This window comes from Tenrec ecaudatus, chromosome 16 (assembly GCF_050624435.1).
Source record: "Tenrec ecaudatus isolate mTenEca1 chromosome 16, mTenEca1.hap1, whole genome shotgun sequence".
NCBI classification, from domain to species: Eukaryota; Metazoa; Chordata; class Mammalia; order Afrosoricida; family Tenrecidae; genus Tenrec; species Tenrec ecaudatus.
This window is the reverse complement of record NC_134545.1, coordinates 99,997,536-100,141,714: the sequence shown is the minus strand read 5'-3', so window position 1 is coordinate 100,141,714 and position 144,179 is coordinate 99,997,536. Positions and strand designations below refer to the sequence as shown.

General features: G+C 43.7%; 2 protein-coding genes and 1 non-coding gene across 5 annotated transcripts; 1 reads left to right on the top strand and 2 right to left on the bottom strand.

Annotated features, from left to right (window-relative positions):
• Positions 1-7,374: 7,374 nt before the first annotated feature.
• Positions 7,375-21,340, bottom strand: PNLIP (pancreatic lipase). Of its 3 annotated transcripts, XM_075533971.1 has the most exons (13): positions 21,295-21,340; positions 19,518-19,672; positions 18,992-19,114; positions 16,975-17,109; positions 16,393-16,504; positions 15,346-15,465; positions 15,133-15,252; positions 13,676-13,794; positions 11,073-11,202; positions 9,497-9,605; positions 8,949-9,113; positions 8,161-8,163; positions 7,375-7,438 (listed from the first exon to the last, which is right to left on the bottom strand). In XM_075533971.1, exons 1-13 carry the CDS (start codon positions 21,338-21,340, stop codon positions 7,375-7,377), a joined length of 1,401 nt encoding a protein of 466 aa, XP_075390086.1. The 3 variants fall into 3 exon arrangements, with proteins under 3 accessions (XP_075390086.1, XP_075390085.1, XP_075390087.1); XM_075533970.1 differs by lacking the exon at positions 8,161-8,163 and having other exon boundaries at positions 18,992-19,132; XM_075533972.1 differs by lacking the exon at positions 8,161-8,163.
• A 28,764-nt stretch (positions 21,341-50,104) lies between these two features.
• LOC142430120 (small nucleolar RNA SNORA48) lies at positions 50,105-50,247 on the top strand. Its single transcript, XR_012780591.1, has one exon. It is a non-coding gene; the product is annotated as a small nucleolar RNA SNORA48 (small nucleolar RNA).
• A 10,478-nt stretch (positions 50,248-60,725) lies between these two features.
• PNLIPRP3 (pancreatic lipase related protein 3) lies at positions 60,726-94,281 on the bottom strand. The gene is made up of 12 exons (XM_075533471.1): positions 94,203-94,281; positions 88,833-88,987; positions 83,867-83,986; positions 83,014-83,145; positions 80,312-80,420; positions 73,997-74,116; positions 73,794-73,916; positions 68,035-68,153; positions 64,115-64,247; positions 61,701-61,812; positions 61,066-61,233; positions 60,726-60,789 (listed from the first exon to the last, which is right to left on the bottom strand). Exons 1-12 carry the CDS (start codon positions 94,279-94,281, stop codon positions 60,726-60,728), a joined length of 1,434 nt encoding a protein of 477 aa, XP_075389586.1.
• Positions 94,282-144,179: the final 49,898 nt, after the last annotated feature.

Below are 144,179 nucleotides of genomic sequence, written 5' to 3'. Positions count from 1 at the left end.
CTAGGTGAACACCAAGCAGAATATATCAAAAGAGGTTTAGACTGTGGGTCAAAGAAGATACATGATAAAAGAAAAAAAATCTAACAAAATTTAAAAAATTATGTCTGTTGTTTTTAGGAATTACTCAAATGTAAGTAGTCTAAAGTCTCCATTCAAAAGCAGAGAATGATAGACTGGATAAAAACAAACAAAAAACATAACCCATTCTTGCACTATCTACAAGACGCATGTCTTAGGCCAAGCAACTAACAACCAGTAAGCAAAATAAAGTGAGAGTAGCCATACTAATACTGGACAGAAGATTTTAAATCAAAATCTGTTGTCAAAGATGAAGGAAGCAGAAAGCACAGGGAAGAGGTGGCTAAGTGATGTTATTTTGTGGGGAAGGCAATCAGTGACATGAACCAATTGTGTATGAATTGTTAAATGGAAAATTGTTGATTTGCTCTGTAAACCTTCATACAATTCAAAATAACATGGTAACAGGAGATGATGACAGATATTACCTAATAATAACAAGGTTGCTCCACCAAGAAGACACAATATTTATAACTATATATTTTCCTATCATCAGTGCCTCATAATATATGAAAGAAATAACAGAAACTTCTGAAAGGACTAATAGACAACGCCACAAAAATCATTGAAAACTTCAACACACCTTTTTCAATATAGGGCAGAACATCTAAAAAGCAGATACGCTGAATTTATCACTCTGAGGGGGAAAAATCTTCAAATCATGAACCAAAATTATTCCCTGATGAATATTTAAACTAAATGCCTGGTTGGTTAAACGAGAAACAAATGTTCGAGTAAGCATTGCACACTGTTAAATAATTATCTGTATGAGATGAAATTGTCACGAGTCACTCCAAAGCAGGACGGTTAGCTGGTAGTGAGCCTGTGCCACAGTCGCTGAAGCAATGTGGGGAGAATTAGGAAGAATGGTGACCTACTGTGGAGAATAGGAGCATGGTGGTTGAAGAAACCGATGCACGGGTGCATTTCCTGCTGTGTATATTTTCACCAAAATGATATTTTAAAAAAGTTATTCAAGGGGATTAGCAAACTACTTTGTTATGTTGAAAATGTTTGCCTTTCTTAATAAGTTATGAACCTACTAGCTTTGTACAGATGCGTTTTTAACAGTTAAATTATTTCAAGCTCCTTTGTTCTATCTTATTACTTGAGAGCTAGCAAATGACTCTTTTCTCTATTTTATTATTAATTGGCTATCACTCATTTAAAGTGTCGAAGAGCAAGGATGTTATTTTGAGGACTAATGTGCACCTGACACAAACTGTGATATTTTAATCACCTCATATACACGTGAAAGTAGGACATTGAATAAGGGAGACCTAAGAATTAATGTAGGAATTATGGTGCTGGCTAAGAATATTGAAAGTATCCGGACAGCCAAAAGAACCAAATAATCTATCTTGGAAGAAGTACAACAAGATTGCTCCTTGTGTCCAATAATGGCAAGACTTCGACTCAAGTACTTTGGACATGTTATCAGAAGAGATCAGTTCCCAGAGAAGGGCATCGTGCTTGGTAAAGTAGAGAGGCATCAAAAAGAGGAAGACTCTCAACAAATGGATTGACATAATGGGCTCCAACATAGGAATAATGGTGAGGATGTGGTAAGACCAGGTGGTGTTTGTTCTTTTGTGCATAGGGTCGCTATGAGTCAGAAGCGACTGGAAGGCACCTAATGACAATCGCAGTCATTCATTAATAAGTCTGTGGGTGGGGGTGGCACAAGTGGTTTGTGATTAGCTGGTAATCCAAAGGTTAGCAGTAAAAGTGGATTAACCAGCCAGCACCACATATACTAGCTTTACTGTGTTTACTGTGCTGAGTAATTTGTCATGGATTTCACCACATCTGTGATGTGGTCAGGGTCAGATGTAATTGTGCACTGCAGAAGGGTGGGAAGGCACAATTGGACCTATGTGTACCTTGCTTACTGGGCAATATGGCTCTGACTGGTGGTTTGCACCCAGTCAATAGCATTATGGAAGAAAGTTCTGGGGACCTGCATCTGTAAAAATTGAGCCCCTATGGAGAAGTTGTACTCTAGCACAGAGAGTCTCAAAGCATCGAATGGACCTGTAAGAATGGGTTTTACTTTTTATTTTAAAAATTATTATTTATTATCATTATCCTGCTATGGAAAGATACCTGAGGCTATCAGTTCAATCATTAGCATTGTCATTCATTATAAACATTTAGTCAGACTTCACTATGTGCTAAGCATTGTGTTAATCTTTTTTTAAAAATCATTTTACTGGGGCCTCTTATGGCTTTTATAACAATCTGTACATCAATTGTATCAAACACATTTGTACATATGTTGATATCATCCTTTTCAAAACATTTTTTTCTATTTGAGCACTTGATATCAGCTCATTTCCCCCATCCATCTCACACCTTTCCTCCCTCATGAATCCTTGATAATTTATAAATTATTATTATTTTCATATCTTACACCAACTGCTGTCTCCCTTCACCCATGTTTTTCTGTTGTTCGCCCCCTGGGGGGTGTGGTTATATGTCGATCATTGTGATCAGTTCCCCCTATCTCCACCCACCTTCCCCCTACCCTCATGGTATCGCTACTCCCATTATTGGTCCTGAGGGGTTTATCTGTCCTGGATTCCATGTGTTGAGAGCTCTTATCTGTACCAGTATACATACTCTGGTCTAGCCAGATTTGTAAGGTAGAATTGGGGTCATGCTAGTCGGGGGAAGGAAGCATGAACTAGAAGAATGTTGTATGTTTTGTCAGTGCTCGACTGCACCCTGGCTGACTCGTCCCTTCCTTGTGACCCTTGTGTGAGGAGATGTCCAATTGTCTACAGATGGGATTTCGGTCTCCATGCTACCCTCTCCCTCATTCACGTTGATATGATTTTTTTGTTTGGTGTGTTTGATGCCTGATACCTGATCCTGTCAACACCTCATGATCACACAGGCTGGTGTTCTTCTTGCATGTGGGCTTTGTTGCTTCTCTTCTAGATGGCCGCTTGTTTATTTTCAAGCCCTTTAAACCCCAGATGCTCTATCTTTTGATAGCTGGGCACCATCAGCTTTCTTCACCACATTTGTTTATGCACCTGCTTTGTCTTCAGTGATTGTGTGAGGGAAGGTGAGCATCACAGAATGCCAAGTTATTAGAACAAAGTTTTCTTGCATTGAGGGAGTACTTGAGTAGAGGCCCAATGTCCATCCACCTGCTACCTTAATATTTAACATATGTACATAGATCTATGTCTCTATCATTATATATAACTATATTTACATATGTACCTGCCTATATTTATACTTCTGTGAATGTCCTTTGCCTCCTAGGTCTTTCCTCTATTTCCTTTTACTTTTGTCCTGTCCTGCTATCATGTTCGACCTTCATTTGGCTTTCTGTAATTCCTCTCGGCTACATTGTACTTGATCAAGCCCAGGCATTCTACACCCTTTTTATCATCGATTTTAGATCACTTGTTGTTCTTTTGTCCCTGGGTTTGTTGGATCCCCCCTTTACTTCCCCCACCTCCCGCTCTCCCATGTCTCCCCCTGGAACAATTGTTTTCTCTTCTGGATTGTTTATCCTGCCTATCATATATATATATAGACATGAAAAAAAACAAAAACAGAAAAGGACAGCCTATAAATAGTTTCAGGTCTGTCTTTTGACCTTTATGTGCTAATCTTTTTATAGATGAAATGCTACCTATGCACGTATGCCTCCAAATTTTATGTATCCACCTTAAACCTTTACCTCCAACAACATATAAATATGTTCAGCTGACTACTTGATGTCATCAGTTGTATTTCTAACAAACGTCTCCAATTTGACATGACTAACAGCGATCTTCTGCCCTTCCTCCTCAACCTCATTCCACCCGAAACATTGTCCCTCTCAGCCAATGGCAACTCCATCCCTCCAGCTGTTCTCCTCCCAGACCTTGACTCCTCTCTCATTCACCTGGTCTTTTTCCACATGGTCTAGGTACTTTGGAGATGCTGATCCTGTCCAGGGCTGGGCCCTGACTGACGTACATCAAGGAGCACGTTCCATTTCTTTGCCACAGATCAATCAAAGTAAAACCCACATGCACATCTTGTTCTTGATGGAATACAGAGCTACAGACCCTGTTTTTGTAGGCAGCCATCGTTCCCAGGGGAGGGAGGACATGGACGGCAGAGGATGGGGACAGAAGGGGCTCTTAAAGTCGCTGAATCAACAGAACCTGAAGCCTATCCCCACCTCCTGATCTCTGTCCTCGATGAATATGTGCGCCTATACATTTCTTGTTGCTTTAAGACAGTTTGGGGGGGCCCTGGATTGCACAAATGGTTTGGAACCAAGAAGATCAGTGATTTGAACCTGCCTAGAATTCATGGAGGAACGTCTTGGTGATCTACTTCCATAAGGATAAAAAACAAAAACAAAAACCCCAAAGAAAACTCATTGTCCTCAAGTCTATTCCAAATCACAGTGTCGCTATATAAAATAATTTTATTTTCCATAGAGTCAAGAAAATCCTATGGGGCTCAGTTCCACTCTGTAATAAGACAGTTCTGCCCAGGAGTCCAGCTTGGCTCAACAGCAATGGGCTTTAAAGTCATGCAAATGAAATACTCAGAAGTGATACAGGTGGTCCTAGGAGGGAGTCTTTGAGGTTGCTCAATTTGCATAGACTTTGGTGACACACTGAGAGAGATCATATCAATTGCCTAGGTTGTACCTTCTCTCTGGCTGTGTTCTTCCTACCACATCCCCTTATCAAATCTCTACCCTTCTTTTCAGTCCCGTTACCTTTCAGATGATCTTTGCACCCAGTCTAGTTTTAATTACTTTGTCTCAAGTGTTCCATTCATTATTACTTCAGTAGTGAAATAGTCATTAAAAAGTATTTTTTTCTTCCATAATTCATGTCAGGCATGTGCCATGCAGACACAGAGATACCAATGGGATGTACAGAGAAGAGAGCAAGTCCTGATCATATAAAGAGATTACGGGTTGAGGTTGGGGGAAGCCGTGGGGTCATGGGAAGATAATCTAGTCTTTTTTTAAAATCATTTTATTGAGGCTCATACAACTCTTATCACAATCCATACCCAAATCAATTGTGTACAGCACACTTATACATTCGTTGCCCTCATCATTCTCAAAATTTGCTTTCTGTTTGGCTTCCTGGAATCAGCTCCTCATTTTCCTTTCCCCCCTCCCCCTCCCTCCCCCTTCCCCCTCCCTCATGAACCCTTAGTAATTTATAAATTATTATTTTATCTTATCTACCCAGCACCTCCCTTCACCCACTTTTCTGTTGCCCATCCCCCAGAGAGGAGGTTATATGTAGATCCTTGTGATTGGTTCCCCCTTTCTACCCCCCTTCCCTCCTGGTATCGCCACTCTCACTGTTGGTCCTGATGGGTTCATTTGTCCTAGATTCCCTGTGTTTCCAGTTCCCATCTGCACCGCTGTGCCTCCTCTGGTCTAGCCAGGTTTGCAAGGTAGAATTGGGATCATGATAGTGGGGGGAGGAAGCGTTTAAGAACTAGAGGAAGGTTGTGAGTTTCATCATTGCTACACTGAACCCTGAGTGACTCATCTCCCCACTACCCCTCTGCAAGGGATGTTCATTTGTCTACAGATGGTCATGAGGTCCCTATCACACGCTCCCCTCATTCAAGATGATATGATTCCCCCCTACCCGCCTTTGGGGCTTGAAACCTGGTCCCCTTGGCCCTTCATGATCACACATATACTCTGGTCTTAAGGGAGTGTAAGTAATGGAGATGGAGAGACATCTCTGGAAGAAGTGATGTCTATTTGCACATTTAAGAGGAGCAGGAGTTTAACATATCAGAAGATCAGTAGGAAGAATTGTTGCCAGTGTCCTGGAGTGAAGCCCTCTGGGGGACAGTGCCAGAACACAGGATTTTAGAAAGAATGTGGAGGGGGTGGGGGTGGGGGCTAGGGAAAACCAGATCAAGAGGGAGCTGGCAAGGCTCACTAACAAATGTTGACTCTGTCCCCTGGGTCACTGGGATGTTGCTCGGGCTTTTACAAGATCAAAGCGCCTTCAGGCAGGAGCAGGACCTAAGCACTCAACTGAGAGCGGGAAAGGTAAGAGAGGTGATCTCTGCCCAGTCTCATCTCCTTCTGTGTTATCTTTTCTTAGTTGTCTGATACGGAGAAAGCACCGATGATAGAAAAGTGGCAACGGTTGGAAGAGAGACCGCGGTCTAGAAGACCCTTTGGGGCAATCCCAGTCTGTAGACATGGGGTCACCGGGAGTCGGAGTTGACTTGAAGGCATTTTCTACAGGTGTCCACCAAAAAGGTAGAAACTCAGTGGGAGTCCACTTTGAACCAAGAAGTAGACATTAAAGGGTCAGAATGATTCTAGTGATTTTAAATGGACATGATGGCACTATCTTGCCAAGTTCAAATGCCACAAAACATTCAGGCTGTCCCTGACTTACAATGGTATATAAGTTATACTGGACCACATAATAGACCGTCATCATCATCTTTTTTTTTTTTTTTGGTACCTCTTATGACTAGAGATCTGTGCATATAACACAGCAGTGAATGTTTACTAATGCTATCCTCGGAGGTCCAATTTTATGATTTACTGTTGAACACACTTCCCGATAGATTTCATTTTCTAAACTAATTCAAGGGCTTTAGTTATTTAAAAGACATGAACTCAAACACTAATTTCTTTGCTGAAACTCATTGGTAGATTCAAGATGTGAGAGAATACTATAAAATATATGGAGACAATAGGAAAAAAAGACCATATAGACAACTCACACTAATCTTCTGACTAGAAATAGCACCCCCATCCCCAAGGATAATCCAGATGATCCAGAGCCTTCCATAAGTGGAGTTTCTACCACAACTGGTAAAATGCCAATGTTGTCCAACCCCTTCTTATCACCAGAGTAAATTCTTATGATTTGTGTTACATTTTAGGTATGTATTAAAATAGAGCTATAAGTTTATATGTAATGTTTTCAACCTCCAAAGACAAATCAAGAGTAAATGTATAAAGATATTGGTGATAAAAGGTAATAGTAACGCAAACGTAGAAAAGGAAAAAAGAAAGAAGTAAGGTATTGGACTTATATCAGGACTGATTTACGACAGCGTTATCGCGGCAGAGTCTTGCCGTAAGTCTGTTTTAAAAAACGCAGCAGTCCTTCGTGGTTCTCAGACCAACTCGACATTTTGGAATTGTAATCGCTTTGTGCAAAAGTTTCGTTGAAAAGCATGGACACTGATGACAAGAGAAACGCACGTATTGCTTCACCACCAGATTTTATTAGCAGTACGATTCGGTGGTCACAGGTCTGCAGGCTCCTAACAGGGGCTGAGGGTGAGCAGAACCTCCTCCCTCACGGTTTCTTGACTGCAGAAGTTGAACCTGCGGAGAGAAACACACAGACCCTCAACCTGGGAGACATGCGTCTGGTGTGTGGAGAGCAGGCAGCCCCTGCGCTTTCCCCGGGGGTGCAGCCTGCACCTGAGCCCCAGACACTGACATTGGTCCCTCCAGATCTATTCTGTCAGGGCTGTGCCATACCAGTCAGAAGAGCAGTTAATGACTCCCAAGAAAGGGTACCCCAAAGTGCCTTTCTGTGCCCTTAGAGCGTCCACAAAGAGCCTTGGGGGCACTGTTAGGGCACGCGTTATGCTGCTAACTGCAAGGTTGAATATTCAAGCCCACCAGCCACTCTGTGAAAGAAAGATCGGGCTGTCTGCGCCGGTAAAGATGTACAGTCCAGAAAGCTTCAAGTCCGCTCAACAGGCGTGGGTTAGGTTTGGACTGAGGCGAGACCTTCCCAAACACTCTACCCAGTGGCCAGTGAATGAAGCATTCCTCTAGCCTGGAGGTCCTGCAGCAGGACTGGCCATTGTGCCCTGTAGTCTGCTCAGATGGATGCATCCATGGCTTTCAGTAGTTTCTCCATATACACAGGTTGAAAAACGCCCTGAATATTCGGGGGGGGGTGCATAAAATCTCTGGGGTTCACCCCCTGTGCATCTCTGTCCTCTGAGGAACTCTATCTAATAAAATCTAGTGACTGGTATTTCTGGATCTCCTGGTCTCTGCCTGCATGTCTCTGTCTTGTGTCACATTGTAACTCTCTCAGGGAAGTTGGCGGGGGCAATTGTGAGGCCCAGCTTGCCTTTGTCCTTATCTCTCTGGGATCAAGGTCCTTTTTGCATGATATTTTGTCTGAATCATTGATATTGTTTCAGTTGGGGAGGTATATGTGGTCTCTGTTACTCCATTTTTCAGGAAGCAGAAGTCTCATCTTTGGGTTTTTATGAGGACTGATGGATGACAGGATGGCAGAAACAGTAGCGTTGTGGCCAAGTATTTAACTTAATTCTCAAAACACTTGCGTTAATATTGATATTTTTATTATCACCATCAGTTCAGCTTTTCGGATGGGTTACCATGGCTAGCCCTCTCTGGTTCACCCATAGCCTAGTCTTGGTTATGACCTAGGGTGGGTCTCCTGGACCTCTGCCTGTATTCAGGGCCAGTGATATCAGTCTATTTACATCCTTTGAAGCGATGTCCACCCCAACCCCCAATAATATTGGTATTACTTTGGTGAACGCAGAAATGTGGGGAGTAGATGCTGGTCTGACATTAACACTCACGAAGCACATAAGTAGCACAAGGTGGAGCTACGAAATTAATTCATTCTTATTCTGAAACTTCATGGGTAGCGGATAACACAACACTCATCTACAGTTGTTTCCCTGACATTCTACATTCCTCTCTAAAGAAACAAAAGAAAACAGCTGTGACTGGAACACTGGAGAAATCACCGTAGGACGTGTAACATAAGGTAGATTTTCAGTGGGAATAAAATGGTAAATTGGCTCAGTACTACTGGAGGTTTAGTACAAATACTTACACTTTTCCATCATTTCTTTCCACGACAATCTTAGACGCTCCCACTCTCGGTAGAGTTGGGTTGATCACATTGTTAGTCCAAATAAACTTAACCTTCTGCAGGTCCCCAACATCCACATCAGAGTCAATTTCATTGGAATGAGTGTAGGTAGGTTGGAGAGAGCCCCTGGGAACCAGGAGTTAAGAAAAATACACTTGAATACACATATAAATGTATATGTGTGTGTGGTTCTTCGTATACTAAGATCATTGATATTGTATCTGTTGCTTAATTCTTCACTAATTATCATCACGTGTCAGGTATCCAAAATAAATCTTTTATCAACGTCGGCATCAATGCCCTCTCAGGAAACAGCAGACTAAAGTTTTGAAACAGAAATTCTGAAATGAATTAAGGGAAGGAAGGGATGACACACTCTCCACTCCAATAATACATGCCAATTCAAAGCCCATTTGTGCAGTACTGAGTAAGCTATGTTATTGATTTCAACACATTCCTGATGAGAATTATCCCAACCTTTTAGAAATTTAGAGTAACAGTTCACTTACTTGAAAATTTCATACTGCTTAGAATTTCCTTCGCTTCCAAACAAAGAAACTAACACTTGGCCTCTAACTTTCTTTCCTGAAAGTGTGACGGATACCTTATACCTCCAGCCTGCAAGGAAAAAACATCAGGAAGGGCAGCTCATAGAGAAGACCCACAGGTTCATCTGGATTTCACAACTGTACAATTTTGCACAACAATACTTATTAGATAATTCTTCATAGGCACCCTTTTATCCAGATATTTAAGGGACTTGCTCTGGGCTGCTGGCAACAAATCTTTCCAAAGTCAATAGGTCCTTTTTCAAACAAAGGAACTCAAAAGCAATCCGTTTTTACTCTCAAGTTTTGCATCTAAGAGTTTATTCTGAAGTGTTATAAGAACTTAAGTTTAAAAGTTAATCTATGAAAAGCATTTCTTTTCATACATCAAATTTTAGACTATTGTTCTTTTTTGTCTAGTCTATCTTTATGCAATTATTATCAAATTAGTCATATATAATTTACATTTCCACTGCCATTGGAAATGGACTGATTGATGGTCACGGAAAGAGTGTTGATGTAGTGCTAGTCCATAGTGAACTCCCAGTTTTGTCATTTAGAGCAGCCAAATTAGAAGGAGCCCTGGTGGCTTCATGAGTTAGGCACTGGGCTGTTAAGCACAAGGGAGCTAGTTCAAATCCTGCAGCCACTCTGTGGGTGAAAGATGAGGCTGTCTGCTCCCATCAAGGCTTACAGTCTTGGAAACCCTATGTTGGATTGCTATGCACTGGAATTGACTAGATGGCAGTGAGTGTACTTTGGGGTCAAATTGGAGAGTGGATACAATTTGTCTATAGGTTTTGCAATGCTGCTACCCCACTGACTCAGCCATGTACTGTCCCATCTCTGTACCCAGAAAAGAAACCTGGAGCTTGTTCCCCACCCCTCACCATACCTATTTTCCAGGGGATACATAGTCCTAACTATCTCTCCAACCCATCAGTTCTTTCTCAGCCACCTCTCTCCTAATCACTCTTTGTACTTGTACTACACCTCAGTGAAGTGACTGGATATGAAGAGACTGGAGTGGAGGAAGATACCCGAATTCAGCACCAGAGGCAAAGGTGAAGCAATGTACTACTATTTTTTAACATGAATTATTTTATTTTTGTTGTTACAGCCGACATGCACCATGCCAATGGTTTCTATGTGTGCAATCCAGAGGCATGGATCGAATTCTTCCAGATGGTAACTGCTCATGGCCGCCTTTTCTGAGTGGCCTCTCGCCCATTAACATGAACTCAGAGTCCTGTCTATTCTTTCGAGTTGCTCTTATGAGCTGAATGCTATGTAGATAGATTTTACAAGAGCCCAGTCATCAAAGAAAACAGGCAATTTTTAATCATGGATAGTGCAAATGCCAAGCTCTTCCTGCCACTGGAACTCGCCACATTCATCTTGAACATTGCCATTTAAGCTTTTTTTTTTTGGAGTGGGGGTTAGAGCCTTTATATAAAAAAGCAAGTTTACACATTTTCAATGAACATGATAAAATGCATCACATTAAGAATGGAAGGTAAGTGAGATGGAAACTTACGGGCAAAATTACTGGCATCACCCGTGTTTAGATAAAATTTCCTGTCCACTCCATCGGTTTTCCCAGGAAACCTGTCAGCATAATGACCCATCTGTGGGCAGCCTTCTTCTGGACAGGGGAAGCACTTGTTCTGGTGAAAATAAACAAATGATGAATGAGGAGGTTCTTTCCTTTAACAGTGCTGCATCTTCTTTCCACTTATTGCTGTAATTAAAATCCTCTAAAGCCTATTCTGTTGTGTAGTTTTTAATAGCCTCTCAACAAAAGCTTAAAACACATCTTATGAAAATAGATGACTTGCAATGAAAAATCAGCAATTTCACTGTTAAGTAACACAACACCAACGAAGATATTATAAAAACCAGACAATGGGAGGATATATATATATATATATATATATATACATTCTCTCTCTCTCTCTCTCTCTCTCTCTCTCTCTCTTTCTTTCTCTTGCTCCTAAGTTGCCCTAGGTGGTCCATGCTTTCCATCTGGCTGCAAGGTGGTACAGATTTATTTTAGAAGGTTTACAAAAAGAAGAGCAGGAGGCGACAGTAAACTCCTGACATGCAAAATAAGATCCAGTGGGAAGGTGACAAGCTTACAAGTCATGTTTTTCTCAATTTCTTTAGCTCTTTTTTAGTAAATCAAAACACAAGAGACTCTGGACCCAGAGTTCCCTCCTTATGGAGAGAAAATGCCCCAGTGGACTATGAAGACGTAGCAAAGGAGGTTGGAGTCTGATGAGGATGAATATGACATTGGAGACTGTTCACTTTCTTTTCCCCACAAGGAATGATGTGGGAAACAGAGGAACAGGAACAACAGAATGTAGACCAGTGGTTATCAACCTTCCTCATGCCACGACCCTTTCATATAGTTCCTCACATTGTGGTGACCCCCCCAACCACAAAATTATTTTTGTTGCTACTTCATCACTGTCATTTTGCTACTGTTAGGAATCGGGCAACCCTGTGACAGGATCGTTCAACACCCCCAAAGGGGTGTCTCGACCCACAGGGTGAGAAGCGCTGATGTAGACGAAAGGACCCCGCTTCTTGCTATGGCAGAGTTAGGCTAGCTACCCCTCCACTCTACAGGCAAGAGGTAGACTCAACAAAGCAGGTCATGGGCTTGGCAGGATGTCAGGGCTCTAAATCTAGCAAAGGAGAAATATCCAAATCTCTCAGAGGGCGTTGCTTGAGTCAAAAGAACAGATACTAAGGCCTAGGCCTCACCTGTGAATGGCAGCAGTTGCCAAGGAGATTGGACAGAGTTTGATGGTATTGGCCCTGCACCCATGGCTCCCCAGACTTCCTCTGCGATACACACACTCACTGAGTGCCACACCAGCATTATCACCTTGTCCCAATTCAAGGTGGGAGGTAAGCTGTTCGAGTGTGCTCAAAGCCTGCTAGATCTACAAGACTGTGTTTTGTTTTTTCCCCTTCTCTTATAAAAGTGACTAAGCAGTACCAAAAAGGATTGTTCATATGATTGAGGCAGACTTCGTTTCAATGAAGGCTAGGACTCAGGATATTTTTGTTAGTTTGCTTTCCCCACTAAGGAGAAGGGCAGAGGGCAAAGACTTTGGAAAAAGATAAAGAAAATAAAGTTAGATCAAAGAAAGGGGAGGTTCATTCTTATTTCCTATGCAAGCTGTCATGGGAATAATATATGCACTCCCCCATCATAGTCAACAACTGGAGAATACTAATGACTTTAGTTTAGGCTCTGAGCTAAGCAATTAACATACATCATCTCCTAAAATCCTCCCAGGGAATCAATGGAGGCATGTCATTATTATTTATATTTACAGATGACAAAACTGCCTGAGAGAAGTTCAGTCCTTTGCCAAAGCCTCTCAGTTATTGAGTGTGATACCAGGATTCTCATCTCTTTTACTCGGGAAGGTGCATCTCCTGGTTAATGAGCACACCAACTGGTTTTTACTCGAACGTTTTATTATTAAATGGCACAGGTCACACACTTTTGAGTCGCTAAAATGTAGAGCAAAAGTCAATTCAATGACAGATATTTCCCACTCAACCACATTTAAGGATCTAGATCGCTAAAGAATCTCAGAAGAGGAACACTCCAAAATGCCACCTACGAGATGACTTAGAAATATCCATCTACTTCTAATCATCTAGTTGTAGAGGTCGTCATTTTGGAGCTGCCAGCTCTCCAAACTCCCCAGCAGCCCCTTGTAGAGATCTACAAAGCGAAGGGCATCTTAGGTAGGATCACTGTGCAGAGGAATCAACTTGAGTTGATGGCAGTGATTTTGGGAGTTCGTTGCATTCCAGGTTTCCCTGGAATGTGCCTCATTCAGAACGACTTTCAACACACCTTTGCAAGTTTACCTGCTCCTAACCGCAGTGACAGAGAATGAAGTAGACAGGAGACATTTCCACTTACAAGCCCCTTGACTTTCAAATGCCCAGCTATTTTATCACTGTTTCTGAATCGGCATGATGAAAAGCACGTCATTTGGCTGTGACGTAGCGCTGCTTGCTGAATGCATGCTGACTACAGAAAGCAAAACCCTGATGCTGAGAAGTGATGGCCACCATGTGGCCTGGGCGCCGTCGGAGTGTACTTACTGCAGTGAAAAGACTGTACGAGTCACAAGAGAACCCCGCAAAGCCGTTGGGGGTGACGATGCTGTCAGAATAATACTTGTAGCTTCTCAGGTGATTGCAGGCCACAAAGTCACGCGTTCCTTTGAAAAGTAGACATGATTGCACATGAAAAAATGTCTAATTCTTCCAAACCTCTCTCTAATGACTGTTAATTCACGGAGGTCATGGAGAACAATTATTTTTGAAGTGTACCTATGATTTGAAATGCATTCGTGAGTTAACGAGAACCATTTAAGGTCATAATAATCAGGCACAGCTAAATGCAAAGGGAAAATAACTTTAGCAGGAAAAATTGGTTTATATACATATCTAAGTGTCAGCGAGTAATATCATCCCTGAATAAGAACAGTGGAAAATTAACTGCAAATAGTTTCCCCCCACAATGGCCTACTGTGCTTCTGTCCTCAGTGAAAAGCCTCACAGAATTAGGGGTATCATGAATACAATGAAAAATCCCCAGTTCTATAAAATGCGAGGCTTATATAATACAGTAGACCCCCGCCACTAGACTGTATCCGGACTTGACAATTTCCTCGCAAAACATCGAGAACATTTTGCACCGGAGCTCGAACAAAACAGTGGAATCCGACCCGACACACGTGACCATTGTAAAGAAAAGGAGTCCAGGTTTCCGTCAATCGGCGTTAGTTGGCGTTGCTGGCACGAGCTGTTTCCTTTTGTGTCTGTGTTCCAAGCGTTTGACTATAATTTTCTTAGATTTTGTAGCTCTTTATACTGACAAAAACGTGGGCCTTAAGAAAGTTTTTTGTTTTTTAAGAACAATTTAAGGAACTGGTTAACTGTGTTATCGATATTATTGATGATAGTTTAGTAAACCCTTTTAGGAAACAGTTAAGGAAATGCCAACAGCAGACCACATTAGAGAGATTTTTTTTTTTTTAAGAGAAAGCCAGCCAGGTCCTAGTGAAAAAAGGCGAAGAAGGGGGAATAAAAAACTCCTGAAAAGCTGCTGCCAGTTGATTTTTGTGGAAGGGGCTTCCCCTTCCAAACAACGACTCTCTCTCCATCCCTCCTCTCCACGTCCGTGTCCACAGATCCAGATCCTCATCAGTCTCAAGGTATGGGCCATCCTGTAGTTGTTAAAAATGTTGTGTTTCCTATTTAAATTATATTATTTAACGCCGAATTTATTGACTTTGAAATTTCTGTGTAATGTTTTGTATAAAAAGGCAAGGTTAGGGTGAAAACTTGGTGGTCGAGAACGGATTAACCCATTTTCAGTTATTTCTTATGTGGAAAATGGATTCGGAACTTGACTACCTCCCATCTCGACGCTCCTTCTAGAACAGATTGGCGTCAAGGTTGGGGTTTGATTTTACCAAGATATCGCACCATTTTGGCAAAAAGAAACTGAAACGCTCCCCTAGGAAATCACTTTACACACATCATGGCTTTACCTTCCCAGATCCCTTCTATGTCCACAATCTGAGAGAGGATGTTCTTCTGACAGCCGGGCATTTGTTTCCCTCCGTTTGGGAAGAAATCCAGGTGGCCCACGGTCTGGGTCATTCCGAACCCTGAGGAATGTTAAAAGAAGGGCGGGCTGATGGTAAAGCACGGACGTGAAATGCTCAGCAGCTGGTCACTTGGGGAAGGCAGGTTGAGCTCACCCATGTTGGGGATCACGGGGGCAGCGTCTGTGTGGATGACATCCACAAACATGGCGTCACTGGGGTCCAATCGGACTAATTCCGGTGTACCTTCAAAGCAAGGTTCAGCTGGGTCCAATCCTACAGGAAACAGAATGTGTCATGTTAGTGTTTATCCATCCGTGTTTATGCACCCTCCTCGGTCACAGATAGGAGGGCAAGCGCTGGCTGTGATTGTGAGTTGGCTACAGCAAGTTGTACGTGAGTGCTGCGGGGCAGGAGTGCTCATTACTCTTGGCTATGTAGTGGCCACTGACTCATGGGGACCCAACAGGACTGAGTGGAACTGCCCCCGTGTGGTTACAAGCTTGTAATCTTCACAGAAACAGGTGCCCCATCTTTCTCCCACAGAGCAATGGGTCAATTACAATCACTGATCTTGGGGCTGGCAGCTGATGGCTTCGCCAGCGAGCCAGCTGGGCTCCATGGTTTACCCTTACCTTTCTGAGTTTGGGAGGGGTTTCTTCTTCTAGTTTATTTGCATTAAAGTGACACCCCCCACCCAATCATAGAGCTTGGCTCTACTCGTCACTGAGGGCAGTGGCAGCCCGGGGAGTCTGACCACCTGACCATCCTTTCACCTATTCCCCAATACAGTTTTTGGATAATTACCGACACTTGGGCTCATGAGAAATTTCTGTTGAAGTCAAATATAATTAACCAATCAATTCTGAACTCTTCACGTTAAACCTATTTAAATGACACCATGAACAATGTGCTTTGTGAACGCCTTCCAAAAGGAACGCAGGTATGAACGAAGCTCGCGGATGTACTTAAGTCTCATCTTAGCATTGTGCAATAGTCATGTATTAAACAGGACCCTGCAGAACTAATGATCCACCTCAATAAGAAATCCACAGAGCATACTGTTTTCTGATCCCATTTGGACAATGTGGACGTCTCTCTCCTCAGGTGAAACGCAGCACCAAATTGACACCTGGTTTCCCCCTCAGATTCCATGTAGGCTACATTTCGTCTGCCTTTGCAGCATTGGCTGCTTCGACCAACCTGTGATGCGTGCAATGGTCCCATTGAATCTCCGTCCAGCCTCTGCGGCAGCATGGGCCCCAAGGCTGTGGCCAATGATGTGAACCTCTGAAGGGGAGTACCCAAAGGAGGCCTGTGGGGAGAGAAACCTCCTCAGGATGTTTGCATGGATCAAGCAACTACTTCAGTCTACACAAGGTTAATGTTTCCTGTATTTTCAGTTCTCAAGTCAGCCTGGCTTATGATCATTCTGCTTCTCTGAATAAAACAAGCACGCAAAACCAACAGAACTAGTTTAATCTCGAGGTTAACTTGGTCTGACAACTGGTCACATGCCAACAAATACTGACGGAATTCAGCCCAAATAAATTCTTTGACTGCTTGGACAAGATTTGCTTTAAAAAAAAGTTTATTTGCATCAAATAGGCTTATTGATAGAGCTCCAATTGAGATTTTTTCTTTTCTTTTCAACCAAGTGGCAAGTCAAGGTGCAAGCAGGGAGTAGCCTCTTACCAATGATCACACATTTAAAAATGAAATGAAACGCAACAAAGCAGAAATCCCACCGGAATTCAGAGAGCCAGGTGTTTGGACTCTTCTTACCTGAAGAACTTCCAGGAAGTAGGCTATTTCTGCCCCCACCACCCGGATGTTCTGTGAGGCCTGCGTGTATCCAGTTCGGGACCCGCTTTTCCAGTCGATGCAGATGCAGTTCACACTTTCCACCTGAAACAGGTTCTGGTGAAAGAGACACAAATAGATAGTTTAAAAGAAAAGGAAGGATCCCTTAAATGGCTAATTTCCACGTTTGAGGGCACAGATAAATTCCCACCGGAGTCTGTACAAAACCATGCTCACGCTTAACCTCTCAGCAATGAGATTGCTACATCTATGGACTTGCTCCTGAAGCTGAACATTGGGTTCAAAGTGAACACTTGGCTGATCTATAGGCGCTGGATTCTTGGGACATCGGCATTGAGATTTGATTCATGAAAAACCTTATAGAATGTTTCCCAGTAGGTTGTCTCATTAGGTCATTATAAGAGTCATGAAGACATCCTGCACTAGAATGTCTACATGGACAATGAATGCATAGGTTGTTCAATCAGTGTCCTTATTGATTGATTATGAATGACTATGTTAAGTGCCCTTCGCTCAATGTAGTGAAGGTAAGGCTTTTTTTGCTCATGATGAAAAATTAATTGAAGTTGTTGGATGAACATGTTTTAATGTACATCACTGAAGATTTATTTCACATAAAAATACAACGACTAGTTAGCCCCTGGAAGTCAGCTTGATGGGGATCACATATGGTTACAGATATGTTCCATCTATCAGGAATTCTGTTGGCTTGAGTTGGGTGATTATAAAAGCTTCCACCTTGTACCTCAAAGAATTTGAGAAAAACAGCCATCCCAGAAGCCCTCCCAACACCCTCATCATACAGATGGAAAAACCCAAAGAGGGGACATCCTTTGCTAATGTCACAGTGTGCTAGGGATAGAGTGATGCCCAGAATGAAGGAATGGAGGGACTTAAATGGCCTTCTGGCAATCACTTGTTTCTCTGTCATAAGGCAAGCGTGCTGTCAAATGCAAGAAAAAACACACCTGCTTCTGGGCTCTTGGAGATAAATTGTATCTGAATATCTAAAAATCAATATTACTTTTGAACTATGAATCACTTTATTTTCCCCTCACTGTTGAATAGAATTATAGTACTACTCTCCCAACTGGTCTCAGCTTTGAGTTCTGTCTGAAGGCAGGCAGGAGGTTTCCTCTAATTCTTCCTAGACTTGTGCATTGCTTGCTTATTTCATCTAGCTCCAGGATCGATAGGCACACTTGGGAGTTGGCTCAGTTCAGCTTTTGACTCGAGTCGCCGATCGGCCTGAAATGAACGGGTTTAGGATGACCTTTGTGTCTTTTGCCTTGAGAACTCAGAAAAAAGGGACTGTGCCCATGTCACAGTTGGCCACAAAAGCTTGATGAATAAGTGAATCAACCACGAATAAAATGGATCAATGATCATGTTCCTCCAGCATTGGCAGCTACTAGGAAAATTTATTCTATTTGATTTTCTATCTTTTAGTTGTTCATTATCACAGGGCATATAGCCAAAGGCAAATTAAAAGACAATGAAAACATGGCTTATATTACATGTTGAGACAACAGAAGTTGGAAATGAAAATCTGTCCAGTTTTCCTACATGTTGCTACCAAGGGAGATCAAAGAGTAGTAAGTGAAAACTTAAAGAACCAGTTTGGGCAAAATGAGATATCTTGGCTCTTCACTAAAAAGTCAAAGCGATTGAAGAAGCAAAGGTATATGATGAGCTGCTATTCATCAGGCAGCATCTATTGATAACATCTTGAAACATCTCTACAGTTGTTACTAAATCATCGGTACTTGGACCCACCAAATGTCTGCCAACCCAGGGCTCAGGTTCCCTCCTCCAACCCCACCTCCCGGACCTTCCTTGAGAACCTCAAGCCCACCAGGGACCACGATACAATCCTCCAGTGCTATGGGCTCCAGGCTTGCCCTAATTTGTGGGGTTGTACTTGTTGTTAAATACCAGTGCAGAAACACCCTGGCCTTAAGACAATACCACGTCTTACCCTGCACATGTTGGACAGCCAGTTTTCTTCTCCCTTATCTACGAATCCATGAATAATGAAGCGTGTTTTTCTATCTGCTCTGAAATTGGAGCCTCCAATAATTTCTGGATCTGCAACTATTTCCTGAGGGGAGAAAAGTATCTCACGTCAAGTTTCTTATACTCTCCAGTAGAATTCTTCGCACATGGAGGAGGGAGAATGCAGAGAAGTGGGATTCTGCCGAGTAAGGATCCTTCCCGCACACCCAAGCTGTTCACAATCATCACCAGTTGCTACTTGCCAGGCTTCAATGAAATTATTAGGAATCCGGTGTCCATTACGAAATGTAGGACACGAACAATGTCAGCCCCATGAGCCTTTCATAAACACATTTCATTAGCTAATATGTAGGCTCCCTGCAACCAAAGCCAACAAAGATGCCAAGCGTATTCCAAGGTCTGAATTGTTCTCTTCAGACACCCAGCATTCATTCTCCCCATGACGTCACAGAATGATCAGAGTGCTAAAAAGCCAGGAGTGCTCTTACTTGGAAGTTGTTTGGGTTCTCGTTGGTGTACATGAGGAAGCGGGTGTTGACGTCTTTTGGGGTCCAGGGCAAGATTTTGAGTGGTCTTTCCACAATCCCTGCCCACGGGGCATCATCGCTGAAGCAGCCAAGCCTTGGGAAACAGATTTCTTTCCCTGCAATCATCCCGAAGCATTCCAAGTACATTAGTTTAAACAAGGACCTCATTTTTTCATGGTCCCTCTGCTGGAAAATGCGTCAAATTACAATATGTGGCCAATTTTCTTCCTCCACGACTCCAAACACCCTCCCATTAGCCTACCTCACCATCAGCCTTAGAAGACAATGTCAGGGCGGGTCTCTGTTGTTACTATGCAGCAGGGCTGCCTTGCCCTCATGTCTCTATTCGGTTCCATGCTGGGATCGATTCTGGTCTTTCTATTACAATGTCTTCCTTGGGCCGTTGATGACTAAGCAAAGACCTTGTGTCCACACGCCTGAAGCGTTCAGGTTCTGTTAGCCACTTCTGGCTTGGGGACAAGGAGCCCTGGTGGCAAAGGTCTGGAACTCTACTAGCTGTTCCTCTGGAGAACAGGGAAGCTACTGTCTTCTCCTGTAGAGATTTAAAGTCTCAGACTCTGCCCTAGGGGGTCACTCTGAATCAGAATCGGCTCAATGGCAGTAGGGTTGTCTTTGCATGGGAGCTTAAGTTTCTGCAAGGGTTCAAACTTTTTATGTCCATTCCGGTCAAGGCAGCTAGATCTCCCACTTGTGTTTGTGGGTGTTCTGGATTCCTGTAATGAAGCTCCAAGGGTTCTTAGGGAAGATAAAGTCTAGTTTCCTGGTTGAACCCAGAGTAGTAGATGCAGTGGGGGCTGCACTTACTAGATCTGACTGTATGCATGTCAGGCTCTGAGCAAAAGGAATTACGATTGACCTAATCAATGTCCTAGGACAAGGAGCCCCAGGGGCCCTGTTGGGTAATCATTGGACTGTTAATCACAAGGTAGGTAGTTCAATTCCACCAAGGGAGAAAGATGAGGCTACCTGTTCCTGTGAAGATGTATAGTCTCAGAAACGGCATCCAAGGTTGCTATGAATCAAAACCCACTCAAGGGCAGTGGGGTTTGCTTCTTAGGTTTGGGTAAAAATTTGGCAAAAATGAAAAAAAAAAAAGTGTTATGAGCCCAGTTTCACAGGTGCAGACACTGAAGCACAGAGGGTTAAGAATGGTGCTCATGGTGCTGCATTCGTATCTGGCTAAAAAGTCCTAACCTCACATTTTACTCTAAACTATGGTTTCCCTACTAATGCATGAAAATCCAAAATGTTGAATTCCATTGGAATGTCACATAAAAAGAAAGACTTTTAAGTATAAATATATCCCATGCTTGTGGTGTACCTGACATGTGTGCTGTCTCTTGGAAAGCCAGAGTGACCCAGGCAGCCTGGAGTTTAGCCTTTAGCACTATTCCAATGGCTTGTATTCTTTGACTGCGTCCTCTTCCTCCCACTGCTCGGTAGCCTCACGGTGCCTTGAATTCACCTGCATTCGCCCTTCATGAAAGCACCGGGCAGTGAACCTCATCCAAGCCCAGACCACTGCCCTGGGGTCCAGGTCAACTCATAGCAACCCAGTGGGGCAGAGGAGAATGGCCCCCACGGGATTTTCAAGGCTGGCATCTTTATGGGAAATGATTGTCTCATCTTTCTTCCTTAGCGTGACTAGTGGGTTCAGATCGCCAACCCTCTGATTAGCTGCCAAACTCTCTTTTACCACCAAGACTGCTTTTCTTACCGGCCACTGTTCCCAGCAGCATGGAGAGTGTCCAAATTAGCAGCATCTAAATAAAGTTAAGAGCATGAATCATGATTGAGTCTTGATCAAATCAGATTTTTTTTGCTTTTAAAGAAAGATTGGAATAATTTCAGCACAGTTAGACCCAAGTCACTAGAATCCAGGTAAATGCTAGTAAATGAGACCTAGAACACATGCTCCTGACTCACCGTGGCAGCTGGTCCAGTCCTGCCCACAGCCAGATGGCACGGGGAAGCCCTTTTATAGGCAGACCTTATCTTTCTCAGTAGTTCCGTGGAAAAGTAGCAGGAGACGAGAGAAGGTTCCAAGGATGTATTTATAATTGTGATCGTAGATAAACCCAGCTTGACAGAGCAGGGAAAGTTTTCCATCATGGGAACGTGATGAAAGCATCCATACGTATGAAAAGGTACCTTCCTTTGTGAACTGGACAACACACGGCATCGCCTTCATCACGTTAAAGCGACGGTTCCAGTCTGCCTCTCTCGCTAGTTTAGAGTTCTCTCTGCAGCTCTCTGGGCATGTGTGGACTGAAATTGCTTTCACGGGTTTGATAACAACAGTCTTGAACACAAATACTCACGACCTACCCCCTCCTCCAGCTTTTGTGTCACCTTGTCTTGCCCTCAGAAACAGTCACGGAGAGGCCCTCCTTCCAGAGAGTCCGTTCCTTCTAGGAAAGATATTTTCCTTTGACAGTTCATAGAATGAATCTACTTCTCCACAAGAACGGGGAGGACAGAATACTGTACTGAGCAAAGGGATTTGGGGTCTTGCCAAGAGCACCACGGCAGAACCTGTGACCCCAACACCAGGTGAAATTGTGAACAGGAGAGAAAATCAACATGCAATTTGGAGAAAGAAACAAATATATAATCCGGAGTGGGGGGGTTGGAAAGAGAAGGGTTTGCTAGAAAGGAATCGGATGTTTGTAGCTTGTGATAGATTGCGTACAATGAGATGTCCAGAGGCTGTCGTGGGGGTAAGGAACCCTTGTGGTGCAGTAGTTCAATACTAGCTGCTATCAGAAGGGTCAGGAGTGTGGACTCACCAGCCACTCCGTGGGAGAAATCTGTGACTGTGTTTCTGTAAAGATTTACCACCTTCTAAACCCTATGGGGCAGTTCTTCTCCATTCTGAAGGTCTCTTGCCATGAATGCAAATAAACTCAACAGCAATGGATTTGGTTTGGGTTTGGGATGCCATCATTTTGAAGCGCTGACCATTTAGCCTGACAGTACCATAACTATTCAGCTGAATCAGATGAAATGACTTTTTCTGAGGACAAGATTGTCAAATATTAACCCAGCCCCCTGATGGGGTTTATAGGTGAAGAAGAAGAAGAAGAAGAACAACAACAACAACAAAATTATTTGTGCAGGAGGAAAGTTCAAGAAAGTTGGTATGGGAAAAGTTAACATCACGAGCGAAGGCCCATAGGGAAGAATTCCATGAATGGGAAGTTGGCAATGCCCACTCCGTCTTTCATGTCTTAGGATGTGATCACTTCTTTCCTAGCCCTGATTAGGTTGGCTCCTCTTGTCCCTCCTAAGGATGCTTCAACTGAGACCCACCTTGACTGGTGGTGAGTCATCAGCTCCGAGAAGGCTGGAGCTCCTTGGGCTGTGTTGTTGTACTGTGTTGATTCAGTGTCGGTGGTGGTGGTTGTCCTTCAACTAGTTCTAACTCACGGAGGCCCATGGGCTACAGAGTAGAACAGCTCCATGATGGTTTTTGTTTGTTGACTGTAATCTTAATGGAAGGAGATGTCCAGGCCCCTTCTCCTCTGACCTCATTGGTCGAGTTCGCATCGCCAACCTTTAGGTTAGAAGTCCAGTGGGAACCATTGTGCCACCTGCGAGACTTTGATCCAGCCCCAAAACAAACCCAGTGGCGCTGAGTCCGTCCCAATTCACTGCAACCCTGATGAACCCAGTAGAACTGCTCCTAGGGGGAGCAGACAGCCTCATGTTTCTCCTGCAGAGTGGCTCCTGGATTTGAACCACCAACCTTGTTAGCAGCCAAGCACATTACCTGCAGCATACCAGAGCTCCTTGTTACATCCAAACTCAAAGCAAACTCACTGCCATTAACTCGACACAGGCTCATAGAGCTCCTATAGCAAAGAGGAGAATTGCCCCTCTGGATTTCTAAAACTGTGAACCTTTACGGGAGTGGAGAGCTTCATTTCCCTCTTCTGAACATATGAAAGAACAAAAGAGACAATATAAGAAACAGTTTATTATGCATAATGGTTAGAGTAACAATCCCCTAAACAACTTAACAGAAAGCGCTGTAGTTTTCTGAAATCTTTCTTTCTTGAAGCCAGCAAAAATTCAGAAACCCATATAATTTGGGGTCTTGTGTCTCTACAATATTTAGTCATTTAATGCTATATTGCCACAATAGTTTTAATTCACAAGGCCTAATGTCTCCTCTGGGGTTTACCATAGAGTAATATTTTGTGTGAATTACCAAATCATTCACATAACATTTCTATGGTGGCATTTTAGATAACATAAAAGTTAACCTATAATTAGAGCAACTTTTAAAAAGAATTAATCATAAGTCACCATATTTTAAAAAATAGACTAGAGTCATTGGGATTAAGGTTTATAAGGTGAAGTAAATTCAAATTTTAGAATGTTCAGAGAAGATGCAATTTCTCAAACTCTTATAAAATCTAAGAAGGACATGGCTACCTAATCAATCATCTGTTGTGTCAGCTCTCGATGAATGACTCACTCTCAATCCTGAACTCTGTGGAATTCCATAGACCGCATATATTTTTATTTCAGATCACTGGATGAATGTCCGTTTTTAGGGTAGGTGGCCCAGACGGCGGGTCTTTCCTACAGATCATAGAAGAAGGGTCTGTTCTCCAGCTTCCCTTTTGGACCGATGGGGCCACAGGATCAAATTCTAGCAAATGCAACGTGAGTGGAAGAGCCAATAAGCAGCCTGCTCATGAGAACATGTGTATAACCCTCATGAGCCTTCCCTCCCATTGGCTCCCATGGTTACATGCAGACAGTGACATCCAAGGCCCTGTGTCGAAGCTGGCGGAAACACAGAGGGAGGGGATCTGGGCTGCTCACATGGAGGAAAGCAAGGCACCCAGCACCAGCACCCCTTTAGACTTTACACGAAGAAGGCATACATGCCTATGGTTCTAAGCCACTGCAGTTTTAAGACGAGATCAGCCAGAATTGGCCTTCATTGAGATAGACAATCTTATTAATCACCAATTAATTACTGGTAGTTCACATTCCAAATATCCAATTCTGACTATAACTTTCATCATGCCATTTGGATGGTACTTGCACATAGAGCTATCCTTTGCAGATTCCCCACTCGAATCCTTGAATTTTAAAAATCTCTTTTCTTGCAGCCCCAAACTATAAAATTAATTTCTCCATGCTTTATACCATTTTAGTAGAATTATACATTTAATGGGCTTTTGTTTGTTTGCTTGCTTAGTCCAGTGGGTAATCTGGGGTAATGGTACTCCAGGGTGTAGTAAAATTCACCCCATGTTGCCTGGGTCTCCAAAGGCCATTTATGTGATGTTAGATTAGAACCCCTCCATGCACTGGCGGCATACAGATTCTCACATGCCACAGGTAGGTGGATCAGCTATGATCAGAGCCCTGCTCTCTTCCAGCCTCTGTTGCACTCCACCCCTGAGAGCACCGCAGGTAGAAGATGTGCCCTGAGTCAGGCGACAGACCCGTGGCAGGACTCCCCCAGTGACCTCCTGGCATTGGAAGCTGAGATGGGTTTCTCTCAGAAAACAATCCCTTGTCTCCTCAATCCATATAGCATGACACAACTTTGACTCAGTTTTGATTCTAAAGACTTGGATATCTAAAAGTAAAAAACCTCTGAATCTGGAAGTTTCTAATTCAGCAGCCATGTTGGTAGAGGAGTTAAATATTGATGTTTCGACTGTGATGCTGGCAATCGTGTGACACCAAACTCCAGGTGAGGGAACTGAGGGCTGCAGAACACCTGTCTGGCTTGATAACCAGCACGCTAGCCAAATGGAGCCTCATTTACTTAACCTTCAGAGATTCTGGCCTTCCTCAACTCAGCCAACCTCCAGGGCCATCCAAAGGAGGAGGAGGTCATGCTTACACAATAAACAGAATCAGGGGAGGGGATAACAGAAAGAAAAATGAAATCAATAAGTCATGTCAAGTTTTTCTTCTTTCTAATCCAAGTGGAAGCTGTACAGGGAATCAAAACATTAGAAATGATCCCAGCCTCCTCACCAAGGGGCCGGCCAAGCCAGAGCTTTGCTACCACATGCATTTCCCCAAATCTCAACCCCTCCCACTCTCCTGCTGGTAGCCTCTGGAGGGCAAAGGACCAGGCAATGCTTTGCTGTGTTATACCAAAGGTCACCAGGAGTCAGAGTGGACTCACTGACAGCTATTGATTCTCTTTAAAGAAGAAGGATGAACGCCATGATGTAGCATTCTTAGTGGGCAGCATCCAGTGACGCGTTAATAACCATTCAAAGAACCAGGAACCTGTGACTTGTCCGTTAATAGAAACATTTCACAACAGAGATAGTTAAGGTTTATTATGCCACCCTTTCCTATAAACAATGTGGGATTAATTGAAGGGCGGAGAGATAAATGGCTCGGTGAGCCTCACTTTCTAGTTCTGAGGTCTCTTGCTTTCTGATGGCCGGACCAGGGTGCAACTGCCTTAGCCAGTTCCCTGCTTCAGCTGGCAAGGCTCACTTCCTGACATCCCTGAGGAGAAGCCACATGGGCCTACCTGGTGCAGCCCTGGGTGCTGGAGCACCCATATGGAGACGCCTGCCAGTGCTGAGATGCTTACACATTCATTGATTTGGCTTTCCTCCTGTAGTTGGCGTCATTGTGTGTGTTTTGTGAGATTGAGGAGGACTTTGTAGATCAGTGTTGGACATATGGGCTATTGTTGGACTTATGGGCTTGGACAACACTGGGTTAGGATACTTTCTGAATGTATACTTATCCTTTATATAAAACTCTCTCTTATACATATATGAGTTTCTGTGGATTTGTTTCTCTAATGTACCCAGACTAATACAACAACCAACTTTGTAAGATAATCAGCAAAGTTTATTAAAAAAACTATAAGCTGAGAGACTTCCATTTCTAGGGATCATGTTAACCACACTTGTTCTTTAACCATAAATAAGTAATAATAAACCATAAATAAATAAACCATAAGTAAAACGGAAAGGCTAGATAAAAACACATGAAACAATGTTTTAGAAATTAGACAACTGACTGTGAACGACTGATAACTGCAAAAAGAAGAGCAAAGCGGCGGAATCCTTCAATGCCGGGTTACTTGTCTGTTGGCATTTCCTCGACTACTTCTGCACAAAGAAAGTAAACCAAGCAGAATGTGGCAGACACATGGAGCTGGGAAGACAGAAGTCAGAGTTTATTTAGGAATTGGAATTAGCCCTGGAGAGAAGTGCAGGACAACTGCACCTTAGAGATTTCAGCCTGAGAAAATGTGTGCGGTAGTTCTGCTCTGTCACATGGGGCCATCGTGGGAGTTACATAATCTCATGTCAACTTGATAAATAGAGTAAAGGGGTGGAGTCTAGCCTGTCTATCTGGTCACACCCAAACTGATGCCTCCTTGTGGGCATGGTCTTCTCATGAGGATTCTGGGAACTTTCCTCTCTTCCTTCCTGGAGGCGGGATGTACTCTTGCTCTGCTCCACATTCTTGTTGACAAGCCACATGGAGCCACACTGATGCCATCCAGAGCCTTGGAAATGCATCCACTTCCATTGGATCCACAGGACTTTCCACCCACTGGGCTGTGATCTTCCTGCATTTGGCTTCATTGCATGCGCTGCATGAGTCTGAAGAGGAGTTCATGGGCTAATATTGGACTTATGGACTTGCTCTGGACTGGGAGGTGTTATTGGTGCATAATTACTTCTTGACATAAAGCTCTCTCTTACACATATGAATGTCTCTGGATTTGTTTCTCTAGTCACCCCAGACTAACACGGCCGTTATGAGAGGACATTCACTTGATGACACACAGCAACAACCACGAAGTAGTTGGAACTTGGAGAGCCAAGTGCTAAAGAAGAGGCCCCTACAAAGCTACAAAGATAAAGAGTTCCAGAAAAGGAACACGGCGTCCACACGAACCTTTGGCTGAATTGTACATATGAAACGTAAGACTTCCTGAGGCTGGTCAAAGGGCATTTATCAGGAAAAGAGCAATGGCTGGAGGAAATTTATCATCTGACCTGGAGCTCACACACAATGGGAGGGCATTAAACTGCAGACCATTAGAGTAAGAGATTTCATTGAACAGCTATTGCTTTCAGTAGATCCTCAAGTGTTAGGAGTAGGGCTAACCCACTTCTTGGGAACAAGGGAAAAGAAAAGAAAACCAAGCCCATGGCCCTTGAATTGCTTATGACTCAAATCCACTTCATCTCGGGTTCCCAGGGTGTCAATCTTTATGGGGGCAGACAGACTCCTCGTTCTTCAGAGAAGAGGATGGAGAGTTTTGAAATTAGCAGCCTATGCCTAACCCACAGTGCCACACCTTAATTAAGGCTAATTTCAATTTACATTTAAAATGCATAACGACAAACCTCAAAGAGATCGAGGTGATCCGCAACTAAACCAACTCCTTGCTCCTAACCCAACCCAACAAAATTTAAACCTGTACAACTCTCCAGATGGCACAGGATCAGGCAGTGTTTTGTTGTGCTGTACATAAAGTCACCAGAGCCAACTGGATGCCAACAACTCTGTTTTTTAACAGTTTTATTCAGATATAATCCACATGCTATACAACTCAATGGTTCAATCACTGTACAATCATCACCACAATTACACAATCATTACCACAATTGATTTTGAGAACATTTTCTTCTTTCTTGTGATAGGTTTTCTTCTCCAATATGGCTCCCGTAGGAACATGTGGGCAGAGTTTAGTCTGTCAGTCAGATCACAGTTTGATTGGAGGACAACTGAGATAAATGGCTTCTTAAGGCCGGCCTCCTCCTCTTTTTCTCTGCACTGCTGCCTGAGCTAGTCCTTTGTCTCCACTGTGTGCTGCACTATCTGCGAGCAGAGCCAACCTGTGGATCATGTTGTTGTGCCATGCATTGAGAAAGCTTGAGGTTCCATCAGGAAATGCTTCATTAAGCTGCTACTACTGGCCTCTGCTATGCTTCAACTTCCCATCTTCCTGTTGTTGCTGCCCCATAGGCCTTGCCGTGTCTGCTGCCCCAGGGGCTGACTCTGTTGTCTTGCCTGAGGGCAGATTCCACTGTCTGCTTTCTTGACCTTGGACCAACCTGAGTGAGTCTGAAGGACCTTCAGTATATTGACTTTCACGAAAGTGAGTTGAACCAAGCCCTCTGTACTGTTGTGTGGACTAATTAGCTGTTGTATTCCCTCTTTATCTATCTATCTATCTATCTATCTATCTATCTATCTATCTATCTATCTAGCTATCTAGCTATCTAGCTATCTAGCTATCTAGCTATCTAGCTATCTAGCTATCTAGCTATCTAGCTATCTAGCTATCTAGCTATCTAGCTATCTAGCTATCTAGCTATCTAGCTATCATCTATAATTGTAAGTGTCCTGGTTTTCTTTTTCTAGAGAACTCTGCCTAACACACTTTTACTCCTTATTATTAGCTCCTCATTCCCCCTCAACCTCCCCTGCCATACATCCCCCAAACCATGATTCCAGTCACCTATATTATATTTCATATACCAAAAAAGATATGAAACACAACTAACAACAATAACAAAACAAAGTAGAGAAAGACCTCAATAAAAAAGTATTATATTTTATATTTTAAAGTGGGTGGAAGGGAGAAAAAATGATAAGGTGTTAAATTTTAGCCTAGCTACATCTGCATTGATCCACTTCCCAATGTAGTCTGCATGATAGCCAGGCAATTCACATCCCCAAACTTCTCACAGCTCTTATTTATTTATGTAGCTATTTATTTTATCTATCTATCTATCTATCTATCTATCTATCTATCTATCTATCTATCTATCCATCTAAGGTTGTGGGAATCTACCCCACCTTCCCTTCACCCTCCTGGTATCCCCACCCTTACCACTGGTCCTGAAGGATTCATGTGTCCTGGATTCCTTGTGTTTCCAATTCCTATCTGTACCAGTGTATTTGTAAGGTAGAATTGGGATCATGACGGGGGGTGGGGCGTGGAGGGGGGGCAGCATTTAAGAACTAGAGGAAAATTGTGTATTTCATCACTCACAACTCTCTTTAAAAGAAAATAATAATATTCTTAGTGATGCAATATTCTTAGTGTACAATGTGTAATGAAAAATTATTCATCATTTAAAGAATTGGTAGATAGGAATGGGTTCAGAAAAGATGATCAGATTAGCATACAAGGACTTTAAAACAGCCCTTATAAATAGCTTTGAGGCTTACCACAATGAAACTAGATATGCCCATGATGAATCAAAAACTTAATAATAGATTACTTACTATTGAAGAAAAGATCAGTGAACTGAAAGCACACCAATGGAAAATACTCAAACTGCAGTACAAAGAGAAGAAAAAGACTATAAAATTAAATAGACCCTTGGTGGTGACCCGTGGAACAAAGATTACCAATTTAAGCTGAAAAATAGTTGGTGTCTAAGAATTCTTTATAGAAGCAGTTGTGTGTGTGTGTGTGTGTGTGTGTGTGTGTGTGTGAGAGAGAGAGAGAGAGAGAGAGAGAGAGAGAGAGAGAGATTGATTAAGACTGAGAATGAAAGAGTTTTATTTCAGAGAATTGTCTCATGACTGTGGAAACTGGTAAATCTAAAATGTACAGATCCGACTTGCATCCTCAGCTCCACGGGGTTAGGCAACAGAAAGACAGTAAAGTCAAATTCTGTTAAAATATTTATAGATATTCTGGAAACAGAACACATCCCAAGGAAATGGAGTTTAGTTAAGCATGACCCTGAGATTTTTAACTATTGGAAGACAAGTAAGAGGTCCATCACATGTTATCAGAGCAGATTTGGAGGTGGGCATTCAGAGGACAATCTTGCCTGTGGCAGATGAAATGTTTATTAGAATCTAAGCGATGGTGTAGAATAGGCCATTATTCTGGAGCACCTGGGAGAGGGCCAGACACAATAAATCTATGTGGAATGCGTTGAGTTTACATAGAGCCATTCGTTCTAGGTGAGATCACTTAGGGAGAGGTGTTGAGGCACTAAATCCTGAGACACTGCAATGTTAAAAGCTCAGGGAAATGAAGAAGGACCACCAAAGACATGGAGAAGGGTGCCCTGTTATGCATGGGAAAGTGGTGTCATGAACCCCAAGAAAGAAAAGCTTTTTGAAGGGGTGAAGTGGCCAGAAAGCTTCCCCATAACAACGAGATGTAACCGTAAGAAGAGTGACCTGAGTGAGCACAGGGCCTTGGTCTAGCGGACTGTGATTAAGATAGGGCTCTGTTATAGTTCTCATGTCCACTGCCTCCTTCAGCACGGAACCAGGGACCCAGGTCGGTGAGTTGACTACCAGCTGGTCCTAGAGACTTAGAATTCTACACCACATTTTATGGCTTGATAACCACATCCTTCCCTGCTGCAAACACAGCTGGTGTCAGTTCCTGCAGCTCCCAGCCCATCTTTCTCAGTCTGTGTTATGGGTCACGAAATAATCATCAAATATGGACATTCCTGGATAAGCCACACCCCTAAATGTGTCTCTCTTGCTTCTAATGTGTGTCCCAGGACCAATTCCTGTGCTACACGTGGACATAACTACCCACCTGAAATGGGAACCATCTTTCTAGCATGGTCAGGATGATAATTCCACAGAGTGGGTCACAGATATTACAAAACACCCAACAGTACTATCAGGTAAGGGAATTTGGTTGATAGCTCATTCACTCTTTCTCTCCCAGAGTGATATGGATCGTTATCATTGTGGCTGCCTTACAGGCTCCCTGGTGACACTGATTTGCCACTGTTGACACGGCAAGAAATGCAGTTTTGAAGGATGCCTGTGCAGTCTTGGGATGATTTCCACCATTACTGCTGAAATGAATGGATTTCCCCCCAGAAAGTATTTTTTTCTTTCCTGTTGCTTCTGGGGAAAGAACATTTTATTTATCTGTGGAGCTTGATTTATTCTTTGAAAACAGCTAACTCATCTACTCCATTTTGGGCAAATATTTTTGACTGAAAAGACTGAAGTCTGAGGATGGGGTGTATAGGTTACACGAATGCTGATTCAGTGAAATCTAACTTAAGCTCTTCATTATTTTACCCCCTATTAACACTATGACATTTCCCCAAAGACGAAACATTCTTATGTCAGATTCTCACTGGATCTTTGGCCACTATTTAGCAGTTTGAGTTGATTCTAAGCTCTGGTATTTGTGCTACTGTTTTTTAAATAGCTTTTTCATTTTAATGCCCACCCCCCTTAAGCCATTGATTCTTTTTTATTACAAAATAGAAATATAATGCAACAAAAGAGGAATGAGACTAAATACAAATTTAGCACATGCAAATGATGTGAAAAGATATTAGCCCACAGTCTATTCTCTGGCAAGGTGATGGCACTGAGGCAAATTGCCCAGTGTTGCCTGCACCACCGATAGGCACAGTTATAAAGAAGGAGGAACGAATTTCTTGGGAATCCTATTGAACAGGATACACCAAAAGAAAATGGAAAGAATACATAGAGTCACTGCACCAAAGAGAATCGGCCACTTTTCAACCATTTCCAGAGGTAGCATATGACCAAGGATCCATGCTACTGAAGGAAGAAGTCCAAGCTGCAAATATGGCATGAGTGAAACGCAAGGCTCCAGGAATGGAAGGGATGTCAACGGAAATGTTTCAATAAACTAATGAAGCACTACCAACACTCACTCACCTGTAACAAGAATTTGGAGACCACTACCTGGTCGAACAATGGGCAGAAATCCATATTCGTACCCATCCCAAAGAAAGGTGGTCCTAAGGAAAGTGGAAAACATAGAAAAATATCAATATCACATGCAATTAAATTTTGTGGAAGGCCATTTAGCAATGGTTATAGCGGTACATTGACAAGCAGCTCCCAGAGATTCAAGTTGGATTCTGAAGGGGACATGGAACAAGGGGCATCATTGTTGATGTTAGAAGGATCTTGACTGAAAGCAGAGAAAGCCAGAAAGATATTTACTTGTGTTTAGCTGACTCTGCAAAGGCATTCAACTGCATGAATCATAATAAAGTATGGGCAGCACTGAGAAGAATAGAAATTCCAAGACACTCAGTTGTTCTTATGCAGAAACTGTGCATGGACCAAGAAGCAGTTGTTCAGACAGAATGGGGAACTGCATGATTTAAAATCAGGAATGGTGTGTGGCAGGGTTTTAGCCTTTCATTCTTTCTGTATGCTGAGCAACTGGATCCTGAAGAATGCAGTATCAGGATGGGAGGAAGGCTTATTAACAATCTGCAATATGCAGATGATACATCTTTGCTTGCTGAAAGTAGGGAAGAGGAGGCACTTGTTGACAGAGATGAAAGACTGCAGCCTTCCATATGTAAAGAAGATCAGCACCCTCACAGCAGGACCACCAGGTAACATCCTAACAAACAGAAACGCTGGATGTTGTTAAGGTTTTAATCTTGCTTGGATGCACCGTCAATGTTCACGGAAGCAGCACACATGAAATTAAATGACATATTGCACTGTGCAAATCTCCTGCACAAGCCCTCTTTAAAGTGTGAGACAGCAAGGATGTCGCTTTAAGGATGAAGTTGCCCCTGACCCAGGCCAAGGGATTGTCAGTTGCCTCAGATGCGTGTGAAAGTTTCACATTGAATAGGGGAGACCAAAGCAGAGTTGATGCAGAAGGCAGAATGAATTAAGCTGTTGGTGAAGAATATGGAAAATGCTATGAACTGCTAGATGAATAAATAAATCGGTGCTGGAAGAAGTATCGCTAAATGATCCCCTTAACATAACTATATCTGCCTTGGTCCACTTTCCAGTGTACCCAGTCTGATAACAAAGCTAATCGCATCCTTGGTCCATGGTCAGAAGGTTCCCTGGAGGCTTAATCCATGTGGGGACCCCGAAAATGGATTCGGAGCTTTCGCTGTAATGCATACTCGTTTGTAGCGGAGTGCTCAGAATTTGGGCTCTATTATCATCTTGGATTGTATGATTTACGATCCTTGGATCACACAGGCTGGTCTGCTTCTCCTGTGTGGGTGTAGCTGACATGTCACTTAGATGGTTGCTTGTTGTAAAACAAGAGATTCTCTTCTTTCTGATAGCTGATCACCATTTGATTTCTTCACCACACTGTGCTATGGCTCCCATATCTTCAATGATCTCTTCATGAGCCAAGTATCAAGTAGGACAACTTTATAAAATTAGGGCTACAATGAAGTTTGAACTCAAAATTCATTCATTTATCTATGGTTTCTATATGCCCCTGGTCACTTTAGAGCCATCATGATTCTTTTATGGGGGAAATTATAAATCATCCCCATGGGGTATATGGTAATTTTGTTGATCCCAAAACCAAATTCACTGCTCTCAAGTGGATTCCAGTTCAGCAGCGACTCTATAGGACCAGGTAGATCTGCTCCTAGGGGTTTCCAAGATGCTAACTCTTCACAGGACGAGAAAGCCGCCTCTTTCTCCTGAGGAGCAGCTGGTGGTTTCCACCCGCAGACTGGTTACCAGCCCACCGTGTAACCACGACGCCACCAGGGCACCTAATTCTATTGGTAGCATCATTAATTCAGCCAGTGTTATAGACCTTGATCACTTGCTGTGTCACTTTGCAAATGATCTCCAACCAAACCAATCTCACTGCCGCTGAGCCCATGCTGACTCACAGCGACCCTCTTGTGGGCGTCTGAGACTGTAACTGTTTATGGGAGTAGAAAACCCAGTCTTTCTCTGGAGTTGCTGCTGGTGGTTTTGAACTGCTGACCAAGCTCAATAAATATACATCCAAAAATGGGACCCTGAAAGATAAGGGGCAAGTAATGAATATTGCATAATGAAAATCACATTTAACACAATACGAGGTAATTAAGCCAATTACAAGTTTTTCATTTATTTCAAGACTACAGCTTTAGGTAGAGAGTACCAATATATAGATCAAAAGAAAATATTCCAGACTGAGGCAGTCATTTGGATAATTGAGGCTAAATTAAATGTAGTTTAAAGTTAAATCACATTAAAATTTCTCCAAAATATCCTTTCCTGGATAAGTAGTTATGGAAAGCATGTCTTAAATGCATAACATATGCGGAAAATTACATGAGTCACAAAAGTTACTGGAAAAAATACTGGAAGTTTTTTGTGGGGGGACGTTATTCCCTTGTTACTGCCATATCATGGCATGTGCTCCCTTAGACGTGACAGGTAAGGCAATGTTGACCTGTCTGGACATCATCAAATCTTATTAAACAAGACTTTATTAGATATTAATGAGCAAGTAACATTTTTCTTAGTTAGTAACCTAATCAGACCATAGCTGATTTGGATGTATTGTTGCAAATGAGATCAGTTTCACAGTTGAGAGGCATATGACAGGATGCACAAGGTTATTATTTTATGAAAGCAGATTGTCATGCACTGATGAAACATACAACTTTCCTCTGGTTCTCTAATGCTCCCCCCTCCCCTCCACTATCATAACCCCAATTCCACCTTACAAATCCGGCTAAACCAGAGCATGTACACTGTTACAGAAAAGAGCTCACAACACAGGGAATTCAGAACAGATCGACCCCGCAGGACCAATAATGTGAGTAGTGATACCAGGAGGGGGAGGGGGAGGTGGGGGGAGGAAAGAAGAACTGATCACAATGAGTGATGTATAACCCCCTCCCAGGGGGATGGACGACAGAAAAGTGGATGAAGGGAGACAGTGGTCTGTGTAAGACATGAAAAAAAGAGATAAATTAACAAGGGTTCATGAGGGAGGGAGGATGGGGGAGGGGAAAATGAGCTGACACTAAGGGCTCAAGTAGAAAGAACATGTTTTGAGAATGATGATGGCCACATAAGTACAAATGTACCTGACACAATGGATGGATGGTGATAAGAACTGTAAGAGCCCCCGATGAAAGGATTGTACTAAAAAGAAAGCAGATTGTCACATCTCCCTCCCTTGGAGTGGCTTGTGGGGTCAAACCGCTGGCCCTCTGCTTGGCAACAAGCGTGTCTCCACTGCACCAACGAGGCTCCTTTTCTGGGTGGGAATGAGCATAAAATCCCCAGCGTCACCACTGTGTCGGGGAAAGACCAGCCTCCTACATAGAACCGCGGGTTCTATAGGCGCAATTGTATGGTTGAGATATATAAAGATTACAATAAAGTCATAGAGCATGAGCGAGAACAGAGAATAAAATAAAGGAGTCAGACACATTTCATGGTAGCATGCTCACCTCCTGGATGGCCATGATCTCAACAGCCAGGTCTGAGCACAGCACCGGTGCAGAGGGCCCAGGAGCACAGGAGAGAGGGATTGGATGCCGTGGTGGGAAGAGATAGAGCCCATAGGAATGTCTGCTTCTATAGGGAGATAGAATCAACCATGTGCTCACTTTAAGGCAGCATGGCTTTAAAGGAAGAAACTGGAAATGATAGATTACTGCAGGAAAATGTACTCGGACTATATCTCCAACCTCTAGAGTGGCGACTTTCCTAGTGTGCAACACTGGCTTTCCAGATTCCCTCTGTACCAGTCAGGGGATAAATCCCAGTCCTATGTCCCTCAGTGTTAGCTTCCCACACCACTGGGTCTACATGTGGGAGAGAGAAGGCTCCTTCTCTGCCACCCACTTTCGCCGTGAAAACTTCCTGGTTTTCATTCATGTTGCAGAAGAACCCCCCACCCCAGAAGACTTTGCCTCAGTTTCTCCCAGACTCTGCTCTTCTCTGTAATCGGGGGCAATATGGCAGCCTCACTGCAGTGATTGTGCAGAAGGTATAAGCTGATGCAAGTCCAGGCTTAGTAACAGTTCTTGACACGCAGGAGGCCCCCGGCAAAGCCAGCTGCTGTAAATACCTGGGATGACTGACTGGGGACTAGCTACCACCTTAGAGCCATATACCCAGCACCTGTCCAGATGGATGGAGGCTTCTCTGTGATGGGCATCTGCTTTCCAGAAAACACACGAGCTAGAGGTTCTACACACCAAATATTCAAGACCTTGGGATACAGTGACATTTCCCAATGAACTGCCAAGTTTTAGGAAAGCCACCAGAGAGACTGACCTTAGCATGGAAAGGAAGTTACAGGGAGGTGGTTTGTTTCTGGACATGATCTCCATTCTTTGGGAGATGCTGGGAGCAGAGTGATTTGCGTCCATAAAGTGGATGCTAATGAGCCAAGGTAACAGGAATGCCTCAGCCAGGCAAGGTGACTCAGGGGCCCACTGAGACCTGCCTGAGCCCCAGGTCTAGCCCACCTGAGTTCAGGATACTGATGCTCCAGAGAATTTGAACAATTCTTGGCTAGTCAATTAGGTCAAATTGGGTTCTGGAGGAAGCTGCAAAAGACTGTCCATTCGCAGTTTGTTCTTGTGCAGTGGTAGACCTTCAGCGATTGCTCCCCACAGACCTCGAAGGGCCGGCGTCTACGTGACCAGGAAGCACTTGCCTGGTGGACACCCCCAAAGGCGCACATACACCCATCATGTGAGGGGCCTGAGTAACCTCACTGTGCCCCGTCTCTCTTCGCTCCGTCCGCTCGGATGTGCTCATGTGTTGCCCTGCAGCAGGCATGAACCACGGAACTTTTGTGCTCCAGTCTTTTGAAGGCTCCTGGTACAGGAACCCAATCCAAACCGACTGCCATCAAGTCAATTTCCACTCAGAGCGACTGTGTAGGACAGAAGACAACTGCTCCTCAGGATTCCCAAGGCTGTCTGTCAATCACTTGGGAAGCAGATGGCTTCATCTCTCGAGTGGCCGGTGAGTTCGAACCCTGTGTTTAACCTGTGGTATCACCAGGACTCCTTAATATACGCAAAGAGATCCATATTTCATGAGACAAGTGTCTTCTTCACCTTTGGGGGGAGTAAAAAAGCATGCTTATGGCATGCAATATATAATAAATCAATTATATACATATATAATATATATATATATATCCACTTTATACAGTCTTTCACTGAAGGCACCAGTAACTATTGTTGGAATAGAAAATGTTGAGATGTTATAATCCTGTATACGTGGCTTCATGCATTTTAATATGTAACCCAAATTAGAAGTTTCACTTGAGTGAGAAATTGAATCTCGAGGATGTGCACACGTTTTATTTTTTTAAATGTGTCTCGAGCAGTCTGAACCTGCAGTAACGGTTTATAGTGCTCTACATGCGCTCTCCCGCTAGAGGGCCCCTCAACAAAACGTATTGAAGGGAGCCCATGGCCAGGATGCACTTGGATGCTAATCAGCAAGGCTCTGAAATCTCTAGCATCGTTGCACGTGAAAACCCACGGATGCGCAATTAGAGCTTTGTTGTTTGAGGGGAGGACTGCGATCGGAGAAGACTACTAGAAAATAAAAGTTTAAAAACCCTTACTTGTGTGATGGATGAAAACTTTAAAAATAAAATAGCAAATGTATAATTGTCCTTAACCTCATTCTAAACATTATGAAGGAACTAGCCAGGCAAACAGCACAGGCTGGCATCTTACTCCACAATGCCAGGCTGTGGTTAAAAAATGCTTTGTTACCACGAAGCCAACATGAGAAGCCTGGCAACAAAACAAAGAAAAAAAATGACGTGCCCACATAGTTTTTCTCTGAGCAGCACATCTAACCAGCAACAAATTTAGCAATGGTGCCTTCAAGATAATCCATCACTGCTAAGTCAACAAGATCACCCCCTCATTTTTTAAAGCTGGGGCTTGGAGAACAAAGCCATCCCTAGTCGCTCTGTGTCTCAACAGCACCGGGAAGGAAAGAGTGAGCTCACAGAGGGACTGTGGGTAAAGCGTAAAGGAAGGATAACTTATAGGCCACCCATGAAACACGAGAAGAAAGAGAAACACTGTTGTCATAGAGTTGATTCCAACCCACGACTCTCCTGGGGCTGTGGACATAGGACTGGGCTCCCTAAGATTTGCAATGCTGCTTTCTGGAAAGCACATCACCAGGATTTCTTTGAAAGGCACCTCTGGGTGGACTCCCCCCTCCCCCCTTGGGCGATGAGCAACCACGTATGATGACTGCTTACAAAACCCAGGGTCTCCCGGAGAAAAAGAACAGCCTGAAATCCCACGTGAACAATTCAATCTGGGAGGGGGAGGGGTGCTCAAAATAATCAAAAGGGGACTTTTCTTAGTTTCTTGTGGCTACCATAACAAAATATCCCAAAGTGACTGGCTTGATTAAAAAAAATCCATTTTTCATAGGTCCGATGCTCCAAGAGCAAATGGAGATAATCCTCCTGAGTCTTCTGAGAGGGAGGCTTGCCCCCAACTATCTCCTTCCTTCTGATGCAAGTCTCCCAGTAATCCTGGCTCTTCCTGGACCTTTAGATGCGTGTCACATGGCTTCTTCATGCGTCTTTGCCCACATCTATTCTCGTGTGTGTGAGTATGTGTATGTGTGTGTGTGTATGTGTGTGTGAGTGTGTGTATGTGTGAGTGTGTGTATGTGTGTGTATGTGTGAGTATGTGTATGTGTGTGTATACGTGTGTGTATGTGTGTGTTTGAGTGTGTGTGTATGTGTGAGTGTGTGTGTATGTGTGTGTATACGTGTGTGTATGTGTGTGTTTGAGTGTGTGTGTATGTGTGAGTGTGTGTGTGTATGTGTGTGTATATGTGTGTGTGTGAGTTTGTGTGTATGTATGTGTGTGTGTGTGTGTGTTCTCTTGTAGAAGGCCAGGAGCCATCAAGACCCACCCTGCTGCAGCATGGCCTCAGGTGAACTTTGAAAAAGGTCACTTTCTCATGTTAGGAATCCAGCACCTCTTTGTTTGGGGGAGATATTTCAATCTGCGCTGGTTGGTCAGAAGGTATCTCTCTGGGGTCTTCCTGTTGATCTTTTGTGGTTGTTAGGTGCTACAGAGATTCAGAATCATAGCAACTGTACGTACAATGGAGCCAAACTCTCCCTGATCCTGCTCAATCCTCAAGCCTGTTTTTTAGATTGGAGCCCATTGTAGCAGCCACGGTGCCACCCACCTTGTGCAGGATCTTGCCTTTCTTTGCTGGCCCTCTATCCAACCAATCAGGATGTCTCCCTCAGGGCAGTGGTTCTCCACCTTCCTCATGCCACAACTCTTTCATACAGTTCCTCATGTTGTGGTGACTGCCCCCCCCCAACCATAAAATTATTTTCGTTGTTATTTCATCACTAATTTTGCTACTATTATGAATCGGGTGACCCCTGTGGAAGGGTCGTTCAAACCCCCAAAGAGGTCGTGACCCACAGGTGTAAACCTCTGTTTTAGGGAGTTGTTTATTTTTTATAGTGGGGTCCAATCAAAACAGTACCTTCCCAGAGTATCTGTTAGGTCAGTTAAATTTGATGCAAAGAGGTCAGCTCAGAACAGACACGAATTGCTAAAATATGGGTATACTAGAATGATAACTGAGACAGAAAAAATGTGGGTTGAATCTCTGGAATGAGAGAGGTGGGAGATTCGTACTGGGCCTTTTCAGGGTTGCTGTGAGGAGTTGGGCTATTGGCAGGACTGCAGAGGGCGATGCACATTTAAAGTGAGTTTGGTTGGCTGTCTGTGAACTGGGCACCAGCGTTTCCCCCTCTGCCAGGACAGGCATTTGGTTGCTATGCAACACACTTGTTTTCTAAAAGGGAGACGAAATTTCTCATCAGGTGTCAACCCATCATTTTTTTTCCATTGCAGTCACTGCCCCGGTATGTCCACATTTTCCACATTTGTGTCCACTCTGGTTTTGCTTCACTAGCCGTGACTGAACCACGAAAGAGCTGGTTCAACGCCCCGAAAATGTGACACTGGGATTTTAATGGGCTCTCATGATTGCAAAACGAGGCTACAAAATGAGAGAACAAAGTAATTTGTAAGAACTAGAGTCCTAATTCATCAAGACAAGTTACCCCTCCAGTCACAGCCGAGAAGAACGAATGATTGAGTGGGGCATGTGTAATGAAGGTGAGCTCCGTACTGCATCCCCTCACCAGCCACTTAGAAAACACAAAGTTAAAGCCTTAACGACTGCAACATTTGTCTCTTTATAACGGAGCTCTAGGCTTATTTACTGACAAAAAGCATTTGACTTGTAGTTCACCTACGTTCCCTTCTATAAACTCATGGGAATAACCTTGTGAAAGAAAGAAAGAAATATTCTTTTCACTTAAATGAAATATTGAACAGTCATAAAGGAGTATTGATAAAGTGTGTGTACAGTGTAAAGAATCATGATGCACGAGCATCACGCCTAAACTCAAACCCGCCTCATGGTGTTGCATCTTCTTCAGGGTAAAAGACAGAGGCATCATAAGGTCATTTCATAGGCCCGTTGCCCACTTCCTGTTGGACCGCTTTCCTCTTTCTAATGAATCTGTAAGCATCTCTTGAATTTGAGGGTATGTCACAAAGTATCGCTACAAGATAGTATGTGAATTATTTATTAAACAAAAACATTAAAACGTGAAGCTCTTGTTTCTCAACATATCCTCCATCTAGATTTATGCACATCTCAAGATGGCGTTTCCATCTCTCCCACTCTTCCTCCAAAAAATCCTACACGCTGCCATTTTCATCACATTGACACACCTGTGTTAGACCGGGTTGAGTAGAGAAACAAATTCACTGACAGTCATATGTGAAAGAGAGCTTTACACCGAGAGATAATTATAGATCAAGCCCAGTCCAGAACAAGTCTATAAGTCCGATACTAGTCTATAAATCCCTCTTCAGACCCACACCGCCACATGGAATGATATAGAATGCAGGGAGAGCACAGGCCGGTGGGTGCAGAGTTGGGTGGATCCAATGGTGGTGTCTCTGGCAGTTCTCCAAGAGACTCAATAACAGAAGAGGAAGCAGAGAGAGAGTTCCCAAGACCATCCTTATGAGAAGGTCACACCCCCAAGGAGGCACCATCAGGCTGTGACCTGATTGACAAGCTAGACTCCACCCCTTCACTTAAAGACCTTCAAGCTAAGCTGACATGCAGTTATGCGACTACCACATCTTTGAGGCACTCGAATTGTGTGCCTTTCCAATGTTTGAGTTTGGGAAAGAAAAACCAGTCTGAAGTTTTCTTGCTTTTTTTTTTTTTTATCTAAGGCATTTTGGATTTGCTTAAAACTTCTTAATAAGGTCCTGCAATCATCCTGGGTCCTCCCAGAAAAATCTATTATGATTACCCATTTGGCACTCCCCAAACAAGTCGCTGTAACTTCTAATCAGACTTCCCTGCCTTAGGTTTGTTTGGCTAGCGGATCTTTTAGAAAGTCACCGTTTCTATTGTCCTTTTTGAATAAAGATCCCCGAATGCGACTAAAACACTTCCTGAGGGAACATGTCTGCAGACCTCCACTGATGGCAGAGACGGGTTTAAACACATCTCATTTGGAATAGACCCATGCAGCTGTGAACTGGAACCCGCGTTTCAAATGTTTCCACTCACCCTCATATTCTAGATAGAAATGTTGAAGAAGCCTTTCCTTACTCAGAAGTTATCAAGGTATTTAGCATTTTCTTCACAAAGTGTATTCAGTTTTTGGTTAATAGTTCAATTTAGTACACTGCAGTTGATTTTTGCACACATAGTATCAGATAGGTGGTCCCATTTTCTATGGATAGCCCATTGTCCCAGTGCTAATTTTGGAAAAGTCTAATCTGCACCCACTCATCTGAATGGTCTGATTATGATCTGAATAGTGTCGCATTTCTATATGTGTATGAGTTTGTGTTTTGCCTCTATTTTGTTCATTGGTCCCTTTGTCTTAGTGTTTCCACCTGGTATTTCTTTTTTATTTTGAAAAGAAAAACAAACCTTTAGAACTAGGAATAGGAAACGACTTCCTCAGTGTAGCAGTAACATTCTCAGAAACCAATCCTTAATCTTGAAAGACTAGGAACACGAGACAAGGATGCTCAGTGCTCTCACCTTCTCACCGGACTTTCCATTGCTCTGGCCATGCTACCCAAAACCGCGATCCAGTAACCAGCAGTCGGCCAGCTGGGAAGAGGAGACAATATCTTGTCTTTCCAGATGCTATCACTGAATTACTGAAGAGTTATTGAAAACAGTAAGAGAATTCTGTAAAGAGGATAGTGGTAAAATTTTCATGAAAAAAAAGAAAGAAAAGCTAGAGGAATTTCAGTGGAAACAATTAGCATCCCAAAAGGAAAGTTTCTAGTCACAAGAGCGGTAGACTCCAGATTACCTAGGGATCACAGGAGCAAGAGCAAACAACTGCTGAGAGAAGCAGCTGGCTTGACATTGTGGCTGAATCCGCAAACAAGCAATGGGTAGGACTTTTTATGATCATATCCCTTTTTCACTTGGGGAAAATGAAGCTACAGAGAGGTTTGATAGCTTATCAAGAAGATGTATATAGCACTGCACAGTCAAGGTCTGGTCCAAAGTTCATGGTCTCAACCACCATGTGACACTGCCACGCTACCTTTATAAAGAAAACTCGGCAGCTCACTGTGGATTAAAAGGGGAAGTTGCATCTGAAAATAGGAGAATGGCAGCTTATGAAAACTCTCCGTGCTGTTCAGAATCTATTCGAATTAATGCACAGCCAATAAATACCGGTACTCCCACAGGGTTTTTAAATTGTGAGATAATTCACATTAGGATTTTAAAAACAAATTCACCAAATGATTCCAAGTTCTTCAAGTCTAAATATAGAACTCCTGGTGAGAGAAGGGTAAATTGGCCCTGGCAGCAACATAAACTTTTGATCCATAGTCATTAAAATAATGAGCAATTGGGATCAGATAGCCCAGTCATTCTCAATTGGGAACAATTTTTTCCCCCTAAAGACATCTGGCAAGGTCTGGAGAAAGTTTTGATGGTCACAAGTAGACAAAAGGTGTCCTACCAGATAGGGGACAGGGACGGGGACGCTGCTGAAGAGTCTACAGTGCACAAGACAGTTTTCCATTCCCCACCCAGACAAGAGAGAATTATCTGGCCCCCAAATTTCCATGGTGCTGGGTGGAGGTTCCTTAAAATAGACAAAATAAACAGAGTCGAGGCGAGCCCTATCTATAGGCATACAGTTTATTATAAAGGTGCTATTTTAAATCATTGGAGAATGATGCCTTCAGGTAAATGGTAACTCATTTGAATAAAAAAACCCAGTCACCCCTAACCTCATTTCTTATACAAAATCCGACTGTACACCCAACTGACAAATAGCTCAAAAATGTAAAAACAAAGGCAGAATAAAAGTCTCAGCCTGGGGGGAATATTTGCAAGACACATGTCAAACCATTATAATAGCTCTAATATGTAAAGAGTGTTTACAAGCAAATGAGGAAAGGACGTGCCATCCAGATCTAATAAGCAATGCACCGGGGCAGGAAATAACAAATGCATTTAACATAGGAATAACATGTTGTAAGGAAAACAACACATATTGTGCAAAATATGAACCATAGGATACTGGAAAATTATAAATGAAAATGGGATACAATTTTGTGAAGAAAAAAAACCACTAGAATGTAATGATGAAGGACAAACACTTTTGAGTCACATAGCCTGCACATGAATCCCGCCCGGGCACTGCTTGCTAGTAGTGAGGATTATTACTAGCAATGTAAGCCTTCTGGTCTCCAGTTTCAAAGGAAAACTACAAAGGGCACCCAGCACAGGTGTGGGTATATAATGAACAGGTGAAATTTATGTTGCCTAAATGCTGGATAAACAGCTTTCCTTTATATAGCCTGACCTTGTTGGATTGAATAAATCTGTACAAATTCAATCTTCCAAGTGCAAATTCACTAGAAGCCATATCAGGAAATTTTATTAACTGTAATGATTTATTCAGGCCTCCAGAGTGCCATTTATTTCCCAGTAGAGAAGTAGTTTGGAGTATTTTAGCATTTCATTATTCACTGGTTCCCTCCTGAAAGTCCATTAAAAGTTCAGGCATGAAAACATCCCCGACTGGGCTGCAAACATCATTAAGTCATTTGGACAGTATTTATAAATATTTTTAGAGAAATAGTATTTGTGCACAACTCTCATATCCTGAAAGGAGGTCTTCCATATTTGAAAAAAGAAGTACCCTTTTCTGTTTGCTGGCCTTAAATTATCTAAAACTCAGGATTTGGTAGAACGTATCAATGCTCAGACCCATGGCGATTGTATGTTCCAGGAAGCCAGAGGTCAAGCAAAACTTAAAACCCAGGGCAGATTCATCAGTGCCATCTGGGTACCAGATGTTGTTTATGAGAGGATGAAATCATAGATGCCAACACAGAATGGTCCTTTCTGAGCTCAGAGATGGTGGTAGGTCTATGGGTAACGTGATAGAATGACTTAGAGACAGATGCATGTCGAAAAGATGTTTGAATATGTTTCTACCCAACCTCAGTGAACCATGCCATAGACTAAGCACTATGGTGACCTTAGACACTGGCCTTACAGGGAACATGGCATGTCCCAAGGGCCACACCAGAAGAATTCGATGTGGAAACATGACTGAATGAACAGGGCTGTACCTCTGAACTCCCTGTACCCTTGGATGTAGGGCTGAAATACCCCGATGGGAGAGGAAGCAAAGGATGGGCATCTCAAGACTATGAAAATGGTGGTTGTTGGGCCTTGGGTGGGACCCCTGGGTTAGTGAGTGCCCAATGAAAGGGGGTCCAGAACCACCAACTATTTAGTTAATATTTAATACCTCAATGCTCCCCTTGCATTACTATGGTAGCTTTTAATCCGATATGCAAGGGTCTAACCCTGTAAGAAACAGTAAAGGAAACTTTCCCTTAGCACCAACCTCTCATGCTAAATGTAATCAGAGGGCAGTGAATTAAAAAATCGGTCTGTACAAAGCAACAACTCATGGACTGAAGCTAGCAGGTGGACTATACTCATGTAAATTCCTCATACTTCTCATATCAACAGTACCTTAAATTCTATGCCATTGGATAAATTATTGATGTTATTAATGCACTCTCCTTCTAACCCAGGAGGATGATGGACCAAGTTTTGTGTTTTCATTTCTTTGGGTTTTTGTGTGTGTGTTTGCGTTTTTTTATTGCTGTTCTTGTTTTGGTTTGTGTCGTAATATGACTGCCAAAGTAAACCAGACTCGTCATAACTCATGGACAAGCAGAGCGATTCTGGGCTCCCACTTAGTTCTAGCCCCAATCCAAGAATAGTTAGTTCTTATAACATGTTTCTGCTAGGTACTCACCTTCATGAAGAGATCCCTGGAGATAAAGGTGCTGCAGCAAAGTGTGGTGAAGAGAGCAGATGGTGCCTGGCTATCAATTGGTTTGGTGTCTATAGTCTAAAGGGTTGTCTTCAAATGAGCAGCCTTCTAAGTGAGGGGTCAACTAAGCCCACATTGAAGAAGCACCCCAGCCTGTGGATCCAAAGATGACGATAACAGAATCCAAATACAATGAAGGAAAAAGTATCAGCTCTTACATTGTGAACACGCAATTTGTCGAAGGCTGTGGGGGACAGCGCAAGCTCAAACTTCATCTTCAGAGAATCTTGTCAGCTTAAGCCTCTGGCAGGTCCCCTCTGGTCACAGGGGAGGGACTTGAGCTGCTTTACTATCAGACAAAGGTTACTGTGAACTTGATAAGCATGGATCGAACCGTGGTAAAATATCCTTAGTCACTTGACCTCCCTCTGGACCAAACCTGAGTTTGCTTTAGCAGCAAAATTTCTCACTTGTTTCATAGCAGAAATTTCTTCTCTGGCTTTTAAAAACATTGTTGACGGTCTTTTCTTTCTTACTCTTTATTTTTATAATTTTTTATATTAGTATTTTCTTGAGTACAAGGAAGAAGAAAATGTTCTAAAGTTGATTGTGGTAATGATTGTACAGCACTTCTTGATATGACGGAACCATTGAATTGTATGATATGTGGATGAAATGCCAATAAAACTGTTAAAATGTTTATGTACAAAGAAGTCCACCTTTAGAGGACTGGCTCCTTGAACAATTATGCCGTCACATGACGGGGGTTTTTGGAACAGGAGAAAACATAAGCAGAAGGATCAAGGTCACCAGGTCTATCTGAGTCTATCAACGGTGATCAAATTCACCCAGGGAAGGACACATCTCTAGCCAACAGCTCTGAAAACATCTGGGGCAAAGTTGTTTCTGAGTGAAATAGAAACTTAGAGGAAGATGCTCAAAACCCCTGCTGCTGTCTCGCCTTCCTTGGAATGCATGTCCTGTTCCTACCACTTCCTCATCCACTCTGGAAAATGGGTTCCTTCGCTCCCGCCTGTGCTTTCCTTCAATGGAGAGGGTGTGCCGAGGGGGAAGGCGTAGTATCCCTTTATTTTTGCTCCTCACTGCATCCCTCTCATTCTTTCAGATTCCCTTAACCCAGGGTGAGTTTACTATATTATTCTGCATTTCAGTTCCTACTGACAGCTGATCACCTTTTGGAACCAATGACCCTGCTCGATGAAAATTGGGGTGCCACCGACCCAGAAATAAACGTAAGTAGTACAAACGAACGAGCTCAGTTGAAGAGCAGCTCCCCACTCACAGGAACATCCATCCTTTGAGAACTGCCCGTGCTGGGTGACAGGCTCCCTGAGGCTACGCAGTGGCTTGCACCCTGTCAGCACAGTTGTTCAGGAGGTTATTGAGATCTCGGTGCAAATGAGATTGAGCACAGCATGTAACTTTGTCAAAGGCATGCGAGCAAAATTGTTTCACCCCTTTATTTATCTGGAGCTGCTGTGCCATCTGTTCTGTGCGCCCTTGGACAGAACTACCTCTGAAAGGGCTGAGCAGGAAACTCCATGCGGATAGGGCTTGTGCTGCCTCACTCCCCTGCGAGCCTGACAGCACAGGGTGGGACCTGGACACGGCCAACTCTACAAATGCTTGTTGGAAAAGGGAACTGCCCACCACCCCTTCCAGCCTCCACACATGAAGTGTTCCTGGTCTCTCTTGCTTCATCATCTCTTATAACTTTCAGGTCCCGCGTGCGTGTGTGTGTGCGCGTGCGTGTGTGTCACGAAGGAGATGCAAACAAATGATATTCTTCTGCCCACTCAACAGACACAGAGGTAGCACCCGGAACCAAGGATGACAAATAGATGTTGATTTGTGAGTCAACAGTCATTAGCTGGCAGTGACGGCCTGGGGCACTGGTGCGAGAAGGATGCTGAGGTCACAGCTGATTTCAAAGGAACAAAGTATGATGATCAATTCGCAATGGGGCTGTGGGCGGGGAGTGAAAAATGGTATCCCATTGACCATGTGTGTTCCATTCACATCATCAGTTAGTTATTTTGACAGTAAAAAGCTCAATGCTCTATTGCTGCTGCTGATGGAACTTCAGGTGCCAGCAATGAGGTGAAGTGGTGATGGAGTGGACTAGCCGTGTGATGGATTCTCCCCAATCCCCAAGGCTTTGCCTGCCATGGGACAGACAGGAAGAGGTACAGGTCCATGGTTGCCATGCTGAGTAAACATGAGAGATACCTGTGGAGCTTAGCAAATCTGTTGGTGGGCCTCAAGGAAGAGACGTATTTTAGGGGTAGTATTTAGGACTCAATCATTTAAAAAATGTCTGGGATACCTCAGCTGCATGTGTAGATTTTAGAAAGACCAAATCTACTGGGAGGAACTGAAAGCTTGGTCTTTTCTAGCCAAGTCCCCAGAACCAACTAGTCAAAGCTTCTGCGGACGCGTCTACCCAGATTGGAGTCTCACAGTCTAAGCTCACTGCCTGGCACTTGATTTCTCCCCATATAGCTGCTGTCATCTTTCCCAAATGCCTTCATAGATCACCCCAAAAGAGGAGTTGTGCACACCCCCCTTTTGATCAGCCTCCTCCTGCAAGTTACTCATCAGCAATTTTTTTGGTTTTTCTTATCTAATATCACTCTCATTGCCATTAAAGTGGCCCATTGTCAAACAACTAGAAACGGTGCCCCTTCGTTTTCAGTTCAGTGGGACCCTGTGCTGTTTGGGGTTAAGTTCTGGGGGGCTTCTTGGTTCTCGCCACTCTCATGACTCAAAAAAATACAAAGCATTCATTCTTTTGCAGTACTGCTCAGTGACTCTGGGGTCAGTCTCTTCTTGGATCTGAGCTCTGTCTGGATCATCAACCATTTGGCCAGCCCCTTAATGTCTCTGCCCCTCATCTGCTCTAAGTGCCTCTCCCCTAGGGTTATTGTGAAGACTGAATCAGAACAAATGGGCAAAGTTCTTGGAATTGTAGCTGGCATATCGTGTGCACCTAGTGAGTTGTAGATTTTATTGTTATTCTGTTGAATTCCTTCTGATTTATATTGTTGCTCGACTAGACCATGTCAACCTGTTTAATCTTCCTGAAATTTCCTGATGGAATTCATTTTGTTCTACTAACTAAACCGAATAATCTTTCCTCGAATGCGACAGAGCTGACCATTTTTGCCCAGGCATCTAATAACCCAGTTGTTTTTTTTGTTAAATGGTATATGTTGCCATTTGACATGCAAAACGCTTGAATTGAATAAATATTGAAACCGAGAGACAGGATTAATATTTCATTTTCAATATTTCATGTGCAATATTCTACTGAAAGATCATGCACTAAATATAAGCCAGTTCCATTTTTCATTTCTATGGAAACCACAATTCTATCTCCAATCATGCAGATTTACAGCCAAGCGTTTCAAAGAAAAGAGTTTTCAGGTAAATTCACCTTCAAAGAGGAGTTTCATTAGAGTATGCCAGGGCTGCGTTGTCATGGAATGATGTGTTTTGAGTGCATAAAGGATGAAGACTATATGCATCATGAAATTAGTGTGACATGACATTATTACTATTTTCTGCTACCTTCTGTAATGCTATCTTTTGTTAACAGAACTTTATAATGACTTTTTGAAATAAAAACACAACAAAAGAACAAGGGTACCCGGAGGACCATCAGCAATGAGGATGTTATCAGAAGGCTCCTTGTATCTTCTTAGGTGATTGCAGGCTCACACTCCTGTGAAATCAAACCAGATCTCACAGGAGTGGTGGCTCTCTTCTGGGGCTTGGCATTCTGACTGGAATGTAAGGATAGGATAGATTACTTCTACTTGAGCCCCTGTGATGTTCAAGATTATGATCACGATCTGGCACCCAGCATGGCTTCAGAGGATAATTTGGGTTTGTGTCTTTCTCATGCAGCTATGAAAAGTTGTTTGCGATTTTAAGATCATAGGTAAATGAGGTGGAAATGGTTCAATTCATAGGGGAGTGTAACTTCTTCGTAGAGAACCCGGGTTCGTTCAATAGAGGGGGGATAACAAAGGTTTGCCTTTCCAATGCTTTCCTTCCCATTTCTCCCCAAAGAGAACCTCATGGAGCACGTGCACTTGGCGGATTACAATTGATGTCCTCGATTTCATCAAGAACAAGATAATGGATGTGTACATTTAGCAAGTATGTAAATGTATTGTCCCTAAGAGATTAATATCGTCCCTAGAGATTTTCATTATACACATAATGAGCTTACCTCCCAAGAATCTATATTGATAAATAAAATGAAATGATATATATGAGAGAAAATGCACATCTAAATAAATTATATACACACATCTGTATAGAATACATACATATACCATACCCTAGCTATGGGCAAAGAGACACCTGATTGGTGGTGGTGCTCCTATATCTGTCAGGGACAGAGCCAACTTGAAGTCCTTTGTTCATCCTAGCTTGATGCCTGGATTATGGCCAGAGCTGTTTCATGCCTAGGACACATTTAAAAAAAGAATACAGACATATGCATTATATGTAGATATGTGTAATTCATATATGTGTATGTATATACAAAAATTCACCATTGTCAGGGACTGCGGTCCTCTAAAGTAACAACTTAAAAAAAATCACTTTATTGGAGCCCGTACAGTTCTTATCACAATCCATCCATACATTGATTGTGTGAAGCACATTTGTACATTTGTTGCCCTCATCATTCTCAAAACATTTGTTTTCTACTTGAGTCCTTGGTATCAGCTCCTCATTTTCCCCTCCCTCCCTCCCCCCTCCTCCCTCCTTCATGAACCCTTGGTAATTTATAAATTATTATTATTTTGTCATATCTTACACTGTCCGACATCTCCCCCCACTCACTTCTCTGCTGTTCATCCCCAAGGGAGGAGGTTATATGTAGATCCTTTTAATCAGTTCCCCGCTTTCCACCCCACCCTCTATCCACCCTCCGGTATGGCCACTCTCACCACTGGTCCTGAAGGGATCATTTTTCCTGTATTCCCTGTGTTTCCCGATCCTATCAGTACCAGTGTACATCCTCTGGTCTAGCCAGATTTGTAAGGTACAATTAGGATTACGACAGTGAGGGAAGAGAAAGCATGTAGGAACTAGAGAGAAGTGATATGTTTCATCATTGCTATACTGCATCCTGACTGGCTCGTCTCCACCCTGAAACCCTTCTGTAAATAGATGTCCAGTTGCCTACAGATGGGTCTTGGGTCCCTATTCGATACGCCCCCTCATTCACAATGATTTGATTTTTGTTCTATGATGCCTAATACTTGATCCCTTCAATACCTCGTGATCACATAGGTTGGTGTGCTTCTTCCATGTGGGTTTTGTTGCTTCTGAGTTAGATGACCACTTGTTTACCTTCAAGCCTTTAAGACCCCAGACACTATATCTTTTGATAACCGGGCACCATCAGCTTTCTTCACCACTTTTGCTTATGCACTCATTTGTCCTCAGCGATCGTATTGGTAAAGTAACAACTTCTGTGAAAAACTTGTCTCCTACAAACACACCTGCTGGGAATTTCCTAATTCAAAAACTAGACATTCTAAATACCTAATTTTTTAAAATGAAAATAAGACTCAGTGAGCCACAGACAAAAGCAAAAACAAAGCACTAACTGGAAGTGTTAGTGAATCTTTTCCTGAAATGTCCAAGTGTCAGGCTGTGGGTCATAAGCTGGCTTTCTGAGCGAAACAAGCAGGCCTCTATCAGGACCCCCAAGAGCCCATGAGGCTGTGGGGAGGGACCTGGGCCACAGGGACGAGAGAGATGCATTTACTGGCAACCAAAAGGACATTGTTCCCATAAATGTGGCTGGGTGACCATTGATCATATCAATGGGCCAGGGCTGGGTACCGTTTTGTTGTTGTTGTACAAAAGGTTACCATGAGTTAGACTTGATTACGCAGCAACCAACAACAGATAGTAGAGTTTTCTAGTCTTCACTGTTTTTATCAACCTATCAGTCTCATTTTATCTTCTTTCAAAGGCCCCCCTGCAGTGTGGGGGCCCAGCATTTTGTCAATGCTGTAGACAACAAAAGGCGAGAACCTGAACTGTGAGGATTAAAGGTGTAGAAAACCTCTGGAAATGTGATTTACTAAGATGACAAGCGCTACAGAGCAATGGTGGGACTTTGTCCCATTCAATGGAGGAAGGAGCATCCCTCAAAAGACGCATTCATCATGGGATTTTTTTTTCACGCTTACACAAAAAAATGGAAATGCACCTAACTTTTAAATTAGGGATTATAGGATTTGGTTTCCTTTAGCTATGAGGAGGGAAACCCGCTGTATCAATGCATGCCCTATAAGATACTAGTCAAGGTACTTGCTTAATCCCAGGGCATGACGTTGCCATGTCAATGTTAATTTTCTATTTAATCCATAATGCTCTCTCTATACTTACAACCCGTATTTGGCATGAATAAGTATATTGATACATTAACATTAAAATTAAAATCAATAACGAGAGGAATTCTGTTGGAAACAGAACCCTACAACTTTGCTGCTTGATGACGTTGCCTGTAGCGCTAAAGCGAAACCCAAACAGAACCAGCCAGTTCATTATGCGAAATTGGTATGTAACTATAACTTCCATACTGTTCTCACACACTGTTATGCGCTGCTCAGCCAAGGGGTATGTTCAGGCTCAGGAGAGAAATGTCTTAGTTGATTACTACACCAACAGAGATTAAAACAAAAGATAGGCTAGTGAGCAACACCTGCAAGTTCTTATCTCACTGGTGGCAGATACCCAAGCATGTTCCCCTGCCAACATATTCTCTGGGGACGAAGCGTCCCTAGGAGTCAGTACTCTTTTTATCTCTCACCTGAAACCGTGTGGAGGTGGGTGAGGAGATACCCAGTAAGACAACAACTATGAGGACCTGAGTACCTTGTCTTTCTTTGTTGTTAGTTGACTTTGAACAGATTGTGATTCATAGCAACCCGACAGAACAGCCTAGCACTGCCCCCAACAAGGAGGAGCTGGGGTGGGGTTCAAGCCACCACCCTTTCACTGAGGGGCCCAGCATCGAACCATTGTGATACCAGAGCTCCTGGTGCTAGCTAAGTCACACATAAGGGCTCTAGATGGTGCAAAGTATTTGAGTTGCCTTGCTGACTTTGACATTGGTGGTTCAAATCTACTGCAGAGTACCCCTGACGACAGGCCTGAGGGTAGGCCCCACTACGGTGAAAGCCCAGGAAAGCCTGCGGAGCAGTTCTTGTCCGTAACCCACGGGGCTGCCAGGGGAAGAGATGGGCTCCGTGGCTATGAGCAACGGCTTTCCCCGCTCCGAGGATGGATACACGTGATGAACACAGTAGAGCGTCTCCCCGACTTCCGTGGTGTCGTGCTCGAATCCAAGAGCCACAGTGAATAATCAGGGGTGTCTAGTTCTCTTAGGCGACAGTCTGTCCTGACACATCTTACTGTTCTGAAATTTGAAGATTGGTTCCACAATGGACTTTTAACCAGAGCAAAGACCTGAAATGCTCCCTGTACACAGCATGGGACAGCATGGAAAGTTGATATACTGACAGGTGCATAAGATATGGGGACTGTGGGGTGTTGATGAAGAAAGTAGTCACTGGATTTGACAACTTGCTCTTTCTTCCATTAGGGACCATTTTAATTTGTCATTGCATTTCCTCAAGAAAAAGACAAATAGAACTTTTGGGAAACACAAATTTTATTTGGTATAACTATGAAAACAAAAATTTTGAGCTAAAATGGAAATCTCCTCTGTCAAGTAGCAAAATCTGAATCTTATTTTCAATGGATTCATTGACTCATCCACTCACTTACATGATGGCGGTGTCAACACTGACTCCCACGACTCTGGTACAACTGGGCTCGGGCCTGGGCTATTTCCAGGACTGGCTGCAGATTGGACTGTTGAGGTCCACGCGGTTTCCACTGGCTGACTTGCTTGCAGTGTTCTGCCCACTCCGACTGTCAGGAAAGGCAGCTGACCTCTGTTCAGCGTCACAGTAACTCCATGGACAGACAGTTGGACGCAGCACATGAGGTCCACGGATGGAGAATTGACGCACCAACATACCCCTTGTGAATTAGAGAATCTGGGGTTTCACCCTGACTCTTTCACCAATTGCTTAATTAATGAAGCAAAATTTCCCCCCTTTGTTGAGCCTCAGTGTGTCTGTCCGCTTGCTCTGTCTTCCCGGACTCTCAAGGAAATGATTGCTCCTTGTGGCTGATAAGGACTAGAACCTGGATGGACAGGTAAATGTGGGGGCCCAGAAGTATAACATCCAACCTGTTCCTTCGGGACCCCACTGACTGGGAAAATATTGTCACAAGAGATGTTACCACAGAATTCAGAAACGAAACCTCGTAGGTTTCCATCTCAAGAGTGGGCTTTCTGGGAGGAGATCAATGAGAGGAGGGTGGAGGTCTGCAGAGGGGAGAACTGGCTGCTTCTTTTCCGCACCCCAGCACCTGTCTCTCCCACAATCCTTGTCCAGTGGAATTGTACTTAGTGACTGTCTTCTCAGTGGAGTCAGGCCCCAGGGCTGCGGACAATGGCTGGCACATGGTGCTCACTCAAATGTTTATTAAATGGGTGAATGAAACATGAGAAAATATGTGACTCTGGGAAGGAACACTGGCTGCAAAAATCAAATACAGAAGGTAGGCTGTATAAGGCCAGTGTGGTCCCGGGGATTCAGTCTCCTAGCGACCCTGTGGGCTGGAGACGGGATGAATATTCATCCAAACCTGCTGACATCATCCAGGTAGCCCCCAGCCCCGCTTCCTCTCTCACTGGAATGGGATCTCGTGGAGACTCCACTCCTAAATCATGGCGAGCAGAACCCTCGAGAAGCCGGGGTGAAATCAAGAAGCCCGTCGGGCACTCTAAGTAGATACGTAGGGGCGAAAAGCAGAACATAATGCAATCAAAGTCGTTCCAATCATTTTTATGATGCCATCCACAGAAAGTAGATTTACAACATCTTCTGGGCCAGCGGGTCCATGGGAAAAGATTGATTTCCCTGGTGGAGGAGGGTCGATCCCAGGAGGGACGTGTGCGTTTATGTTTATCTAATATGAGCTTTGGTTTTAAAGGCTGAGGAACACTAACTTGGCATAAATTAGACATCTGTGCCTGTTCCCCAGAGTCGCAGGGTCAATATTCACGCCGAGCTCCAGCCTGGAAATCACCAGGCGCTCCCCCGGTGTCCGAACTGGCCTCCACATGGGCAGGGCTGTGCTCTCTCCCTCCCCAGAAGATCCTCCCACCCAATTGCATCTTTACACAACCATTTGTCCCTCCCTTCCCCGGGCACAAGCCTTTGTAGACTTTCTCCCAGCACCTTTGTCGTTTCTGCTTGTCATTTAAGCACTAGGCTCCAAACCACCTCATGCTCTAACCTACAACTTTAATTGGTACAGCCCTTTCCACTTTACAAAGCGCCAGCAAGTCCACAGCCCAAAGCAATAATACATAGATAATAAAAATATATAATCTCTCTATATATTTTAAAAACAGCAATAAAAATAAAGATCCAATCAAAACGGTGGCCTCTGAGGGGACCTGCTGGGCCAGTCAAATTGCGCAGGTTGTGGAGACAGTGTTTTGGGGATCCTGAAGGAGTCGTGTTGAGAGAGGAAGCCCTAATGGTTATGTCTTAGGCTGCCATGCTTCAAGGTCAGCAGTTCCAAACCACCGGTTGCCCTGCAGGCGAAATATGGGGCTTGCCACTTCAGGAAAGAGCTACAGTCTCAGAAACTCACGGGCAGTTCTACCCCCTTCTGTAGGGATTTTCTGAGTGGGCCTTCACGCAATGGCAGTGAGTTGGGGGTTTTGAAGACTTGAGCGATGATTGTGTCTCAGGACCCAGGATGATCACAGGGGATCACCGGGATAGGTTTTGAGACCATTCAAATCAGCAATGGTGAGGAAAAGGCCGCGGAAATTGCCCTGAGGAATTTCTTTCCGCCATGACAGTGCACCTACTGATTCTTCAAGGGTATCGAGAACTGTGCTCAGAGAATTTCATTGGGAATCCTCATTCTACCCACTCTGAACCCACTAACCCACTGCCACCCAGTCGATTTCAACTACAGCTGGTTTCTGAGGCTACAAACCTTTACAGGAGCAGACAGGGAGCCTTATCTTTCTCCCACAGAGCAACTGGAGGATGGAGCCTCAACAGTGCCGCTGGCTACCCGGTGCTTCCCCATCCACCCAACATTCCTAACTGCTTCTTCTGTAGACTTCCCGCTCTGTTCCTGAACGCAAAGAAGATGGAAAAGGACCACAATTTAAATGCCTCGAGGATGACGATGCTGTTGTGATGTGACAGAAATCGAAGGGCTCAGAATTTGGGAGCTAGAGATTAGAGAGGTGGAGCGCTACCTTCAGAAGTAGATAGACTTAGATGGAGGAGGTGTTGTGAAACAGGAGCTTCGTATTTTCTGTTTCCGTTGACTAAGATGAGCTACACGATTGTTGCAATACTGCTGTGGTCATGGCTGTTGTTGAGCCCGGTTTTACTCATGGAGAGCCCCCGGGTGACCCCACAGCAGTCAGAGTCGAACTGGGCACCACAAGATTTTATGATCTTTTCTGTTTGGCTCTTTTTCTTTTTATGGTGGATTTGGCGAAGGCTTACAGAACAAATCGGTTTTCCATTCCACCACTTGTATACATTGTGTTTCAGGTCATTGATTACCACCCTGCCGTAAGTTAACATCATTCATCCACTTCTTCCCTGTGCTTCCTGTTTCCAATCCTCCTTCTTTCCTGACCCTTCTGAACTTTGTCCTTGGACAGATGTTGTCCCTTGTTCTCATGAGGTTGATTCTTCTATGATGCACACCCCTTGCAGTTTGTTGTTGGGCTGAAAAGTGGGCCATGTGGGCGAGGTCTGTTCAGAAACTGAAGAGTGACTAGGGCCATACACTTGGGGTTCCACCAGTCACTATTTGATCATTAAGCCAGGTCTTCTTCGTGACTTTGAGTTTGGTTCCACAGTTTTCTCCCACTCCATCCAGGATTTTCTAATGTGATCCTTTTCGGAGCAGAGGGTGGTGGTAGCCAGGTACCATCTAGGTCTTCTGGTGTTGGGCTCATGGAAGTTGACACTCATGTGGTCCATGATTAGACTAGTGGATGCCATTAGCATTTTTAACTTGCATATATACATATTAGCAGGTAACTTGGGGTAACCTGAGAGAAAGATGAGGCTTTTTCCTCCTGTACATAGTTACAGTCTCAAAAACCCACAGGGGCAGTTCCTCCCAGTCCACTAGTGTTTCTCTTAGAAACACTAGAATTGACTCAATTGTGGTCTATTTGGCGGGGGGGCCTAGGGTTGCTATGAGTTGAAGAGATACAAAAATGGCCCATCCTACTGGCCAGCATGCATATGCTTAATCCCCATCAACTTACAAAGAGGAAACTGAATTTGCTCAAGACTCTTCATCTTACTCAGGGTGCAGTTTCTACCAGTTGCGTGTGAGAAATTGTACAGATTGGTGACCAGGTTTATTCAAACATTGACATGAAATAAAAGGGAGAAAATATTGTGACGAATTTTAAAAAAATATAGGGATTAAAGCCACAAGCAATGCATAAACCCTGCTTGAATCCCAATTTACGCACACTATCAAAAGACATCTTTGAAACATCCTGGGAACTTGAAACTCACTCCCATTGGTCGATACGGATTCATAGCCAACCTTTAGGACAGGGTAGAACTGCCCCTGTAAGTTTCCAAAACTGTAACTGTTTACGGAGTAGAAAGCCCTATCTTTCTCTCTCATAGGGGCTGATGGTTTCGAACCTTGTTGCTGAAGATCACAGTCCAACGTGTAACTACTATGCCACCAGGCTCCAGGAGAACTTAGATTCAACCCAAATGTAAAATGCTCTTCAGGAATTATTGTTAGATTTTAAAGTTAATTTTAACTTACTTTAAAGCTCATCACGGTTTGTTAAGTTTTCTCAAAGTTTTTATAATATGGTTATTTCAAGGAAATGATGAGGCTTTTGAGTTACAGTCTCAGAAACTCACAGGGGCAGTTCTACCTTGCCCTATAGCATCACTAGGAGTCAGAATGAACTCTATGGAAGTGAGTTTGGTTTGTGTGTGTGTGTGTGTGTGTGTGTATGCTTATGGTAAATAAATGTATCCATTTTGGATACGTATTTCAGCACAGATGGGAGAACCAGTATTGTGTCTATGGACCAGGCCCTGGAGAAAGAGATCATCCTTTGTCAAGCAGAGGGTCAGCAAAAAAGAGGGTCGCCCTCAAGGAGAGGAGGGGTCACAGGGACTGTAACCGCAGACTGCAGCACAGCAGTGGTTGTGAAGATGGGGCAGGTCTGGGCAGCATTTCTTTCTGCTGTGTAGAGTTTCTGCCGTAGACAGGCATCGACTTAATGGCACCGCACAATGCTAGCAGCAAGTAGGTGTATAGGGTTTGTTTTAGAATACTAACCCCAAAGAAGCACACGCGTGTGTGTGTGCACGCATGTGCACAGACATGTATATCACATAGGCTTGGCAAGCCGAATAAGTCCTTGGAGTTTCTTTCGCTGGTTTCTGTACTTTTGAGAACATTGGGAATATTTCTACAGGAACAAGGGAGGTGGGGGGGGGGGTCAAGAAGTAGCATAAATGAGTAAAAATGTCCCATTAATTTAGGGACTGACAGTCATTGGAAATGTTGGTGAGAGCCGGTGGAGGTGAGATGGAAGGGGGTGGGGGGACGGAACAGGAGGAGGCACGTGGATTTAGGTTGGATGAGATTTTTTTTTAAAGGGAGAAAACTTTGAATTTTAAACTGTGATACCCTGAGAGGCTCAAAGAAAAGGCAGCCGGTAGGATATTAGTTTCCTGAGAGAGCAGGAGGGAGTGGGGCCAATGACACTGAGATGGGAATGGCTGTGCTGTCCCAGCTACAGGCCACGGACACTGTGCTATGGCAAACCAGGGTGCTCAGCAGGAATGGGACCTTTCCCCCTTTAAATTTAGAGCCTTCTCAGGAATCCAAGCAGAAAGTAATGGCGGCACCTTGAACTTTCAGGATTCCATAGCGATTTCGATAACTCATGTACTATTTATCATCTTCACAAAATTCTTATGATGCAAAAGAGGGGACAGCTATTGAGAGCTATGAGACAGCAAGTCTATACTTTATTAAAATAGGATTCTTGGGAGTTAGTTGACTCCCTTTTGTCTTTTCGAGCTTAGAAAGAGCCGGCCAGAAGACCTCCGGGCCGAGAAGGCGAGCCAGGACTCACAGAGTGTAATGCCCTTCTCATCTTACTTCTGGTTGGCCGAATCCTTCCTGAAAGGTCGAACGGCTGAGCAGAGAGCAGTGCAAACTCCAGTCAGCTGCTCACCCAGGGCGATGTCCCCTGCTAGAGTCACGGGACTCACTCCACAGCCGGTCTGCTAAAAAGGTGCTGGTGCCAGGACGCAGTCACTCAGTCCGGCTCAGTCCTTCCAATGAGGCTTGCTCATCACCACCCTCTCCCTAGGACTGTCCAGGCCTAGGACTGATATGTCCACTTTACCAGCAAGGACTGGGTATTCTGCCTTGTCATACCAAATGTGTCACCTCTCCTTTCTTCCTTTCCCCAAACGGAATCCTCCTATCAGGAGCCCTGGTGGTGGAGTGGGTTAAGCATTGGGTCAGCAGTTCAAAGCCAGGCACCTTTGTCCTTTTGGCTTGTCATTTAGCAAGTAGATTTCCAGCCATCCAACTATCTGACCTACAACTCTAAGACTGCTAACCGAAACATCAGCTATTCAAAACCACAAGCCGCTTCCATGGAGAAACATGAGGCTCTCTGCTCTGGTACAAAGTGACAGTCTTGGAACCCACGGGGCCAGTTCTCTGCCGAGGCCACTGGGAGCTGGCCACAGCAGCAGCGAGTGCTATGTTCTGTTGCTGAATTGCTACACTTAATCGGCCACCCTTCCACAGGAAGAGTCACCTGCTCTGTTTTGGCTTTCTGCCCCAACTTTCATTTCTTTCTGTATCTTTATGGGGCTCTTCTGAAGGTTCAGAAGCCAGCGAGACACTAAAGAGACTCAAGAAACCCTCTGCAGAGTATCTGTCAGCATGTCTGGCCAACCAGATTTGGGACACAGTGTGATGGGCTTAGTCCAGCAAAGCAAATGTAGACATTCATTCTTTCATTTCCTTGAAGAGGGACAAGTGCCCTTGAAGGTGCTGAAGCAAAAGAAAAGGAGGAAAAACACACCACGGACACATTTTCATATCGCAACATTATTATTGCAGATGCAAAGGTTTATTCAAGTGCTTCTGAAATGCAGCGCTGCATTTAGGCTAAATGCAAATGGGCAGTGGGGTCTTAGGTCTCTGGCCGGGGATTTCTGCAGTGCCAAGGCTACAGTTCTCCAGGGCCCGTTGCTTATTTTGATGAACACATCACCCACATGTACTATCCTTAGGACATCATTGGCTTTCCAAATGAATGTGCTATCATTGCATACTACCATGAAGCTTCATTATTAATAAATAGACACAGCAACCCATAGGGTTATGACCTGCTAGATATCATGAGATATAATCACAATCTAACAACAAACACTCCTTGAAACGTTTTAGGACAATGATTATTCCGGAAGGAAAGAGTCTACAACATATTTCAAAATCTCAACTGGACTGAGGCTTGCTTTCCTCCGTACCGTTTCCTCTTCTTTGGGGCAAAGCTAGCCCACAGCGTCCATTTTGTCACAGACATCCAACTTCCCGCTGAGCATTGGACTTCCTTCTGTCCCAGGGTTCAGAATCCGTTTTCAAGGCACACCCGAAGTTTATCAATGAGAAGAGCGTTCTTGACAGAAAAAACCCCAACAACTGTATTTTTTCCCTCTCATTCAACGGGCAGTCCTTTCCCCCATGACAATTCCCATGGAATGCAGCCCTGAGGATGGCATCTAGGACTAGCATGGGGTCAGAATCTGGGCAACATTAGGTTCCACAGTGTCCTGGCTACAGAAGGTAGATCTGAAAAAGATAAAGGATCAAAAAAAGATATTTTAATGTTTCCCCAAACAAAACAAAAGGTATCGGTAGTTCTTGCAACTTAAAGCCTAATTATTATTTTGTAAATACGTGCACAAATACAGTACTGCTTTCTCAATCCCCCTTTCATTGCAAAACTTCCTGGTGTCCAAATTTTCATAATAGTTGAAATTTAAAATTATGGACGGATTTTAAATACTGTTTGCAAAACTTAAGCCATGTTTGTAAATGCAAAGAAAGAAAGAAAAATATACTTACTCATACCCATATTTTCCAGATACATCTCTCACCATTTCTGCTCCCAACGTATCCTGAGAATGTTGAAATATATGTTTCTTCCAAATGAATTCAATACTTGAAATGTTTCCAACATTAACATCTGCATCGATTAATTTTGTGTAAGTCATGCCTGGCTCGAGTTTCCTACTGTAAGCAGAAGAAGAAGACGCATAAGCATGCCCCAAGCCCCACGATGCTGAAATGAGAAAAGATATCTATGTGGAATGTTTTCTTCCCAACCACGGTGATCGGCACCTCAGAATATCAAGCTTCCATAGTTTGTAAGAGAGGAGAGGAGGACAAGAAGGTGGGCTAGCAGACTTCTAGGTGATGCCTAAGAAACAACAACAACAAAACCCAAGCTCTTGGAAACCCATGGGGTTCCTCTTCATTCGTGTGGAGTCACTAAGGAATCGATGGCAGTGGGTTCCTTTGAGTGAGACTTTATATCTGGAAAACTGGAAGTCAAAAAAGAAAAATGGAATCCCACAGGGTAGTAAGTGGTATTGTCAGAAAAGCACAGACCACGCTGTTTACCGAGGCATCTTGCTGAGCGTTGCATAGAGCCTACAAACTGTGTTAGCTGCCAGCTCCTTGCTCGAAGGGTTACTGACCTGGCTACCTCCAACTTCCCCGTCTTCCCAAGTGTTCCACCGATCTGGAGAAAGATGCTGCCCTGAGTGGCATTGCTTCCACGAAGTTTGACAGACAGTTTGTGCCTCCAGCCTGGAAATAAAGGAGCAAACAGAGAGAGAGAATGAAAGAGAGAGAGAGAGAGAGAGAGAGAGAGAGAGAGAGAGAGAGAGAGAGAGAGAGAGAGAGAGAGAGGTAGATTGAAGGGTTAAACACTCCATAAGTGTACAGCATCCTGGACCCTTGGATGTAAATGCACCTCGTAGCTTTCACACAGAACAAAGCTCTGGATGGTCATGGAAACAATACAACCGAAGATGTAGTTGACGTGACTTTGTTAGGCAGACAATACTGAATGTGATCTACCAATGCTTACATTTTAATTTTCCTAAAGTTAATAGCTCAATGTTCTCCCAAAAATAAAATCTACAATTTTTCCCCAGACAGTTCCATGACTTTTAAAAGAGATGCTGTGCATTTTCTTTCACCAATGCCCTTTGGATTCTGACACATGTAAGCTCCCGGTAGCCTTTGTTCACCGAAGTCCTTTATCCCTAATTCCTTTATTCACTGCAGTTTTGCAATATGCACACACAATTCCAGAAGACGTCATGGGTGAGAAAGTGCGTGGTTATAATCATTTATAGGCAAAGTGACTTGTCCATTGCTGCCCTGAATGGGTGCGTATCTGGAATTGCTATAGTCAGAATGCTACGGACATCTCGTTGCCGGGTCTAGGAATGCCTGGGTCTGCACCATGCTTGGCCACGATTTCCTGATGCCCAATTAAGTGTTACTATTTCAAAATCTAGAGCTACACCGACCTTTCACCCAAATTGTTGTATGCTTACATACTGTTTAAGTTGAAAAATGCAATTCTTCATGAAATCTGAAAACCACCAGAAAAGGAAGGGGGCTACCAGAGCCGAAGATTTGCTTCATTAAAGAATCATTGCCAGTGAGTTATTTCCCCTTCCTCGAGCCGTTCCCACTATCATCAAAGTTCACCAAGGATGGAATTGTTGCTTTATTCCGCGAGTCCCTAGAGCCCTTGTCTTCGTTGACCTCCCACCAGTGCATTGGGTGGAGTGAAGGGCGATGCCCTTCTCTTGGCTCTTCTAACAACCCCTTCCGCCTCAATCTGTCTTCTTTCCCTCTACCCACTCCTCAATATCTCTTGCAGGACCGACTTTCTTTTCTAAATCTAAATTCTTTATTCACCTTACTTTCAAAACACACACACACACACACACACACACACACACACGCATTCCAGAACACCTCATGAGGAGGTCTTCTCATTGGACACACTCTTGGGTAGCTCCGTCATCCTCTTTAACTGTGGATTCATGCTTACATATAGGTGATGCCCTCAGCCTCGGTCTACCCTCCACATCCCTCATCAGTAGCTCAGACCCCTATTTCTAACTACCCAGTAAGGATGTTCACTCCCAACCTCAAAGGCACTTCAAATACAACAGGTCAGAAAGAGAGCTCTCCTTTCTCCCAAGGTGGTCTTTCTTCTTGTGTTGTAAACCTCGGAGAATGTCATCCATCCAGCTAGAATCATCCAGGACTCCTTCAAAAGCCATGCAAGCAGTTCCACTTAGCTTCTACCACCTGCGTAACCAGCTCCATCTTCCCACTTCTTTCTACCTTTCTGCCTGGAGCGTCACAATGCTCCTGTCAGGCTATCCTGCCTCCTTCTTGACCCCTCTCATCCATGGAACAACTCGAGTCATTCACAAATCTTTATTCTCCCTCGGGGCCTTTGTGTTGACCCAAAGAGAAAGCCCACATTCTCCACATGGAGCGCAAGGCCCTTCCTTCTCAATTCATCTCTCCCACCTCATCTCAAACGAGGTCCCTTGGCAAAATTTGGGGGAAAAGTAGAATTTTAAAACGATGGGATTTTTCCCACGCGGATTTTGAAACCTCTTCAGAGCCCCCTCCTCTTGGTCCTCTATAGTTCCTCAGCTCTTCAGCAATGTTACTTCTCAGCTCTGACCTTTGTCACCACTACTAGGTGTTGTTCCTTTTTCATGGACCAGGCCTCTCCTGCTCCTTCTTCCTCATCCATCAAACTTTTCCGGCTTAGATATAACTTTCCCTCAGAAGACTCTGCTGACCCAGTTGTGGAAGTTCACCTTCAAGTTCTCAGTTCCCTGAATGACTGAGACTGAGGGTTTCATTTGTCATCTTCCCCCCCAGCCAATGCTCCACGAGGTCCTTCCCCATGTTGTTCTTCCCTGCCTCTGCATGGCTTGTCCGTGTGCATAGTAGGCATTCATTAAAACGAATGGCCTCAGTGCACAGTAGACATGAATTAAAAACGGTTGACTTTTTGAAGATAATTTCTAAGAACATCACAATAAAATTCAGTCAAAATACTTACGGGCAAATGGGGAACGAGATCCTGTGTTTAAAAAATAATATGACCCATTAGGGTTCATGTTTTTGAGATGAAATCTGTCAGCAAAGTGACCCATTGTTGGGCAACCTTCTTTGGGACACTGGGAGCAATTGCCCTGGTGATAGAAGATAAGATGTAGTTATTTAGGTAATGAGAGCATTTTCTCCTCAATAAGCTCAGGATGTATTATTAAACTATAGCTTTTACTTTTGAATCTGAATAAAGTATGTGCATTTTAAAATGGCCAGTTTCAACAGTTGCCAGTTTTCAAGACCAAAACCAAAAGAACACGGAAAAAGACAAACTGCCTGTTATAAAAATGCATTAGGGATATGAATATATATATAGTTACTTAAGAAGAAACTCTGTCAATCAAACTCAACTCAACTCATGGCGCTCGAGTTGATTCTGACCCATAGCGACCTTATAGGACTAAGCAGAACTTCCCTTTGGGTTTCTGAGACTGCGAATCATTACTGGAGTAGAAAGCCTCATCTTTCTGAGTAGAAAGCCACTCAGATGAATGGCTGGTGGGTTCAAACTGCTGACCTGTAACCCAGTACGCCACCCGGGCCCCTCCAAAGAGTCAATAACTGTGCATTAAAAATTGCCCAGCCTCAAGGCAAATCAGGGAAAAGCAAGGTGAAACAAGACACAAGGACAGAGCACTCCTTTCAAGCTTTCTGGTAGTTGCCATTTTCTCAAAGTTTTACTGAATTTGTTGTTGAGATTATGCCAAACACAGGGCAGTTTCTGCAGGCCCAGTTCAGTGACGCGGGCGACAGTTGTCAAGTTGTGCCACCATTTCCACCCTTCTTGTCTGAGTGTGTCCCCCCCCACCCGCCCCCCTTAATATAAACTCACCGGCCCTGACTTGCTAGCTGCTCTTTTGAGTTGCCATTACTTATGAAATCCCATAAAGTTAGTTCTTAAACGAGCATAAGGCTCTAGACAGGCATTTCTAGTAGAGGTCAAGTCTTGTTTGGTTTTAAGAAGACCTCAGGAGATGCTTTTTATTTACAATTTATAAATGATCCCGGGACAATAGGTTTGTCCACCTCAGGGAAATCGCTTCGGACTGGTTTGGGAGCTGTCTAAAGAAGCGGTCGGTAAAGGTTTGCGCAGTTATCTAAAACTCTTCTAAGGAATAATTAATTCCTTACAGCTCCCAGTAGATGATTCATCTCGATAGGATGTCCACTTAACGAATATATGTGCTAACCTGTCCCTTTCTGTTCTTCATACTCAGCACACTTGAAAAAAAATATTTAAAACATCTGACAACATCAGGTACCAGTGACGATAGAGAGGTGGGAGAGGAAGCTGATGGAGCAGTCAGTAGCATCTCATGAAGATGGACGGGGATGTAGCCTGTGTCGATTTCACTTCTAATACACGCCATAAAGAAACGTGTCTCCGAGTGCGTGAGGAGGCACGCAAAGGGGTGCTTATGGAAGCATTTCTCTTAAGAACAAAAACTAGCAATGACTGAAATGCATGTCAGTGGGGGAACGAATACATACACAGTGGTCAGGTGCTTATAAAATAAGTGTATAATCCGACTAGACCTACACACATCAGTGTACAGCTTCACATTATATTTTGTTTAAGAAAGAAGTAAATCCAGAAAGATCTGGACAAAATGCTACCATTCGTTTGATCAATATCAAATTCATGTCTAAGTCGGCTGTAGGGGAGGGAAGGGAAAACACAAGGAACGTTCCTTCTTGAATTATCTGTTTGTCTTTAACCGTAAAGCCAAACCAACAACAATACTCACATGTTCACCTTCTGGTAGCTGGTGATTGAGTACTTGCTGTTTTAGATTTGAGGCTTTAAACAATTTATAAACCGTAAACATTTAGGTTAGCACGACCAGAGCACAGCATTTCAACTCCATTTTCAATGAAGAGAAATGCTAATGAAGGTTCATGTTATCGAGTCCTTTCCTTGTGCCCTGGAGGCAGAGTTTGTTATTCAATAAACTGCTGTTCACAAGGTCAGCAGTTCAAACCCATCATCTTCCATGATGGAGGAAAACTGAGGCTGTCTGTTCCTATGAAGATTCACCGTCTGCAACTCAAAGCGGGCAAATCTACTCTGTCCTATAGGGTTGCTATGAGTCAGAAAGGAGTTGATGGCAGTAGGTTTGGTTTTAACCATCCACCAAAGTGGGCCGGGGGTCACAGGCTCTCTGGTCTGGTAAAGATGAACTGTTTCAGAAACCCACAGGAGCAGAGATCTGCTCACAGGAGAGAGCTCTGGCCTGTGGGGCATTCTGAGTTGGAATCGACAGGATGGAAGTGAAGGCTTTTGTTCTGTTTTGTTTTTTAACCACATGCCAAGCACTATTCTAAATGGATTCTCTGGTTTCATTAATTTCATCCTCATAAAATCCCTGAGAATTAGAGGCTCTTAGTCTCCCCGTCTTACAAACGAGGAAGCACAGAGGAACTGGACAAGGTCTCGAAAGGTCCCCATCTAGTAAGTGAGGGGTGAAGCATCTGAGCCAACATTCGGGCCCAAGAACCCTGCCTTGTTTTTTTTAAAGACGGTTAGTTAAAAGTACAATAAAACATGTCAAATAAATTGACCCCCTGTCCTTGAACCAAAGCTAGCACACACATGGCACTCTGGATTCCTCCAGATTCTTTGGTTTGGTTCGGGGTTTCTCTGATCTCTAAACCCAGCCTCTGTCACCTCAGCCCCTACAGGGAATGTCAACTCTTAGCTTCTCAAGGAGCCCTGCTGGTGCTGCACTGGGGGATAAGTGTCGTCGGGCAGCTAACTGCCAGGTGGGTGGTTCAAGTCCACCAGGTTCTCCAAGGGAGAAAGATGAGACTTTCTGATCTTGAAAAGATGCAGTCTCGGGAACCTCACTGTGAGGCAGAATGAACTCAGTGGCACCGTGTTTAGTTTGGGATTTCTTAGCATCCCAGAGCAGCACCAGTTGGTGAGAGAGAGGGCAAAGTGGGGGAAAGAAGAACCCCCCCCCCGCACCTCCTGGGAAATGTCAGTGTTTAAGGTATTCCAAAGTGTTGTCAAGCTTTTTATGGACAGCTGTTTTCCAGGGCATGATGTGAGGCAGGGCAAACGCTGGGCAGAGTGGGTACGCTGAGTGCATCGACCACCATCTTCCACAATAGGAAGGACAGTGTGTTCTTGTCCCAACCGTGAATTTGCTCCCCTGTGCTCTTTTACACTAACTTGCTGCTGGAAGCTCCCTGTGTTCTACCCCAATAAGGTGGGCTTACGACTGCAAAGCCCAAGAACAAACATATTTCCGCTTCCCACTACCAAAGAGATTTTGTTCACTCTTCCCTTCCACGCTGATTCCCAAATGGAAAACTAGGTTTAGCTCAGACCCGGCACCCCACGCTTTATGACTCACGCAGAATCGGATTTGGTCTTTTGTCACATATTGATCTGCGTCGCACTCCTGTGAGCTATCTCTGCCTCTGTTCTGCTATGTATAAATAATTAAATTTTAATCAAATAATCCCCATGTTCCAAGTCTACAGCAATATGTTTGGTTGTAATTATTGATTGGGTCAGACTTCTCAGTGCATCCTTGAAGATGACATAGAAAATAAACTGTTGTCTTGGACCGATATGCCTCCTACACACTAACATCTAATGACTGCATAACAAATGGCCCCCAAAGAAAAATTGGATATAATCTTCAAAACAGCTGAAACAACCAAAATACAAATTGTTGGTTTCAGGATTTCAGCCCCTCGGCGATCTCAGCTGCTGCCCCTCGCTCCGCAGAGAAGCAATGCATTAGTTCTCAAAAGGGCAGCTCGTTTTTGCACAAAGTCAAAGACTTAATTTTTAGCTGCAAGACCATGCTTCAAAAATTACTGGATAATTAAATTCCCTTGCAAAGCGCCTTTACTTACTGCTTGGAAATGCTCGTAGGACCGACAAGGATAAGCAAGGAACGCAGCAGGGTTGAGAATGCTTTCGGCATAAAAGTGATGGCTCCGGGCATGGTTACAGTTGAAGAAGAACGTTGCTTCTGTGAAAACAATTGCCAATTACTGGACGGTCGCTGACAGAACACAGGGCAGGAACAGTTTCTGAGAGGAAGTGCAATGGGCGGTGTCTGAACTTGGGATGGGGTGGGCTTAGGCAGCCAGGTTTGTGGAAGAGTTGGCTGTGACCCGGTAGTCACCAATATGTCATATCACCATCTTCTCACCAAAATAATGCTTTATGGGGGAAAATGAGCAGCAGATATTAAGGGCTCAAGTAGACGGCAAATGTTTTGAGAATGATGATGGCAACAAATAAGTGCTTGGCACCATGGATGGATGTTGGGATTGTGATAAGAATTGTACGAGCCCCTAATAAAATGATTTAAAAGAAAAGGGAAAAAAAGGAATGCTTTATGTGGGTCTAAAGTAGCATTTGAGCAGGATCAAAGAAGCATCAGCAGGTGTAGACGGTTTGTCCTCTGACATTAAGATCCCAAGCTCTTCCTGGCTCGCTGCCCAAAGCATGGAGAGCTTTTGGAATCCCAGTGCACAGAACACCTCCAGCCTGGTCCAGCCCAAGCAATTAACTGTGTCTTTCGTTCCCAGCACCAAGGAAGAACTGCATTGCCCCCTTCATTCAATCCAAGCTAGCTAACTCTTTTCACCAGTACATTTCTATAACAGAGTTAAAGCCTAGAGATGAGGGGGGCGGGACGTATTTTAAAGAGAGCCAAGAACATCTGAGTTTTGTCATTGTCAGGCAAGAGCTCAATGCCACCGTCATTTGGACATTACAATAACAGATCATGTAGATCAAATACATGTGGACCATGTGGAGTCCTTGTGGCATGCCAGTCATTTCTGATTTCTTCATCTTGCATCTGTAGCATTCTCACTGCAGGCCATGAACCATCCTTCCCAGGACTAGACAGCTCAGCTGCTCTTTACGAAACTAACTTTTCTTCAACGTCGACTAAATTGTCCAAGTCCCTGGGAAGATGGATTATGTGGTAGATCATTATACGAGATGTCATGACACCCACCACTCCTCCCGTGAAGAGAGCTTTATCTTCCACTGTTTTGCTCCTCTGGCATGTAATTCATCTCACGGTTGCCTTGACCAATAAAGCGCGGAGGAAGGGAGCTGGTAATATTGCAGAACCTAGGCCTTAGGAGGCCTCTCCATTTCCACTCTTGCTCTCATGCAGTCCAGCCACCGTGTAAAGAAATTCAGGCTATCTGGCTAGGGAGCGAGCCCTGAAGGGCGGACTGTGTGGGGAAGACAGGCTACATGGAGGAGAAAAAGCACCCAGGTCCCAGAAATGTGACAAGGCCACCTTGGACTGCCCCATCTAGCCCGAGGCACCCAGCCAGGACGCAGTCCCATCAGACACCAGTTATCTCAGCTGACTTCACTCAGAGCAGTCTCTGCTGGGCTCTGCCTGAAAGCTGCCCCACAGAACTGTGAGCAGTAACCTGACTACAGTAGGTAACTGAGACAGCATCATCCCAGGAATGCACTATGGTCCACAGAGATCAATAGTTGACTTTAAAAAAAAAAGAAATACTGCATTTTGTCAGGTCATTAAATTTACAGATTTATACTTATAATTAATTGTGATTTAGACAAGATGGTCCATTAGAATACAGTGAACTATGAATTTTTAGAAGTAAATGGTTCTAATGTAAAATAGACTATAGTGAAGCCTGACAACTCATGTAAAGCCTTAACATAAATGATATATAAACATGCTTTTAACCTAATAAAGTTGTAGGCAATCTTATAATGTTTCAAAATGATAGCTTACGGTAAATGTAGTCCTTACTTGAATCAATCCCTTTACAGAATCTCAAATGCTTTATGTGTAATACTTAATGTTGTTATAATCATGTAAAGAAGTATTATGTCCTATATTTTATCCCAATGGAAAGGATTTTAAGTCCTAATATAGAAAAATATTAGAGAAATAGGTTTTATAATAAGTCTTTTTTTTTTTTGCTTGAATTTTGCTTATTTGCACTAAGTGGATTTGGCTTTACTTCTTGTCTTGTGTTCTTAAAACAGCAAAAACAAAACAAAATACAAAAAGTCACTGCAAATCACATTTACTCCTTGTATGAATATTACAACTTTATCATTTATCACTAGTGAAGAGGGCATCCAAGCTGCTCTCAATGTCACAATCCTTAATCTAAAAGAGTCCAAGGAAAGTCCAATCAATAATGTTTTAATTTAGATATTCTGGCCACATGAGATGAGGTGGTGAGAGAGCCATCGTTCTTTTGGTAAGGCACATAATGATTTGATTTTCCTGTACAGATGTTTAAACATCTCAAGATGAGTCATACATTCCTTCTGTGTCCGATGACTCACAAAGTTAGGTAAGCCTGCTTGTGGCTCTGGGTAACTCCCTTTTGCCAACCCAGAAAACTCGTCCTTGACTTAAACCTCTCCCATGAAGAGGCACAAATGTACAGGGCACTCAGTTACAAGGTTTTTTTATGAAGCACAAAATATTTATATTACAACCTATTGTCATATCATTGTGTCATTATGCATGATCTATGATGTGTGATTTATTATGCATCATTATTTCACTGCAGGATGAGAGGTAGAGTTAGAAGGGAATGGCATTCCCAAATAATAACAACCATTAACCACAAGTTTAACAGTTCAAATCCACCATTGGCTCTGCAAGAGAAAGATGAGGCTGTCTGTTTCCGTAAAGTTTTCTCCTCAGAAACCCTAGCGAGCAGTTCTACTCATCCCTATAGGGTTGCTATGAGTTGAAATAGAGTTGATGGCCATTTTTAAAATTTTTAAATAAAATGTGAATGGCTATTTAATTCTTGAGATGACATCCAAGAGTGATTTTGTTTAAAAAGAAGAAGTTAAGGCACATCCTCAAAAACATCTGCAAAGCAGGGGGTATTTAATACGGCTCTTCTAGACATGGCCATGGTTACTTTCACCAGAGGACATTCTGTGTCCATGATAGGTCTGGGTAAGAAGGTGGGGGGGCCTATGGACTGGATTATGATTCGGCTCAGGTGACGGCCCAGGGTTAATTGTACTTGCCATTCTGCCAGGTCTAAAAGCAGCCATCTCGGAAGGAGAAAGGGGCAGGGGTGGGGTAGGGTTTTGTTTCCAGAAAGAGAGAGGGTGGGTTGTGGTGGTGGTGGAATAAATTGCTCCCTTTGGACCCTGTGATGTTAGCATATAGAATCTTCTTGATCCAGAAGACAACTTGGACATCACAGGAGCAGCAGCAGCAGCAGAACCAAGAACCAAGAGCCAAAGCATGAGGCCGCACCCTCAAAGAAAGCTGGGTGGAGGGCGTGGGGTCTGGAAGCTGGCTCCTGGAGTGTGCTGTCCCCAGGCACTTCACTAGGGGAGCTGGTGGGTTGACCCGCAGAGCTAGAGCCGAGTGGCTTTCGACTGGGCTTCTGGCGAAGTGCATGGCCTCTCCACATTTATTGGCATTTCTTCCACATTTATTGGTAGTTATATCATTGTCAGTTCTAGAGGATGATATGTGAAGGGGTGGAGTCTAGTCTGCCAATCGGATCATAGCCAATGAGGCTTCTGTGTGGGCATGGCCTTCTCCTGAGGATTCTTGGAAATCTGGTATTTCCTCCTTGGAGGTGGAAGACTCTCTGCTCACACCCTGGGAGACATAGCAGCTGACAAGACACATAGATCCACCCTGATGCAGAGACCCCTGCCAGCACTGAGAAGTTTCCAATATCACTGGATCCAAGAACTTTCTACCCACTGGGCTGTGATCTACTTTTGGCATCATTGCTTGTGCTTCGTGAGTCTGAAGAGGTCTTTATAGATTGGTATCAGACATATGAGCTAATATCGGACTTATGGACTTAATCTGGACTGGGCTGGGATATTTTCTCAATGTTCAATTCCTCTTGTATATAAAACTCTTTCTTATCCATATGCGTGTTTATGAATTCGTTTCGCTAATCCACCCAGACTAACACAATGACCCGGCTTTGTAACCTTGCCTGGGCAGAGCAGAGGCCAGGCTGAGAGCTAGAGAGAGGTCTGCCTGTAGGCCTGCCAGGAAGAGACTGTCCTGACTGACCAACTGCATCCTGAGCTTTTCTCACATGAACTTCCCTAATCAGAATTGAGAGCGTGGTCTTGGAGCTTTGTGTGGCCAATGCAATGAGGCATTGAATGCAGTTGAGAAGCAGACAGAGGTGTGAGAGGGACACTTGGTGTCAGCATTAGTAGGAAGGTGGCATATCTGACCTTCCGAAGGCAAACTCACTGCCACCGAGTCACTGCTGACTCACAGTGACCATATAGGACAGGGTAGAACTGCCCCTGTGTGCTTCTAAAACTGTAACTCATTATGGGAGTAGAAAGCCTTGTCTTTCGCCTGAGGAGCAGCCGGTGTTTTCAAACTGCTGACCTTGCCATTAGCAGCCCAACACATTACCCACAATGCCACCAGGGTTCTACGTTGGGCTCTGCTGCTATGAAGCTTAATTGTCCTTCCATTTGCATAGCTGGAGGCGATCAGACTCTGTACCCATACCTCACGCAACAGGTTGTTTTTCTTGTTCACACTGTCCCATTGCTCTGGTGTCACTTGACAAAATCTGTGTCCTTGCTGTGATCCAGGGAGTCCTGCGTTATCTCCCTCTGCCTCTTTCCCTCTCTGGGCCCCTCCTCTACTCCTTCCCCTCCCTTCCACATTACTCCAGAGTAATGCCAGAGCCACCTCCCTGCCTGAACCTACCCCAGGCCCTTTGCACTCACGACCTCTGTTAATCCAGAGTGCCTTCCCATCAGATCTTTATTTAGGAGTCATCATTTCAGTAAAAACATGCTCCCTACCTAGAATCTCCCTCTTGCCATCAAAATCATTTCCCCTTCCATGAGTCCGTTTGGCCCCTCAGCACATATAAACCCAAACCCTAATCGCACTGCTATTGAGTCAATGCCAACTCCCAGAGAACCTACAGGACAGAGGAGAACTGCCCCTGTGCGTTTATTAAACCACCCCCCTGCGAGGGGAGAACACCCATTAGAGCAGCAGGAGGTTCAATCTGCTGACCAAGCAGTTAGTCGCCAGTTTGTACCACTGCACCACCAAGGCGCTGGGCTTGGTTTGTTTTTTAATTACACCTACTCTTTGTTTCTTGTTTTCCTTCCAGATTTGAGTATGAATTCCTTTAGGGCAGAGACTTCCGTCTTTTGGGCGAATTAATGCCTGCATCGGCTGATCCCAGAATAGTGGCTGGCATTAGCAAAGCACGCAATACCTATGTGCGGAAGACCTGGATGGGGAAGGTTGGGGAGGCTGAGAAACGTCATGGAAAGATGGGGTCGAAAGACAATGGGATTTCCCCAGGAACTTCTTGAAGCCTCCTGATACATTTTCTGTGTACATATTGAGTGACTACAATATGCTAGACATTGTGTTAAGCCCAGAGGGGACAAAGGTAAGTAAGACGTCATCCCTGTCCTTGCAGGTCTCCTAACTGGTGAAGGCTTCATGGATGCTACTATATTTGGAGCTAAAAGTATCTATCTATCTATCTATCTATCTATCTATCTATCTATCTATCTATCTATCTATCTATGTAAGGTTGTGGGAATCCTATAGAAAGGGAGATGATGTAGGAGCAGGTTTCATAGTTTAGAAAGCATATACCTTTATTATATCTACTGAAATCCAATTTAAATAATGGTGCAATTAAGTCAGCGCATCCAGGCATGTACTTTCCTCCATTTGGGTAAAAGTCAAGGTGACCACAGGCATTTGTAGTCCCAATACCTGGAACAGATAAAAGCAGGATAAGGAAATTCCCATATCTTTGCATTCCAATGCAATCTCTGTTTCTGTTAAAAACTTACCCATCTCAAAGAACAAGCGAGCTGCATTTGTGTGAATCACATCCACGAATTCAGCATCTGAGGGGTCCAGGCTGACTAGATTTGGGGTGTTGTGGAAATAAGGCCCTGCTGGGTCCAGCCCTAGAAGAAAGGATCATGTCTATTAGACGGCGGTTAGCACATGCTGTACAAGGGCCGGCTGGATTGAGAGGTTCCTTTGGAAGGATAGATGGTGAAGGCAAAGTAGCCCTTCCGATGTAATTCAGGCAGAACAATGAATATAAATTTATAATGAAGGGGTGCCAAAAAAACAGAAACAAAAACAGAAAAAGCTCTGCTGGGTAGAGCGTTTGTGAAATTTTGTTTCCTGCTCAAGACCTATTTGCAGAAGCTATTGTGATGTTGAACACAGTTTACAAGGTACAGTGCTATGGGAAAAACTCAAATGTACGAGTGGTTTTCTTGTTTCCAAAAAGATGAAAGGTCAGTTGTTGATAAACCTCGTTCTGGATCTCCATCAACTTCCTAAGTGGATGGAACTGTTGACTTGTGGTGCATTTGGAGTTCATTTCACCCGATCAGACTGTTCATCAAGCTCTTGATTTAGAGGTTCTGAAAAGATTGCATGACAGTGTGCAACAGCAACGGCCTGATTTGTGGCAGTCAGGGGACACCACGACAATGCACCTGCTCATGCAGTCATCTCAGTGTGCCAGTTTTTGCTAAAAAGAACCCCACCATGCCTCTCTTGCCCTATGCAGCTGAGGTGAGCACAGGTATCATGTGAGCCCAGAGGAGCGACGTAGAAGCCCATCTAGACCAATTAGGACATGCTTCTACTGGCGATGGGAACTAGAAGCAGAGATGGGAGCGGGCTAGCCAAAGTGAAGATCGGGGTAGACCGATGTTGGGGGAACAAAAAGAGTGTACATGACCTCCCAGTGAAAGACTCTTTAAGCACATTGGGGAAACTAAGGCTGACATGTGGAGGTCCAGAACTTGGAGAAGGATGAAGAGAGTATTGTCCACAGGAGCCGGATGCAATCAAGTCCCATCTGGAGTTAGGACTTGACCTGGTTGTCCATGAGAAGTTGTCGCAAGTCTACAAGAGGAGGAGATTTTGAATCCAACTTGTGTTTTACAAAAATCTCGTTGCTCTACTGTGCACGCTGGGCCCCAGAGCAGAGAGGACCTGGCTGCTGAGCTGCCCGTCTGCCATGCGACCAACAGGAGCAGAACAGACAGGCAGACCTTGCAGATACAGCAGGCGTGGTCCAGACCACTGCCATACGCCACTATCACAATGAGCAGCACACATCTCTGGGTCCCCAATGCATGTAAGTTACGTGTATACTATACTGTAGTCTTATTTAGTGTGCTGCAGCATTTTGAGCCAGTTTGAAAGAGCGTAAGAATGGCCATAGTGTGACACGAGTCAGGACATGAGCATATGCGCTTGGAAAAAGGGGACTGGTGCTTGCTCAGTGCAGGCTCACCACACACCTCCCATTTATAAAAATACAAAAGCATCATCTATGACGTACAATAAAGGAAAGTGCAACAGAACCAGATGTGCCTACAAATGTTTGGACCATGGCTGTGAGGTGTTGGCTGCCTCAGCGAACTTCCAGAACTTTAAACTCACTTGGAGCATTCTTTAAGCATTTTTTTAACCTCCTTGACATTGAGCAGAGTCAGCTTCATGATGGTCCCACACAGGGTTTCAGAGCCTTTAACTCTTTACAAGCCCAAGGTAGCTTTAGCTTCCTTCCTTGGGGCATTTGGTGGGTTTGACCCACTGACCTTGTGGTTAGTAGTCCAATGCTTGCCTGCCAAGCCATTGCCACCAGGCTCCTCACACAGGGTTCTTTATTTGTTTTTGTTATTCTGACTGTCAGCATCATTGGGGAAAAAAACATCAGAGAATCAGCAGACAAGAGAAAAAGAGTGAGGGGAGATGAGGGGTGCGGTGGGTGGAAAGGAAGAAGAAAACGAAGGGAAGAGAAGTGGAGACCACAGATGGAATCCTTAAAAGCCCAGTGAAAGGGGGTCAAAGGGAAGGGACCCTACAAAGCAACGTGGAGCAAAGTGTCGGAGACAAACAAAAGGACCCCATGTGGGACCACCGAAGCCAAGAAGGGAGAGCATTTCAACAGGGGTGAGGTCAGCCTGATCAAGCCCTGTAGCAGGGTCAAGTAAGAGAGACTTCAAAGGTCAGCTATGCTCATCAAGGATCCCTAGTGGTATAGGGGTTACAAGTTGGGCTGCAATCCCCAAGATCAGCAGTTCGAAACCACCAGCCACTCTTCCGGGTGGAGTTATGGTCTAGGAAAGTCACTGGGGCAGTTCTACCTTGTCCTATAGGGTCACCGAGTCAGCATCAGCCCAATGGTAGTGAGTTGGGATTTCAGTTTTGTGTAAGTCACACTACACAGCCATCTGCAGCCTTGATTTCAGTCCATCAGTGGACACAGAGACTAGACAGTGATGGAAAGAGGGGCCACTACACTTTGGAGCTGAAGGAAGAGCTAGCTGGCTGAAGGAAGAGCTGGCTGGAGCCCCAGGTAAAGAGAGGATGGGGTCACAGAGGAGTGGGCATGCTTCAATGCTATCACAATAAAGAACTAAAAGCTATTGTTGAACACACTGGAAGAGCGAAGCCCCTCAGGAGGGTAGGGGATTCAGAGTCCAGGAGATCAATGAGGTAAACACCGAGATGCAGCCGAGCGAGAACTACGTGGAAAAACAAGCCAAACTCACTGGCCTTAAGTTGAGGCCGACTCCTAGCCCCCTTGCAGGACTGGGCCAACCTGCCCCTGTGAGTTTCCAAGACTCTAACTCTTTCTGGGAGCAAACAGTCGCATCTTTCTCCCCAAACTGAAAACAGAGAAGAAAGCTGATCTCCCCACTTTGTCTCAGGCTGATTTGTTGGTCTTCAACGCTTGGGATATTTTTTTAAATTATTATTATTTCCATCTGGGCAGTGTGCAAGACTCTGATTAGATACTTCGGATGCAGTCAGGTCTGAGAGAGCCACCTCTAAGCATACCAAGGGATCTCAGACTATACTGGTCCCGGGGCAAGAGGCTTTTGGCAAAATGTCCCAGGCTGGCCTCATCCTTCGAAGAGACAGAGAAGAAGGAACACTTGGATCGGAGGCTCTGAGATATTTCGGGAGGAGGGGCCACAGCAGCAGGGAGAACTAGAGGTGTCTCAGGATGGGGCTGCGGGTAACCGCTCTTCAAATAGGGAAAACACCGCCGCTGTTTCCTGACAAAAGGAAATTTAAAAACGACAGTCGCCTGAGGGGGGGGGGGCGGGGAATAGCCGGATAGCAGGTGAAGGGACAGAATGGGCAGTATAAGATACGTATAAATAGTAACAACAATGCATAACTAAATAAAGGGTTTGCAGGGGTGGTAGGGAGGGAATAAAGAGGAGCTGCTATCAAAGGGCTCAAGGAGAAAGACCACGTTTTGAAACTGTTGATGGCAACATTTGTACATGTCTGCTTGATATAATGGATGTCTGGATCATTATAAAATATGTAAGAGCCCCCAATAATATGATTTATTTATTAAAAAGGAAAACAAACTAGAGTCACCTGAGTCACACTTCCTAATGACTACCCTTTATGACGCCCGCCGACCACTTGTAACTAATCAGAGGGACAGAGACCTGTTGACGGCCTTCACGGGCGTCAGACTCATTTTGCTTCTCAGAGGCTTTATTTAAAGCACAACTCTGACTTTGGGGGCCTCAGCTCTGCTGTGACTCGAGGGCCAAACCCCAAAGCCAACTCACTGCCAGCGAGCCGATGCAGACTGGTCGTGCCCACGTGGCTTTCTGAGACATCAGCTTTTCGTGAGAACACACAGCCCTGCCTTTCTCTCTCAAGGTCAAGGAACAAGATGATTCAAGAACGAACTGCTAGAAAGGGACTATAAGTGACATTTATATTCTCTGGACAGCCACGGAGCTTTTTAAATATCTCTTCTAATGGCCAGACAGGATCATTTGAGCGCCTTGAGACAACAACAACAACAACAACAACAACAAAAAACAACAAGAGTTCCGTCTTCTCTGGTGCGTGGAATAGGAATAAAGGAGCGCAGAAGCGCGGCGAGTTTGTCGTGCTTGGGCATGCGCTTTGAAACCTTGTTGATCGCCGTTTCCCCCTCTCGTTGATGCTCAAGTGCCCCACAGCCTGCCCACCATCTCTACCGTCTCCCACAGGAGGTGCCAGCTTCAACAGTCGACCGTCTCTTCTGTCCCCTGGGCTTGAACACTTGGAGCCAAAGGGGAATTTCCGGCACCCAGTGATTTCAGGGAAAAACCACGATTTTCCTGCTAATTTAGAATGATGGGGGCTTGGGAGCAGTCAGCCTGAAGGAAGGACGAGGGCCTTTCCAGCACGGGAAGCCTGCCTCCCGGAGATGGCCGAGGCAAGACAGGTGAGTCTAATTTGGCGTCCTTATATCGTTTTCGAAGATAAGATTCTAAAGTTGAAAAATGAAACTCAAAGCGATTCTCACGCGTCTGTGGATCACGGATTCAACCAAAGGGCAATGTGCACTTACCATGGGCCATGGTAGAGCGGAGGCTCAGTGAAAAAGAGCAGGACCCTTGATGAGATTAATTAACACCCCGCCTACCACAATAGGCTCCGGCTTGGCCATGATTGTGAAAGCGTGCAGGGCAGGGTAGGGGTTTGGTTCGTGGTGGTTCGTGGTGGGTGGGTATAGGATAAAGGAGGCTTTTAAGTAGTTCATAGTCCATTGACAATTACAGGCACATAAATAATGATGAGACCATGTGATATTTGTGTTTCCCAAATCCACTCGAGGCAAATGAGATAGACACAGAGCGTTAATGTTGCTTGGTGAAGCAGTATTTGCCAAGAATCTTGAAGGAGGAACAAGAGATGTTTAGAGAGGGGGGCAACATCATGTGAAAAGGTTTAAAAAAATAAGAAAATGTATGACGGAACGTGAAAATCATTGCCTAACAAGCTATAAGCTGTCGTGAGAAGTCTTGAGCTGTGATGTGAGACAGTCTACATTTGGAAGGATGGTCTTGGCAGCCACGATGATATGAGAGATGCCTGGAGAGAGATGGACAAGGCTGAGATAGCAGCCAGGGGCCTGGCCAAGGACCAGCCAGTTTGGCTGGTGGCCAAGGACTGGGGAGGTCCAAGGAAGCCAGTTTGGCTGGTGGCCAAGGACTGGGGAGGTCCAAGGAAGCCAGTTTGGCTGGTGGCCAAGGACTGGGGAGGTCCAAGGAAGCCAGTTTGGCTGGGGCCAAGGACTGGGGAGGTCCAAGGAAGCCAGTTTGGCTGGGGCCAAGGACTGGGGAGGTCCAAGGAAGCCAGTTTGGCTGGTGGCCAAGGACTGGGGAGGTCCAAGGAAGCCAGTTTGGCTGGGGCCAAGGACTGGGGAGGTCCAAGGAAGCCAGTTTGGCTGGGGCCAAGGACTGGGGAGGTCCAAGGAAGCCAGTTTGCTGCTAATGGAGCGAAGATTTTGATCTTCACCCATCAGACTCCCGAGATTTGGAAATCAGAGTGCAGGGAAGAGTGCTACTTATTTACCGTCCTCACAAAATTCAACCCATATATAGTTTACTCCACAGTGAACTGATTTCTAGACTGTATAGTGTATCTGGAAGTAACATTTGAAATTTTCATTTCAAATTATGCTGGGCATTTCCACTCAGCAACACCAGCACACCCCGAGTCAGCTCCAGCCCAGGTTGCCACAGACATCCTTCTGGGTCAGTCAGTGGGGCTCCTGTTCTTTGTATCAGAGACGTGCTATTTTCAAAGCCAAAGGAGGCCTGGTGATGCATTGGGTCAGCACTCAGCTGTTGCCTGGAAGATCGATATGTCAAATTCCCCATCAGCTGCTCGGAAGAGAAAGATGTGGCCGTCTACTTCTATAAAGATTACAGCTGTAGGACCTCTATGGTTCTATTTGCTCTAGTCTTTAGAACATATAGAACATTCTAGAATGTTCTATCCATTCTACAGGATGGTATAAATCAGAATGGAGCCCATGGGAGTAAGCTAGGTTTGGGGTTCATTTCAAAGCCTGGGATATGTCACCATTCATTCAGCCTCCCCCTGTAGGAGGCATGGTTACGTTATTTTCCACCATTGACTGATCATCTGCAGCGGACACCCTTGAACGTGCATGTACACAGTCACCTTTGAAAAACATTTTCTTACTTTATTTTAAATGACTCTTACATTTGCTTCTGCTGCTTCATTTGGTGACAGCTGTCCGGACATTGGGTACCATGCACAAACAAAACAAGTAAACAAATGCAAGGTATGCTTACCAGTGATTCTTCCAAGACCAGTTATTCTTGACCCAGCTTCCCCCGCCAGATGTGCTCCTAAGCTGTGGCCAATCAAGTGCACTTTAGAAGGCGAATATCCAAACTTTGTCTGAGAGAGGTTTGCGAAGGAAGACAGAACAAATATTCTTAGAAGAGCAGGTGGAATGGCTCAAATAAGCTTAAGGACAGCAGCTGCAACAGACCTCACATGCTTGTGCATTTCACACACAGGGTGGGGACCAGAAAAGTGACAAAGTGACACCTGTCCCTAAATTCTCCCCCAGCTGCAGGGGAATGAATGACTATCTTGGAAGACCTTTCTTGTGCACGTGGACCTCACGGTTCTCAGGAACTTCTTAACCACCAGCTGCTGTGGCTTCAAGCCTTGTGCCCCCTCCGCTCTGAGGAACAACCCTTACAGCACAGGCCCCCAGAGAGCGCACACCCATGTTGTTAGCCTTCACGCTAAGGTTCTAGGGCCTCTTTGATCTTCAGAGGAGAGGTTTTGAAGCATATTTACAAGTAGACCATAGATCTATCAGTTCGCTGTACTGTAGTGACTGCGTGCTGCTGCGATGTCGGGAGACATGCCACGGATATTTCAAATACCGGAAGGGTCACACAGGACGAACAGGAAGCAGTGGAGCTCCCAGATGACAAAGAAGGAACAGGCTGTCCGCTTCTGAGGGTTTGGCCACTGAACATCTTATGAAGAGCTCAGGAGCATTGTCAGATGCTGAGACCCTCTGGTGTCAATGCATTCAAAATACGACTGAGGAAGAGCTGCCTTCACAAAGTGGAGTTGACCATAATGCTGTGGGGGGTTTGGGGACCCTCATTTGCTGGTGGTATAGTGGTAATGCATTGGGCTCTGTTCCGCATGGTCAGCAGTTTGAAACCACCAGCAACTCCATGGGAGAAAGATTGGGATTTCTACCCCCGTAAACAGTTACAGTCTTGGAAACCACCAGGAGTCAGCATTGACTCGGTGGCACCCCGTCGATGTAGCCTCAATCCCGTCACTCTTCATCCCACGGCCCTGGGTTTTCTTTGTAGCACTTGCCACCAGCGGATGCGTGTTCATTTATCCGTGTGCTTGCTTCGGTTCCATGCTCTGCTGCTGCAGGGACACTGCCCTGTTCACAGTAGTAGCCTCAGTGCCTGCCTGTGGCAAGGACTGAGGGCGGGGTTGTTGAATGAACTACATGCTCCAGGGCTGTTAAGGTCATAGGTTCTATTTCACTATATTGCATGATGGAAATTAGCTTTCTATAATGGAAGAGCATTAGGGGATATGTAATGGTCTTAGTGTATATCTCTCATAAAGGACAAAGCTCCACTTGATACTTCTAGAGCAGCGGTTCTCAACCCATGGGTTGCAACCCCTTTAGGGTCAGACAACCCTTTCACAGGGGTCACTGAAGACCATATTTCTGATGGTCTTAGGAAATGAGACACCGATCCTCTACCCATCTCCAGGTGGGTCTGTCCACATGCAGATACACCCACATACAAGTACCCGGCATGAAGACTGTTACCCATGCTACACGATGCTTCAAGGCAAAATTTCATTTATTTGTCATTAGAATTAAATGTTTGACAATATAGAATTAGATATTGTTTTTCTGATGAATCACTATGCTTTAATTATGTTCAATTTGTAACAATGAAAATGCATCCTGCATATCAGATATTTACATTATGATTCATAACAGTAGCAAAATTACAGTGATGAAGTAGCAATGGAAATAATTGTATGGTTGGGGGTCACCACCACATGAGGAACTGTATGAAAGGGTGTCAGCATAAGGAAGGTGAGAACCGCTCTTTTAGAGTATGTATTGGGTAAATACTGTACTTGTTTCTGGTTTGGCCTATTAAAAGTCATCACCTTTTAGTTGATCCTGACTCTTAGTGACCCTGTAGTCAAAGTAGATAGAACTTTCCTATAGGTTTTCCAAGGCCCTAAATCTTTCTGGAAGTTGGCCACCACATTGTTCTTTCAGAGTGACTGGTGGGTTTGAACCGGAGGCCTATTGGTTAGCAGCTTCGTCCTTAATCATGGGCCACCAGCCCTAAGGACTGGGAGACATCTCATTTTGTGTTCTAAAGAGCTAGCATCCATAAAGGGAGCAGTTTATAATCATAAAGACAGGCTTATAGTGTGATGGAAATGGACCAAAAGGGCTCTACCCTCAGGCCACAGCCCCTGGTTGGAAGGGGGAGGGGGGAAGGGCGGGGAACTGTTTGATGATGAGCCTGTGAATAGATACTGCCATCTAGTGGTGGTGTGTTCGGGCACAGGCACATAGTCCATACAAAAAACCAAAACTGCAACCAAGCTCAAAGCCATCCATTGATTCGTGCTCATGGTGACCCACTAGGGCAGAATAAAACAGTCCCTGGGAGTTTCAGAGACTGTAGCTCTTCGTGGGAGTAGACAGTCTCACCTTCCTCCCACCAAGGAGCTGGTGGTTTTGAACTGCTAACCTTGGAATTTGCCCCCAACGTAACCACCACTCCACCAGGGCCCTTCACTTCTTCTGTAGGAAGACGTAATGCCCATTGGCACTACTTGTCTTAGAATCTCGCAACTTTAATACTTGTCCAGTCACGCAAAAAATACGAAATTTCCAGATATTCTAGCAGTTGCCATTCAAAGCCAGTTACTTACAATTTCAGTAGGAATCAACTCTTCTTACCTCCAGAATATTGACCAAATAAGCCACCTCGGCCCCGACAACAGGGAGGTTGTTGATAGCATGGATGTACTGCCGCGAACCATTGATCCAGTCTAGGTTAATGCAGTTCACATCTTCCACCTGGAGTAACACCTAGCCCAGGGATTCATCGCAGCCGATGGTGGGGATGCAATGGGAAAGAAATGAGTCTTTGCATACACAAGTGTCTGGACTACTGATTCCGTAAGAAGAAAGAAACACCTGCTGGCATTATTTGAGACTTTGCCAATGAAAAAGGTTCTGTTCAAACCATTTTACCCACTGGCTGATTGAACCAGCACCACCATTCTAGGAGCTAGGTATGATTGATTGGTATCTTCAATTCACAGATAAAGAAACGGGTGTCACAGATTAGGCAAAGTAGCTTGCCCAATATCACAGAGCCAGTAGGCTGGTGAACCAGAGCATGAGTTCAGACAGCCGGCAGAACAATTTGGTTTTGGAGGCAATTAATTTCTTGCGATGTTATCTAGACATTACTCTTGAGTTCAAGAGAGGAGAAGGAATGTCCTAGAGCGAGCTTGGGGAATTGTTTCCCTTACACGAAATGACAACTGCATCAGGCGGCTTAAGCCTTTGTCAAAGGTAAGAATTTATCACAATTGATTATGAAAAGCCGCAGCCATCAGCATCTGTGCAATTCATAAGAAGTGGAAAGGAATACAGGCGGGTGATTAAATGGATGTGCAAGCGTGGATAATATAGATCACGTTACGAAGGCGCCCCATGAGTATGGTTAGTACCTTGCAAAGTACATGCATGTTACACACAAAGCTTTCCCGTTAGCGTAAAGAAGGCGTTATTCACATCGTACATTGCACATGTGCCTCTGCCATTTGCCATCTGTTTTCCACCCAGGAATGTTGATCCGGGTCCTCTTGTGTGTTCCAAAATGGGAGGCTTGGATAGTTGAATAGTTGACTGCGCTGATCTCCTGTTTCAATGGAAGAGAGGCGAGGAAAAAACGATGATGGAAACCATTTCATCATTTAGTAGAATGAGTCCAAAGCTGCTCAGAAGTCTTTCCTGATGCTGGAGTTTTGTAGCCATCTCTTTTGCTTTTTGAAAATTACTTTTATTGAGGGCTTTTACATCTCTCTCTTATTACAATCCATACATTCCTCCAATGTGTCAAGCACATTGGTACATCTGCCGCCATCATCATTGTCAAAGTGTTCTCCTCCCACTTAGGCCCCTGATATCAGCTCCCTATTTCTTCGCCCTCCCCTCCTTCCCCACTCATCCTCCCTCACCAACCCATGATAAGTTATAGATTATTGTTTCCATATCTTCCATCGTCCTCCATCACGCCTCATCCATTTTCCCGATAATCACACCTCACTCCATAGCCATCTTTTTTTGATGGCATCTCAATTTTTTTTAAAGGGTGGGGTACACTGCTACATACATTGCAAAAGCACCAAGCAAATGTCTATCCTTAAAATACAACTTGACTCACGAGGCAAAGAGATGGGCAGGACTCGGTTTGACTGCCCTGTCATAAACCAGTATTGGGCAAGTTTACGCTGGGATCAAGGAAATTCTTACTTTGGCTTAGCCTTTCTCAGGGGTCTATGTAATTCGTGGGCATTGGGTTCTCTGATAGTTAGACACGTTCTAAAGGGTGGCAAAATAGGATTGACTGCCCACGTTCTGAGAGAGAAATGGAGATTAGAGTCTCATCGCATGAAATAATATGGCATGCAGTTGTGTGCCCTCGAGTGAATGCCAGTGCCTTTGGACAGAGTAGAACTGCCACCCAGCCTGCCAGGTGGCGATCCGGATGGAAGCAGACTGCCACATCTTCCTCCCACAGACCTGCTGGTGGACCCCAGCCAATTTTCTGGTTGGCAGCCAAGGGCTTCATCGCTGTGCCACCAGGATGTCTTCCAAACAGGGTATTAAAGATAAATTGACATGAATGTTAAAGACTTGTATTTCTTACTTTTTGTTGGTTTCCTTTTACTAACTGAAGTCTCAAAGACTTTAGGATGCTATGAATCTAAGTGGTTTTGTAATTAATAGAAATATCAGAAGGCACAATTGTAGGTAACTCATTATGAAAAAAATGGATACTATAATCATCAAATAGCAAGAGTTCCTTTAAAAAAAGTGTTATGTTGTGAACGTGGTAAAGGTTTAGGGAGCAGATCATGAGTTTTACATTCACCAATTCATACACGGTTTATTGCAACTCCTTCGTCGCAATCCCCTTAACGTGCTGTCCCTTGTCCTTCTTCCGGGCCGTGTGTGTCCAGTTTCCACTCCTTCATCTTTCCTGACCCGCCGAACGTTGTCGTTTTGGGAGGAAGAGGTTGACTATTCTAACACGGGAGGGTGGGTTCAGTTTCAGACTTGAAGGAAGGCTGAGGGCCATCACCTTGGGGTCCCACCAGTCTCTACCCAACCAGCACACCTGACTGTTCTCTGTGATTTTGAGTTCTGTCTCACACTTTTCTCCTTCTCCATCTGGGACCTTAGCGATCCCTTTCAGAGCAGTTGTAGTGGCTGCTGGGCACCATCCACTTCGTCTGGTCTCAGGGTTGTGAAGACGGGGGTTTTGTGGTCCATTAGTCCATTGGCTTAATTGTTTGCAAATGTCTTTCCATTTCATCATTCTTCTTTCCCTGGGTGGGAAGAGACCAATAGGTCCCCTTCGGTAGCCGCTGACAGGCTTTGAGACCAGTTGCTGTTCACCAGAGCAGGATGCAGCACACTGCATTCATGAACTATGTTGTGCCAATGGACCTTTGTATCCTTCAAGACTCTGACCTTGACTGACCCATTGCCTCAAGGTGTTTGGTTATGTCTATGTCTGAGAAGTTGTCATGAATTTGTTCCCCCAAATGTGGAACGCTTCATGAACGTGTGTGCCATTCTTCCAGAATAACAATGTCAATGGTGAATTCCGTAACTGGAGCAGCAACACATTTAAATTTATGAAATCCAAATGAAGAGTCTACGACTATTGGCGTCTCAGAGTAATCTGTCATAAAACTTGCCGGCTAAAGTATCTTTACAACTGTAAGCAAAGGATTATGAGAGTCTTAAGTTGTTTTGGTACAATAATTGTAATAGATAACAATCCTATCTGCCCGTGGGCTGGGCACTGCGCTAAGCACGTTACAGAGTAGCTGTGATGTCATCATCTCTGCTTCTGAGACAGGTGTTTCACCTGGGCTCTCCAGCTGTGTTCCGATCATTGCGTGTCTACTGAGAGGACCTAGACCACCTGTGACACTTGCTGAAGCAGGGAGTTAAAATTAATAGCATTCAGGCTTTCTAGGAAACCCTTCTCTGGTAAACAAGGCAATCTGAGGGTAAGAATGTCCACCGAGATCCCTAAAATGTGTGTCCAAACCCCAAACCCCAACCTCACTGCTGTGGAGTCAGTGCGTACCCAGAGTGGCCCTATAGGATGGGTTAGAACTGCCCTATGAATGTTGAGATTGTAATTGTTTCTGGGAGTCTTCCTCCCTCGGAGCGACTGGTGGTTTCTAACGAGGGCTGCAGACACAGAAATTACCGAGTATGTAACTATGCCCCACCCTTCATGATACATGAGCCACTGGGTTAAGTTGTCTAGGGCTCATGGGAAAGTGGGCGGTTCCAGTCTGACAGGGGAGTATCCAGGATGACCCAGAACTGTCAGGAGTCTGAGGTTCCTGCACCATGTGCTCTGTTGACAAAAGAGAGCATGCCAAGCCACCTCATAAAGACTTGAGCTCTGCTTCCGTATGAACAAAGACAATCAAACTTCTGGGGCAAGATTGGGACCATCTGTGTTTTAACACTTGATCTTAACCAAAAGGCTGAGAAGCGATCAGTCTTTGTTTTAAGAATCACGCCTCGTCTGATCCTTTATCTTCGATTTAAAACCAAACAAAATATTTTAACAGTAAATTATCATTGCAAGAATCAGGAGGGGCAAACTGGTTTTTAGCCACTGATGACTCAATCCAAATATGGGGATGTACTGCATTTCCCAATGATTTTCTACACATTGGCTGCAGACTTTAAGATGCCTCACCGAATGACTCATATTTTTCACATTACTTACTTGTGCGGCGTTCCATCAATAAGTCAAGGGCAGCTCCCCATGTACAGAAGGATAAACAAGATCCATGAGACCCCTGTGTCCTGAGAGTCAAGACCAGGGGGCAGAGGTAGTCCTGAATGGACAGATGTGCTCTGAGACGCCTCAATGGACAGAGAACGTGTTATTGGACCTAGAGAAGGTAGCTTAAAACATTTACATTCCACATAGATTCTCTCTACTTTCGACATTTATAAAATTCAAACGTTTGACGATGGTGTCTCTAAATCTAAAGTCCAAAGCAAGGGATTTTTGTTTGTTTGTTTGTTTTCCTTATCTTTGTCCCAGATATGGAGTCCTGGTGGTGTCATGGTCTACCAGTTGGACGGCTAACTGTAAGGTTAGCAGTTCAAACCCACCAGCCACATCATGGGAGAAAGAGGAGACTTTCTGCTCCCGAAAAGAAGTACAACCTTGGAAACCACAGGGCCAGTCCGGCTCGGTTCTATCGGGTCATTATGAGTCAAATTGACACGTTTTCTCTCAGCTCAAATCTTCCTTTCTGATCAAAAGGACATTGCTTCCCCATCATCCTTCATGAACTCAGGACAGTTTATGATGTTTGTCATGCTAGTTTCAGATCATCACACTCACTCACTATAAGTTTGGGCTCGCGTCCCCGTGTATAATCTAAACTGTGCTTATAGCTCAGTTCAGTGTTGTCCAATAGAACCTTCAGCGATGATGGAAATTATTCCATCTTTGTGCTGTCCAATAGGGTAGCCCCTCCAGCCACGTGTGACTAAGGAGCACTTCAAATGAGCAACTGAGCTTTCAGTTATATTGCTCTCTAAAGGTGATAGCCATCGGTGTCTGGTGGCTACCATATTGCATGGCGTGACTCTAGATCACTGGGGGGTCGCTTCCAGTCTCTTCCAGTTCCACACTGAGAACACTGCTGCAGTGTCAATGTCAAAGCACCCACCACACACTGGCAGTGGGGACTCATGACTCACAGAACAAAAGCTAAACTCCCCAGGGGAAAAATGCTACATTTCTCCCTCTGCCTCTCACCTACTCTCTACGTAACATTGAGGCCTCCCTTTCTGTACCAGCCTGACCCAACATTCCTTGCTGTCTCTCTCCTTGACAGCTTCATTCAGGTCATCTGCACTGTCCCCAAATGCCCCATTTATCTCTACCTCAAAAGATCTCTTCCACACTTCAGGACAGATAGTCCTCAACGACGATGTCCTCCTTAAAGTCTTCGCAGATTCCCATCCCTGCTTCCAAGGGGACAGTGAGCTCTTTGGTCTCCGAGTCTTCTATTTGCATCTTACATCATAGATCATCATTCGTGTTCCAATGAAGAATCAGTTGACATGCACCTTTTCTTTTAAATTTGATTTAACGTATTTAGCTCACCATGTTGATCAATTAAATTCACTATTCAATTAGCATGCTGCTTATTCCGTCTTATGATTGGAAGTGTCTCAGTGAATACATTCACCTGAAGTTAATATCAAATTTTATCTAACACAAAACATATAAAAAACAACTATCTCCACGACATCTTGAAACACTGGAACAAAGACCATGGGAATCCCATTCACAATACTAAAAGAAATATTTGCCTCTCCTTCAATGGCTGATGGCCGACGAGGTCACTGTTTTGAGGCATCTGTATATTTTTATATCTTACATTTTAGAACAATCTAAGTGTGTAGGAAGCCAGTTCGCTTACCTGATAGTCATTGCGATTATGTATGGTATAGAGCAGAAAGCGAGTGTTTATCTTTTCTGGAGACCAGGGTAGACCTATAAAATGTTTTGAGAAAGTCCCCATCCATGAGAAGTCATCTGAAAAGCATCCCAGCCTTTCATAGCAGATGTCTTTGCCTGTAAAAACAAACAACAACAACAACAGATGGTGTCAGTATTCTAAGAACCAGACCTGCGGAGAGGCTGTGCCTCACACCGCCAGGGTTCATGTTAATTTGAATTTAAGTGAAACCGTGTCTGACCCAGGGAGATTCTGCTTGCCTCACACTCTTCTCTCCCACGCCCTCTCCCCGCAACACACACACAGCATGACTCTAGATCACGGTGAGGCTCTGGAATCAGACCTTCCTGGCTGTGGGCAATTGTCTTTCGAGAGTTTCAAGTTCCTCCTCTTAACACTGGGAGTGTTCTCCTTACCGGCACTCCGTCTGTCATGAAGACTCGCTGAGCTATGTACCTTGCAGCACCCTTGCAATGCATCCCGTCTCCATTTTCTCCTTTGACAGAAGATGCAAGGGACCTACGCACCCAAGGGCAAGCCCTCAGCCCGGAACACAGAGTTGCTGCAGCTGCCAGGTGCCGCCGAGTCGGCTCTGCCTCCTAGTGGCCCTATGAACAATGGACTGAAACACTGCCCAGCCCCGCGCCATCCTCACATTGTTCCTACGTTTGAGCACTGTGTCCATCTCATTGAGGACCGCCCTATTTTCACTGCCCCTCCACTTTACCAAGCATGATGTCCTTCTCCAGGGACTAGTCTGTCCTGATAACATGTCCAAAGTAAGTGAGACGAAGTATCACCATTCTTGCCTCTAAGGAGCATTCTGGCTGGCTGCATTTCTCCCAAGGCAGATATCTTTGTTCTTCTGGCAGTCCCTGGTCCCACCAATATTCTTCATAATATCACGGATCAAATGCATCGGTTTTTCTCCAGTCTTCCTTTTTCAATGTCCCACTTTTACATGCGTATGAGGCAACTGTAAATGCCGTGGCTTGGATCAGGTGCACCTGAGTTCTTAAAGTAACATCCTTGTTTTACAACCCTTTAAAGCAGGGGTCCTCAAACTTCTTAAACAGGGGGCCAGTTCACTGTCCCTCAGACCGGTGGAGGGTGGGACTATAGTTTAAAAAAAAACTATGAACAAATTCCTTTGTACCCTGGACAGTTCAGCTGCTAAGCAGGACAGGCAGCACGGCAAAAACACCCGGCAGGCTGAATAAATGTCCTCGGTGGGCCGCATGTGGACCACGGGTCCTAGTTTGAGGACGCCTGCTTCTTTAAAGAGTCTTGTGCAGCCGATTTGCCTAATGCAATACGTTGCTTCATTTCTTGACTGCTGCTTCCATGAGCATCGATGAGGATCCAAGAAAGACGAAATGTTTGACAACGTCACTCTTTGCTCCATTTACCATGAAGTTACCTTCCCTACCAGTCCAGGTGTGAGGATTGGAATTCTTTTTTTAATTGAGTTGGGATTCTTTACCAAAGACTGTAATCCTTCCTCTTCATCAGCAAGTGCTTCAAGTCCTCCTCACTTTCAGCAAGCCAGGCTGGGCCACTTTCCTATCGCAGGTGGTTCACCAGCCGCCGCCCAGTCTTGATACTGCAGTGCGCTGCATGCCGTCCAGCTTCTCGGATCACTTGCCCAGCACACAGATAGATGAGTGTGGCGAGAGGACGCCACCTGACACACACCTGGCTTGACTTGAACCCACGCAACAGTCCCTTCTGTCCCAACATCTGCCTGTGGTTCCGAGAACAGATTCTACAGAAGCACAATGAAGTGTGCTGGAGTTCCGGTTCTTTGCGAATTGTCTCTGTGGGTTTCTGAGTCTGTAGTTCTTTCATTGTGTGGGGAGTAGAAAGCCTCGTCTTACTCCCGCTGAGTGGCCAGTGGCTTTGAAATGCTGGCTTTGCCGTGACGGCGGTTCGAAGTGTCACCCACGAGAGCTCCCTGAAGGGAACAAGGCTCCCTTTTCACGAGGTTTACACCACGATCTTCTCCTGCCACTCAGCTTAGGGATCTCTGAATGGAGAGACTCTGGGGAGACTTGTCTTGGATTCTGACGGGCTCTGAAATGATCCCTTCCCTACGATCTCGCCTTTGCAGCTTTTCATTCAACACCCAGCGCAGAGTTAGAGCACGCAAGTCACTTCCCTTTACTAGTGCCTTAATGGAGGGCTCATTAAATGTATCCAATGAAATGTTTACGACTATTTGTTCGTGTCAGTTAGCGTTGCTGAGGACAGGTGTTTGAGTTGTTCTGTCCATCATTCATCAAAAATACTAACTCCAAGGCTCACGGGCCCATTTTGGCTTCCAACTTTCAGACAAGTTGGCATTTTCTCCACCGATTCCCTGAGGCTGGATGAGATTCCACATCAATGAACTGAGAAGATAGGGGATTCAAAGGGGATTACTTTGTACTCAGAGATGTTCGTACAGATGAACCAATACGCTGTCCGCCCACAGTGACTATCTGTCTCTGTGTTAGACCAGGTAGACTAGAGAACAAATCCAGGGAGACTCATGTGTCTAAGAGAGAGTTTTAGATCAAAGAGTAATTTTACATTAAGAAAACATCCCGGCCTAGTCCAGATTAAGTCCATAAGTCTGATATTAGCCCATTTATCCAATACCAATCTATAAATTACTCTTCAGACTCATACAGCACATGCAATGACACTGACTGCAGGATGATCACAGGCCAGTGGGTGGGAAGTCTTGTGGATCCAGTGGCACCATAAGCATCTCAGCACTGGCAGGGGTCTCCACATGCCGCCTCCAGCTCAGGGCACTAGTGTAGCTCCATGTGTCTTGTCAGGGGCAATGTCTCCCAGGGAGTGAGTGTGTGTCCCACCTCCAGCGACCTATGTATCTCCTTAGCGCCTCCAACTGAGGTCATCAGGCTTTGACATGATCGACAGGCTAAGCTCCACCCCATCACTCTTAATCCTCTCAAATTGACAACTGGTTCTATAACTACCACAGTCTCCTTGGAGGAAACCATGTTTAAACATGTCTACAGTCCTTCTCTGGCAGGATGAGGAGGCAGTCAGATAAAGGTTGATGGAGCACAGACATCCCATGGGCAGTTCTACTCTGTCCTAGAGGGTGGCTATAAGTCAGAATCAACTCCAAGAAATCTAGTGCTAGTAGACTCTGCCCTCTGATAATTCCCTCCCACGTCTGTAAAAAGTGGACTTATCTTACCGGCTTCTTTATTTATCAACTCCAGGCACATGTGACCTGTGAACTTTCAGTAATAATCAATGAGGAACCACTCTCTTCTTCCCTCTATTAGCCAGGGTCCAGTCAAGAAACCAAACGCACACCAGTGACTTCCCTGTAAGAATAGCTAATTAGACAGGAGAGCACTGGAGTGACACAAGGAGCCAGCTCAATAGAACATTGCAAATGCTCCTTTAAAGAATTCTCAGGTCAAAGAGCAAATAAAACATGTCAAGTGCAGAATACATTAAAGAATAATGATAGGAAAAACACAGCACCAAATTTCTGAAATAAAAAGAACAGTATATTCATTAAAAAAAAACCTATTCTTTAAACACTTAGGATCCAAAACTAGAAATTATTTTTTTTAAACAGTGAATGGATAGTTCAGGTCAAGAGAGTAGAAAGTCAAAAAATAAAGCTGAAGAGAGAATTAATTAGCAGAAACAAAAACATTAGAAATTAATGAATTCAAGAAATGAGGGGTGGGGGGAACAAATACAATTACTAAATCTCAGTGGTGGTTGCTTAATAAAAGCAGTAAGATAGATTGCCCTGATGACAGATTGAAATAAATACAGAGAAATAGCCAAGAATGTGGAGGAAATAAAAATGCTTAAATGTTACACAAATTCATGACAAGAGGATTGAAATTCCAGATGAAAACCTCACTCCTTAAGACAAAACATAGCAAAACGTCCCTGCTGTTGGGCAAATAGGACGAAGTCGAACTAACTGGTTAAGGCTTCCAAGGGTGTCAGCCTTTAGAGCAGCAAATTGCTCCATGGTTTCCCAGCAGAGCATCTGGTGGGTTTGAACCAGCAACTTTCAGTTAGCCCAATAGGCAACCCACTATGGTACCAGGGTTCCTTCTGTCCTTCCATACCATCTTATTGCCACCAAATCAATTCCAACACTCCACAATCCCGCATAGAGTTCATGAGACTGTACATCTTCACAGGAGCAGACAGCCTCATCTTTCCTCTTTGGCGCAGCTAGTGGATTTGAACTGACAGCTTTGCTGGTAGCAGCCCGATGCCCAACCCACAGCACCACCACAGACCCTTCCTGATTTCTTTACATGAAACTTTTAGATGATTTTGATAAACCTCAGACATGACGACTTAGACATAAACATAAAACAAAAGAAACCAGGAAAAGAAAACAATAAAATTGTTAACAGACTTGGTCTAAACCAATGGTTTTCAACCTTCCTAATGCCATGACTCTTTAATACAGTTCCTCATGTATGGTGGTGACCCCAACCATCGGAAATATGTGTTTTCCAGTGGTATTAGGTCACCCCTGTGAAAGGTTCATTCGACCCTCAAAGAGGTCGCCACCCACAGGTTGAGAACCGCTGGTCTAAACAATTCAAAAACCAAACTCACTGCCATCAAGTTGATATTGAGTCCTAGCGACCCTGTGAGTCTCCAGACTGTGACTCGTATGGGAGTAGAGGACAGGGTAGAATGGGCCCTGTGAGTTTCCAAGACTGTTACTGTTTATGAGAGTAGAAAGCCCTGTCTTTCCCCCACAGAGTTGCTGGGTTGTTTTGAACTGCTGACCTTGTGGATCGCAGCCCCATGCATACTAAGCCCCAGGGCTCAGAAAGCCCTGTCTTTCTCCTGTGGAGCAGTGGACCCTGCGAGCTTAACCACTCCGTCACCAGTCACCAGAGCTCTAAAGACCACAAAAGCCAAAAGGCCAGAAAGAGAAGGATGGACTATTTTGATTTCATTGAATTCTAAACTTCTGCATGACAAAAGTTAAAAAGACAGAAGACTGCCCTAACCGCAAACCAGTCTCTATCTGCCAAACACCTGATGGGGTTGGAGGAGGGCGGGGTGGGGGGGTGGGGGGGAGCAAATTACTGTTCTAAGTTTCTTAGACATAAGAAAAAGAAAATTTTAGAAAAACACCTATGAGACGCGAGGATCTCATTGACAGAAGTTATACAGATGTCCAGAGACATGTAAGAGAATATTTCAACTTCATGATGAAAAAATGCAAATGGAAACAACCAAAAAGTTTCATTCTGGTGGCATATGGGAAGTGGAGCATGCCATATTCTTCCGTTGTTGTGCGCCATTCTTTACCCTCGTTCCCATTCTCATGTGGGGCCACAGGGCTCGCAGTGCCTTTGGTTCTTCGCTCTGTGGAAGAGAGCGTGTGCATGCCTACCAGCCCTCGCCAGGTTCAGCCATTTCCTTTCCGTCCCCAAAGAGCAGAATGCTCAAGGGCCATTCCTTTAGCTTAGACCCTGGAAGAAGACTGGTGCACCAGAGCTACAGCCAACTAAAAGCCATTATAGCCAAAATGTTACATGAGGGAGTCTTAAGCCTTGGTTTTATAAGCTCATGAAATTTGGGGACAACTTGTTATCTCAACTTAACCAGCTAAAAGCTGACTAATACAACCTCCACGTTCACTTGGTTAGACAGCAACCTGCATATTGGCGCCTTATAATCAATGCAGGGCCACATTGGGCAAGGTCATAATCACTTTCTCTGTGTCTTCATTTCTTCATATACATGATGCTGTGCGTCAGGCATTGTCAGTCACACTCTACACAGTCCTGAACCCCAGGTGGTGGTTCCTGACACCCATTCTACATGGTGGGAAAGCTCAAAGGATCATTTCAATGGAGCTCAATTTTCACTATGGCCTGTGCCCTGGAGCATCTGAAGTTACACCTCTTTATGCCAGTATTTAATCAGAACTCCTCTGAGTAATTGCTTCTTCTGTCTATGAAATGCCTTCTCCCCTGTTCTGGTGATGTAGTGGCTAGGCACTGGGTTGCTAACTGCAAGGAGAAAGATGGGCTTTCTATTCCTGTAAAGAGTTAGTGCTACCCTGTAGGGTCATTATGAGTTGGCATCAATTCAATGTCAGTAAGCTCGATTTTTGTTGGTGCTGTTCCATTCAGGATCAGGGGTGATTGAGGATACAGTTCTTCAGGTATACCACTGAAAGAAAGCTTCTCAGCTTTATCTATAGGCTGCCTCTCCTTTGGCCTTCAGTTTTTTGGCCCTTCGGCCCCTGGCCTTGGCCTCACCTCTGCTCCAGCAAGTGTTAGAAACTTCTTTAGCTCTACCAATAAATTCCCAGAGGTACTCTACTCCACTGCCAAGCATCCAGCATGGAGGTGATCGGTTCTCTCACTCTGCAGGTTTGCATACTCACTGCGAATACCTTGCTTGATGGCCCAGACATCCATCTCTCAACTGATTTCCTAATTCTACTGTCACCCACTTTCTGCCAGTTTTTCACCATCTCGTGCTTGGTACAGTATTAAAGCTGTCTCTTTGTTTCTTGTAAGAAGGTCTCAGTTCTGGGTTCTGGGGCTTCTTTCCTGATGGTCGTGAGGTCTCTCTTCCCATTTCTAGGCTTTTAAGTGGGATGGCAAAAATGACCCAGCTCATCGTCATTAGGACTCCATACCTTTTATTTTCCTGGTCTCTCCCCTGCAGATGCTCTTTTTTTTTTTTTAAACAATTTATTAGGGGCTCATACAGCTCCTATCACAGTCCATACATATACATACATCAATTGTATAAGGCACAGCAGATGTTCTATACACCTTAATTGCATTGCTAGCAAACTGCCCAACCCCTTAGGTGGGCCTCAGGCAGCTTATTTGCATAATCCCACTAGATCATTCTGTGGGAAGCCAAAGGCCAAGAATGGCTAGAATGTCCGTAGTAAGTAATCACTGCACCACATGCTCCTAACACCTGCACCAAAGTCCCTCATGTGTACTCATTTTATAAAAGTAAAGAGGAACAAAGAAGAAAATGGATGAAAATGTGGGTCTTGGTTTTAGAATATCTGAGTACATAAAATATTTTCAAATACTTGAGAAAAAAAACCATGCTCACTACCATCAGGTCCATTCTTACACATCCTTGTAGGGAAATATTTCAAGGAAGGCACTTAGAGGAGGAAGGAACCATTAGTATTTAGGTATCTACCAGATAAAAATTCATAAAAATGCATTTCTCCTAACCTTTCCTCACCTCCTCCACCAACTTCCAATGCCATGCATTCGTGGGCAAGGCAAGCAAGGATAGGATCGGATTTCCTTAAGACCCTCCACGAGCCAGTGAGTGCCTACATTCTTTGGGAAGCTCCTGTGCTAAACATAGGCCTATTTTGCTGACCCTAAAGGATATTCCTGCTGCCATAGTGAGGTATGCATTGGGCTACTAACCACCAAGTTAGTAGTTCAAAACCACCAACTGGTTGCCAGGAGAAAGATGAAACTTTCTGCTACTGTCAATATTCACAGCTTCAGAACTCCACAGAATTAGTTCGACTCTGTCTGCAGGGTACCATCAATCAGAATTGCTTCGTGGCAGTGAGTTTTGACATTCGCTGATATAGATACCAACTTTAGTAGAACATGATCTCAATGCCTTCCAAAGTTCCTCAAGACTTGCCTGTTACCTACACACTAAATAAGGCCTCAAGGTATCCACTTAGGTTGCTGAATTAGAGAACGTAAGCATTCACTTAAAAACAAGGGTATTAGTTTACATCTGTGGGAGGTTCTCAACTGTTTTCAGAGACTATATCAAATATGATGCATTACATAAAGCTAGCCTTAATAGATCAAGAAATCACATAAATGGGCATATCAGTTTGTACTTTCCTAATTCTGGTTTTCTAAAGGTGACTTCTCTCTATCTTATTTTTGCAATGATATGGAAAAGTTGAGAAGTAGATTAAATAACTATTTTAAAAATTCAAGTGCCTATTGTGTTCCAGATACTGTTTAGCACTAGAGATTCAGGTGTTAAGGATAAACAAAAAACCTACCCTCATGGAGTGTATAGTCTGGAGAGGATGGGAGCAGTTAATACATGATAGATGGTAGATAGATGATAGACTGATGGATGAATAGATGGATGGACAGACAGATAGATACATCTCTGAAGTGGCACAGGGACTGTAGGGCAGAACAAAGGACTCAGGTCAAGACCAGAGACTGAGGCAAGGAGACCATGAGACACAAAAGAGAATCAGCGCCAAGACTAGGCGACCGTGGCACAGAGAAGTGGACTGGCTTCCTGGCTCATGGGGGCTGAGGTCAAGGGGCCCCATACCGACAGACTGAGTGCTAGAGATGCTAGAGACTGAGGGGAGGGGTCTCTGTAGACCAATGACTGGATCCCTCCTGTTCCCAATCCTGGCTTGCGGTGACCTGTTACCTCCCCTAACAAACTCCCTTATGTGAGTATTGTCTGTGAGTTCTCTGTGGCCATGGCAGTGAATTACTGAGTCACTGAGTGCTATGGAACAGGTGGTGTCAGAAGATGTAAAGAGAGATGGAGGAGTAGAGGCCTGTCTGATCCCTGGCTCGTGGCAATAGGGAAGCCAGAGGAAGTCAGATATGGCCACCACTAAACACTTAATAAAAATGAATGGTTTTATTGGCATATGAGTCAGATAACAAATAATTCAATAGTTAAAATATCCTAAACGAGCTGTATAATCATCACCACAATCATTTTAGAGCATTTTCTTCTTTTGTGTACCCCTTTTTATTAGCTCCCCATTTCCCCCCAACCTCCCTGCCATAACCCTAAGACACTATTAATCCCGTTACTGTCTCTATAGATTTACCTAGCCTTGATTTCATAAAAAGAAAGACATACAAGAACAAAAAGCAGATAAGTAAAATCACAGCAAAGCAGAGCAAAGCCTCCATGGAAAAGAAAGCAGTAAATAATAAAAATGAGACCAATTCAGAGTGGGTCAGAAGGGAGAATAAATGGTAAGGTGTTACATTTTAACCTCCGGGCAGCTACCTTCTTCCACCTTCCAATGCACCGTGTCTGATAACAGGTCTATTCACATCCCTGGTCTCTACAGTCAGAGGGAATCCACCCGAGGCCAAACCCACCCACGCTCTATTTTACTAATATTAGATTTACTCATTAGGAAATCAGGAAACTAAGGGAGAGCTAGTGTGGGAGACTTCCAAGGAACGGCTGATGAAGTAGGAGGAAATCCAAGTGAAGGTGGCATCCAGGAAGCCAACTGACGGAAGGACTTGCTGAGGAGGAAGTCACCTACAGCGCCAGATACTGCCACGGCCAATCACATAAGGACGGAGAACTGACCACGGGCTTGTCACCATGGAGCAAATGGTGATCTCGACGCCTGCGGTTTCAGTAAAATGGCAGGAGTGACGTCATCAGAGTGGATTCAAGGAAGAAGGCTCGGGGAGAACAAAGGAGCCCAGCTGACAAATCTTAACAGGTGTTGTAGAGATGGCAGAAAGCACCACCTGTCTGTCTGCCAGTGCCAATGATCTGCTAGAGAGCAGGAAGTGCTGTTGACCATGATCCTTGAGTAGGCGAGAGGCCATTCGGCTTAGTGCACAGGTAGATGGTTGGTCTTTGCTTAGAACAGGGATGGTTATGTTCCTCTCTGTTGGACAGAGAGCCACGGGCAGGGAGTTGGGCAGCAGTGGTCCTGGGCACTTGTACCCACACTCTTCTCGTTGTATCTAGCTTCTTGTGAAAATAGGAGACAAGGTCACCAGCCAAAGAGGGAGGCTTGGGTCTTGAAGAGAATGGAATTGCCCAGGAGCCTGAGAGACTGAAGGGCTTAGGGGAATAAGGTACGATGGCTGGACACTCTAGAGTCCCCTTTAATAAAAGGAGCCCTGGGGAGGTAGTGAGCTAAGCCCCGCGGTCCTAACTGCAACATGGGATGTTTGAACCACCAGTTACTCCACAGTCTAAAAATGAACTGTCCACTCCTATAAAGATTTAAAGTCGCAGCAACACAAAAGGAAAGTTCTACAATATCCTATAGGGTTGCAATGAGTTGGTATAGACATCAGCAGTGGTGTAGGTTACCTTGATGAAGGAGCTTGGTGGCACCGTCGAGTCGGTATTGAACTACTGATGACATAGTGGGTGGTTCAAACCCACCAGCGTTCCAGAGGAAAACGACGAGGCAATCTACTCCTGAAGGATGGATCGCCTTGGAAGCTCCATATGGGATCGCTATGAGTCAGAATCCATTTGATGGCTATGACCTTGGGGTTTGATTGGTTAGTTTAATGGCAGCCATGGTGGTACAGTGGGCTAAGTGTTGGGCTGCTAGCTGAAAGGTTGGCAATTCAAGCCCACCATCTGCTCCTTAGAAAAAAGATGAGGCTCCCATCTCACATAAAGGTGTACAGACCTGGAAACCCTTGGGAACAGTTTTACTGTGTCCTGTAGTGTCAGAATAGACTTGACAACAGGGAGTTTTGTGAGTTTTCATTTAATGACATAATTTTAAAGTGGGACAGTCAGTGTGGCATATATTTTTTCTCCAGAAACATTCAACCGCATCAGTGCAAGCAAGGGGTAGATATCATGTTGGGTTTGACCGAGGTCCTGATTAAACTAAACAGCTCAAAAGCCTTGGGACAAGTTCATAAAGATAAATATTTTATGACACAATTATAAAAATTATGGAAGCAATTGTATAATTCCGCTTGATGTAATTGAACTATGGAATGATAAGACATGTGTATTAACTCACAAGTCATAATAAATTAAAAGAAAAGAAAAACATAGATCTAGGAATGGGTTTTGGGTTCACACTAAATCCTAGCTCAAACTTAATAGCAATTAGTTCTTACATCGTGGCCCTGCTCAGTAGTCACCCTCAGGAAGGCAATACAGGAGATATGGGTGCTCTAGCAAAATGTGGTGAAGAAATTAGATGGTCCCCGACTATCAGATAACATAGCCTCTGGGGTCATAAAGGTTTGTCTCCAAACAAACAGCCATGTAAGTGAGATGTCAACGGAGTCCACTTGGAAGAAGCTCACCGTCATCAGTGACTGAAGGATTGTAAATCATATAATCCGAAATTGAAGGAGGAATTGGTATCAGAGCCTAAATTGTGAGAATCCAGTGTGCAGAAGGCTATGGATGACAGCAGATTCATTTGTGGGAACCACATAGGAAGCAAGCCTCCAGTGAACTCCCTCTCTCCACAATTGAGGGATGGGAGGAAAGGGGTTATTCAACAGCGGGTGTTAGAACGATGAATGTAGCAGATGAAAGGCATACATCTGACTTGAGCAGATTTTGTCAGATGATCCCCTTTCTAATACATGCTGGGCCTGATCTGGTTTTCTAGATTTTCTGTAGCTTTGTTTTGTTTTTCCACATTAGGCTGTATCTCAAAGGTGTGACATCATCGGGGGTCACCCTCTTGAAGTTGTGTTCTATGTTTTCCTGGTTTTCGGTATATGAAACCCAGGATTGATGAACCCACAGGGACAGTAAATAGAATAAGGGTTTCGGGGTGGGGTATAATGCTCAGGGGGTGGGGGTGAAAGGGAGACCACGTCAAGGAGTCCAGGAAGAAGAAGAATGTTTGGAAACTGGGGTGGTTGACGTGGTTGAACGGTGGAATGATATGATATTTGTATTAATTCACAATTAATACTAAAAGAAGGAAGAAAGAAATAGAAAAATGGTTTTCGCAACAAAAGAAAAGACTTTGAAGACTACAGTGAGTCCCAGGTCAAGGGGGAGAGAGAGAAGGAAGGGGCGGGCTTCCTAGGAGGGAGGCTAAGCGGGAAAAGAGAAGAAGGAAAGATGGACCAATCTTGGGGGCTGACTGGGGCACTCTCCCCGAGCTGATCAGAGGGGCTGTGCAAGTACATATAATATGGTTTTTCTGTGTGTTTTATAGTCCACAATCAGGGAGAAAAATGAATAAAATTAGTTTTTTTAGAACCAGAGCGAGAGAAGGATCGCAGTCATCAAATTCCTGCAGACTTCCTACCCATCAGATTTCCCACTGGAGACACTGGTCTGAGCGGTTAGGAAGGAGGAGAAATAAATGGAGACTGACTTCAGTTCTTCTGTGGCACATCAGCTGGTAAAAATAAAAAGGTGTTGGGGAACCTCAGGGTAAATGTGGCCAGAGGATTGAACTGGGAAAGGAGGGCATCCGTAGAGATGGACTAAAAAAGAAATTACACATAGTAGGCTGAGTCAAAACCAAACTCGGTGCCCAGGACTCCTTGCCAACTGCGAGCTGCCGTTCGGGCAGGCTAGATGGCTCTTGTTAGTTTTGGAAAGAGCACCTGTTCACAGGACCAGGAAGACTTGTTTTTCTCCCACAGAGCAGCTGGTGCGATCGAACTGCTGACCTTGTGGATCACAGCCCAACGTATAATCACTACACCATCAGGGCTCTTCTAACATAATATACAGTTATGTAAAATATAGGTACTGTCTATTTCCATAGCACATATATCCATTACACAGCTGCCTTATATAAAAAAAAAACAAAACCTCACTGCCATAGAGTCAAAGCTGACCCATCATGATCCTCTGTGGGTTTCTGAGATTGTAAGTATTTGGGGGAGTAGAAAACCTGGTCTTTCTCCCTTGGAGCTGCTAATGGTTTCGAACTGCTGACCATGCAGATTGCAGACCCACATGGAACCACTACACCAGCAGGGCTCCTTAGGTAGACCTTCAAATTACAGTTATTCGATCTATAGCAGATCTGCCCCTGGCCCTGCCAGTTTCCAATGTGTGCTTAATTCAATCAGCTTTTAAATGGAATTCACTCCCTACTGACAAGTAAACTGAAAAATTATAGGGACATCTTAGCACTTACAATGTGTGCAATGGCACAGAGCAGGTGACTGAACTGGACAGGTTGGATGGACTGACTCATATGTCTGGTTATTTTGAAATGAACTAGCACCTTGGCAAGGGTGGGTTTTGAGAGGTGGGCTGTGAAGGGGGATAGCCGAAGGAGCACTGAATTCCAGAAGGAAGAAAAAGCGACAACAGGAGAAAAATGGCAGAGCAGGAAGATGCTGTCCTGTTCTTCATTGTGTCCTTGAACTCACTTGAACTTGAGCTGCTTTCCACATTTAATCAGGGCTTCCCTGTGAAAGGAAAGGCCTGAGAGTGGGGCGCAGTGCTAGGTAAGGCCCTAATCAATACATGTTTGTAACTGGATGGCTCAAAGCCGTCAAAAGTCAGGATAACTCTTCCCCCTGCCTTTTTGGTCACCCATTGGCAAGGTGGAGGGCAGGGACTGAGCATGCTGAACTGAAAGTCAGAGGTTGGCCACTGCCACCAACTAGAACTCTACTCTATCCGGTTAAACTTTCTGGGCTTTGCTTTCTTCACCTGTGAAACAAGAGCTAGGATTTATTGTTCACTATGAATATACACTGATCCTGCGCTCAACACTTTGTGTGAATTTAGTTAATGCATTTCACAGCCTTACAAGCTTGTTATTATGATTGCCCTAGTGTTACAGTTGAGTACTGAGGGTAAGTAGTTGCTACAAGTCGAGCAAATAGCCAAATCGCAGACCCATAATTCAAACCCAAGCAGAGCCAGGATTCAAACCAGTAACTGAGCTGAAGCTCAGATTGGGAGCTATCTCTTGACTACTATATCTCAATGACTACATTGTGCTTTAAAAGTCTGCCTGGATGTCCTATTCTAATACTAGACTTCATTAATATTATTTCGGTTAAAACAATTACATTAATTAACTTTAGTGCTTATAGGTATAATGGTAAACCAGAGTAGCAGGGAAAAGCTAAACCAACAGCTATCACACCCCAATAGTCTCAGGAGATCCAAGGTCAATTGGCATAAAATAATTCACCAAGATTATGTTCTACATCCTACTTGGGCTTATAGCGGTTGGGGCCTTAAAAGCTCATGAGCAACCATCTAAGGTGCAACCATTGGGCTCTCCCATCCAGAGAAAAAAATAGTGATGACAAAATTGAAAGAGATATGGAAATCATTAGCCCAACGGACCGTGAAATATCAATATCCACAACCCTGAGACTAGAAGAACTAGATGGTGTCAGGCCACCACAACCAACTTCTCTGAAAAAAGATCACATTTTCAGGTCTTAGATAGAGTGGAGACACCACGGCTGAGTTGTGGTTATGCATTAGGCTGCTAACCACAGGGTTAGCAGTTCGAAATCACTCACTGTTCTGTGGCAGAAAGATGAAACTTTCCACTCTCATGAAGAGTTATAGTCTCAGAAACACGACAATTCTACCCTGTCCTGTAGGGTAGCTAAGAATTAGAATTGACTCGATGGCAGTGAATTTATGTATGTATTTATTTTATGTTTAGATAGAGTGGGAGAAAAATATGGAACAAAACTCAAAGTCGGAAAGAGACACATGGGAAATGCGACTATGGCCCTTAGTCACTATCCAGATCTGGAAGTGAACCCACCTCTGTGTTGAACTAATCAGCCAGTTAAGATCAAACAGGCACCTTACTCAAGGACACATTTCAGAAGGAGGAACAGAGACAGAAAACCCAGGCGGAATAAGTGGTGGTACATCGAGAGCATTGCAACATGTGTGTGAGTTGTTGGATGTAAACTTGATGGTCTGCTCTGTAGGCCTTGACCTAATTCCTAGTAAAAACTTAAAATTAAAATAAAGACCTATAGTCCAATCCCACCACAAAACCAAGACATAATTGGTCTACATCATTGATTCATCCACTTCTTGAGCATCTACCATGAGTATGGTATCAACATGGGAAATATGTACGTATTTTCTCATTTACTGCTGCGTCCCATCTTAACAATGAAGAATCTGAGAGTGTGATGGGTAAGGTTACTTATCCAAGGTCATAACACTAGTAAGTGGCAGACCTGGGAGCTCAATACAAGACTAACCGTTCAGCAGCTTCAGTGGAATATGCAAATGGCATATTCTCTTCGATAACTTGATGACAAACAAACAGAAATTTCAAACAGAGCCACCATTCCAGTTATGTCTATAAACATAGAGCATTTCTCTAGGCTGAAATTAGTAATACTAATTTCTAAAGAATAAAGTCAATGTTGATTGCCTTTTAGATGTGAGTATTCTCATTACTTTTAATTATACATTATAGATCTTACCTCTGGATGTGCCAAAGAACAAGAGGGCAGCCAGCCAAATCCCAAACATCTAAGTTGATTAAAAAAAAAATCAAATCAAACAAAGACTCCTGAAGGACTTTACTCCTGAAGATACACCATTCAACCTGTAAGTTCTGGGTCCAGGATCTCATGTAACTCACACCACCTTTAATTCGCATGCCCTGCAAAGTAAATGCGTCCTAGCCACGACTCACGACTCTTGGCATCATGTTAAGAAATATAATGAGCTGGGTGTGCCTCACTGCATGTGACTGGTGATTCACCCTTACAAAGGTGTGTTGTTTCACCCTTAGTAAGATTTTCGTTAGACACACATGGATGTATTTTAGAAAGCTAGGTGAAGACTTCAAGATTACAGATAGAGACAATTTTAACAATGTTAAGAGGCAATTTTTCCAGGCCATGACTAGGAATTTTCAGTAGTTCCCTGTTAACATTTCTCAGTGTAATTATCCACTTAATACAAATAGCCCCTGCTAAAATGTGGTACGAGCCAAAGGGGCAATCTGCCTCTCTGACCCACGTGGTAATTTCACATAGCGTTTCCCAACCCTGTCTCCAGAGCCAGACCCCTGGACCTTTCCACTTCACCACCAGCATAGCTTTGGACTGTTTCATCTGGTTTTAATTTTGCTCACCTGGGAAGTCTTCATGGGATGATTATGGATCCTACTGCATAGGACCATTGATGCAAAGTAATTACTTATATGTACAAGGGGGGCTTCAAAATGTTTCTAGAAAAATCTTATTGTATTTTAATTCCATTATTCTCCATGAATTTCTTGAGGTGTCCTCATACAGTGCATGGTATCCATATCAGCTTTTGATTGATTTTTCAAATCTTTTTTCTTTTAAAAATAATTTTATTGGGGGCTCATACAACTCTTATCAAAATACATCCATCCATCCATTGTGTCAAGCACATTTGTTGCCATCATCGCCAAAACATTTTATTTCTACTTGAGCCCTTGGTATCAGCTTATTTTTACATTTCCCTTCTTGCCCCCCTCCCTCACTAACCCTTGATAATTTATTATTATTATTTTGTCATGTCTTACACTGTCCTATGCCTTCCTTCACCCACTTTTCTGTTGTTTGTCCCCAGAGAGGGAGTTATATGTAGATCCTTATGATCAGTTCCCCCTTTTACCCCATCTTCCCCTTACCCTCCTGGTATCGCTACTCTCATTATTGGTCCTGAGGGGTTTATCTGTCCTGGATTCCCTGTGTTTCCAGTTCTTATCTGTACCAGTGTACATCCTCTAGTCTATCCAGATTTTTAAGGTAGAATTGGGATCATGATAGTGGTGGGGAGGAAGCATTAAAGAACTAGAGGAAAGTTGTATGTTTCATCGTTGCTATACTGCACCCTGACTGGCTCGTCTCCTCCCTGCGATCCTTCTTTAAGGGGATGTCCAGTGGCCTACATGTGGGCTTTGGGTATCTACTCCATACTCCCCCTCATTCACAATGATAGGATTTTTTGTTCTGCATCTGATGCCTGATACTTGATCCCATAGACACCTCGTGATCACACAGGCTGATGTGCTTCTTTTATGTGGGCTTTGTAGCTTCTTAACTAGATGGCCTCTTGTTTATCTTCAAGCCTTTAAGACCCCAGGCACTATATCTTTTGATAGCCAGGCTCCAGCAGCTTTCTTCACCGCATTGTTTTATGTACCTGCTTTGTGTTCAGTGATCATGTCAGGAAGGTGAGCATCATTGAATGCCAGTTTTATAGAAGAAAGTGTTCTTACATTGAGGGAGTACTTAAGTAGAGGCCCAATGTCCATCAGCTACCGTAATACTAAACCTATAAATATATGTACATGGATGTATTTCTCTCTAATTATATAGAAACATATGTACATATGTACATGCCTATATTTAGACCTCTATAAATGCCCTTTGCCCCCTACCTCTTTCCTCTATTTCCTTTAACTTTCCTCTTGTCCCACTATCATGCTCCGCCTTCATTTGGGTTTCAGTAATTCCTCTCGGTTACATTTTTCTTGATCAAGTCCTACCAGGCCTCCTATACCCTCCTCGTCATTGTAAATTTTTTTAAATTTATTTCTTTATTTTAACAATTTATTGGGGCTCATACAGTAAATTATTTTTTTAATGATTGATTTTTTAATCATTTACTGGTAGCTCTTACAGATGTTATAACAATCCATAACTCAATTAGATGAAGCATAATTGTAAAATTTCTGCCACGTTCGTTTTCAAAACATTTTCTTTCCTCTTGAATTCTTTGAGATCAGCTCCCTTTGATCCCTTCCCTCTCTACCTCACCCCCACAGAACCCTTTTTAATTATATATTATGTTATATAATATAATTTATATAATTATATAATATATTATTATTGCTGTATCTTACACTATACAATGTATCCATTCACCCACAATTCTGTTATTCGCTCCCTTCTAGTGGGGTTATACAGTCATCAATGCTGTCAGTTCCCCCTTCCTCTCTCCCCAGCCCCCTCCTCCTGTGCCCTCAGGAAACATTACTCCCATTACTGTTTCTGAAGGATTTATCTATCTTGGATTTCATACATTGAACGAACGTCCAGAATGAGGTTTGTCATCAATCAGCATTTTACCTTTTTTGAAAGGAGAAAATTACTGGTGACGTTGAACACAGCTCCCACAGACAGCACTATGGGGAAAACTCAAGTGTACATCAGTTTCTGTGGCATTTTCCCCAACAGGAAGAAATATTTTACAGTCACATACTGTTTTCTTAAATTGGCCATCACAAAAAATGAGGTTCAAGCAAAACTACTTTTATGAAAAAATTCATTGTGACCAGAGAGAACTTTCCCAGGTGACGCCACTCAGTACACTAACTTGGAGCACCTTGCTCAATGCCACCTAGCAGGAAAAATGTGTACCATGTATGAAAGCTCTGCCCAGAGGAGCTTTATTTCACTTTTTGGAGGTGGTGGTGGTGGGTACCGTCTCATATATAATTTTTACTTTCTTGTTCTTTCTTCCTACCCCACTATCATGTTTACCCATCATGTCCCTGTCAGTAATTCCTCTCTGATACACTTCAGTTGATCAAACATGACCAGGAATGCTATACCCTCCTCACTGTCAAGTTTAGATCCCTTGATATTTCCCAGTTCCTGTCATTATTGGCTCACTGTTCCCCTCCCCCCGCCTCTTCTTGTCCCATGACCTTGGAACCATTGGTCCTGTTGCTGTCTCCTTGGGATTGCTTATCCTGCCTATCTTATATAGCTAGACACCCAAAGAAAAAGAGAGAGGCATACAAATAGTTCTAACTCTAACTGTTGCCTTGACCCAGCGTAGATGAGCATCTCTTCATTAAATGGTGACAGGTCCTGTTACCATCCATCCATCCAATCCCCTTTGCTTTCAGGGATCCATATCTCAGGACCCGCTTCCCTAACACAACACTTATAGTAAGGGTTGATTTTTATTACTGTCCTTTTAAGTCATGTTCATACAGACAAATTTATTGTCTTATATAAACACACCCTTATAACACTTTATATAGGCTTCATGATATACACCAAACTCAAACCCACTGACTCAAGCCTATTTCAACCCATAAGAGCCCTGTAGGACTGATCAGAACTTCCCCATAGGGTTTCCAAGCTGTGAGTCTTTACAGAATCAGACTGCCACATCTTTCTAGCACAGAGTGGCTGGTGGGTGGATTTGGCCCTTGAACCTTTTGGTTAGCTCCTTAGCCACTGCCATACCAGGGATCCTGTTATAATTTAGTATGATTCTAGTATGGTTTTTTTGCTACTCCATTAACTTAGGTAAAGAGCAATAAAAGCCACAGGACTCTGTCATTTTCGCAAGTTTTCAATGTTCACCGAAAAGACTGAAAGCATTTCTTCTTCTTTTTTTAATTTGCCTTCTTGCCCCAACAGCATTGCCATTTTAATGTATTGATAAGACACTGAGACTTTTCACGTATACCTGGTTAGATTATGCAAGAACCAAACAAGGAAGAAACTGTATCCAAGATCCTTCCTAACAATGACTGCCTAGTTGAGACATCTCCTGGCGCTGGTCACAGCCAGTTCACACTGCCGTGCAGGCCTGCCGGGGGCAGAGAATAAGTCAAATTGCACTGAGCACTGTCCCTGGAACAGAAGAAAAGCCAGCCAACCACTGCATTAAAAAAGACATGTTCTAAAAATGTTACCAATCAATGCCTGCTTTATCCCCAAAGATAAGTCACGAATTGATGCTTTCAGTCACACACATAGGCTAGCCATGGAGAGTCTATTTGACAATCACATCCTGTAGGAAGATAGCCTCTTATTCATGCCTGCATCTCCAGTTACAAGCAAAACGCTTAGAACTTAGTAGGTACTTACGATGTTAACAATATTAAATAAATAAGCACAAAGATCTTTAATGCAAATACAGGTAAAGACGCATTCTTCATCATTCTCTGCTCTATGTTTTTATAGCAGTTTTTCATGAAACTGCTATGTGGTTGTATGCTGTCGAACCAATTTCAACTTATAGTGAGTTCATGTGAGCGAAATGAGCCATCCCATTTCTTTTGCATCCCATTTTGATTGCAGGCTCACGGGCTACAATCATCATGAGAGTAGACAGACCCAGCATTTCTCCCACAGAGCCACCGGTGGGTTTGAACTGCCAACCTATCATTTAGCGGCTGGGTGCTTCTCCTTTGCACCATAGGGCACCTGAATCTGCTACAGCACTTACTGTAGTGTAGATGGTTTGGCTTGTTGGTCACCTCCCCTTGATTGCACCATTCTGAGACATGGACTGGTTTTTCGTCATGTCTGGGTGCCCTGCATCTAGCAAAAGGGCTATCCGATATCAAAGGTTATTGAAAGGATGGTGGGCGGGGGGGGGGGGGGGGACGCGTCACATTTCACTGGCTTCACATTATCCAAAGGAAAATTCTTCTCATTCTGAAAGATAAAGGCTCACTCTAACAATTCTACTTAACAAGCATCAGATAATGGTGGATCCTTAAGTACTTACTGAAATCCTAGCAACTCTGCCTGGAAGATGCTGCATACAGTAGTTAGCAATCGCTTTTAAAAATTCATCACAAATTCAAATCTGTGTCTACATATGACAGCACACTACAGTGAGGGAAAAAAGCAAATCAATTGAATTTTTGGTCCCCCCATAGAAAATAATTTAATTAATTTCATGTCTGACATAAATGATTTTGAGTAAGACATAAATTCTGACATAAATTCAGTAGGACAGAGAACCTTCTAAGATGTCATGATAAATATGTCAGCATTACCATCAGAACCCTGTATGACTTGGCTGCCGTTTACAAACCACTTTCTAGGTGATTTCTTAATATGTAGGTCTAACAATCAGCTCAGATTTCAAGGAGACTGGCACCGTGGCCGAGAGGAGCTCTGGTGGAGTCGTAGGTTACGCGTTGGTCAGCAGTTCCAAACCACTAGCTGCTCCATGGGAGAAAGGCGAGGTGTCGACTCCAGTAAACAGTTGCAGCCTTAGAAATCCCCAGGGGCAGTTCTATTTTGCCCTATAGGGTCGCTATAGACTCTGTAGGAGGGAGTAGACACCCTGGCCATCTGGAGCAGTCCAGGAAGAGGGAAGCCCCAAATCAAACATCTGAACCATCTTAGCATTCATTCACTCATTCATTCGACAAAGGCCAGTGACTCCGTTTCACCGGCATTCCTTTAGGTGTTAGTAAGACCTCAGCAAAGCTGACAATTCAAGACTCTGCCTTCTTGAAAGTCACACGAGGGAGGCAGCCAAGAAACTTGGCAAACACGTAGGTTACAGAGTCTATGGACAGATGGTAAGTATCCTGGGAAGGAAAGTAGAGATTAGGAATTAGGAGACTGGAAATTTCAGATTTCATTGAGGGGAGGGGATTACCATTGCAACAGCTTTAATGGGGGCAGTGCCAAGAGGGCTTATTGAGCAGGTAACATCGGAGCAAAGAATAAAAAGTCAGTGAGTCTCTGGGGCAAGAGTCTTCCAGGAAGAGCCCTCGGTGTTCCTGTATGTCTGTGCAGAGCGGAGGGAGAGAGGGCAAGGGGAGCAGAAGGTGAAATTAAACACAGGGCACGTGGGGACCAGGGTGGCCCAGGTCTGATTGGTCATTGTCACAACGCCAGCTCTTCCTCTCAGGGAAAGAGAAGGCTTGATGGGCCTGAGGAGAGACGTGGCCTTGTCTGACTTCAGTTTCTAAAGGGTCCGTCTGGCTACTCTGTTGTTGCTAGACCACAACAGGGCAAAGGCACAATAGACAAAACCAGTGGGAGCTGTTTCAATAGCCCAAGTGAGAGACGATGGTGTCTTGGGCCAAGAGGGTGGCAGTGGAGGGGGAAAGAAAACTGCTTCCCATCTAGTTGGCTGGTCCTGCCCACAGGGTTCTCTTCGTTACGCCTTCTGTGTTTTAACTGGACATTTGGAAGATGCTTGAGACAGCAAAGTCCTTGATGTGTTTTGCAGAGGTTGGCACTTTGACTCACTGTCTTTATTCTGGTTTAACCTCAAATAACAATGCTTTTTTTCTCTCTTGCGTATCTTTAGGAGCATTCGCAGGATGCTAGCTTAGTGAAGTTGTTTAGTTTGACTGGCTTAAAGGATGTGCTTTTTCCTCCTCCTTAATATTGTTCTGAAATGTGCCTGTAAAACTGATTATACATCTAGTAACTATCTTTTGATACTAAGGCCTTCTTTGGATGCATATGTTACAGCAACACATCACTTTTGTGGAGACACAGAACAGGCATCTTCTTTGGAGGCATATCCTCGACAGAGGAAATATAGTTTGTGCACGATTGCTTTGTAAGCTACAGACTATAATTAGATAATCATCGCATACTTGTTAAATTATAGACAATAAACTGCACATAGCATCAACAAAATTTATTATAATTACAAGTTATTCTAGAGGGCCACTTGAAGTTTCTAAATAGCCCACTTTTCATAATAGTAATTTACTCTACTAGAATGTGGTCCATTAAAACCACAGTTTGAAAAATTAATTTAAATTCTTCCATATTTAAAAAGAAAATTGGAATAATAGAACATGGGTGGGGGAAAGTCATTAAAGAGGCAACTATACAGAAAGAAGGTATTGGGAGGATTTAGACTCATGTCTAACATTGACCATGGAGCCCAGTTCTATTCTCAGACACATGGACTGACCATAAATTGGAATCAACTCAACATTAACTAGCTAAGAATTGGCAAATCATGTATGGAACTTCCATACATTGAGATAGGCCTAAAGTTTAGAAACAGGATCTCACAGATGGAGTATTGCACGCTAATTGAGAGCTTGGACTTTGGAATTGAATTTGTGTTCATAATCTGGCTGTGTGATGTATTAGCAATTTACTTAACTTCTCTGAACCTCGCTTTCCTCCTTTGTGAAACAAGGATAGTATGTGCCTCAGAGAATGATCATGAAGATGATCATGCATTGTAAAGAGTTTCTCCTAACACCAGGCATACAATAAACACTCCATCAATGGCTTAGTGGTTTCCCACTGGTTGCTAACCCCAAGGTCAGTAGTTTGAAACTAACTGCCAGCACCAGAAAAACAAGGCTTTCTCTTCTCATAAAGAATTATAGTCTTTATAATTCACAAGGACTGTCCTATCCTATCCTTTAAGGTCCCCGGGAGTCCGAATCGACTCAATGGCAGTGAGTTTGCTTGTTCATAATTATTATTTTCTTAGGTTCAGCCCAATGTCCTGTAATATGAGGAAGGAGATTTCAAACCTGACAAGTCCAAGAGAAAGCTCAGGATATGATGCCAGGCTCATTGGGAAGCATAATGAAGCAGATAGGGGAGTTGATGAATGGACTGATTACTGGGTGGGGATTTCAGGAATAGAAACAGGAACAGTACACTCAAGGACAGGTACCAAGAAAGTGACGTGTAGGGAAGAGCGTGCTGGGAGGGCGTGATGATCGGCCTCCGTGTGGATCAGACTTGTTCCGCTGTGGCTCCTGTTTCACGATCAACAGCATTCCTAACTTTGGCTGTCGTTCTGTCACGTCCATATGTCATATACATTACAGGGAAACAGGACATGCAGTGGACCTGTGTAGAGCCTGCCAAACAACTTTCAAAATGACTCAGTGGGGGAAAAAAAATCTACCATGGTAGCCACAGAGCGCTCAGGATTTCCAGGCCCTAGAAGGAGCCTGAGCCATGGGCTGCCTTGCTGAGATGTTGCCTGCAGTTGGTTAAGATTCTGAAGGCTGTTTCTCCTTTGTCTTCCTTGGCATCCCCCTTGCTCTCATTGGGTTGGTGCTGGAGAGGTTGTGGGTATCCCTGGTGTCGTCTTTAAGCTCTTCCTCTCCTGGTGTTCCTTCCTTTGGTCTGCAGATAGGATCCAACCATCCAAGCCTCTACTCGCATGTCGGAACCCCCACTTCAGTCCCACGTCAGTCCCACCTTCTAACTTCCATAAGGCCCTCGAGCCAGTCGCCTGCTTTCTGAAGCTTCTTTCAGGTCCACCAGGGAGGCATTCCTTGCTCTCCCCAGAAAGCCACATTTTGTAGGTACTATATCGTTTCATACCCTCTGGGAGGAGTTTTAGGTAAAGGATCATCGCGTATCTGAAGAACAGCTGCAACACATTCAGTGTGGGCTTAAACAGGTACACGCCGGGACCCAAGTATGAGAGTTGCCAGTTTGAGACCTTGTGCTTTAGAAGGCTGGGTAAAGAAAACACACACACACACGTACAAAATTAATTTACTGATGGGTGCCCCTATCACGAAGGGCATGATATTCTGCCCTGGGACAATGGGCACAGCCTCGGTTGTGAGGAATGCTGGTTAAAGCCCAGGTAAAGGCTGCTCCTCCAAACCAACAGTGGCTTCATCTAAACACCGGGAATATTGGTGGATGACATCCTTGGTGGTATCTGAGACGCACTCTACTTTGAAATACGGGGAGTGCTTGAGTGGTCGACATACATAGATAAGAAAATAGATAACTTAATGGACTTGATACGCTTTCCTCTGAACTAACATGAACGAAATACAGTTTTTCAGGACAAAGCTTCATTTCCAAGTCATGCCCTGCAGCATTAATTTTCTTGTCTCTCTTGTTATTACAATTTGAGATTCTAGAAGTATTTACGAACCACAGCTTTTCAGTAGTTGTAGAAGGTGGTAAGGAACAGTTCATAATAGCAATCACACATGTTATTCTTAAATTTGTACCTACAATGCCCTAATATAGCATGTCTGATTTGGGGGGGAGGGCTTGGCAAATAAATACATTTGGAATTTTTTAATTGAAAATTTAAATAAAATGTAAGTGTATGTCAATAAACTAAACTTCAACTTTATCAAAATAATATTCTTCTGATACTTATTAATTGCCCTTTGCAATTCACTATGCATTATAGTTTTCTAATATTTTCAAAGAAAACAATTTTTGAAAATGTAAACAAAGGTGGTGTCTAAACTTTTTATCTTTAAAACACTAGGTAATTGCTATCAATAAAACACATGAGAAATGTTAACTATGGCAATCTAATTAGTTAGTTTACTAAAGTGAAGGCAAGAAACAATATGGAATGGGTATAAAGGAATGCATGACTTTGCACATCTTAATTATATTGTTTATTCACACTTCTGATCAAGAGAATTGCACCACCTATGGACAAAGAATTAAATTCACTTGCCTATGATATTTTGATGACTTTTTCATATAAAACTTTAGTCTTATCAATATTAAAAAGTTTGTTGTTGCTATGAAAGGCATGTTTGTAAAATTTTCAGATTGATGTTTTTTTATTGAAGAATATTTAAAAATTTTGCTTGATCTAAAATACTTAAATATTTTTATATGTAAATTGTAGGCTTCACTTGTACTTTTGCTCTGCACCCCACAAACCTTTGGGACATCCATTTAATTGGATATATTTATATAATGTGTAATATAAATTAAATGATCAAAATTAATACATTCGGGGTTAAATGGCTCGATCCCATATTATCAGAGGATCCATTTTTCCCTTTAAAACTTTATACACTTGAGTCAGGGGGAGTTAGACATTTCACATCATCCCTGTACAACAGCCGTTCTCAACCTGTGAGTCGCAACGCCTTTTGGGGTCAAACTACCCTTTTACAGGGGTTGCCCGATTCATCACAGTAGTAAAATTGCAGTTATGAAGTAGCAACAAAAATAATTTTATGGTTAGGGGGTCACCACAACATGAGGAATTGTATGAAAGGGTGGTGGCATGAGGAAGGTTGAGAACCGCTGCTCTACAACAAGGATCTGAGAAACCAGTGGAAAAGATGCAGATGATAGTCACAACAGCCCAAGATGCTACGAAAGGACCAGTAATTACATCAAACACTGCCTAGAAGTGAATTGAATCCGTGAACAAGGAGAGATGGCACAGAACTGCCTGTCAATCAATTAGACAAAGCATGGTCCTGTTAGCCCATGGCAAGGAGCAATCTTGGGGGAGAAACACAGGAAGGCAAATTCATAGAATTCCCAGCAAGACAGACACAATGCAGGCAATTTAAAAATAAAGCAAGATGAGCAGAACATGAGCTAGATTTAAGGAAGGAACGTACAGGAAAACAGGTCTGAACTTCAGAGACTCAGGTGACTACAGATCAGGGCAGGCGCCAGAAAATACGGATAGAACCTGTTACCAGGATGGGGGTCCCTTTGCTTCCACAGATGGCATGCTTCCTGCAGCACGCGTCCACAAAATGCACCGTCTCCCTGATGACTGAGGGCCTATTTCTGCAGGTCATGTGTGTCAGCACAGATGCGTTTAGAGGTGTATGCGGTGTCCACTGCCACAACACATCCTTGTTGTTTGCTCTCTTCTTTTTTCTAGTTCCCGTTTTAAAACCTTTCTTGTTTCTTTTTGCTGCATATGACTCGGGGTGGTAACAGAGGACCCACTATCCAGGAAGAGTGTCACATCTACTGGGCAAGTGCTACTGCCTTTTCATTTACCATTGAATCTATGACAGATGGCATCCAACACCTATGTAGCCCGCCTTCATCTGCCCCACACGACCAGCAAACAGAGGTCCATGTCCACAGTCCCACCCACTGCCCACTCATCTGGAGGCAGGTAGTGGACACCCCAGTGCTGCCAAACTAGCAAGGCCCAAATTTGCACTGCCTGTCCAGAGAGAGCCAAACTAAATATTAAAATATCAACACGAAAGGTACCAACATACAGTCACCAAATGCATACGAGAACAAACACCACAATGCCTTAGAGAAAACAATTTAAAACCACATAAAGAAACTAGACAATTTAGCTCAAGCAAGTGACTAAAATTAAGAACAGAAAACTATTGAGGAAGAAAAGGAAGTTGATCTACCTGATAAGCAATTCATAGGCTTACATATTCCTTGAAGAGATCAAGGAAAACACAGACCCAAACTCTGAAACGGTTCAAAACACAAAAAGCAATTCGGGAATAAAATGAAGAAATAAACAAACAATTAGAAACTGTACAAAAACAACAACTAGAATTCCAGCAGATTAACACTAAAATTTCAGAAATATATAATACACGGGAAGACAAAAGTGGATAATTAAATCAATGAAAGAATTCGTGAAAAAAGAGAGACATCTCTGGAAACAAATTTGTTCAAAGAATCGTAAGAAAAAATAATGAAAGATAAAATGCAGACTAAATGTTCTCTGATATATGAGCATCAAAAGGAATGACACACGATCACTATGCGGAGAGGAAAGAGACACCCCCCCCCCCTAACCAACCCTGCAAAACAAAACTAAAGCAAACCAACCAACCAAACGAAAACCAGCAGGGAACATTCTTGAAGCTTTGTTCGCAGAACATTCCCTTCATAGGATGAAAGATGAGATGGTACACATTCAAGAAGCTCAGCAAACCCCAAACAAGATAGATCCCAAAAGAAAAGCCCCTTATCAGGGATACAATTTGGAAGGAAGGAAGGACGAAGAGAAATCAATGGTAAACACACGGAGGAAGTAGAAGGAGGGTGGTTTCCTTGTGGGGATTGCAGTCAGCGTCATAAAACAAAACGTCTATGAATTATTGTCTGGGGAAGCAGTTTGCTCTGTAAAATTTCCCTTGAATCACAGTAAAGCATTTTTAAAAAGGAAAGTAAATCACTGCCCATATCCACTGCCATCAAGTCAATTCCAAATCATGGTGGCTCTCAAGGGCAGGGTAGAACCCCCCTAGAATTTCCAAGCCTTTAAATCGATGCAAAAGGGCACTGGCAGGTTTTCTCCCACAGAGAAAATGGTGACTTCAAACTACTGACCTTTCAGTTAGCAACCGAGTACTTACCCACTGTGCCAACAGGAGTCCTAAAAAAATCACCAAGACTTACTGTAGTGAAACTTTCCAAATCCAAAGACAAAGAATTTTGAGAACAGTTTGGATAAAATAATATATCGCTTACAAAGCCCCATTATGACTATGCTCTGATTTCTTGGGGAAAGCCCAAAGACAAGAAAAAAGTCGGATAACATATATAAAATTGTGAAAGAAATAAATTGCCAAAAAGAATTATATACACAGCAAAATCATTCCTTAAAGTCACTGGAAAAATTAAGATATTTTCAGAAAAACATAAACCAGGAAATTTGTAAAAAAAAAAGATACTTTTTATAAAGCACCTTAAACAGAATCAACAGCATAAAACAACAACTTGAGATTAAAACACAAGGCAACGTGACCCAGAAACCAATACACATGGATAATGTTTTAAAAATTTAAATAAAATAAACCTTCAAGACTGAAAATGGGGAACCCAAAATACCAATTTATAATTGACAACAACTATAAAGCATAATAAAAGAAATATATGGTAGGTTTATAGAACTTCCGAATGGGCATTATGTCAAGATAATATCGATACAACAGATGGCATGAAACTTATGTAGAAACAAATTACAGGGTAATCACAAAGAAAATTAGTAAACCTCCTGATCAAAACAAGAAAGTAGGAAATCATAATGACTCAGTAAACAAAAAATCAACAGGTGGGAGTAGGAGGGAGTGGAGCACATCCTGGCCCACCAGGCTTTGAGGATGATGATCCCAATTAGAGCAGCCAGTCCAGAGAGGACCACATGGCCAGCCCCATTATGAGACATGACGTCCCTCACTGACCCATGGCCCTGCGGGGGACAACACCGGAGACACAGTGTGGAAATTGCACCCGACCTGATCCTGCCACACCGAGGCAAAGCACTGGGGGAGTGCAGCAGAACAGCAAGGGAATGGAGCAGCAAGGTCCCCAGGGAATGCTGAAGGGGGCCAGGGCGTGGTGCCCCAACAGACTGGACTGGAAAACACTCCTAAAGGCCAACAAACGATCCTTGAACTAACTACCATAAAAATCAACAGGAACAAAGGAAAAGAACTCAGCACAGAACAATATATAGAACAAAGAAACCAGCAACCCCCCCCCACACACATACATATACACAAACCACAACCAAATATCAGCAGTAAATTCATTCCTAAGGATAATTATGCTGGATGTAAATGGATTAAATGCACCAGTCAAGAGACAAATGGCAGAATGGATAAGAAAACACCGACCTATCAATATGCTGCCAACAAGACACACAAATGACACAAAGATAAAAAATAAGCTAAAAATTAAAAGTGGGGAAAATATATCAAGCTAACAAAGCAACAAAAACACACAGAAGTGGAGATGTTAAGTTTTGGTAAAATAGACTCGAAGACAAAAGACAAGTTAAGAGCTGAGCAAGGGCATTAGGTGGACAATGACTCAATCTAACAAGGGGATGCAGCTGCTGCATATACCCAATGAAAGCAGCCTGAAATGTGGAAAGCATACATTGATAGAATTGAAAGAGGAATAAAAAAACTCCCTAAAATAGTAGCTTTAATCAAAACCAAAATAAAACTTTAAAAAACCAGAAAATTAGAAATACTGGTGGTAGTGAGGAGACCAGAACTTCTGTACACTGAGGGTAGACCTGTGCAAATGGTGCAACAACTATGAACATTACTTAAAAAGGTGAAAATAGAAATATTGTGTGATCCAGAAATGTCACTACTAAGTATATATCCTACATTACTAAGTATCTATCCTACAGAAATAAGAGCCATGAACCAAATAGTTATATGCAAACCCATGTTCTATAATCTATGGGTGGGTATATAAGCAGCAATGTAAATGAGCGTGGATGGGAAGGCGGGCAGGATACCATCCATGAGAATTTGCAAGGGCACTTCAAGAAATTCACAGGGGAAATTCCAATATTCATCATTTCACTAACTTTCTGAAGTCTGTTAATATAGGTTTGCCTGAGGCTATTTCTACATATGTATATTTGCATGTGCTTCAAATATATACATATCTACAGTAGAGCATACAAGAGATAAAGTGATGAAAACTTTATGATAACCAAACCCCTTCAGGGAATTAACCACTGGACTTGGGGACTTAGGGCCAACTGGAATAATATTGTCCATAAAGACATTATTCTGCATCCTACTTTGGTATGTAACAACTGGAAGCTGAAAAGCTTCAGGTGATCATCTAAGATCCAACTACTCATCTCTCCACACTGAGAGCAAAGAAGAGTGAATGCATTTAAAACTCTGTGTGAAGCAACTGGTCTGTGTGATTCAAGGATTGTAACAATAAAATCCAAACCCGGAGAAGGGGATGCGACAAGAACCTAAATTCTAAGCACCCCGTTTGTGAAGGCTACGGATGATCGCAGAAGGCCGAAATCCATTTGCAGTATCCCCATGTGGACTGAGTCTGGTGAATCCCCATTGGCCACAGCCCAGAAGTTTGAATAGCCTTTCTACCAGGCAAAGAACGTCGTAAAGTAGATTGTAGCTGCAGTAGGTTGGAATGTAACATCTTGCCATCTGATCTCCCCTTTTGCCCATTTTGAATTTATTCTAATTTTAAAAGAATGTCTGCTTTCTTTTCTATGAGTTTTCCCCCCGTTTTATTTAGTCATTGTAGCTGGGTCCTTTTTTGTCTTTGTGATTTATTTATGTAATCATGATTTATTTATGTAATTATTTTTGCATAGAGAAGTCTGGATGGGTGGATTTGTGAAGATAGCAACTGGATTGACAATTACCTGGTTGCCATGGAAGGGGAGCTTGAGGGGAGATGGGCAGTCAACAACAATGTGGACAAGAAGGAAGGATATATTCCAAAGTTGATTTGTGGTGATGATTATACAACCCTTCTTTATTTACGTGAATTACTGAATTGTATGCTATGCTAATTATATCTCAATAAAACTATTGTAAAATAACTAACTCAAGGAGACAGTCGCAAGACTAACAGACCATGTGAAATACAGCCTCTTTGACCCTTAGAGCAGAACTAGATGGTCATTAGCCACCACTATGGACTGTTCTGACTGAGATCACAACAGAAAGTTCCGGACATCGGGAGAAAAAACATGGAACTAAAGGTGACCGGACATCCCGCTTTTGGTGGGAAAGTCCTGATTTTTAACAATTTTCCCCGCGTCCTGCGGTGGTTTATAAAAGTCCTGAGTTTTGGAAAGAATGCATGACAAGCTAGGGTATATGGTTTTCAGCTGCCATGTGGCTATTTCACCAGGATGTGAGTTTTATCAATGGTGTCCCGCTGGTGTCCCGCTTTACCAATGTTAAAATCTGGTCAACTTAAAACTCAAACCCCCAAACAGACTTACTGGTCTGAAAGAGATGAATGGAACCCCTAAAACCAGTGCCCTTAGACTGGACCCACCCAACCAAACATTAGACACGCTGAACAGTTAACACCCAGGGGAACCCGCTCCTCAGAACAGTCAGCCATCAGAGACCAAAGGGCAATATTTATCCAACCGCAAAGCTCAGAAGATGGGAAGGGGCAGGAAAGAAAGACAAACGGAAATGGGAGGGGAAACAGGGTAAGAGTAGCATCACCTTGGGCAGATTGCAATTAATGGCATGAAATGAAAGTGTTTCAGTGTTTGAATGGAGCACTAACTTGCTATGTGAACTTTCACCTACTCTAGAATTGAAAAAAAAAAGAAAAAACTCAAAAATCTATACTGAAGAGACTGTTTACATGGGATTATGAAAGTACTTTTGTACCAAAAGTCCATAAATTCTTCAAATAATAAATAGACTCATGGTCCCAGGAGTGTGACTAGTCAACATCCAAAATCCTTTTTGATATATTTTCTCCCAATTTCTTTTCTATGTATTTTTTACAGTCCTGTCAATACTGTTGTGTTGTATTTTATCACTTCCCATGACAATAAGCGCTTTTTTGTAAACACCATTTTAAGTGAATGCATCCTCTTCTGTCTATGATACCATTTCCCTAACCAGGTCTTTATTGTGAGATACTTAGGCTATTTCAATTTCCCCCAGTATTATAAATAGCCTGGCAGAGAATTCCTCTGTACACAAAGCTGTTTTCCATATTTAGTGTTATTTTCTTTTGATGGATTCTCAGAAGTAGAATCACTGGGTCAAAAACATTTAGTGCTCTTGATTAATTCACTGCCTAGCCTTTTATTGCAAAATTGGCTCGCGGTGGCATCTTTCAAGCTACCCTCTCCCCTTTGCTTAAGCCAGGGGCGAGTTCCTAACCCCGCCCAAAGTAGCTTAGATTCCTTTCCCTCCTTCAGTGGGGTGGGAGAAATGTGTAGCCGAGCATCAGGGAGTTGCTTTGCATTTTGCATTTTGGAGTCACAGTCTCAACTTTTGAAGGATGAGCGCTCGGACACCCAGCGGATGAGGAAGCACAGCTGGGAATCCGGGGAAGCAGGCTGACGTAGAGCAGTAATAGCCGACACATAACGAGCTCTTTCTCTGAGTAAGTCATCTGCAGATCTTACGGGAACCGTGTCCTCTCTCCATCACCTCGGGTAGATGGCAGACAATGGTAACAGCCTTCCAATATTAATTTTTACCCCTCTCCCAGTAACATGAACCCCAGGTTTTATTTTGTATACTATCTCCAGGAATGAAAATCCACTTTCCACCTAACCTTGCAGTTGGCTGTAGCCGTGGAACTAAGAGTTTCGCTGATAGTCATCGGAAATTTTCTGAACAAGCTTTCTTAAAAGGAAGGCCCACATTCTTCGTCCCTTTCATTCTGCTGCTTGGAACCTGGTGACAACGTTTGAGTTCCAGAAGGCACGTTGGACCAGGAGGATGTAACTTACATCCTTGGAAGAGCAGAGCAGAGACCCAGGAGGAGTCTGGTTCCATGCAGAGCTCAGTTATTAATGTATTATTAATCATATCTGCAAATGGAGACACAGACAAATTCACATGTGCATATTAGGCAGAGATGAGGAAGACATAGAGTTTGAGTTTTATGGGAAAATAAGTTCTTGTCCTCTTTGATATTAGCACCGAGGATATGGCCTATAGTAGAAAGAGCCTAGATTTTTGTCCTGGGCCCGTGACCTTGGTTGCATCACTTAATATACCTAGGTATCATGTGCCTCCATGTCCCAAATAGACCGCCTGCATTGATTGGTCTTCATTGCCCCTCTCCGCTCTGGTATAATCTAGGAAGCATGTGTAGGGTCAGTGGGGAAGAAGGGTTAGCTAAGTGGAAAAGACATGACTCCTAGATAGAGCAGTCAAGGCAAGGAGCGCAGACAAGGGATCGAGCCTGATAGAATCACTCATTACTTAGTCAATGTTGGCAATCAAGAGATGAGATGACAGAGACAAAGGAGTGGCCCAGTTAATTAACTAGAGATCATTGGACCTTACTAAGACCATGCCTGTTACATGACAAATGAAATGGGCGTGGTTGAACCCGCAGGTCAGCCCTGAAGTAAAGGAAGTGGGAAAGGACAATAGCGTTTATCAGGCCCTTTAATCTCCCAGGATCTGGGCTGGCTGGTTTAGGTCATATACCTTCTCTCCCAGCTTGATATTTATCTCACTTTTTATTCAGATGAGAAAGGTGAGGTTCTGAGAGGTTACATAAATTGTACCCAAGACAAGGACGACAACTGCGTTGAGATTTGAACCTACTATGAACCTCAGTCACGTTGACATCTTTCCCAATGGTTGGTCGCCCTCCCACTTCGCTACTGCAGCTACTTGTCCCGGTGCTTGGCACACATCCTTTGCTTTGTTGGTTTTGGTCTTGTTGCTGCAGTCCCAGTTCAATACTGGCTCGCAGCCACCTTGTCTGATCCAGTGGAAGGCTGTGATCTTTAGGCAGGCAGACAGCCAGGTGCTTTCGCCCATAGAAGTAGCTTGTTTCTTACCATGGCTCCTCCAGCTCTGCTGCCGCCCCCCCTTTCCTTGATTCCTTATTCTTCAACTATAAGTATTTCCAAATCTGCTTTACACTCCTGGCCTCTCCACAGACGTATTTCTACACTGGGCAACAGCATTTCCTCTTACAACTGCCTTTTGTGCTAATGTCAGAAATGTCCAGTCTGGTGTTGCCAACTGTCTTTTACTTGCATATAATACGGTCTGATCATAAAGGCATCATATCCAAGGCCCCATCTCCTATATTCTGGCCCAAGAATCTGCCAGCCTCATTCCTTTTACTGGAGTGCTATTTGAATCATCTCAGCTGGAAACAACCCCACAACCTCTAATGCTCCCAAAGTCACTGCCTCCCACCTTCCATGAGTCATACCATGGCCTGTTGATTCGCCTTTGATGGTCCAACCCTCATTGATTCCTCTGGTCAGGTTTCCTGCTCAGGATTTCTCTCTCACCGGAAGGACTGCTGCTAGCACCATCACGTTCTCCATCCCATCACGTTCTCTTCAGATGACGCTATTGAATAAAGTTGATACTGTTTCCTCTTAAGGCAAAGACCCCCCTTCTCCTTTCCCAGATCCACTTCTGAACCACAAAGCTCATGCTTGTTCACACGCCCATTGCTCTCCACCCTGCTGAGGGTTCGAGTCAGGCTGGTTCTTCCACATTAAAGACCCCTCTCCACCCTTCACTGCACAGCTGTGTCCTCATTATTTCTGGCCGACTGTCAGAAATTTGTCTCCTTTCGGTCAGATTAGACCTCTCCAATTTCTGAACACCTGATGCATCTTATATTACATTTGAAACAACTTTTTTCATTTCCATTATAAAATAGTAAGCTTGAAGGCCAGGAGTCTACACATATATCTTTCCCTTATTAGTGCAGGTGTTCTTTCTAAAATACAGACCTGTTTCATTTCATTGTGCATTTATTTGAATTTCTATGAGCTCTGAGATAAAATCCAAACTCATCAGCAGGCCATGCATAGGATTCCTCAAACTGTCCCAGCTATCCTTCCCCTGGGCTTTCCTGCCGCCGGTCTCTCCAAGTGCCATCGAGCTGAAGGACATGGAGCACTGCAGACAAACTCGCTGTGTCCCTGTCTCAGTGCCTCATGCCTCCCCCTCCCTCTCCTTCCCCAGGGACAATCCTAATCCTGATCCAGCTCGAGTATCAGCTACTCTGTGGAATTGTCTCCAACCTGACAGTGGAAATTTTCAATCCTTACTCCAAGCTTCCCCAGTACTCCCGATGGATTCTGATCTCTAATGCTAGATATCTGTAGTGACATGGGGAATTGTACTACCCAATCTTCTCCAGGATATTAAGGGATTCGATGTCTCCTTCTCATCTTTGTGTTTCCTAGTGCCAGGTATTAGAATTTCAAATGATGGACATTTAGTATTTCTTGAATAATTGCCCCGACACATAAAGGATTATGTGGATGAGAGAATGAATGAATAAGGAGAGCTAAATAAATGTTACATAACTCATCTTGATTAAACATATCAAAACTCTAAAATTGTTGTTTGTGGATTCAAAGTTTTAAAATTATAACCTTTTTCTCATCATGAAGGAAGCAACCATACACATTTATTCATTTCATGCTTTGTGATTTCAAATACATCTAGAAAAAATAATTATAATCCATTTTAGGCCAAGTTCTCTTGCTCTGAAATACAAGGATCACTATTATTTATTATTTTCTTCTATGTACTAAAGTCCTGGCGGTGTAGTGGTTGTGTGTTGGCTGCTAACTGCCAGGCTAGCATTTCAAAACCATGCAGTGTTGTGCAGGAGGAAGATGGGACTTTTAACTCCCTTCAAGAGTTACAGTCTCAGAAACTCACAGGGGGCAGTTCTACACTGTCTGATAGGGTGTCTGTGAGTTGGCACCAACTTCCTGGCAATGAGCTTGTTGACATACTAAAAAGCAACCCCTGAGTGCAATCTGAAAATTGACAGTGTAGTCAAGATTGGCCTGAGTTCTGGATCCAGGTGGCTTGTGTGTCACTGTGATGCCACCAGTATTTCAGAATTTCAAGAACCAGCATCGTCCTAATGACAGGCAGGATTCAGTAGAGCTTCCCAACAGAGAGACTAGGGGGAATGTCGTGGTGATCTACTTCCAAAATTCAGTCAGTGTAAATGCCGGGTGAGTGACCTCAGACCACCTCTGTCTACAACAACAGCAGCAAAACAAAACACCCCTTAGCTAGAACAGGAGGAGAAATAAACTCAACATCTCAACATCAGTCTACGGCAGACATGCCGCACCTACCAGCCTTTACCAATTCTGACACCAACTGTCCCTCCCAAAGGGCTCTTTACTTCTGTTGGCTTCATAATTGCTTGCAATGGCCACATACAATTCACAGACAATACTCGTGATTATGAGGTTTATTAGAGAAATTAACAAGATCCGTTAGCATGCAATTCCTAATCAGACATGCTTAGGATACAGGTCTTGGGTCAAGGCTCTTCTCTGGTTCCATGGCCTCTCAGATACCCAGCCCCTTGACCTCAGCCACGATCAGGCCATGTTACAGTTCTTTATTGGTGCCAATAAATTCCCCAGAGGTACTCCATTTTACAGGTAGCATGTGCCCAAAATTCAGTCCTAGCTCCATACGTGAGCAAACCTAGCTCTCAGAACATCAGGGAGGTAGCCCACTCTGCAGCCTGGGGGCACTTGGCTTTCTCTCAGAACCCACTGCTCCGTAGCGTGTTCTTGGTGCTTCAGCTATGCCTCTGTCATTCATCTGCCGTCACAGCTCTGTGGCTCCTGGAAAAGGAGGTTTAGCACGGAGGGGATCTTGGGGTACAGAAACTGTGTTCCACTCCTGGGTTTTATTTTTCTTAATGGCAAGAAGTCCTTGTTCCTGCTTCACAGATGACTCCCTTCAAACCCTGCGGAGGGAAATCCACAGATCAGAGTCCCATACAGGTGCCATATATCTTATTTACGTTATTAGTAGGCCAGCCAATCCCCTCAGTGGCCCACACACCGCCCCCAGTTGCATAGTCCTACCCATAGCAAGTAGTCACGGTCCCCCAGGACCACGATAGAGTATTTCAGCATAGTGCTGGACGATGGGCTCCTTAGGATGGAAGATACTCAAAATACCCTGTGACCTCAGCCGTGATCTCATACTTGGCAATGTTTTGTCTGATTGTGCTCAGGGTTGGAGCCACCTTGATGGCCACTAACAACAAACTTAATATGACAAATCTATATTCCCACCACAAATCATACCAGGAACTCCACTCTGCTTACTTCTGTATAATCCACTCAGGATACCGGGTCACGTCTTTAACCGGCTCAGTATTATTTACTGGGCGTGGAGTGCTTACGTGCTAGGCTGAGATCCACTTGAAAACCACCAGCTGCTCTTCAGGAGAAAGACTGGGCTTTCTACTGCCGGCAACAGGGATAGAAACCCACGTGGGTCCCTAGGCGTCAGTGCTGAGTCAATGGCAGCGAGTTCGTATCCATTACAGTGAATTCAAAATAGACCACTTCTACTCTGCCGTATAAGGTCGATATGAGTCACAGTCAGACTCAATGGCTGTGGGGAGGGGACTCTAAGCTCATTAGGTTTTTTCTGTGAGGAATCACAAAATGTTTTATAGCCAAAACATCATTTCCTTCTTATAGAGAAAAAATATAAACATAAAATACTTATATGAATATGAAATACAAATATTGTATATGTATATTTGATATAAATAAAATGCAAGTGGTTTATATTTATATTTGGTATGAATATAAAAATAATATAATAATGATTTTATATACATATAAAAAGAAAAAGCAAGCCAATTTGACATCTTAAAAGAGCAGTGTGCAAAGACTACTATTCTATAAATAAAGGGTCTTGGGTTTTACTTTATTCTCTTTTTTAGTGTGAAAGCCTTCTGTTGTCTTTCTGTACAGTCTTGTACAGTATTTGTCATTCTGTGCTTGACTGGTGTCACCCAACCTAATGACCTCCAGGTTCATCCATGAGGGACTTTATTGTGGTACTGCCACTGGAAGGAGGCCCAGTGCTCACAGAAATGTTCGAGGTTCACGGTTACCAGCCACTCTGTGAGAGAATGGACTTGACAATCTTCTCTCGTAAAGATTTCAGAGTTGAAAACCACGGCGGGGGGAGGGGGGCATTCTACTCCATCTTCTAGGCTCGCTACTCATGATCTGTGACCTAACTCAATAACTCAATCCCCTCTTTCTATGTCTTAGCTTCCTTGTTTATAACATGAAAAAGTTGAACTTCAGTTGGGCCTTTTGTGACGACAACAGCCTAGGCTTTGCATTGCCATGGTCACGTCCATCGCTGCTTGATCAGCAAGCGCCTCTCTCGGGTGGAGCTCTGGTGAAGTGGCAGGGAAATGCCCAGCCGCTAACAGAAAGGCAGGTGGTTTGCACTTACCAGCTGCTGATTTGGGGAGAGAGATGTAGACACTTGCTTCCATGCAGAGTTAGTCTTAGAAACCCCAGGGTTCTACTCTGTCCAACGGTATTGCTGTGAGTTGAAACGGACTCAATGGCAGTGTGTTTCTGGTTGTCTGTCTCGTTCTTCTTGGGCTGGAGGGTAGGACTGACTAATTTGGCTTCCACTTTTACAATGATACTGGTATGATCACCAGAAAATTACCTGAAATGAGTCGATTTCTTGTCATCCAGGCTCTCTCGGTGTTTGTCTTGGTCAAGCGGTGGCTCTTGACACCACCCAGAAAGGAGCTCCTGTCTTGGAGGAAGGCATTGCTGGGCAATTGTAGAAATGGAGAGTGACTTCAATGGCAACTAAAAGAGCCAAAGAATCGGTGTGTTTTGATCGATTTACAGCCAGTCAAATCTGAGACAGCGCAGTGGCGTGGGGAAACGGACTCTGCCACCCATTTACTTGAAAACAATAGAAACTGAGACCGGCCCTCCCTCCTTCCTCCTCAGAGATGGGGATCATAAACCAATATCAAGAAATGAAATACTTTCTCACTGCACCCTAGTGGTTGAAGCCCCGCCCTTCCACTGGGAGCCGCCTACGGAAGGAATAAGGAAGCTTCCACATAAGGACAACTCTTTTAACAACACTGCCACCATCTTTGTCCCCTAGAGCCGTGGGTGGGTTTGAACTGACGACCTTTGGGTTTCCACCTGAGCAATTTAACTAACGCGTCTCCTCATCCTCTTCTTTAACGAGTGCACCTCTTCCTACTAAGACACAACTCCCAAACCAAACTCACCACCTGGAATCATTCCACCTGGTAGCTATAGAACAGAGGGTAAGGACTACTGTGGGTTTCCAAGGCTGTCAATCTTGATGGGAGTAGAGAGTTTCATCGTTCTCCTGTGGAGCATGGTGGGTTCAAACTGCTGATCTTGGGGTTAGCAATCCAACGGATGACTCACTCTGCCACTTTATGCTCCTTCAGAATCTGGCTCGCTCGCTCTCAAACTCTCTGGGCCATCGGGCCAATGCTCTCCGACACACAGCACCTCTTTCTCCTGCTTTGAGTGTGGCAGCGCTCCCAAATTGGAGCTCAGTTAATGGTTACCTTAATAATATATGTCAAGACATTACTAAGAAAGAACACATTGGTTACAAAGCGGGGACTAGGATTTAAATATGGATTCTGCCCTCAAGGAGATTATAATCCGGTTGGTTTATGGCAGATACACAAAGAAGGTGAAACTAGAGCGAAGGTAAAATTTATGAGCTGAGTAACAAGGTAATAAATCCAAAGTCATTGTGATATTCAAGGAGAGACTGTATGACTATTTGGGGTGACGTAAGGAAGATTTATACATTTGGTCAGATGTAAAAAAACACATGACCTTCAAGATCTCTTCCAATAAATCCTTTGCAGGGCTATTAAGATGATCACTATGGTGAGAATTTTAAAAATCCAGCCTTGTATATTTTTTTGTTCCATGACCATCACAGTTAGATGTTTTCTCCAAAGAATGCCTCTGTTAAATACAGCCCCATTGTAACATTAGTTCTTAAAAACAATCGTTCTTAGTTTATTTAAAACATGTCTGGGAATTCAATCAGGAAAAGCCAACTGAGCACATTTAAAACTATTTCTAACAGGAAGGCACAAACATTTTCTCCAATATATTCATGATGGATTTTACAGGAAAACATAATTATTTTACATAATACAAACCCAAAATGGGAGGAGGGGCGAGAACTAACACAATAAACTTACATCCATCTATACTTTCCATTCACTCTTCATACTGTTCCAGCTTTCTGATTAATTGTTCAGAATCTTATTTCACAGTCACTCAACTTTTATCGACTTCAATATTGACAGACTTGGTACAAGTTATAAAGTCTTATGAGGTATGATATATAATTAAAATACTTTGCTCATAACTTACATTAATAGGTGCATGCCACAGAATGCTGATTCTCCTCTGAGAAGGATGTAAACCCATATTCATTAATTTATTGTAGAAAAGCCTATGGGGACCATTAACCACTAGGCCTTTTGCATTGCATAGTCAAGTGCTAGTACCTCTGGGCCTTGTGGGCTCTGCAGGAGGTCCACTCTGCCTTAATGTGACTTCTGTCGTTGTCAGTAAATTCATAGTCAGTTAGCCTACTGGGTAGATTTTTCAAGGCACTGGATTGAACAAAAATGACAAGATAAAGGGGTCAGAGTATTTGTAGAAATATTTTGTCCCCTGGAACTCCCCACTGGCAACTTAAATTAGCACTTAGCATAGTCCCAAATATCTCCTCCAGTCTCCCCAGGGCTGTAAGTTCATCCATTTTTGGTGGGCTTTCAAATAAGAGTCTTATTTCTAAGTTCTGTGATAAGGCAGCCTCTCTGTAGTGTTCCCGGATACTCAAATGGAGTTAAAACGCATAAGGGAATATTGGTGATGTGGGCAGACAAGCAAATCCGACACAGTACTTCTGGAGAGTTAGATGAGTGTTCAGGTAGAGCCACCAGGGGCAGGGCTTTGCCTGGATAAAGAGGGTCTCAAAACTGGTCTGCTGTTTACCTGTTCGGAAATTTGGTCAGAATGCCTAGTGGTGAATAAGGCTCTAGTGACGGATTTAGCCACTCAAGCTAACAAGAGGCTGCTTTGTGGACAGAAAGAAAAACACTGTCGAAAGAAATATTCCACATGTGAGGAGACAAGATGCTCTTGCCCTTGGTAATCACGGTCTCTTTCCCAAGCTAGATCAATAATGTTTTTGCTGCTTGGTGAGCATAGTAAGTGATTGAGGAGAGCCTGTTGAATGGTATCTACGGCTGCCATGATCCGGCTAGAAGAGGCGAACACATCTATCTCCATCGTAAGGCTCGATCTGCCAGGAGAACGAGGGCTTGAGGCCATTGGTCTGTGTGCATTGTCCATTAGAATGTGTCACACAGACCCATTCTTACGTTTCAGATGGTCTGGTTACAGACACTCTATAGATTTTTCTCTTTAATGGGGTCTTTCATCAGCAGATAGTAGAGCATCGCCCAGTGGGTTAGGTCAAGGCAGAAGCCACTCACTCAAAGGCTTGGAAGACCAGCCAGTCATGTAATTAAGTGAAGCCAACCAGATACAAAAAAGCTAATGCCAGGAAAATAACCAACTTACTTTCTATTTCCTGAACAATATTCTAAGCCTGTAACTGAGTACAAACAAGTGTGCATAGAATTGAAGCGATTTGAAATTTTAAAATAAAACAAGTAGAAAATTCTATATATTTCACTATTGAAGTTTTTGGTTTTTTTTCCCCTCTCCCATAGTTCGCTTGACTTGTATAAGACAAAACTGCCAGGCCATGTGAAACAAAACCACGAATCTGCCAACTGGGAGAACGAATTTCCTTTGTTCAGTTTCTTAACCATGAGCAGAGTTTAGAACATTGGTGTTACTTAACATGAATAAACTCTCTTTACGTAATGGATCTTGTCCAGAAATATGTGCTCAATTCCGGGATCCCAACAATGTTGTATTTAGTTTTCAGTCACTTACTGCTTTCCAGTTTAATAAAGTACAATGTGTAGTTCTTTGTTCATATCATCAGAATCATACAGGAAAGGCAAACTGAAGCACTGTGAGTTATTTATTTTCATAAAATATATACTCAGGAAACCTTTTCTGCTTTCCAATCTGCAGTTTGGAGCTATTGCTTTCATTTAAGGAAAGTCATGTTAGGATAGGAAAATGGGTCAGATCATTCCCGGCTAAGTTGGTTTCTTAAAAGTCATAATTTCATGTGAAGTGAGCAAATGAAACCATGCATTTGTGTAGTTGCTTGCGAAAGCCTGCCAGGGAAATAGTCAAAGTTGATAGGCTCTGATATTCACCCAAAGGGTATAAACTTGGCTCGCTCTTCTATGTTAATCCAAGGGGGGAGCTTTCCCTTGAACGACAGGAAAGTGTCCACAAATATTGGTCAGCACCAGGACCCATAGGTCCCTGAACGACCACATGTTGTACGCGTTACATTGATGAAGAGAAGTTCGGGGCCATCATAGTTTGTTCTTGTATCCCACCCAATTACAGCATTAATTGAATTCTTTGACATAAAGTAATTCCTGGCCAATCAGGTCATCAGCAGACCTAAATTTTATATCTCTTAGAAAAAGTTGTCTCTGAATTCGAGTTTTTACATCAATATCACCCATTGTGGAAGCTGAATCACATGACAGTTTTCCAAATGCGCTCACTGACCCAAACCAGAAGAAAATAAAACAAAAAAGACTTTTGCTGAAGCTCCAGCAGGGTCTCCTACCCTCTCTGACACATAAATATTCTTACAATAGCACCAATAAGCACAGCTAGTTAGGGGATACTGTTTACATCTGCTCTTCTATTATCTGCAATAGGAAATACTGCAGAAAATTGAACTTTTTTTTCATAAACGCACAGACAGACCTTCAATATTCTGGTCAATGGTATTTCCGGGAAGCCTGGAAGTGTCTCAGTGTTGGACCTATACTCTCTGCAGCATGATATGAATGTTCTTTTATAAGCTTGTTATTTATAAAAGCTTTTGTTGCCGGGGCAGTTTTCACTTAATATATAACTTCATTCATAGGAGCATCACATATTTTATTCATAAGCCCACACAATTGCTTGTTGAAAGTTCAGTCCTTTTTTCAGTTGCAGTTTTTCATATCCCTCATCTTCTCTAGCTACCAGTCACAGATCTTATATGGTTCATATCATAATGGCCTTTTAAGTGGTGGTTCTTTAATTGTAGGTATCTTTTATTTGAATTGGCATAGTGGTTACATGAGAGACTGAACCACAGAATTCCCGTCACTCCTTGGGAGAAAGAGAAGTTTCTACTTTCATAAAGAGTTACAGTCTGGGAAACCCACGGGCGCAGTTCTCCTGTATCCTACAGGGTTGCCATGAGTCATCATGGACGCAAAGACAGTGAGTTTGTGTGTTATTTTGTTTGGTTCTATTTTTAATATGACTCCCGTAAAGAGTTAGTCTTGGAAACTCACAGGGGGCAGTTCTACCTGGTCCGATAAGGTCTCTATGAGCGAGTTTATTTGAATCGGAGAAATTTTCGTTTCAGCAAAGATAGATAAATTGTCCCCCAGTTTCTGACACACGCTCCCTTTCACGAATTCTCATGCATCAGTTCTCCACTCGACGGGAAGCCGCACCGATGGCAGCTGCAGTCAGCTTCAGCCTCCGCGTCAGGAGAGAGCGGCGGGGGCTCCAGTCAACAGGCGAGCAAGTGGCCGAGCTCAGAGAACTGCGCCTGCTCCCAAAATGAAAAAGTTGGCTGATTGCTCCAGAATCTTTTAAAGAGAAGCTGGAAAAGCACTGGTTTAATTAATGCAACAAGAAACAATAGCAAACTCTAGGTCAAGGTCAGACAGAAAGGCCGACAAGCTGGACTAGCCACAGCAGTGCCAGATATTTTCATAGAATTTTGCTTGTTCTGGGGCTACATCAACCACCTAGATTTAAAAATTCAAGTTAACTACTCAACCAACCTGGAGGAATGCTCTTAGGTGCCATCGAGTTGGTTCCAGCACCCCACAACTCCAGGCGGAACAGATTAGAAAGCCGTCTGGTGCCGTGCCCCCCCTCACAGTCAGTATCGTATTTGTCGCTGCTGCTGTTGAGATCCATCTCATTGAGGGCCCTCCGTTTTGCTGACCCTCTACTGTGGGATGACCTTGTTGGCTGTAAACAATATGTTCAAGGCCCAAGTGGATGTCAGAAGAGACTCTGAAACTTGCTCTTGAAGGTTGTTTTGTTTGTTCAGATTAGGTTGTATCTTAGAGGTGTTATGTGATTGGAGGGGTGACCCTCTTGAAGTTACATTATATGTTTTTATGTGCTTTGATGCATGAAACTCAGGATTGATGAACCTATAGAGACAGCAAGTAGAATAAGGGTTTGGGTTTTTTTTATGGGGGCGGGGAAGTATAGTTGTGGGAGTAAAGTGAAGACAATATCCAGAAGTCCAGGAGGAAAAATAATGTTTGGAAACTGATTGTGGTAGCAAATGTATAATTCTGCTTGACATGATTGAACTGTGGAATGATATGATGTATGCATTAACTTTCAATTAATAATTTTTAAAAGAAAAATTGGCAACATTTAACTATTTCAAGATGTAGCTTATGATAAAAAACAATAATATTTAAGGAAAAGGTCTAGTTGTACTGAAGACACTATAGAAAAACAAAAGATTCCAGGAATTGACAGAATGTTTCAATAAACAGATGAAGTAGCAGAAACATTCTATGCTAAGAAATTTGGACCATCCAGCGAACCCACTGAAAGTGACCCATATTTGTGCCCATTCCAAAGAAAGGTGACCCAACAGATGCAGAAATTATTGAACAATACCATTGATATCAAATCAAGCAAAATTATGATGATAATTTTAAAAATAGTTACAGCAGTACATCAACGGGGAGCTGCCAGAAATTCAAAAATCAGATTAGAGGAGGATGTGGAAAGAGAATATAATTGCTGATGTCAGATGAATTTTGACTGAAAGCAGAGAATACCAGAAAGATGTTTAATTGTGTTTCAGGATTATGCAAAGACATTTTGCTGTGTGGATCATAACAAACAATGGATAATGTGAAAATAGGAAGTACAGAACACTTCACTGTGTTCATTCCGAACCTGTACGTAGACCAGGAGGCAGTCATTCAGACAGAACAAGGGGCTACTGCACGGAAAGGTGTGCATGCTGAGCAGATAACCTGAGCAGCTGAGCTCTATAGAGAAGAATGCAGAATCAGGACTGGAGGAGGGATTATACACAACCTAATAACCTGTGGTCAGCAGATGGCAGAGCCTTGCTTACTGAAAGCTAAGACCATCTCACCTCCCTGCTGCGGATGATCAGAGAATGCAGCTTTCGGTGTGGATTGCAGGTCAATGTTAAGAAAACAAAAATCCTCACAACTGAACCAACAGGTAACATCACGATAAACTGAGAGAAGATCGAAGTTGTCAAGGACTTAATTTTGTTTGGATCCATAATCCATACTTACGGAAGCAGCGGTCAAGAAATTAAATGATGCGTTGCATCCTGCAAATTTGCCGCACAAGAGCACTGTGAAATGTGAAAGGAAGAAGACTAAGGTGAAACTCAGCCATGCCACAGTGTTTGCAGTGTCCTCTCCAGTCCGGGAAGGCTGGGCAATGCAGAAGGAAAACCGGAGAAGAGGATGCATGTGAATTGTGGGGCTGGTGAAAGTGCCAGGAACTGCCAGAGAACAAATGGCTCTGTCCTGGAGGAGGTGCAGCCCGAATATTCATTGGAATGGGAGACGGTGAGCTTTGGTTTTGTGTACTTTGGACACGGCATCAAGAATGAGTGGTGCCGGGGAAAGGCCATCATGCTGGGTAGCGTCAACAGAAAAAGCCTGCACAGATGGACTGACACAGTGAATGCCTCAGTGGGTTCCAACAAACATGGCGAGGATGGCCCAGGCCTGGGGAGTGGTTTCCTCTGTAGTACACATAGGAATTGAAGCTGGCTGGACAGCACCTAACACCAGCAACAACATTGATCAATGGGGATAAGCAATGCCATCCGGCCTGCTCAACCAGAAAGATCAAAACTAGTTCCAAAGAGTAATCATGGTAATTAAATTTCTTACAAGTAAAAATAACCTAGTCCAAAGGCTTTCTAGAGAAAAAAAACCCATCAAGTATACGCAGATAATTTTCATATTTTTTCTAAGTTGTTCACCTCATCTTCAACTATTTTCAAACTATTAATGCATGAACATAAAGATGTGTTATATAATTTTGAATTTAGTCGAGAGGATCAAAACAACTCAATCTAAGCTCTAAAAATATGAAGACTTACGCTTTCAGGCTATTTTTGCCCTATTGAAACCGGAACATTTCTGAACATCTTTAAAAATATTTTATTCTAATGGAATCTTTTTGTCTTCCTGCAGTGTTAATACAGAATTTTGGTTAAAGTAGTATCAAGTGAATAAAAGAGCAGTGTATCTTCAGAGAACAACACACCGATCTTACATCAGAGTACACTAAAAATTTAAGTTCTTTATTACACAATGAGTAGGTTTCATTCCTCAAAATCAGTATGTTTGTTAATGTGCTGCTTAGCTACTGTTGCTAAATTTCCTACTTTGGTTTCCTTTAAATCATTTTATTAGGGGCTCATACTACTCTTATCACAATCCATACATACATCAACTGTGCAAAGCACATTTGTACATTCATTGCCCTCATCATTCTCAAAACATTTGCTCTCCACTTGAGCCCCTGGCATCAGTTCCTCATTTCACCCCTCCCTCCCCTCTCCCCCTCCCTACTTTGTTTTTCTTGAAGAGAAATATTATGTCCTATAATCTATGAGTTTATCTTAATCTATGAGTTTATCTTTGCCTAACTTCATTTCTGTTTTTATAGAACTCATTTATAGATGTATGTACATATGCACATACATACAAACATATCTTTGTTTTGAATAATTATACACAGAATTAACTTACATGACTTGAAATACCCGCATTAGGTTGCAAATTCAATGGTCACAAATGAAAAGTTTGGGTTTTTTATGGTCCATTTTTTGGCTTTATATTTATATGTGAAATTTATATTTATATTCATGTCAGCAAAAGTAATGAATAAATTAAATAATAAATAAATGGAAAACAAAATCTCTCCTGCTAAGAAAAAGTGAAAGCGTCTTGTATGAAACACAGGCAGAAACAGCTGGCTGCTTCCCCGCTGCACGGGAACTGCACTAGCTATCTCCAGGCCCCTCCTTCTGCCTCTTCGACATCAATGTGAACCTAACCTGGAACATTGTCTTCCTACTCTATCACTCTAGGAAGTCACTGTCATTTCCACAGCCCACTCTGAGGAATGTTCACACTGGGGGAGGGAGGGACCCTGAGGGAGGAAGGGTCAGGGACAAGGTGGTACACCACGCAACCCTTGAACCAAGTGTAGTCAATTTTCAGAAAAGGGTAGTGTGTTCCTGTCATTGCTGGGCGGTCAGTTCTAAGTGGATGGTGCACAAATCTGTCTTTTCTCTTAGATGGAGCTCTGCAAAGACAGTAGACCCTGTTTGACTCGTCCTCTTGCCTCCAGAATTTAACACCGGGCAGAGCAATGAGAAGGGGGAATTCAGGAAGAGTGTGGAAGAAAGGAAAGTGTTGGGTGAAGTTGAATCACTAAAATGTTAACAGTCGTCAAGGCTTTATGTCTTTTAAGAAGAAACATTGGGAATGATGTCTTTTAGCAATAGCTGTAGGGTGACCCCGGAAGAAGAAGAAATAAGAGGAACGACTGTTCCCAGGTATCTTAAATACAGAAAATGATTGGTGAAAATCACCTTCCAGTTGGTCCTCCTCAGCTGAGATCGTAAAGGGTCTGCCGGTATCTGGCTGACTGTAGAAAAAGGGTAAGAAAAATACCATGGGGGCTGGAGCCAAACTACAATGGTGCTTGTCAAGGACTGCTCTGATTTGTGGTTGGGATTTGTATTCCTTTTTTAAAAAATCAATCATTTTATTGGGGGCTCCTACATATTTTATAACAAGCCATACATCCATTATCTCAAGTGGACATGCACAATGATTGACGTCAACAGTTTCTCAACATCTGCTTTCTTCTTGAGCTCTTCGATCACACCTCCTCTTTTCTCCCTTCCGCCCCCACCCTGCCATGCCCATGAACCCTTAATATGTCATGTATTGTTATTATTATTTATATGTATCTTACACCGCCCATTCTATCCCTTTTGTATCGTGCTCTATAAGGCAAGGGTTTAGAACAAGGTGGCTTTAGCATTAGGTTTGTCCAGGAAAGGACTACATGGCAGAATGGAGTCAAAGATGAGGTTCTCTTGGACAATGATTGGACCAAAAATGGGGAGAATGAACTTGTCCTCTGTAATCTCGACCTCCCCTGTGGTAGATGCTTTATTTTTAACGAGCCTCTGACGCACGTGAAGGAGTCTGAGGTGGAGCTCTATCCACTGAAGGATTTCCCGAATGGTTTTCCTTGCACAAAAGAAGAGGCAGCATTGGTGGAACTCACGCATACATTAAAAACAACCAGGAACCCTCTGTCATGTTGATTCTGACACATAGCCACCATGAGGTCAGAGAACTGCCCCAGAGGATTCCCAAGGTTGTCGGCTTGCTGGAAGGAGCGGTGTTCCTTGCTTCCAGGGCGGACGGGTTCAAGCCACCAACCGGTCGGAAAACAACTGAGTGCATCACCACAGCCCCCAGGCCCCATGTTTTATTGCTTTCCTCAGAGGAGCACAGTCAACGATGAGAGCCATGACCTTAGTGATCGCTCAGAGACAGCCCTTCAAAAATGGACCCACGAGCTGTGCAGTTTTATAGAAGAATAAGAGACTTGCTGACTGAACTCAGCCCCAGTAAACTCCCCCGCCAGTGAGACTACACAGCCAAACCCGACAGCAAGCACAGAAGCACATTCCGACAGGACCAGAGTCCACATCATCCAGGCAGAAAACGGTGGTCGTCTGTAGAGTTGGCAGAAGGCAAGGCATTCCTGAGACAGAAAACCGACAGGCAAGCCAAGCGTGTGCTACCGGCAGCTTTCTCCACAGATCCCAGGGCGCCCAGTGTACATTGTCTCAGGAAGCGCTGCTTTGGGGGGAACCCGCTATTTTGGAAAAGACAACCTTCTGATGCAGTTCAGATGGTGCAGTCGTTGTTCGTGACGCCATGTGCGCATTTATGGGCTCTTGACTTCACGTGTCTTTATTTAGATCGACTCAACCAAGGCGTACACCTCCCGGCAGGGAGACTTGAACAAGAACTCTCAGAAATGTCATCGCGAGCAATGTTGGTGGCACTTGTTGGGGGTTCAACCAACAGAGAATACTTCCTTGAATGCTCCGCTGCACTGACAGCGGCCCAAGCGATGTCGTTAAAAGAGGTGCCGAGGCGCACAAGGCCCCTCCCCGCCTGCCTCAGCGAGGACCACAGAACCCCAGGCAGGGCCATACCTTCGAGAGCAGCGGTCCTCCACCTTCCTCAGGCCGCCACCCTTTCACGCCGTTCCTCATGGGGTGGGGACCCCAACCATACCATTATTTTCATTGTTACTTCATCACTGCCATTTCGCTGTCATGAATCGGGTGACCCCTGTGAAAAAAAAAAGGTCATTCGACACCTTCCAAAGGGGTCGCAGCCCACAGATTGAGAACCGCTGTAAAGTATCATGGGGAAAAAAAGCTCGCCACACCATTCAGGAGGCAGGCTCAATGAACTGACAATAGTCTATCACCTCCGCAAGACATTGACAGATTACTCAAAGGCAATTGATTATCTAAGAGCCTGTACACGGGAGCTAGTATAGTCCATTATACCAATGTATCTGGAAGCAAAAATATTAAAATGTATATGTTCATTCTAAGGGAGGAAATAAAAAATTCCAAAAAATCTAATTAAGTTGCTGTAAAGAGAGGGCTGCAGATTTCGTGGGCTATGCCAAATCACGCCAGAAAGGTTCTCACCTGGAAAGACCCATCAAACAAGAACGTGCTATGGTGACTGGGTGCCACCGTGTCGGTTTCGATCCACAGTGACCTGTGTACCGCAGAAGGAAGCACTGCTCCAGACAGCACCGTGCTCACAACTGTCCCCAGGCCTGAGCCCATTGCTGCAGCCACTGTGTCAATCTATCCCCTTCTTTCTCGGTGCCCCTCCACTTTCCCCAGACAATGGCCTCTCCAGACAATGTGTCCAAAGTATGTAAGATGAAGTCTTGCCATCCTGTTTGTCCTTTTGGCAGTCCATGGCTCTTTCAATATTCTTCACCAGCACCACAACTGAAATGGATAGATTCTTATTCAGTCTTCTTTCTTCACCACTTGTCTGTCAGTTTGCCCTACTGTGGTGGCCTGTGTTACTGTGATGCTGGTCTTTCAAATGTCAGCAGTCACCTGAAGTGAGCAGGTTTCCAGTGGAGCTTCCAGACTAAGAACAGACAACAAGGGCCTAAGTGCCCACATTTAGTGTTTACAAGCTACTCTGTTTTTACCACATTTCTCTTCAATAAATATGAACTGTTGTTGAATTATTTTATAGCCCACTAGAAAAAATATTGCTTCACAATATTAAATTCACCAGCATAGAGATGCTTTCTGGAATATCAAGCAGGCACTGTGTTCTGAATTTTTGCCAGAACATTACAAACTCAGACCATAATTCCTTCTGCTTCGCATTCAGAAGTCAGGCAGTGCTGAGGGAACGAACAGTGCTTCGTGAAGGACAATGTCAGCTACAAAATGGAACTAAATAAAAGAAGCCCTTGATTCTATCTCATGTCAAACAGTTTTAGCATTATGTCCACGAGTATATCGATATCATTTGCATCAATTACAAGTAGCTTCTGGGGCTACAAGGAGAATGTGCCTGCATTGGATTTATGGAGAGGAGCTAATGGGAGAGGCTTACTGAGAATCGTTAAGCTGGGCAGTGGCAGCCAAAGAACGTCTGATGAATCGGATAATAGGGATGAAGCATTTTGATAGGAATGGCAAGAAGAATCTGATCTTATTCATATGAAGACACGTATCAGGTTCTTAGTGGAGAGAGGTGCAGAGGCGAAATCTAGGCTCAGGGAAATGGCCTTTGGTAGCCAGGATGCTTGGAAAATGTCCAGTGACTTTTCCCCAAATAGAAAGAATTGGAAAAGGATCTAACAGGCAAGAGAAATCTCACTAGAGATTTCAACACCAAGCATCGGATAGAGATGTTGTTGTTTTTGCTAGGTACCGTTGATTGTGACACGGCGACCCTGGCAATGTACCAAGCACCACCTGTCCACCTCATTCTCACAATGGTTCTCGGAGTTGAGTCCATTGTTGCCGCTACTGTCAAGGACTATCTAAGTATGATGTCCTTTTCCAGGGACTGGCCTCTCCTGATAAAGTGTCCAAAACAGGTGAGACGCTGTCTCGCCATCCTTGCTTCTCAGGAGTATTCTGGCTACACCACATCCAAGGCAAAAGTGTTTGTTCTTTTGGCAGACTGTGGTACTCTCAGTCTTCTTAGCCAGCACCGTAATTCCAATGCAGCCATTCTTCAGTCCCTTATTCAATGTTCAACTTTCACATGACGACGAGGTGACTGCAAAGAGAGAGACATCCGTGCAACTCATGTTGCTGTTTTATGGCAAGTCAATTCCAGTGCACGGGGACTCCGCAGGACAAAGCACAACTGCTTCTAAGGCTCCCAAGGCTGTGATCTTTCTGGAAGCATCTATCTGTAACCCATGGGGTAGCTCGGTGTTTTGACCTCCAATCGTTCAGTTCACCTCCAGTCACTTAACTTCTGTGCTACCAGGACTCTGCTGGACCCCAAACTTAATCTAGCCTCCATTTCCACAGCAGCCTATAGGAGTGGAATCCAAAGGTGTGGAAATTACCCACATAAAAATCGACCTTATAGTGCAATCCTGGTTCTATGGTAGTTGTTTGCAACGGCGAGATCACCGGATGAGATCATTTCTGACATGGAGTCTGTATGAATGATTCAGTGTGTCTCAGCTGATGTGACACAATCTGTGAACTGAGGGACTGTTTTAACCACCCTCGTGGTTGCCTTTGGCAGCTGTTCAGGCTAAAAAGATGACACACAGAATAAGCAGTATCACCAAGCATATCTTATAAGGAATACTCCTACAGGCTGACTCATTCTATAAACAACCAAGTTCTGTTCAATGAATATGAGTGGGGCGATACTTCATCGTAGCACCTGCTGTCCCCATACAAAGAATTCACTAGGACACCATCCCAGTCCAAAGGCTGTTTACTTGACTTGTTTTAAAAGGGGGGTTTCCGTGATGCACGCTGGTTTGGGAGCATGATTGTTTTATACCACTGGCATCTAACTTTGAAATGTATAGCACTGTGTGGGGGTAGGTCAGCAGCTCTGGGTGCCAACTGCAAACTTTTGTTTTTCCCATGGAACTCCGTAATGGCAGAAGTATGAGGAAAGTATTTTTCAGCCTTCGTGCTGCATATTGGGAACTTCAAAAAGCTTCAGCACCAGCTTTGTTGTCTGTTTGTTGTTTGGTTTCTAGTGCAGTATCAGTCCCTTCTGTGTTAAATAGGTTAATATCTGAAATCATAGAATTAATTATAAAATTTTTATAACATTTAAAATGAAAATATTTCTAAGGTTTTAAATTGAGGTAAACTTCCGCAAAAAACAGATCTTAAATGTTCGATGAATTTTGAATATATATATATGCACATATATATATACACATATATATATACACACAAGTTTGTTGTCATTGCTTTTAGATGCTCTAGAGCCATCTCTGAATATATTGACCAGATGTACAACAGAATGAAACACTGCCTAGTCCTGTGCCAACCTGACCATCACTGCTATGCTTGTGCCCACCATTGCAGCCAGTATGCCAATCCACCTCACTAAGGGGCTTCCTGTTTTTCACTGAGCGTCAACTTTGCCAAGCAGGATGTCCTTCACCAGGGATTGTTCCCTTTTGATGTGTTCAAAGTCCTTGAGACAAAATCTCATCATTATCCCAAGTCTAAGGAGTGATACTTCTAAGACATATTTGTTCAATCTAACCCAAACCCCCAAATCCCACCATCCTCAAATCCGTTTTGACTCATAGCAAGCCTACAGAAGGTTTCTGAGACTGTCAATCTTTGCCAGAGCAGACAGCCTCATCTTTCTCCCGTGGAACAGCTGGTAAGAACTTGGGGTTAGCAGTCCAGCACCCTACCCAGAGCACCAACTAGACAGTCTGTTTTATTCAATATTATTGGCCAACACCACAATTCAAAGGTGTCACTTCTACAGTCTTTCTCATTGTGATGGTTATGTCAATCAGACATACCAGAGTGGAGGTAGGGGTGAAGCCCAACCTATCAACCAGGTCACAGCCTGAGGATACTTCTTTGGGGATGTGGCCTTTCATATAAGACAGAGATTCAAAACAGCTAAGCTCTCCCTTGCCCCTTCACTTTCTGCTGTGTGTCACCTGCCAATCCCAGGAGCCATGAGGGGATGGATGGGCTTACCCATTTCCACAACTGTAAGTAAGCCATTTCTATATACTCGCACATCTACATGCAAGCATTGGCTTTGCTTCTCTATAGAACCCAACCTAACATGCTCATTAACTGTGAAGCTTTCATAAGCAGAGGAGGCAATTGAAAATCGCATGGCTGGGGTTGGGGACATCTTAGTCTGGCAGGATTATATATATAACAGTTTTTATCTTTGTTGCCTTTAACTCTTGCACACCCTCCCCTTAGCCAACCCTGCCGCCATCGTTCTTTACTACCCCTTCTTATTGCATACTGCCCGCACGGAACCAAGTCCTTGACATCCACGGGCTTCCTCTCCATTGGGAGAATCTGTACACGACTCCCTGTTTTACCTCTGCAATTGTCTTCACGACAGATTCATATCTCCAGTTCCCTATTTTCAGCCTTCTAAGTTTGTTTTACCTTGGATACTTCTAGATCCCACGTGCTTCTGGGGGGTGGGGAGGATTGGCACGGATGTTAAGCTCCAGGTGGTGTCTGCTCTTGCTGGTTCTCTGTCTTAAGAACTCCCTTTGGTATTTCTTAGGAGGTGTCTCGGGGCTTTTGCAAAGTCTTTTTATTTGTTTATCTGTACGTGTCCTATTTCACCATTGTATCGGAGGGATGCTTTTTCTGAGTGTATGATTCTTGGTTGGCAATTTTTTTCTTTCAGAGTTTTACATATGTCATCCCACTGCCCTCTTGCCTGCGTGGTTTCTCCTTCTTTGTAAGTAACTGTCTGTTTTTCCCAAGGAGCTCTGAGGAGTTTCTCCTTGTTTGGGTTTTAGAACATTTGGATCATGCGATGTCTTGGTGGTTTTCTTCTTGGGTCTACTCTGTTTGGGGCTTGCTCAGCTTCTTGAATGCATATTTTCTTATCTTTCGTGGTGTTAGGAAAGTTTTTCCCCCTTTCTTCAAACAATGCTTTGGAAATTTTCTCTGTGCTTTTGGTTACCTCTTCCTGTTCTAAAATTCCACGCACATGTTAGTCTTCTAGATTGTGTTCTGTATAATTCTTAGGTTTTCTTAAAGTGTATTCTTATGTCTGATTATTCCTTAACAGATTAGTATTGAAGGATTCAATTCAAGCTTACTCTCCATTCGATCCATCCAATTCTACTATTTTACTCTTTCAATGTTGAAACGTAGTTAGTTGCTTAATACGGCCCCTTCTAGCCATAGTCCTCCATTGGGGGTGTATTGCAAATTATGGTCCCTAATAAGGTGGAATATGTTTTGAGTTTCCACCTCACTAGATAGTGAGACTCAAATCATCACCCTTGGTTCCCATGGGGGTATGGCTGGCTAAAGGTAAAAGCACACCACCAACAAAGCATCTTTGGGCTCCAACACTCGGAGACAGCACCAGCTGCCGGGTGGATAGGGGTAGGGGCTGCTCATACTTCTGGGCGTCGTAGTGTGTAGAGAACAAAGGATCCCCCGTTTCATCTGTCATCGGTCAGCAGTTTGATTGACAGACTCCACTGTCAGCCAAGTGCAACGTGCACAGGTTACCATGGCCATCACCTTCTCCTTTCTGACTGTTTTCTTCAACTTCTTACAGTTGCCATTAGATCCATCTCTCTATGACTTACTTAGAAGCCCCGGGATCCAGGATTATCATCTGCATGTGTTTCAGGCGGTCTCTCCTGTCTCTGGAGTGGGGCTCTATAGCATGCCTGTCTAGGGCCACATCCTTCCACCAGACGTCATTTGGTTTCTCAGCAGCTGCTTCCATAGGTGTTGGTTGTGGATCCAAACAAAATGAAATTCTTGACAACTTCAATCTCTTTATTTATCCTGTTGCTGCTTATTGGTCCAGTTGTGAGGATTAAAAATAGTTTGGTTTTATGTTGAGATGTAATGCATACTAAAGGCTAAAGTCTTTGATCTTCATCACGAAGCATTATTTGAGAAATGAATGAAGTCAGATGTTATGCCAGTACTGTAAAGGTATTTTGATCCCTGGTGGTGGAGTAGGGGGATTACATAGTACTTACACATCAGATGAAGGATGTATAGGACAGCCCCCTCCCTACAAAGTCACCAACGTCATTGGGGGCGGGGGGAAGGGCATTGAAGGAAGAAGCTGGGGCCACTTATCCTGAACATTTGATAAGGGAAACAGACAGAGGGTGGCCAGGGCAGTGCTTATGTCCCCCTGGCGCTGGAACATTGGTGACCTTCCCCTGTAAGTAGTGGGGGGAGGGGTGTTAGACTCTCCAGAGGCAGCATGGGATGATGGAAGGGAGGCAGTGGTAGCAGGGAAC

Excerpts from the sequence above, each read along its gene's own strand:
- PNLIPRP3 (XM_075533471.1), bottom strand. The coding sequence starts at position 94,281 with ATGCACACGCTCTCTTCCACAGAGCGAAGAACCAAAGGCACTGCGAGC. Across the intron at positions 88,988-94,202 it reads ACATGAGAATGGGAACGAGG|GCAAAGACATCTGCTATGAA; the intron begins GTAAAGAATGGC and ends TTGTTTTTACAG. Across the intron at positions 73,917-73,996 it reads TCGCTTGTTCTTTGAGATGG|GTATTGGGACTACAAATGCC; the intron begins GTAAGTTTTTAA and ends TATCTGTTCCAG.
- PNLIP (XM_075533970.1), bottom strand. The coding sequence starts at position 21,340 with ATGCTGCTAATTTGGACACTCTCCATGCTGCTGGGAACAGTGGCCG. Across the intron at positions 19,673-21,294 it reads GCTGCTGGGAACAGTGGCCG|GGAAAGAAATCTGTTTCCCA; the intron begins GTAAGAAAAGCA and ends GGATGATTGCAG. Across the intron at positions 11,203-13,675 it reads CGTACAGTCTTTTCACTGCA|AACAAGTGCTTCCCCTGTCC; the intron begins GTAAGTACACTC and ends TATTTTCACCAG.